Source organism: Elgaria multicarinata, chromosome 6 (assembly GCF_023053635.1).
Source record: "Elgaria multicarinata webbii isolate HBS135686 ecotype San Diego chromosome 6, rElgMul1.1.pri, whole genome shotgun sequence".
NCBI classification, from domain to species: Eukaryota; Metazoa; Chordata; class Lepidosauria; order Squamata; family Anguidae; genus Elgaria; species Elgaria multicarinata.
The window spans coordinates 49,962,356-50,106,534 of NC_086176.1; the positions used below are offsets into that span (position 1 = coordinate 49,962,356).

Genomic DNA, 144,179 nt, shown 5'->3' on the forward strand with positions numbered 1-144,179 from the left:
CTTTGGCTGCTGTGGTAGTTCCAATTCAATTCACCGGAATTTCCACTCCCAAAGAGGGATCCATTGAAATGGATGACTCCTTTTGGCAATGCAGACATAGGGTTCCCAATCCAGAACAGGAGTGGGTCCTCAGCAACTACTTCTGAGTAAAAAAGGACACACTGCACGCTAATACACTTAGTTTGAACCTGGCTAACATCTCTTCTGATTGCACACCCCGGCAGTGCATTGGCAGTGGCTAACTTTTCTTGGATAGAAGCGAGTGACATTAGAGAGAAATATGCATTTGAAATGAACAAGTAAAATCTTAATGTGCAATTTCTTCAATAATACATGCAGTACATTTGCAAATACCAATCTGACATTAAGGTTACTGTCATATTAAGCGGAAATACATGGCTGATTCATTAGGAGCAAGTAATTGAATGACAGCATTAATATAGAATTTATAAATATTAAAATAGTGAATTAATTTTAAACCTAGTTTTGCAGTGAATACTTGGGCCAATAGATGATTTGGATAATTCAGAAAAATTAAGGGGAAGCTTGGAAGCGATCCAAAATATCTCGATGCAGTTAACCACAAAATAAGAGTTATTAGCTTATCATAATTGCAGCCAATTTTTAAAGTAACGGAGTGCTCCGCTGTGGGTTGCCGCAAGGAAGTGGAACAAAGCGTGTGAAATGAACAGATGGATTTGATTTTAAACAAATTAAGCCTACTCCCTGGGATGTAACAAGTGATTTTGTAGTTTTCCATGTTATGGGTTAACTTCCCACTGTGACCTTCTCAGGCTGTTTGCTAATTTTTTTTGCTCTTGTCATTAAGCGCAATCCTTGAATGAGTACAGGGGCTTATTACTTTCAGTTGCAAAGCCCCCATCTTCGGCCTACATGTCTGTAAGGACTGCTTTGTTCAAGATAAAGTTTACATACCACAAAATGAGCAAGCTTGTGTTCATCTTCATATGTTAAGTCACATAGTTTCCTATAAGGGAGCAACTTCGGTTTACGTAATCCATCTAGCGTGAACTGGCCCCAAGAGTGCACTGAAAGCTCAAATAAGTAATTAATTCAGTCATTATATTGTGACACAATTTGTCATCTTGACAAAAAAATGTAGAAATAAGGAGGATTATACCCCTATCTAGCAAGGGCAATGTGCATGTGCAAGCAAGCTTGTGCATATGTATTCCCCAAATGAAGACAGAATTGCACAAGCCTATGGGTGGGATACCTGCAGTTCCTAATGTTGAATCACCACAACCATACACCAAGGCTGCGTGAATGGTACCCATTGCTGAATAACCATGCCTGCATAGCTGTCATCCAATGGTCTACACACCAGGAGAAGGCAAACTGGTGTCCTTCAGATATTTTGGACTACAACTTCTGTTAGCTCCAGCCAGCAGGGCCAATGGTCAGTGATTATGGGAGCTGTACTCCAAAACATCTGGAGGGCAGCATGTTGCCTACTCTTGGTCTACGCTGATCATGGGAGAGGAGAATGTACGTTAAGCACATTTTTGCTTACAGGTGGCTGATGCTTCCCAGATGAGTGCACTAACAGCTGATTGCACTGTGCACGTAACTCTGTATCATGGCTGATAATTTATTTATTTCCAGTATCTCTACCCCAGCTTTTTATAGCTAATCAAGAAAATATACTAACGAGACAATAAAATCACATCAATGAAAACTAAACACCACCAAAAGGTCAGAAACAGCAGCAAATTGAAAGCATCATCTAGAAAAAGCCTGCTGAAAGAAAACAGTCTTTCCTGCCTTCCAACAGATGAGCAGCGATAGAGCCCCTCAGACCTTTTATAAGATCCTTTTCCAAGCTCTGGGCATCAGCAACAAAGACGGCCTGCTCTCTTGTCCCTGCCTGCTGTACATCAGACAGTAGAACATTGTGCAAAGTGGATCACTGTGCCTGGGCAAGTTTATATAGTGGAAAGACTTTCTGGATACACTCTGGTCACAGGCCATTCATGGCTTTATAGGCCAAGACTAGCATTTGAATTAGCTTGCACCTGGAACCAGGTAACCAACATACACATACCCTAGATGCAAAACACAGCAGCCTTTACACTGCAAGGAAAAAGGGGGAAAGTTTGAGACCTAAACTGAAAATTACAGAGGAGAATTGACCACCTGGAGCCAACTATTACTGGTTGCTGTACATCTACTTCAGGAGGGTCAGAGCGCATGCACACAAGCTTATCTCAGAAGCTGATAGACAGAAGAGTCCTAATAGATGCTCCTACAGCGTAGGTTACAAAAGATTGATAGCCATGTTGCTTCATATTATACTAAGCCTTGGAACAGTATCTTTCTAGGGGAACAATCCATCGAAATAAAATGCTGCTGAAAAATAAGAGTAAGAATGTCTGGAATTCTGTGATCATTTAGGAATCCACAAGTAGAAACTCCCAATTCTGCAACTGAAATAAAATATGCAAACTGAACACTGTATATGTTTACTTAAGCTGTCTAAACAGAGCAGTGGATGTCATTCACCATGTTGTATCAGTTCCTGATTTCTGGAAGGAAAATAGGGTTGAGTATGAATGCACACATCCATTTTTGGTTAGCCAGAGAGCCAGAACCATCACATTAACAAAACACAAGCCATTGACTCTTTTCTGAGCCTTTAAATATATTGGTTTGCAAAAAATGTCCTGAAAAGCAAAGAAATTATTACAGTCCCACATCAACTTCAAGAACAGTAGGTTCATGGGTGGATAGGGGGTGGGGAGAATCCCTGTCCCAATGTATTAAGCAGTTTGATGTACTCTATGCTTGATATTGGACAAGAATTCTGAATTATTGTTTTAAAAAAGTATAAAGTTGGAGCCTTATTCCTCAGAAGCAGTTCATCATGTGCACATGAAAAGGATCAGTCACCCATTTTTGTATAGATGCACATCTGATACATATCTATACATATAGATTGATTACAGTATTAATTTTAAAGATTAATTAAACCAGGCATCAAGAATAGTTAACATTTTACATTCCAAATGCAAAGTTATATATATTCGGGCTATTTCCATTCCCTACTGCTATAAAATGGACTCAGTAGAATGAGTATGTAAATTGAAAAAGAAAACAAATGTCTCTTCAGGCACTACATGCCAGGAATGAAATTTGTGCCCAAATGGGAAGCTTTGTCTGTAGTTCAGCCAATGTTACTCTCAACCTGTTGTTTTGGCTTCCAGGTGACATTTTTCTGTATCAATATAGATAAGTTGGTCACTTTTGAACAAAAAAAATCAGAAAGAGGAAAATATTTAAAACAAACAAATGAAGCCTTAAAGGGTTTCTTCACATTCAAATATTGTTAACCTATGAACCGAATATACTACCTGTATGAAATATAGAACAGGCTACTCTAATATTGTACCTATATTCTTCTTGAAACCTTTGACCCTAACTCTTTCCTTGAAAGCACTGTTAGCCTTGCAGCAATGTAGTCCCCATGTAATGACGGGATTGTTCAAAAGGAGCAATACAGAAGACAGGTCCTGTTTTCTGATACAGCATGAGAAGCAACCATAGGTATGTCATACATTTCACTCATTAAACACCCATTTGCAGATGCTTCTGTATAAATTTCTCTTCAAAATTCACATTTACATTTTCCCTAAATGTAAGAAGTGCTTGATTTTCAACTTTCTGTAGTACAAATGTGAATTCTGAATGCAAAATGTTTTCAGGAAACTATCTAATAAAATAAGCTTGATATATGCTCAGCATATAAAAACCTACAACTGCTTCACAGTTCCTCTAGCTTATTAAAACTTCAAATTACAAAAGGATTTTTTAAAAAAGACTGTGTTGTGGGGGAAAAAGAGACCATTTGTTGATACTAAAGCCTTTACTGTAATAAACCAAATATATTTACAATTTGTACAAATGTTTGATCTTCAAAAATAATAATACAAAAACCCATATCCCAAGAGGCAAAAACAGGAAACAAGTTTATCCAAGATACCACTGTTCTACACAAGACAGAATGCACGTGGAATTGCAGGTATTCAAACATAATCCAACATATTCAAGCAATGAGCATGATTTTTATGAGGTCAAAAAGGGGGAAATCCAAAAGGCTGCAACAATCTTCAGCAGACTCTGCTTTTAAAATCCATCAAAACTATGCTACATTATTCCATCTTGCCTTCTTGCTTCACATTGGTCCAGTAGCTGGATGCCAAAAAAAAGTTGCCTTCTGTTTTAATATGTGTGGAATAGCATCATATGAAGGTGTTGAAACCAAGTTCTTCCTTTTTTATTCTTTTAATTAAAAAAAGGCAAAAGTCTTTCTAAGTCTACAAATTAAGTTTGGCCCAGTTCAACACTTTACGTTTTCAACATAATTTGTCAGTAGATAACTTCATAGACAGTAGCTTTCTTGTCTCCAGAGCCGGTAACTATGTATTTATCATCAACGGAGATATCACAGCTAAGCACAGAAGACGACTCTTTGGACTAGAAGAGAAAGAACACAGCTACAATATACGTGTGTGAGAAAACCCTTGTTTACACTTTCCCACAACATTCAATGTTCTTTGTCCACTTAAATTAAGATATAATGGAGACAGTGTGGAACAACATTTTCTGAGAATAGAATGGGATAATCCCAGTTTGCTGCCCTGAGCTCCTTGGTGAAAGTGTGGGATACACATATGAGTGAGAGTAGTAATATAATAAGTCTTTGTTTCTTCACATCTCCACCACTACCACCAGCCCAAATCTCCAAATCCTTTCCATGAGGAAAGTCTTACCTGGAATATACTGGCACCATATGGGGTCCGCCACGCATTTAAGAGGTTGTCTTTTCCAGTACTTACAAACCATTTGCCTGAAATAAGACCATCAATGAGAACACAGTAAGGCATCCTACACCATCATGCAGATTTACATATTGTTCATATTGCCTTGTATCTAAGGAAGATTTTATCATGTGGCTAAATTACTCCCTGGATATGCTCAATACGTTTGGAGATTACTGGGAGGAGAGGGTGTGAAATATTGTCAAAGATCATTCTGTAGGAAAATCAATACAACTGCCTACACCATTCAACAACTTCTCATTTTGACAAGCATTTGCTGCATGGTTAACCAACATAGAGTGCCTGAAATCAGCCCCAGGGCATCCCCAGACTCTCCTGTTCCAGGACAAATCCACCTTTGTGATGTGACTTATATAAATGATTAAACTAAAAAGGCATAACAAGCTCAGCAAGCAATTGGGCACCATTCAAAGTTCTTGATACTCAACATGCTATAGCCTTACAGTCTAAGCAAACTATGTGCCACCAGCTGTGTAGGCACGCAGCTTTTATCGTATTGCCACATTATAGACATGAACAACCTCTGACAACTTTCCTGGGGGAGCTGGTAGGCGGTTGTTACTTTTATTTTCCAGTTGGTACATCAAGATGGAATGAAAGCCTTCAAATGCCTTGTTCTTGCCTGAAGACATTAAGCTCAGGTGGGACAGGTTTATAGAAATGTGGGTGGCTTCTTGCCACTCTTCCTCCAACTTACCGCAGTAAGCAAACTTGAGTGACAGCACACAGCTCTCATGCAGATGAAGCTGATATTTGTCTGGTTTAATTACATGCAGCACTTCCACATTACTGCTCTCCATTCCCACAGCCAGCCATTCACCAGTGGGACAATAGCCAAGGGAAAATATCTTAATAAAAAGAGGAGAGAGAGAGAGAGATGTTTACACTTCTTGCAGAATTAGCAAGAAAGGAAACAGAGAAATAGACTGAGGCATTTTCCATTAGGGCTGTGCACGGACCCCCCAATCTGCTCTGGATCCCAATCTGCAACTTTCGGATCGGGTCTGCTCCGCTTTGGGGCGATCCGCCTCTATTCCGTTCCACGGTGCATCTGGATCCGGATCTCCGCTTCCCCCCCCCATAGACTTGCACTGAAAATGTAAAACACCTATAACTTTTTTAGTTTTCAAGTTATAAACATCAAAATGGGCACCATGATAGCTTCTAAATAGATCCTTATTCATGCCCATTTTGAAGGAAATCTGATCATGCCCTGATTTTTTGGGAATATTTAAAAGATTCACCCCCATTTACAGAAATGCATGTATCTCCGTCATTTTTCCAGATACACACATGCAACTAGGCACCATGAGAGCTTCCACATAGATCCTTATTCATCCCCATTTTGAAGGAAATCAGATCATGCCCTTATTTTTGGGGAATATTTAAAGATAAACCTAAATAAGAATCTTCCTCTCAGGTTAAACACTTCAAAAATGAGCACCAGGAGAACAGTGTCTCTGTATGCCTCTGGTTTAGTCCCCCACCTCCAACATTGGGATTGGAGGATGCTTCACATGGGCTGATCACTTATCACGATTGGGAGATGAACCTGTCTATCAATGCTGAAAAAAAAGGTTCCCCCCTCCCGCTTTTAACCACCCAATAAAAATTAATTGTAAGCAAACTGCATGACAAAAAATTCTGAAAATCTACACAAATGACCCCAAATGATCAAGCACAGTAGTTTCAGGGATCTAGCTTTAAAAACAAAGAAGTTATGGGCATTTATTTTCGCCCAATGCAATCCTATTGAAAAAGATGCCCAAAATGGCAATTGGAGCTCCGAAAAGATGCGGAGTGCTCCGCAAATGAGAGAACCACTCTGTGTTGCTCCGCTGCCCCCCTGACCCGATCCGTATCCGGCTTTGGTGGAGGCGAAGCAGGTCGCTCCGCTCCCACTTCTATGATCCGAAACAGAGCGGAGCACAGCCCTATTTTCCATCTCTTTTAAAACATGCGATGATGATATATAACAAAACGGCAGCACTGAAATGTATTAAGTGCATAGGTTGTGCTAATTCCATGGTGGCACCTATGTCAGCTCAGAATGTTCCATGGCATTTATACTGCCTTTGCTTTAACCGCTCCAGCCCAGGCAAAAATGCCAGTTTAGATTCATATATGCACTCAGTATTTTAAATGCTATTTTAATAGAAAATTGTTGGGTTTTAAAAGGAAATGACCTTACAAACAGGTGGTACAAATCACCTAATGGGTGCTTCATTGACTAGACTGATTTTGCACCACAGTAAATGTTTTGGCTGAAAGCAAACTGAGGCTAGACCAACAACTTATGTGAATCATAAGGGTAGTTGTAGTACTAAGAATTTTACAACTATCAATGCTTTGACTTCATCCCAAGGTTAATAAGTGTATCGAGTATAAGATAAAAGTTAAGTATTGCATTAATCAGTGCTTTAAAGATGCTTTTAAAAAACCAAAAAACGAAACCCCTGCACAACAAAAACTCCAAAACCTAGATACCTGGGATGTGAAGTCATGCTGCTGTAGCTGTCTCCCTTCTCTCAAGTCCCAGGATCGCACAGTGTTATCCAGACCTCCCGTCCAGAGCTTGGTACCATCATTAGAAATGTCAATACAGCTGGCTCCATCTGTGTGGCCCTGGAATTGCCTGATAAAACAAACCAGATTGAATAATGATTTCCTGCCAGAACTCAAGGTAAACACTGTTGTGTTGTTAGTTTTGGACTCCGTATGTGTGTCGTCTTCTCTGCATCGACCAATGTGCAGCAAGCAGCAATCCTGTCCCCCTCCCCTCCCTAACGTAAAATATGCTCACTGTAGCTATTTTGCAGGTGCCAAAGCACATGAAATGTACCACAAATCGAACTAAATGAGAACTAACCACACATTTGCACAGAACTGTTAAAAAAAAAAAAGGTAAGAAGACTATTTGAGAAGCTATAACGTAATTCACTATGACAGCACCAGGAAATAAAACTTAACAGATTACTATGCTAAACTCAAAGGACAAATTGCCTCAAATAGAGGCAGCCTGTTATATACAGGCTTTGTTTAAGCTGTGAATCAAGAACATAAAAAAAAATACCTAAAAGGTTCAGCTACATAAACACATGCAGGAAAGGATCCAAAAACCTAAGCTTTGTGCTTGCATTGGCTGAGCCTGCAAAACGATGCCCTTGGTAGCAAACAGGTCATGAGCTGTCATCATTATTCAACTATGTTTTACGTTTTAAATCTCAGTGTTCGGAAATCCCTGCTCTCAGTAACAAAGAGTTCAGCTCGAGCCTTCCTTAATCCCTAAACTGGAGTGTTCAGAGGCGCCTGCCTTTTTCCATCAGCAATTAGCTTTAGCTCCATGCCTTAACAGCAAAAGAGGAAGGGGCAAGAACGGCTACCATGGGACAAGCTATGAATCAACCTGGCATGTCTGGAGTCATTGGTCTGAAAATTTAGAGTTATCCGTTAGTGCACTCCTTTCGTTTTCTGCTACTTTTACTAACACAAGTAAAGCTAAGAAGTGATCCATAGCAAATTGGCAACCAATACTTATTGCTCACGAAACCTGGAAAGAACTCAACTGCTCCACAGTAATTAAGGATGTGACAAAAGGATAAGCAGAAGTCCTTGCTTCTACAAGCCCACTAGAGGAACTGAAATTATTTTCTCTCCCTTGCCCAGGTAAATGACAGATGAGCCACTTTTCCCCCAAGCTTTCCCCATGTCAAACTCCACGCTGCAAAGATATTCTGTCACTAATGCCCCCTATCCAACCATTATTTTATTGCACCTTAACATCCTTGTCCATGAAAGCTCCTTCAGAATTCATTTACGCATACTTATTTATTTCATTTCTTTTCTATACTGCCCAATAGTCTAAGCTCTCTGGACAGTTTACAAAAAATAAAACCATAAGGCACAGTGTAAAATATAAAATATGGAAACGTAAAACCACAATATAAAACCACAATATAAAAGGGTCAGGGGTCACTTATTTCTCTTCTCTCACATGAACTCACCCAAATGTAGCTATTCATGCAACAGTCCCATAAGTGGCAATTGATGCCAATATAAAGAAAGCTAATTGTGTTTGATGTCACTAATGTGGTACGGTGCTTAATTATGTCATCCTTTATACATGGTGTGTGTGTGTATGCTGTAAGGGTGGCCATGTGGAAAGGAGGACAAAGCTCCTGTGTCTTTAACAGCTGTATAGAAAACGGAAATTCAGCAGGTGTCATTCGTATGCAGGCAGCACTTGGTGAGATTCCCCCTTCATCACAACAGTTAAAGCTGTAGGAGCCTTGCCCTCTTTTGTATCTGGTTACTCTAATATAGCTCCTGCAGCTTTAACTGTTGTGATGAAGAGGGAATTTCACCAGGTGCTGCCTGCATACAGATGACACCTGCTGAAATTCCCTTTTCAATCCAACTGTTAAAGATTCAGTAGCCCTGTCCTCCTTTCCATATGGTCACCCTATGCGCAATCTATCAAAAGTGAGCCAGGCTGTAAGACTGATAAGACAATAGGTCTGCATGCAGAAAGAACCTCCAAGCCCCTACTGGAGGCCATTTCAAATATTACTTTTATTTCCTTGCATCTTAAAAGCCAAATCTGCAAGTTCTACATGTCAGACCATTCAAATATTAATGTTGTCAGTGTTGAATAAGGGTGTTTCTTTCGCTTCATGTCTCTATTTCACAAAAGTAACCAAGCAATTAGGAGGCAGCACAGAAGACTGACAATTACACACAAGAAATTTTATGAAAGACTTTGTAAAATGACTGTTTACTGTTATGGTTTTTCTTCTCATGAACAGGTCTTACTGCTTGACTACAACACTTCCTTTTTAAGAGGGTCTGATCTGTTAGCACTGCAAGGGAAATCCATTTGAGTGCAATTATGGATTAAGGAATGCAAAGGCAGATGTCAAATGAAAAGTGATGCTCCTCAGCATGAAGTACTACGCAGAACATGTCTTGTATGCAACTCCCACCATGCCTCATGGATTACACACAAAGCTGGTAAATAGTCACCAATTTCAAGTGGATGCAACTTAAGTGGTGGTTGGATAGGCACCAAAAACAACCTATATAAATAGGCCTGTATATATATTCTGCAAAGATGTGATTGCGTAACAACAAGCAGAAGTGAGAAATGGGCACTGCATCATCATCTAGGCAAGTATCAGCATTTTTCTTTAATGAAATTACTTTGTGAATAGAGACTTGAGCAAAAGAACCCTTGACGAAATATTTAGGGAATCAGCTGATTAGCATTTTCCTGAAGTCAGGCTCAGGGGCTTGGATTTATTTGGATTTTGGACTACCTTGACATAGAATTTTGATATTTCCTTTAAGCGCAGAGTTCACACAGGCCTGTTCATAATTAAGATGACTCATTCAGCCTGCAAGTGTCCAGAAATGCTTACGTGCCCAAACTTTGATGCTTTAAATAGCCTCTCATTACCAAGGCAGGTGCAAAAGTCAGCTGTGCTTGCTGAGATTTATTGTGGGCTGCTGCCAATTTTGTTGTGATGCATGAAAAGTTGGTCTTGTGGTCCACCAAACACTGTCATATTACAAAGCTATTTTAGGCAGTTAAAAGTCACTGCCTTGCCAAGCATTCACATTAAGATGCACCAACACATTCATTCTGTACTCTCGAAGGCTTGAAAGGCTATTACTTATGTGGGCGTTATGTTAATCATGCTCCCTACCTTGCAAACTTGGAAGTGCTAGAGACTGTCTGCAGAAAGGAAAGCCACTTAGGCAGCAATCCTATACACACTTACTTGCGAGTAAGTCCCACTGAACTCAATGGGACTTATTTCTGAGCAGAAGATTGCTCTGTTAAGTCTTGGGTTAGGAGAGGAAACCCCATCAGCTGACAAAATGCATTAGGACACAAATCAGAAAACAGAATTCATGAGCGAATTTCTACTTGTATTATTCTTTACTTAAGTGAAAGGTTTCAGAGCTGTCTCATGCCCTTGTACCTTTGTTGCCAATAGCCTTGGGACAGTCTTAACACTTAGTATAATCAGCTGAGTGTTTAAAGAAATAGAGAGGCCTGTAAAACACTATTGACTATTTAAACCACCACTGGTTATTATGTTGTCTGAACCCAGTCACTGTCAAGTATGCCTTCACAGTCATAAGGGCTAGACTCTTTAAACAAACTAGCAAACATAAGCTGAAATTCTAAGGAACCTGAATTTTCCACCCATATCCAAATTGTGCACATTTTCTGAGCTCTCGTGGAATGGTGGCATGCACACTACTCTGCAAAGGGGGGCATACCGTTAAATGTATCTAGAATCAGAGATGTTTCCAGTTCAGATAAGATAGCAGAAGAGGGAGAAGAGTCGAATCAGCAAGGAAGGACGCTTAGCATATGGACAGAAGTACAGAGAGAGGGTGAGAGAAAGAAAGTAGGGAAAGGTATCCTGTAGTAGTTGGTCTCCAAGCCCAGACAAAATGCATGGATCCAGGGGCGGAGCCGGACGCCATGACTGGTAAGATCTCTCCTTAAGGGCTCCCGATCGGGAAGATCTGGAAAGCTAATTATCTCACTTAAAAAGGCATGGGTCGTTAATGAAAATGAAGGTTGATGATTATGAGTGCTAAGAGAGGGTGAAAATCCTGTTTTCGGAAGCAGACTCAGAAAAAGGAGGGAGGAAAGCAGCCCGTTCCTTGGCTGTAAACAGACGGAAGGAGGGGGGAGTTAGAAAACGAAACTAACTTTGCTACAGCTCTCCCGTCTCCTAAGTCTGATAAGCGGTGATTTATACTCCTAATCTGAGAGAAAGGTTTATTTGGCAGTAAATTCACCCTTTAAAAAAGCACCGAAGAAGAAGTGTTTATTTGCGTAGAAAGAGAGATGGTGTGGATTGTAAACGGGACATTGACTCAGAGTTAAAAATAGACCCATGCCGTAAGTTAGAAAGGAAAAAAAAACCCGGGGAAGGCTACTTGGCAAAGAGTTCATCCTTCTAATCATAATTTGGCCCGTCTTGAGAAAGTGTCTGCAGAAAAAGACTCACAAAGTAGTGGAAGTGATAGCAACGGATTTGTCAAGATGGCTGAGGGATCTGGCATGGTGCCAATTTCAACTGCATTGGAAGAATTGAAGAAACTGATTCTGGATAGCACTGCCACTTTGAGCAAGAAGATGGATGTTAATGAAAAAAACGCAGCAGCACGGATGGGGGTGCTTGCAGATAAGATCGCGCAAAATGACAGAGAGATAAAGAAGCTGGATGTGGAAGTAAAAGCACTTGTGAAAAAACAGGATGTCTTTGAAAAAAGTTGTGAGGTGAAATTTCAAGATCAAGATCTAAAGTTGATCCAACTTCAAGATCAGGATCGTCGTTGTAATGTACGCATTAAACAATTTGCTGAAGAACCAGCAGAGGATTTGAGAAAAATAGTATTGAAGTGGTTCAATGATATGATGCCAGATTTGGATATAAAAGACTGTGATATCGAAAGGATCCATAGAGTGGGAGGAGCAAATTATAGAGGATCAACCAGAGACATTCTTGTGAGATTTGGCAGTTACTACAAAAAAGAGCAAGTGATGAAGAAACTGAGGTCTATGGTCATATAAAGGCAAAGCAGTGCAAGTATTCAACGATCTTTGTCAGCAAACACTCCAATGGAGGCGCAGCGTTAAGCAAATAACTGAAACGCTAACAAAAAATACAGTGAGATATTCTTGGGGTTACCCTGTTTTTTTAAAGTTTTCCTATGCTGGGGGCCAACACAGAGTAACCTCTTTGGAGCAGGGCAAGGAGCTGCTGAAGAGTTTGGGGTTATTTAAGGATGCAAGTCTTGGAGCTGGAGTTGGGAATGGAGCCAAAGCCGGGGCGTCTGGGACGGGGTAAAATGGGGAATGGTATTATGAGATAATAATATGTTAAGTAGTTAAGTACAGAGATCTTGCCGTTAGGGCGGGGCCCCGCCTCCCCCCTCTCCCCTCTCCCCTAAGTTAGATAATGGCCGGAGTAATAGACTCACAGGGATATGGGGAGGGGGAAGGTAGTGGGGGGGAAGAGGGGTTGGGGGGATTAATAGGCTGGGAGGGAGGGAGTTGAAGGAGGGTTCAGGGTTTATTTTTATTTTTGTTGTTGTATATGTTTATGAGTTGCAGAGCACACGGGATCGGAAGGAAAATCAAAAGGGTGATTATGAATAAGAATATTAAAGTATCAACGCTTAATGTTAAAGGTCTGGGGGCAGTCGTTAAAAGGAGGAGAATAGAACAAATGTTAAATAAAGAAAGATCTGATATTATTATGATGCAAGAAACACACCAAAAATTTGATGGCGTAAATGAAATCCGGACAAGGTGGTCTGTTTATTATGAAAAGTCATTAGGGACGTCAAAAAAAATGGAGTAGCAATTTTGATTTCAAAAAAAAGTGGATTCATACTGAAAACTGTAAAAAAGGATGATAATGGTAGATATCTTATGATAAAGGGGCAAATAGAAAGTGAACAATATATATTAGTAAATGTTTATGCCCCTAATGAGAGACATAGAGAGTTTTTTATGGATTTATTTAATGAAATAGAGGAGTTTAGGGAAGGATATCTTATTTTAGCTGGGGATTTTAATATGGTAATGGATAATAGAGTGGATAGATCAAACCCCACAAATGTGGAAAAAAGAAATAATATTACTATATTGAATAAACTAGTAAAAGAAAAAGATTATGTAGATTGTTGGCGTTTACTGAATGGATCGAATTCGGGATTTTCTTACTACTCCTCAGTTCATCAGACATATTCTAGAATAGATTATATAATGGTTTCAAAAGAGTTTGCAAGTAAGGTATGTAAAATGGAAATGGGGGTAATAAAGGTAACAGACCATGCATTGTTAAGTTTAGAGTTTACAGTTAAAAAGAATTATAAGGAAGCGTTTAGGTGGAAACTAAACACAAAACTTTTGAAGTATAATAAGGTGGTAGAAAAAATGCAAAGAGAATTGACAGAGTCTTGGGAAATTAATGAGAAGGGAGGAACGTCAAGGGCAGTAGTTTGGGATACCATGAAGACAGTATCAAGAGGGATATGTATTAGAGAAATGTGTAATTTAAGGAGGCAACAAGTAGCAGAGCAGGAACAATTGGAGGAAGAGATTAAGAAAATGGAGAAAGATTATTGGCAATATAAAAATAAATATAAATTAATAGAAATACAAGCAAAGAAAAAACAATTAGAAAATTTAAATTTAGAGGAGGTTCAAAAAAATTTAATATATATGAAAAGGGAGTATTTTGAAAACAGTAATAGGAATTCTAGATTGCTTGCCAGGCTCACACAAAAAGAAAAAGCCAGGAATGGGATAGGGATTTTGAAGGATAAACAAGGGAAGTATTGTCATACAATGAAGGATAAAGTAAAGATTTTTCAGGAGTTTTATCAAGAATTGTATAAGGGAAAGGATATTCAAAAACAAAAGTTGGAAGCTTATATAGAAAAGTATATAAAGAAGAGAATAAAAATAGAGCATAAAGAGTTAATGGAAAAGGTAATAACTCAAGGAGAAGTAGAAGAAGTAATTGAGAACTTGAAGCCGGGTAAATCACCGGGGGTAGATGGTTTAGGTCCAGAATATTATAAGGTTTTTAAAAGAATTTTAGTACCAAAATTATTAAATTTGTATAATTCCATATTGGAAGGGGATAGAACGCCAGAATCATGGGAACATTCATTAATAATTTTAATACCAAAACCAGATAAAGATTTGACTGTCCCTGATTCATATAGACCTATTTCATTAATAAACCAAGATGCTAAGATTTTTTCAACTATTTTAGCAAGGCGGTTGAATAAATTTATAGAGGAATACATACATAGGGGAGGACCAATGTGGATTTGTGGCAGGTAGACACATGTCTAATTTAGTGGGAAGAGTATTAAATGTAATACAGGTGATAAATAAGTCTAGGGTTAAAGCGGGAATTCTGGCATTGGATATTTTTAAGGCTTTTGATTGTTTGAGCTGGCAAGCTTTAAAGAGGGTTTTAAATAAAATGGGGTTTGGAAATAAATTTAAAGCGATAATAGAACAGTTATACTCTCAAAATACAGCCGTAGTGGTAGTGAATGATAGTGTGACAGATAAGATACGACTAGCCAGAGGCACAAGGCAAGGATGTCCGCTCTCACCAGTCCTATTTGTAATGGTAATGGAATTATTGGCGAATGCAATACGAGAAGATGAGGAGATTGAAGGAATAGGTAGTATGAAAGAAATTAAATTGAATATGTTTGCAGACGACACGTTGTTGACGTTAAAGAATCCAATAGAGAAGATGGGGAGAATTAAACAGCAACTGAGAGAATTTGAGGATATTACGGGGTTAAAAATAAATTGGCCTAAATCAGAATTGATGTTGTTTAATTATACTAAAAAGGAAGAGAAGGATTGGGAAGAAAAGGGAAGAGAAATGAGAGTTAAGAATCAGATTAGATATTTGGGAATAAAAATTACGCAGAAGCTAGAGAGTTTAGAGAAAGAGAATTTAAATGTGTTAAAAAAAGAGATTTTAGCAAAATTGGAAAAATATAAAAGGTTAAATTTATCTTGGTTTGGAAGAATAGCATTAATAAAAATGAAGATTTTAGCAAAGATTAATTTTGTGTTCAGGATGCTACCAATAAAAATTTCAGAATTAGAGTTAAAAAGTTGGCAAAGGATTATAAATAATTATTGTAATGGTGATAAGAAAGTGAGGGTAAATAAAAGTAAATGGTATTTGAGCCAAAAAAAGGGAGGATTGAGTCTCCCGAATATTAAATTATATTATGTAGCTAATAGATTAAGATATATAGTGGAGGCAATTACAAGATTAGGGGAATTAGATTGGATGGAAGAAAAAATTACAAGTAATATAGAGACTAATTTGGAAAATGTATTTTTTATGGAAGGGAAAAAAAAATAGGTGGAAAGTATAAATAACCCGCTTTTGAGGTCTCACTGGGAAATTTGGAGTAAATATAAAGGGGAGCTGCTTCCAAGCAGCTCTCCTTTGTCACCGGTAATAATGTTGAAGAATTTCCCGGAGGAATTAAAGAGTAGATTAAGTAAAGTTTTAATAGAAAAAAATAAAATGAAATTAAGGGATTGGTTAAGAGGAATGAGTACAAGAGAGGATATGGAAGAGGTTTTGAAGGATAAAAAATTAACTTGGTTAAATTATAGGCAATTAGAACAGTGGACTAAAAAGTGGGTAAGAGATAATGGAGATTGTAGAGAATTAACAAAGTTTGAGGAACTAATAGTTAAGAAAGATAATGAAAGGGAGAAAAGAACAGTGTTAAAAGGGTTGATGAGTGAAACATACAGAATATTGGTGGAGAAAGGGACGGTGGATAATTCGGGTAAAATGGTTTGGGAGACAGATTTGAAGGTACAAATAGGACAACAGGGTTGGGAGGGATTATGAAAACAAAGAGCGTTGAGAAATATGTCAGTAAGAATAAAAGAGAATTATTTTAAAATTGTATGGAGGTGGTACCTAACTCCGGTTAGATTGAATAAGATAAACAATCAGCAATCAGAAAATTGTTGAAGAGGTTGTGGGGTTAAAGGAACGTATTTGCATATGTGGTGGGAATGTAACTATGTTCAGAAATTGTGGAAGATGGTGTTTTTGGAGATTGAAGAAATTGTGGAAATGAAGATAGAACGAACACCAAAAGCTGCATTGCTGTCACTATTTGAAGAAGATTTTAAATGTAAAAAGGAAATTAAGGAACTGATAACGAATTTGTTGACTGCAGCAAGATTGATTGTAGCTAGGAACTGGAAGATTCAAGGGGAATATTCTATTGAAGAATGGTATAAAGAAGTATGGGATATAGCTATTAATGATAAATTGACAAGTAATATTAAATGGAGAAGAGGTATAGCTAAATCAAATGATTTTGAAGGAATTTGGAAACAGTTCCTAATATTTGTGTTTTCTAAAGGAAGTGGGAAACCACCAGCAGAAGGAAGTATGAGATTCTGGAATCAGGAATGAGATCCCGAGGTGGGGGGTGCACTTGTATGTTAATCTTGATTATGTTATTAAGATAAGATATTATGTATTCAACATTTCAACATTATGTAGTATGTTGTTGTTGTTGTTTTTATGTGAAAATGTAAATGTGTATGTTTAAGTATTGTAGAAAAATAAAAATAAAAATAAAAAATGCATGGATCCTCTGTGCAAAAATCAGCCAAATCTGTCTCAATGGTCACCTGTTCCAAACTATTAATTTAAGTGATCTAGCACATTCACGGAGTAAATTCTCTCTCTCTCTGTCTCTGTCTTTGTCTCTCTCTCTCTCTCTCTCTCTCTCTCTCTCTCACACACACACACACTGTCTGAAGAGAAGCAACTAACCTGACCAGCGTTTGATTATGAAGATCCCACACTGCTATGTTTCCATCACTACAGCAGGAGAAGCAGACCTTGGAATCAGGGCTGATTGCAAGAGCATAGCAGGCAGGAGCAGAGGACGTCAGCTCCGCTTTGATACGTGGAGTCGGGGCTGCCAGGTCCCAAATGGATAACGTGCTGGCTTCCCCACCGACGATCAGGGTGCATCCGTCGGGGAGCAATTTACAAGATCGAATGTAGTTATCTCTGTTCTGTAGAAGTACAAACCGCCCAAATAACATTAATACATTTTCTGCACTAATGGGCAATGACATGTTTCATGCTGCATCCAGACCCTGAATACAAAAAGTTCCAAAGAACACAAGTCACTGCCAATCCCGTCTCCTACTGCTAAGAAAATTCAAGCTAAGTTCTTTCTTGGAAGTAGGGCTCTGCTTTGTTTTCAAGGTGATGGACTGCTATTCTTCCACCTTACTGCAGGCTAAGTTTAGCAAAGAGAACCAGAGCCAAGAAAAGCTTGCTGTTGTTTTTTCCACAAGATTCAATGTGTTGTTAAAGGAGTCATTTTGACAAAGCCAGGGTGCCTTCACTGGTCATGGACGCTCTGTTTCCAGTTTAATCATTAATATCTCTAGTTTCACCATTTGAGAATACTTGTGGCTGAAAACTAAGAAAAAAAGGAATGGAAAACATTCCAGGCCTCGGTTATTGCAGGTTCTAGTCCATAAATGGAGCCGTTGTCAAAATTCTCACTTTTAATAGCCACATTAGAGTGGTAAAAATTCTGTAACAACCAAGAGGATAAAACCAATAAAAGACCGTCTAGTGCTAGTAAAGAGAAAGCAATTATTTTGTATTTCTGTGTTACACTTAGAATAGAGGAACATTCTGTTATGGTAGGAGGGTTTTTTCCCCTCTTCTGACCTGATGGGTCACAATAAAGAATAGCACATCTCAAATTTTGCTAACCTGAAGCACTGTACCCAGAAGTGGGAGAGTAGCTGTTTTCGATCCCTGACATCTCCAGGTAGGGCTAGGAAAGAATCCAGCCAGAAACCATGGAGTGCAGCTGCCAGTCAGTGTCGACAATGCTAGCCTAGATGTATACACTAGCTTTTACATCTTTGGCATCCCTCATCATACAAACCTAACGACGGGTTACATTGACCCAGTAGTGTGCCACAAGGTTCCTTTAAAAGTAGTGATTTGCTGTAACACATTTAGCATCATTATTTAAGTTCCTGAACTTTTCACAGCAAACATTTCAACTAAAATAAAAACAAGCTGTCCTTAACGGGGTCATAATTAAAACCTGGATTTGCGTTCCCATTGATCAACTTTGTCTTATCTAAATAAAAAATGATACGTTATAACAGACTTTGATTCCAATTAGGAAAAAAACAAAGTTTAAAAGGAAATTAGGAATTCCTACTTAAATTCAGAAATGTAATTAATTTGGAAAAAACAAGCTTAAACATTTTATTTTGTCACTTTCACTTTCCAAGAGTTAATTTTAAATGCAAACACCTCATTTCATGATATGCTAGGCTAAGTAAAGTTCTACTAAACTCTCCAGGGATGCACAGTTGAAGTACCAAGAAATTATCACCACAGATATTGCAAAATCAAAAAGGGGAAAGGTATCAGCTATAAAAATAATAATATTAATAATCTGTATCTCTTGCAAGGCCTGAAAGCAAAAACTTGGTCCATCTGTCATTGCCTTGCAGAACAGGGCCTTTTTGGTTGCAGGTCCCAAGCTCTGAAACGCCTTCCTCTCACAATGCTGCCCTGGTTCCTTCCCTTCAACTTTCAATAAGCTGTTGACTGTGACTGATTGTGTTTTGTTGTTGCTGCAGTGCTTAGTTTTTATTATTTATTGTTGTCTTAAACTTTTATTTACATTGCTTTGGACCAAAATATAGCCTGTAGATTAGCTCAGCATTTCCCAATTTGGTGCCTCCAGATGAATTAGACTACAACACCCCAGCTTCTTTAGTCCTAGGTTGAAGAAGACTGCATTAGCTAAATGGCTAGCTAAATTCATCTGGACCTTTTTTTCCATGTGGGATTCCATTGGAACATCTCCTTATGTGGAAGGGTCATAGTCACCTACCAGGCAGTCCAGCTGTGAAACAGGACTCTTGTTGCCAGGTTGGCTGATATCCCAGACTTTGACACAGCCCTTCCCACCAGTGTATACATGTCGGGTTGGGTTGCTGATGGTAACTGCACACACCACTTCCCCATGGTTCAAAGTATTGATCTGGCGAGCATGCCGAGGTATTCCTGGCCCAATGAGAGCATCTGGGGGGAAAGGAACTGGTTGCATCTGACCATCTGCAGTGACGTGAAAGGAGTACGCTCTGTTTGGGATGAGAAGAAAAAAAGGGAAGGGGAAAAGAAACCACAGTTCACATGGTTGGCCTATTTCAGATACTAAATCATGACAGTGGGCCAGTTCGTCCATTACAAGCAGCAATGTGGAGTAGATGTCCTAATTTGAAGAATGTTAATCCCTAGGGCATGGCTAGTGACATGGTTATTTGCCACACCATTGCACCTGGATGGGGGACACTGGCATGGGAAATAACCATGTGGACGGAGTTCTGAGCTGTATTTGTCCTTTGAATTCAAGTGAAATAAATGTACAATGTACTTTCAAATTCACATCTACCAATTCCTGATGAATGTGGAAGCTGAACGATTTGATTATAATCAGTGGTATAGAAATGTTACAAATAAATAAATAAATAAATAAATAAATAAATAAAACACACCTACATTTATATGGGGAAATGACCTTTTGATCATCCAATGATGGACATAGATTTTTTAAATTTATTTTTTTATTTTATTTTTGTGTGAGGAGACTTTTAGAAGAATCCATTCACATGAAAGTAAGTTCTTAATGAAGATTACTATCATCCCCCGTTACACTTTCCCCCCTACAATCCTCGGCCATCCAGGGATTCACAACTGATGGCAAAGCATGCTGGTGAAACTTGAGGCATGGATTTTTAAGGGAGAGAAGGAGGAAATCAATCTAATCACTCAATCAGGAGCAACAAGTACATCAGATATACACAAACAGAAGAAAAGGAAGGAAGGAAATAAATCTCTCCCCATCTCTCTAGCCACATTGCATTTTCACTTACCGCTAGTTTCTCATTTGTTAGATTCTCTGTGAGGCTAAAACTATTGATTATGTGATTTAGTTAGTCTGCTCCCCCAGCCAGCATGGTCAATGGTCAGGGATGATGGGAGTTATAGCCCAACAATGTCGGGCGGCCCACAGGTTCCCCCATCACTGAACCAGACCGAAAGGTGGAAATGAACCTGGTGTTTTAGAAGGAATTGTTTTGGAAAGAAAAAAAGATAACAGCTGTTATGTGCAAATGCAATGGTGCAGCTACAGCTGGACTTTGTATCCCAGGTGGCCTACGAGTGACCACCCAGAGAGAGGCAAGTGATAAGGGCATTGGGGCAGCAGAAGCAAACTCCTTTTTATTCCTGTAGCCATGATAGTGCTATGATTTAAGTGTGTTTAAAATGTAGATGATAATCATGATGATAATTTTAATCAGGTTTGACAAACGTGGGTGGGGGGATTGCTCTAAAAAATCAATTGTTAAAGCATGGAGTGGTGGCCAGGAGGACGGCAAAAGAAATGTTGGTTGTGTGCTTCCAAACTGAAGTAACACACATGGCCATCTAAAAGGTGGTTCCATAAGGTCCCAAGTACAGGGTCTAAAATTACCTAGCTTCACCACTGAGCAACAGCAGTTTGGGATCTCATGCAAAACAAGACCAACAACAAAAAGCTCACTTTGGATGCTGAAAGAATACATACAAGGTCAGCTTACAATTGTCCAAAGTCACTACTAACCTGATCCTATGCATATTTACTTGGCAGACTCACAGGGTTCAATGGGATGTCCCCACCCCCAGTCCTCCACTGCCAAATGTATACATGACTGCACATTTTGACTAGGTTTGGATGACACAATAACCCACAGTGAGTTAAACAGTCAATGGTTGGTTATTGTGTTGACTTTTACACACCGCAGTTTGTTATTAGGCTGAAATAACCAACGCCAATAACCAACACTGTGCAGAATTGATTATTTCAACAGCCATTGGTTATTGTGTCATGTGTCGGGCAACGTTGACTATTTCATTGCATACAGTTAGTTATTTTCAGCGACTACAGAGTCCCCTGGCAAGAATGAACAAAGTGGTGGCTGTCACTCTAGTCCAGCTGGCAGAACTCACAACGGCTGACGGGACAGCAGCAGGAGGAGAGAGGGCAGGGATGTGTCAGTCAAACACACCGTTGACTAATAGTCAACTTGATGCTGCCTTAATCCACACCACGGTCGATTATAATCATGTTGTGTGGGGAGTATCCCCTCGATAATCAACCGTGGAGTTGAGTATTAACCCACCACTGATTATTGTGCTGTCCAAACGCAGCTCTTTTGTACTAGGGATACATAAAATAGCAGGGATTAATAGAGGGAGTACTACAAAACTATATTTATGAAAAGAAGCTTACAGTAGCTTTGAGTGTTAATGATATACATAAATACAGGATAGATTATATCTATGCTTCTAAAATTTGTACACATTGCTGATGTCCAAAGTCACTCCCAGGATTTTAAACACAGGAAGCCTTTAACAAGAACTAGATTATTTTTTTAATAGTTGTGGGCCTTTGATTCTGTTAGCTTGTTGTCAGGTGGTGGAGAGGAAACAGGTTGTCTAGGGGGAGTTCTTTCAATAGCAGCAGAATGGAAAACAAGAGTGTGTTCCCAGGAGGCTGATTATTATTATTATTATTTTTAAAAACAGCAGCTAGTTCTATTCTAATTGTTGACTGCTTGTACAAAAATGCTATTTTGCTAGGAAGACAGGACTAGTACATGGTTTTTTTAAAAAAATTCTATGAATAAACAAATACACAAAACACAACCCACAGGTTGCTACACATATGAAATAATAGAACAACTAGTCACTGAGACAAAGAAGGAGTTTCAGTTATTTGTTTTGAAGAAGAGGGAAATCTCCCTTCCCCCTCTAACAAGAAGAGGATACGCAGCTAGGATGCCGCATCCCATTTACAAAATAAATTCAGTATGACATCCCGATTTGTGTGCCTGAAAGAAACTAGCTTTCAAACTGAAGCTGAAAACTCTCCTGCTGTCAATATGAATCTGCAGCAGACGGTGCATTATCTGAACTCCTACACCAGAAATTTTCAATAGACTTATCTATCACAGATAAGGATATGCCATCAGAAAGTTGCTATGGGTAACTGAAGGCATCCTGCTGCCTTGGGGTGATCAGGCGTAGCGTCAGCCTAGTTTCAAAGGCAAATAATGAAAGGAGATCAACTCAGCACCTAGGATTTTCAAAGTTTATCTTGTCTATTTATATAGTACACACAGGCTAAGATGGAAGTAGCTTCCAGCAAGCATTGTGTGTGTGTTTGTGTGTTTGTGTGTGGGAGTGTGTGTGTGTGTGGGAGTGTGTGCGTGTGTAAGAAAAGAACTAGGTAGTGATGGAGAAAAGAAGCTTTTTTAAGACAAGAAACAAGGGCCAGGGGACAGACGCCATGGGCGAAGGCACATGGAACTTTTCAGAATAATGCGAAATTCAATTCCTGATAGTTACTGGTTTCATTTTTATTTTAATCCTGACATTTCACAATTTTTTTGTTTAAGATGGTCACACATAGACCAGAAAATGGCTATTTTAAAATAATGAAAATAGCAAAAAGTAAAAACAAACAAACCTTAAAAGGCTATCCAAATCCACATAACATGCCAGATACTGCATTGCACTCTAGCAATGCCATGAAACCCCCAGACCTGCCAGGCAATGCCATGTGCCATGCAAAGGAGAAAGAGAGAATCCTATTTCAAAGCTTCCAGAAGGCTTTAAGCCTTGTGTGTCCCAGGGTGGGAGTACTGACAAAACTCTAAATGTACTGTACTCATGCAAAAATTGGTAGTAAATGCAGAAATTCAGCATCTTCAGAATTCATGTCTACTCAAACTTCATGAGTCAGAAGGGAGTCTAGAAGACAGGGGGTTTGGGGGCCTCCCTAAGAGCAGTATAAGCAGAATTATGCAAATAACCAAAGAGATACAAATATGCTTTATTTGCATGGATGCACACAGGTTGTAGGATTAAACTTTTCTGGGTGCAACATTTGGGTTACCTTGGCCCAGACACTGAAGTTTGGTCCAGAATATACACAAACCTAAGAACAATGCACGCAGGCCAAACCTCTTACTAGAAGGACAGAGCTGTGCCTAATATTGCCTCTTGAATAGGCCTTAAACTCTTCCATAGGGAGCTTGCTTTGCAGTTACATTACATTATTTCCTGATACAATAGTGCCCACATCCACTTAAGCTTGAAAATTAAATGATCCTCACAACATGCTAAAATTAGAAGTGGGAAGTTCTCCCAATATCTTTGCAGGAGACATTTTCAGCTTGAATACAAATCTAAACAAGAACATACTTTATTTATTCCACCAGAGTACTACATTCCAGTCTTCCTCACCCTTCTGGTGAGGCAAAGTTCTACGAAGGGAGGAACATGTCTTGCCAATAAACTCTCACTATTGCCAACTAAATGGCAGATACTAGTTATAAAACAGCATGAATGTGCTACTTAGCATAGTGGTGAATTTATTTTGATATTTTTTTTATCAGTATAAGATTGTAACCTTCCTAGAAAAGCTCAACATATCTTTCCACCTTGGGACTCTCATCTGTTGACATAAAGTAAACAAAGTGTGCTCTGGCTGATTGAGACTTAACTACGATATCAGAAGTTACTTACGGTTTTCCTCCAGGGATTCCAGCCAGATTTGGAGGGATGCCAGGTACTCTCATATGAGGCGGAGGATCAAACCCAACCTGATAATGAACAAATAGATAAATCTCAAAACTTGCTGATTCATTAGAAAAAGCAATCTCTCCATCTCAACTCTCTCATTGGCTACATTAGAACAGATAAATGAACATCATTTAAAAATAACTTAAAAGATTGGGTATTGTCCCTAAACCATTGTATTTATGTTTATATATGTAGACTACTGACAGTGAAATATATTGTATTTCACATTTCATGTAAATGCATTAATAAGCACCTTGGTTAAAACCCAATTAACATGTGGGCCAGTTAATAATTTGCCAAGGCATACAGGCATTGAAGTAGATGCATGCATGCATGTCCCATTTTGTGGTGGCAAATTATGCCTACAAGATATACGTGCATACAGATGCAGAGATTTTGGTTTCAAGTTACATATGATAATCTATGTGAGGATGGGGGAAGCACATAAAAGCTCAAGACTCACTCCAATAACTCAAACGCAGGTAGAGCCTATATATGCTGGGAGAAGAGAGGTGTGGGCAAAGGAGCAACATGCATTAATAAATTGTTTTCAGAAACAATCCCAAAAAATGCACACTGAATAATATCTATGCAACTTCTACTAGTTCCGTTGTGCAAATGTTTCCAGTGGCTTTTGTCCAATGTGATACTGTTCCACCCAAGATAAGAGTACCATTTCCGTGTGTGTGTGTGTGTGTGTGTGTGTATCAGAGATGGGCAACTTGTGGCCTTTCACATACCTTGGCCTTCAACTCCCATCATTCCTGATCACTGGCTAGGGTCGCATGTCACCTACCACTGAGAGAAATATGAAGGCTAGAGACTAGACAGAAATCTGTAGCCTGTTTTCTAAGCCCTTGAAAAACCAGGTAGTTGGCCTTGTTCTGCTGTAACACTAATCCACAGTTAATATTATGGAGATGAGGTACAGCCACATGGAGGGTGAGGGTTAGCTTGCACTTCCATTTTAGATGAACCACAGCTTGGCATGTCATCTGAACCCAGAGAAACGATGGTTCACCTTGGCTTGTTTCAACAAACCATACTTAAGATTAATGACAATGTAGGTTTCAGACAACGCTCTAAACTGAAGTTAAATCTCAAGCAGAAGCTTCTGATTTTCTCATTGTGGCTGTGCTGGAGGAGAGGGGAGATGGAAAGAGCAAGCCCAAGACTTACAAAAGTTTGTTCACAAAACATTACATCTGAATGCGGTCACTATTTCATACAAACTTCACTGGATTACTACATTTTCAAATAAGGGGAACGTGCTGTACATATTCCACATGTCAAAGCAGTCAAACCTCTGCTGCTGTTATATTCTAGGAGTTGATAACACTCAATGAAACATGGAGATTTCTCTCGGTGAAACATAACTCCTTCCAGGTCAAATTGAAAACCTACCATAGGGGATCTCCCATAGGCAACCACAGCGGCTGCAGCTGCAGCAGCACTCATTTGGGGGGACATGTTGTGTAGACTGGCGTAGGCGGCTCCTGGACTGGTCAGTTCTCCATTCATGCCAGCATGAGGTACCATTCCAAAAGGAGCAGGGTATGGCCCAGGTACAGCGAGAGGCGTTCTCAAACCAGCAGCTGCAGTACAATGGGATCATTTAAGCTTAGAAAAAGTATCTTTGCATCTCTCCACACAAACCAAAGAGCTGCCCTTCTTGCTGCAGTCCAAAATGGGCTGAACACTACTTTCCACTACACATGGAAACTAGCATTGTTATCTACATATTCATGGAGTCCAGAAGAAGGGGCTGGGGAAGGGGGCAGAGCAGCCGAGCCTCTCCCTCCTCCCTGCCCCCAACTATCAGGCAGCAAAGAATGCTACTGCAATCAAGGCTGACTGGTGGATAAAGAGGAAAGAGAGGGATAGCTTTATGAAATAAAAGTTCAGTTTCATGGTTAAATTCCATAAGGGTTCTATTACTTTTATTTTGACCAATTACTCTTCCTCAGATTTTGTTTTGTTTTGTTACTGAAGTATACACATAACTGTGATAAAACTCACAATATAAATTGTGGTATCTTTTAACTTTATCCTTTGCCCTTTAAAATAGGCAGATGTTTAAAAATGCCCATGAAAAGTGGGTAGCATTAATCACATCTTTGTGATTACCTTGAGCTCAAAACACCCACCTACAAGCACTTCTAGGGTCCATGTACATATCCATCCTTCACATTACTTTTCACAATTGGCTAAGATTTATACATTTTATGTCAAACTGACTACAACTAACACTCAACAGCCCTAGGTGTCATTTTGCATTTGTCAGGATGTACATTTCAGCAAATATTAGCTGTCTCCATCTCAAATACGGGATAATGGAATCCGAAAGAACTAGCACTCAGAATAATGATGAGAAACTCTAGAGAGGTTTTCTACTGACGGTATTATTTGAGAAAGGAACAAATCACACAGAGAACAAACATGTCAGAAAGAAACAAGTACACAAGACGGCTGCTAAGAATGAGAGCTTTTAACTCATCAGGTCTTCTGCATCAACAGGTACATTATAACCACACCAAAAGTAGATGAGTAAGAATTAATCAAAGGACAAAAAAGACATTTGCATTACCAGCTTGGTTGACCAGAGGGTCCATTGTTGGAGGTTTGCCAAGTCCTGGACGAAGCCCTGGCGTAGCACTAGTTCCTGGAGTTGGCACATCACTTCGTGGAGTTGGTGTGCTGGATTTCAGAACCGGCGTGCTAGCTTTTTCATGCTAGTATCATTAAACAAATTAAACGAGTATTGTTTTTAATCAAGGGCATATTGCGCAATTTATCACAACAGCAGCTGGGATATTATTACTTCCTACCTAGTTCCCCCTGGCCAATTTTTCTAAAATCCAAGCAACATTAACACTATTAACCTTCCCCATTTCTGCCAAACAGGCAAGACATATAAAATGCATTAATTGTATTCTTTATTGGCAAGAGCTGGTATTGATTAGATAATTGTTCTTTAACATTTTATCAGCTACTTTAATTTAAATACAACAGCTGCAATTACTCTAATACAAAGTGCTCTGTGATCCATGCTGATAATATAGAATGGAGCTACTTGTCAATTTAAAGTTATAAGCGGTGATTCTGCGTGCGCACACACAAACACATACAGAATGTCAAATAACCATATATTTAAGAATGGAACTTTTTTAGATCAAGTAATTGAAGGGCCTAAAATAGAAATCATACATCCACACGGGCTCCAGCAATGATCCTAACAATACAAAATAGCACCTCCTGGATCCTAGTGCCTTTAATGTGTATCTAATAATGTCAAATATTAATTATCAGAAGTTAATCCTGAAGCTAGAGATTTAAAACAGTGATCAATATGTGAATGAAAGTTTATTTGACAGCTCTAGTCTAGAATGCTTTAGTTAACTGTTTTGACTTTAAACAAATTAATTTTATAGACTTGCAATCACATCTCAGTGAAACCAAAGAGCTGGATCTAAACAACTGTTCAGTTAGAAAGCAATTCATTTATTGCTTGCATTTATTACTTTTATATTTTCTTAGGAATGGCAGACCACTTTCTTATGCCCATAGCCACATAAGAGACTCACCCCTCGAGAGTATAAAGACAACCAGTTGAAGACTATAGTTTACATTAGTCCTACAGACTAAGTATTATGGCTATGTAATTAGCCCATTTTGATCTCCACTCATTTACATTATTGGGACACATGCACAAGTGGTAGGAAGCCATCCACAAGAAACAGTTGAAAGCAAAATCAAAGCTGAAATAAAAACAGTTTCATTTGTGAAATTATCAATTGTATCTGATTAATGTAATTCTTCTGATTAACGTAATTCTTTTATTTAACCACACGCACATGCACACCCCTTTCCACCCAAGTCCTGAAATAGTCAATTTATACACATGGTGGGCAGTAATAAATAATGATGAACTTTAGTTGTCAAAATGCAGGACGCTACCCAGACCATATATAGAGGGAAATACTCACCAAACCTATTTCTTTGGATTTCATGGAAGTGGAACTCCCTGATGAGGCAGTGGATGCTGGGCTGCTAGAGGCATCTTTTTTCAAGTGGCGATTTTTGTCTATGCCGTTTTCACGTGGGGAATGAGCAGGACTTGCTCGTGGAGATGAAGGGTCCTGAGTGAATTTGACCAAGAGCAGGGGTGGGGAGACAACAAAGGCATGTACTATTACTGACTTATGGATAGTACAACAGAGGAAGAGGAAAAGGAAGAGGAAGAGCAGCAGCAGCTTTGGAATTTGAGATGCCTTGAATTAAAGGCACAAATATATTACAAGTTAACCCTTCAAGTCAGATTAGAGACATTTACCTCAAGGCCCAGGGGATAGTGAAAAAAGGCTCATAGTTTGCATGGTAAACATTTAAAACCTCCAAGAATAATATTTACAAATTTTTAGACCAATTTCCTATAATTAACACTAAAAAATCTAATGATTTTTATATTGTTAAGGACTAAATTCTAAAAAGGCATCTCCTAAGAAGTGTGAAACAACCTAAAACTAATAGTGCAGCTTTCTGTTCCCCATAAATTTGCATTTTTAAATGGTTCAACATCAGTGCAATCCATGAAAGTAAGCGGGGCTGTAAGGGACTGCCCCCAAAGAGCCTTGTTCTCCAGTGGAATACTTCTTGTATCCTTGTCAACCATTCTGCCCTCTAATATAGCCAAAATAAGTGCTACCCAGCCACCTGTGTGTTGTGGTGAAAGTATGCTGGCTTCTGCAGCTTGTGGTACACAGGAAATAAGTACTACCATACCTTACCCTACTGTCTGACTCTCCCAATCCAAAGGTGACTAATGCAGACATTCCATAGGAGATACACAACAGTAACTCATAACTTTCAGAGACATGATCCAGAGCTGTAATCACCTACTCATTCACTCCCCTATTTCCAATTTTATTAATACAAATGCAAAACAATTTACCTCATTGGACACATCCACAACTAGGTTGTCATCACTTTTGTCCCCGTCACTGTCCTAGATTTGAAAACAATGTTTATTTTAATCAGTACTCTAAGCTGATTGTAAGCCGTCTATGGACTGTAGTTATAAAAATCAACCGAAAGTCCAATCAGATACATTGCATAGGCAGAGCATCAACCATTTCCATTGGACTCTATTTTCCATGCTTTTTTTCTAAGCAAGACCTCTTCCTGCTTCAGAATATTTTTATTAAAAATATGGAATACAATATATACTAGCTATATCATTCATACATATGAATGATATACCTACTATAGAAATATTTAGGTGAAAGTGTCACTTTGAAAAAGCATTCTTCTTTGTGATTACCTAGACATTAATTGCACCATACAGTGTCACCAGGATTGGCAAATTAATTCATGCAATATATACATCTCCAACTACTCCTTCCCCATTTCTCTGATTTTTAGAAAATAGCTAGAAAGTCAATAACTGCAGGTACACCTGGAAATCTAGCAAAACCTTTGAACAATTACTTAAGCTTCCAGAAGTGGAACAGGAACTGTCCAGATGACACCCATCCTGGAACCTTTTTATTTTATTTATTTATTTATTTAAGCATTTTTATGCCGCCATTCAGCCAAAAAAGGCTCTCACGGCGGCTTACAAAAGTATTTCTTGACAGTCCCTGCCCACAGGCTTACAATCTAAAAGACATGACACAAAAGGAAAGGGGGAAAAGCAAAGCAAATTCAGGCACTACAATCTTAGTTGCAAAGTTTAGCAGTTAAAGTTGACAGTTGGCAGCACGAGGGAGGGGGCTCTCAGCTGGAGCTGGACCCAGGCATGATGGAGAGGTGTCTGGCTGCTGCTTCCTCCCTCATTGGAGGCCTCTGCAGAGACAGTTGGTAGGAGGAGGGAGGGGGCTCTCAGCTAGAGCTGGACCCAGGCATGATGGAGAGGTGCCTGGCTGCTGCTTCCTCTCTCACTGGTGGCCTCTGCAGTGACAGTTGGTAGCAGGAGGGAGGGGGCTCTCAGCTGGAGCTGGAACCAGGCACAATAGAGAAGTGCCTGGCTGCTGCTTCCTCCCTCACTGGTGGCCTCTGCAGAGACAATTGGTAGCAGGAAGGAGGGGGCTCTGAGCTGGAGCTGGACCCAGGCATGATGGAGAGGTGCCTGGCTGCTGCTTCCTCTCTCATTGGAGACCTCTGCAGAGACAGTTGGTAGGAGGAGGGAGGGGGCTCTCAGCTGGAGCTGGACCCAGACAAGATGGAGAGGTGCTTGGCTGCTGCTTCCTCCCTCACTGGTGGCCTCTGCAGTGACAGTTGGTAGGAGGAGGGAGGGGGCTCTCAGCTGGAGCTGGACCCAGGCATGATGGAGAGGTGCCTGGCTGCTGCTTCCTCCCTCATTGGAGGGCTCTGCAGTGACAGTTGGTAGGAGGAGGGAGGGGGCTCTCAGCTGGAGTTGGACCCAGGCACAATGGAGAGGTGCCTGGCTGCTGCTTCCTCCCTCATTCATTTTTATGTGATGGTATTATGTATGGGTCTCAAGCTCATGTGCTTTTTCACTTGAAATTTTGCGTTTGACTCATAATTTCTATTATGAGTCAATAATAATTTCTATTATTATATTTTGTAAACCGCCCAGAGAGCTTCGGCTGTGGGGCGGTATATAAATGTAATTAATTAATTAAATAAATAAATAAATATTTTCATTTATTATCCAATATTCCTACTCAGCGCATCTTACAAATAGTTCTAGGTGGTCTCCCATTCATGCACGATACATGTCCAGACCTGCTTAGGTTTGGCAGAAAGACTGTATCATGGGCCTCCAGGCTCTATCTGTCCAAATGATGTCACATCCTATTAGTAATATGATTGTTAATGATCTGATAAGCAAAATAATCCATTACTAAGAAAAAGTCATTTAAGTTCAGTCTAGACATAGCAGCAAGCTCAATGCAAGCAGACCCTGGGAGTAATGAGGCTTTTGCCAACCAGGCAGCATTTCAGATGAAGATAGTAAGAACTGGGGGTGGGGTGGAGATATGAGGGGGGTAAGATCTAGCAATTATAAATAATAAGGTTGAGTTATTGAAACTACCATATAAGAAGTACAAGTGAGGCTGTTCTTAGTGTATACACTTACATGTACATGACCACATGAAGCCTAACTATGCAATTTCTCCACTCATTCACAGTATCTGAAAATAAGTTAATCACCTTTGACAGATTTACTTACGTAATGGCTTGAATCCTTATCATCCACTTTTCTTTTTTTCATGTCATTGGAATAGTCAGGCCCATTCCTACGTTTATCTGCGCTCCGCAGGCTCTCTGGGACCAAGAGTGAATTACTCTGCAAATACAAATACAAGGTCATCAACATTTACCTTGAGGATCCGCTTTGATGTATTCCCCGAAGCCAGGAATGGACACATGATACTCTCATAATCATTTCTAGAAACCATATAATTGTTATTCATAGTTTATTCATAATCTTTCTACCAAGTACTAATGGCAATACAACCAAGTTTCAACAGTTAAAAACTTTAAAAGCAGGTTATGATTCCCAAGGCAGCTGTCTTAGAAAGACACATACAGTGCTATGGGGTTTGTGCAAGTCAACTTAATCAAAAGCTGGTTACCGTACAGATTGTTATTCAACTGATTTTTACTGGGAAGAAATTATGGTGGAAACAGGACTATTACTCATGAAAAATATTTCAACCAAGCTGAAAATATTTGTGTTTATGAAAAATAATTAGAATATGACTTAAACTTCTATTAATTTACTATTCGTATTAAGCTTTGCTTTTACCAATTGTCAATATGTTACTGTCTCTTTAAACTAAAAACCAAGTGCAACTCTGGGAAAAAGAAGAAAGAGGTGGACTCCAGGGCAGCTGAGCTGGTGTTTTCAGTATTCTGTTGAGGCTTCTGTTGGAGTGGCTCTGGATCAAAAACAGTTTGATTTCTTTGTATCTCTCTTTACTGGAGTACAAAATTTACAAAGCCACTTAAAAGTGTCAAAATTGGTATGCATATCAGATCGTAAGGTAATAAAACGTATTAACCTATGTGCATATATAAATAATTATAAACGGAAGATACACAAATAAGCAGGGCTGGCACAAAATGTTTTGCTGCCTGTGACAGAACAGCAGTGTGTGTGTGTGTGTGTTGTGTGTGTTCTTACTACACAAAGTCAGGGTACATAGTGGGGTCAAGGCCAGTCAACTTATTTTGTCATCTGAAGAAGAAAATTGCACAAGCGCCTCTCTCCTTTCCTGGCAGTAAAAATACAATAATCATAAATTAAATCACTAACTATTTACTGCCCCTTTCATGACACCCACAATCAGCTGCCTGAGTCAGCCACCTTGCTCTGCTTAATGGCAAGGCCAGTGCTGAAAATAAATATAAAGCAAAACAACTGTACTGCTTTAACTAAAACAACAGGCAATGGTCTCAGCCAATTTTCTGCTAACACATTTTTTTTTTAAAAAAAAAAGTTCCAACAGAAAATGCATAATGTGAAAGGAAGGCCAAAAGACAAGAGCAAGGACTAATCTTGTCCACAATCTACAGGCTACTTTCTTTTAGATAATGCTAAGTACAAACTGTTGACCCAAAGGGGAAGAAAGGCATTTTAGATATTTCTGGGTCACATGATAATTTGACATGCCTCTAGTTCTCATCTTCCCTCCAGCTAAAGCATTATACATGTCACAATGGGCTCTTTTAAGATCAGGATTAGCATATGCAAGAAGGGCAATTTGTTCAATGGTGTGTTAATGCCATGAACAATGCTGAATGAAGGGTTGTGGGGTGGGGGGGGCAAGGGGGCTTTTCGCACAAAGACCTGACAAGCCTCATTTCTAAAAGTCATCTTTACAAGAGAGGGTAATGCCAACACACTTTTTGAAATTTATACAAAAATCCACCCCATCACCCCCACCCCCACCCCCATACTTCAAAGAACAAATATACACATATTCAAATTTACTTACACCTAGAAGCAACCCCAAAAGCAATACTATTCAAGTGAAGATTCCACCCACCCCTCACCCCTCACTAACTGAGAACGACGAGCCTAGGAGCTTTGTTATCTTATACACCAATTCTTAACCACAAGGAGGAAAGGGGGGGGGGAGAGATAAGGCAAACAAGAGCCCTAAAGCAAATTGAACTTTCTTCATGACTCCAGGAAGCAAGCAAGCAAGCTCCACCCTCTTTTATTTCAGACTATTCAAGCTCCACACACACTGGGGAACTTATATAAAGCACATGGGAGGGCCTGATGAAATCAAGCAAAAAAGCAGCTTATAGCCATGTCCTCGCCACAGTGTTTTGTGGCTCAAATGGTAGGTTTGTTGGATCACTGAACTCATTAGCCTGAGACACCGAGGTTGAATTTTTTTAAAAATCTAGCTGAATGAAGGAAACTAGGAAGGCAGCAGGGAAGAATTTGCGAACAAATATTAATTTCACATGTTGAAATGGCTTTTAATACCAACAGACAAATACAGACACAGTTTACAGAATGTTGGCGCTGTGTGTGTGTGTGCGGGTGCATGAGTGTGAGAGATGGAGAAATCTAAGTTTGTAAAAGATCCATGGACAAAGAACACTTTGTAAAAACGTTCTTCAGACTCAAGAAGTGCTAACAAATCTCAAACATAAGACCTCTTCTAAAGTGATTTACAAAACCGAAGTACTGTGACAAAGAAAAGGGAAAGGAAGACCAAAGGTGAAGGAACAGCTATAATCAATATGCATATAGTGTAACTCAAAGATCACCAAAAAATGTGCAAGCTTTGAAGATCTCCAGATCTTGATGAAGACATCAATCAGGCAAGATGCTACAAAAAGCAGCTTGGGGTGGATAATAGAAGGGGGGTAGATGAATGAATGATATAGTCAGGATGTTTAATAATAACGAATATTTTCAATGAAGTTTATTCCATCACTCCATCAAGAATGAAGCAGGAAAGTGGTAAACCTCAGGTTGTGCCCAAGGCACTTTCTGAAAGAGGTAGAGGCAGTGGCAACAGAGAAAAGCCTCATGCTGTTTTTCAATCATTATAACTCCCTGTACATCCTCTGACGTTTTGCACTTATTTGAGGCACCTTTCCACTGTATGTCATGCTCATGCGAATTGCTCACAGAGGCGGTGAGGCGCCTTTTATAAACACCCACCCAACTTTAAAGGCTGTCCTTGCGCAAAACTCTCTGTCCCTATTTGTCTGAAATTTGGCAAGTTTCATTTCCTCACAATTGGTCCTGTTCATATGTAATGAGACTACCTTGGTGAAGTAACTGTCCATTCCTAAAAATTACTAACGTTCGTATTAAAATATGTGAAATACAGTTTTCTAAGAGATTTGTCATCTGATACAGCTCTGATTTTTTAAAAACTGCATTATAAAATGTAAACTAAAACTGTAAGCTTCATGCAAGTGTTGTATAAGATATATGCATGACCAGGTATGGACTTTTCTGTGGTGGTGCCCCAATTGTGGAATATTCTGTCCAGGAATATTTGCTTGGCACCAATTTATCTTTCCAGTGATGACTTTAAAAAGTGTTTTATTTTCTCTGAGCATTTAATGGATTTGCTATTCTATAATCACTGCTTCTTTTTAATCTAGATTTTATAGTCTGATGTTTGGAATACCTTCTTGGATTTTTATTGTTAAGTGGGAAAGGGTTTAGTGCAAATTTCCCTAATCTGGTGCTTCAGATGTCATAGAATCATAGAATAGCAGAGTTGGAAGGGGCCTACAAGGCCATCAAACCAACCCCCTGCTCAATGCAGGAATCCACCCTAAAGCATCCCTGACAGATGCTTGTCCAGCTGCCTCTTGAAGGCCTCTAGTGTGGGAGAGGCCACAACCTCACCAGGCAACTGTTGGATTACAACTCCTAGCATCCCCAGCCAGCATGGAAATTCTAATCTAATATGTCTGGAACGTTAGAAAAGGCTGGCTAAGTGGTACAGCATGTGCTTTGCATGCAGAAGGTCCCAGGTTCAATCCCTGGTGTTTCCAGGTACAGCTAGGAGAGATCCCTGCATAAACGATTGCTATCAGTCTGTTTGGTCAGTCTCCCCAGCCTGGGGCCCTCCGGGTGCTTTGGACTAACCCTCCCATCATCTCTGACCATTGGCCAGAGTTGTAGTCCAAAACATCTGGAGGACAGCAGGTTAGGGAAGGGTAGTGCAGACAATATCGAGCTAGACAGACAATATCGAGCTAGACAATATCTGACTCATATAAGGACCTTCCTATGTTCCTATCTGTCTCAGATGACCGAGAATCAGAAATGCATGTTGTAAAGGCTTCAAATGTAGTCTCATAATTGACAGCAATTCTTATAGCCACCACACACCTCCATGACTGTTATGTGTATATGTATGTATCTTGTGTGTCCACCTCCGGGACAGAAATATGTTCTGTGTGTACTTCTATAAATGATCCTAAAATATAGATTTCCAGCCATTTGCAAGAGGAACAAATCTACAAGTGGCATTCATTACACAAAATAACTGACTATGAGCAGGCAGGATATATGCATTAGTTTCGAGTGGCTGACATGCTCTTGAAACTTCACTTCACTTTTTTAGGAAGCAGCTTATGAAGGCAGGTTTTGGTTTTGCTGAGGTTTAGGTATTCTGAAGAGTTTTGGTCACAGGCAAGTACTGAGAATAGAAGATAGAACAATAAATTGGAACAAAATTTAGAAGAGTGGATGAAAGAAGCTTTTACAGACCCTCCTTGGACATCATTCCCCCCCCCCATTCTAAATTTTGAGCTTAAGTTCTGTGATTTCACTTAATTTTGCTAGTGTGACGGATACACAACATATTGTGTGGTTCAACAGGAAGTTGAACTTCAGAGTTCAACAAAGCCAAACAATGCAGAAGAGTTTATGAGAGGTAGACCATCAATCAATTTACACAGCAATGTTTTGTTTATATCCTGAGCATAATCTAGGTTCTTAGCTAACAATGGGAAAACAAAACAAATGCAATAATCTCTTCTTCAATGCTTAGGGGCAATATTCATCCCTGAAGAAAGGAAGTGCATTTGTGAAAAGGTTTGCTGATTTTGGTAGTGGTGCCTTCCTGGCAGACAAACAAACATCTTCAGTTCCACCCAAGATGCTAGCAGCTAATAAAACACTGAACTGAGTAATGACATAAACCAAAGAAAATTGGGATACTGAAAAACAGTTCCACTTAGGGTCTATATGCATCTCCTGCCAGAATTACTTGCAGGATTTAAGAGCTCACAGAGAAAGAGTTAGGCAGAAGTTCAAATTTTAAAATGTTTGCTTCAAAATTCGGATGCAGTGGTGAAACTAACCAAAAGTGGGGTGGGGTGGGGGTGGAGGCAGTTACTGCTGGTTTACAAGGAATGGAACTCCTAGGAGAAGCTGGCAGCTGTCACTACATCTCGGAATGTACACCATGTACATTGATGGTGCTATATAAATAAATAATAATAAAATAATAATAATAAATAGTATCACCCCCTTTGGAGGTCATTTTCTCCATAGAACGCCCTGCAACAATACGTTCAATACTATGTTCAAGAGGAGGGATATAAGCTCCAGTAGGTGATGGAATTGACATATTGATTAGAATCACTAATTTCCTCCTACAATATATGCGGTATTTTGAAGAGTACCAATATTATCAATTTATTCCAGTGTAAATTAATCTGGTTGCATAGCAGTCAAGTAACTGTTATTGCCTTGCTAAGAGAAACATGAAACCAGTTTGTTTTGCTTAATTTCAGTAGGCTAGACACTTTAATTGATAATCCCAACTTTCATGGTCAGAACCCAATTTATCAAAGATTAAGGACACGAAGCCTACATTATTTATCCAGATTGGCCTAAGTGAGTAAATTAATTTTATAAGTAATTCTCTCTTCAATCCTCTTGCAGTTGTTATTCAAAGATTCAGAGTGATGTCTTCAGTGTAGCTTCTCCTCCAGTAATTCTACAGTGTTGAAGGGGAATTACCACTAGTTTCAATGGGTCTTGTATATGATGTTCCTATTACAAAGAGGCCGTATCATGTAATTACATTTACATCCTCCAATAAGCTCAGAGTTGGACTTTTGGAGATTTATATATTAAGGTGATAATGTGGGTGATAGACATGCCCAAAGCCTTCCAGTGAACTTCATAACTGAAAGTGAATTTAAATATGGGATATCTACACCCAAACCCAGCACTCTAGCTGTGGTACCATACTCAAGCAAATCTCATGCATCTACTCTATTCCAAATGCAAAAAACTGAAATAGTGGAGTAACCTAAAAGGAAAAATCTGCTCACGATAAAAGCATTCCACTACATTGTATTATGATCAATAGATTTATTTAGCTACCTTCTCTCCTCCATATGTCCCTTGAGATCTTTGTTAGCCTAAGAGCTGAACAAAGGGCTATGAAAGTATGGTAGGGAATCAAATTTTGAGTGTATGCAATTATAACATAATGATAATTAAGCTAAAGATTAAACTAAAAAGGAAAGTACATGCTAATGAGTGAATCTAAAGATGGCAAATGTTCTTGACTATCTGAATCACCAAATTTCATCTTTCATATAAAATACTACCTCTTTTTTTTTCAAAAGAGATCAGAGTTTCAGATGAATGTTTTTATAAGATTTGAAGCCAGTTGTTGCTAGTATTGATTTAGTTTGATTATTTACAAAAGGAATACTAATAAATGAATAAAAGTCATACTGTTACTTACTTGCAAGTAATTTGTATGTACACAGAACTATATATGTGTGCTATCAACTTTTATGTTACCATTCCCCCCCCCCCCCCATCATTCACACATATATGGGACTTAACACTGTGGGGAAAGGGACGTGAATGTACCTATCGTATTATAACTATTCATATACCAGTGGCAGTCTCAAATTTGCCATTATTCCCCAAGAAAATTAGGGCCAGAGCAGTACTTCAAACCCAAATGTTATACTGCTTGGCAAGCTCTGTTCCTCATAATCAGGTATTATTTTTTTACCTGCCTCCTCCCCACTCTTGCATGCCACACATAATGAGAGTCGGAGCACCATTTACTTGGCACTTTTTCCAAAGAGAAGAAATAGCCAGACTAGAAGTTTCACATGCCATCAGTGGGAAAGAGATGTATGTGTTTTATAGTAATCAAGTCTATGCATTCTGTAAAACACAGTGCTCATCAATAGCAATAACAGGGTAAGGGAGATGGTTATCATTTCTTTAACCCATCCAAATAGCTAGATAGTCTAAAATCCATCTTACAACAGAAATCACTGGATGGGGGGTGGGGTGGGTGGGTTGGAATTACCACTTACATCTAAAGTCACAAGAAGCTTTACCCCCAAGCTATGCAGTTCATAGTGCTAGTCTTAGAAGAGCTCTTATCCTCCTTTAAGACTCAAGGCATCATCAGATTAAACAGACCTCTGTTGTAATATTTTCAAGCTAAAGTTTTGTTTTGTTTTCAAAATCAGGACCAAGAACTATGACTGCTCTTTAGGTTGTATCAGAAACATGATGCTTATTAGGACTGGCAGGCATTTAGGGTACTAAAAACTTCTGAGTGTCAACCACTAACTTTTCTATGGGACTACAATAACCTGTAAGAGCCCACGCAACATAAAAGATTTACTCCAATAGATGTTAAGGTCATATTTATTTTAACTGAGAATGCAAATTGCTTGTTTAACTAATAAACTAAAATATTCATGAACATTTCATCGAAGAATGGGGTAGACGCTTGACATTTAGCAAAGTGTATTATTTGTCATTTCCTTAACACATAATCTTCTCAACCTAAAATGTGTTGCTTCATATACAGCATTACATTTTCAAGAGCTTATAAAAAAACCCTCTGCAATATACCACTATGTGCCACTATGTTTGGTTTAATGCTGTACTCTGTTCACCAAACACCATGAAAATGTTCCTTACGAAGTTATGAAGATGGATTTGAGATGCCTATTGAGGCCCACAAAACAGCCAGTGGAGCCCAGTGATGGTTATCCCCATGTACGAAGCTATTTGCATGCCTTCATCCAAATCCAGATTGTGAATTTATTCAGTGACACAGCAAATTATTTGCAGGGGATAGAAATCTGCAGTTGAGACAGTGTAATTTCCTCAGTGCAGTATCTCCCAACACAAGGAGAAATTTAGAACAAACTCCATTCCATTTTCACTGGAACTTAGTTTGAGTTGTACAGGGTAGTCCCATTATTAGCCCTATGCCTTTGTTTTTGGAAAATCACACACAATTCAGGCAGGCGGATTGGTAATACAACAGCTTTCCCAAATGTATTACTTTATTGCTAGCTCCCTTTGTCAATTCCAGCATGTGATTCCTTGGGGCCCTTCCCCCTCCCCATATATATATATATATATATATATATATATATATATATGAAAGCGCAAAAGCTGGGTTGCAGTTAAACCTCAAAAAAACCAAGATTATGGCAACCAGCTTGATTGATAACTGGCAAATAGAGGGAGAAAACGTGGAGGCAGTGACAGACTTTGTATTTCTGGGTGCAAAGATTACTGCAGATGCTGACTGCAGCCAGGAAATCAGAAGACGTTTACTTCTTGGGAGGAGAGCAATGACAAATCGTGATAAAATAGTTAAGAGCAGAGACACCACACTGACAACAAAGGTCCGCATAGTTAAAGCAATGGTATTCCCCGTAGTAACCTATGGCTGCGAGAGCTGGACCATAAGGAAAGCTGAGCGAAGGAAGATAGATGCTTTTGAACTGTGGTGTTGGAGGAAAATTCTGAGAGTGCCTTGGACTGCAAGAAGATCAAACCAGTCCATACTCCAGGAAATAAAGCCAGACTGCTCACTTGAGGGAATGGTATTAAAGGCAAAACTGAAGTACTTTGGCCACATAATGAGAAGACAGGATACCCTGGAGAAGAGGCTGATGCTAGGGAAAGTGGAAGGCAAAAGGAAGAGGGGCCGACCAAGGGCAAGATGGATGGATGATATTCTGGAGGGGACAGACTTGACCTTGGGGGAGCTAGGGGTGGCGTCAGCCGACAGAAAGCTCTGGCGTGGGCTGGTTCATGAAGTCACAAAGAGTTGGAAGCGACTGAACGAATAAACAACAACAAAAAAAGAAGGCAGCAGACATCACAGCACCTCTCATTTTTATGAATAGAGCAGGCCTGTATGGGTGTAACTGCCTTATTGCCACCCTTCTCAAATTATACTATCCAAAGCCTGGCACTTTTAAGAAATGTTCGCTTGTAGCACTTCTAACTCGTATGATGTTAATTTAAAAAAGAACTGGCAGGTGGCAGGTGATAAAATTCAAAGATTGCATCACTTTTTTTTCACGGGAGAATGAGCTTGATTTTAATTTTACCTTTTTGGGACAGGAGAGAGGGGACCATAAGCAGGACAGGTTCTCAGCACATTCTGCTGACTTATTCTGAGAAATCAAGATAAGTCAGCATATATTAATTTCACTTATCTTCCATAGAACCCACTTAGTAGATCTGATTGTGCTGATGTCACTTGACTGGTAGTTTTCAATGGAGATATATTCCAACAGTCAAAATTCTCATCCACAGTGTGGGATTAATATGTGCATGCTCCGTTTTGGATCATTTAGATCAAATTGGACCATCCCTCTCAATACTGCTAATACATTATTTATTACTTCAAAAATAAAATAACAAATCTGTTCACATGTTGTTTTTAAGTCTATTATTTATATGAGCAGTCCTATTTTTAAAAAGGGACCCATTTTTAAACTAGGTTTGTAAAAGTGTTTGGAACTAATCTTAATTAGTAACCTAGTTACAGAGAACGATTGGTCCACATAAACTGCACTGATCTATCACCCAACTGATTAGCACATGGCTCCTGATTTGCAGAAATGGCCAGAGTGTGCGGAATTGTCGATATCATGAAGGACTTATTGACTTCTTGTAAATGGTTTTAAAAGGGATGTACCCAAGACTGTAATCAACTGGGGTAATCAGACACCTAGTGTCACTATTTTATCTGGGAAAGATCAGATTTAAGCCACCTACCAAGCCCAGAAAAGTTATAAGAGAGTCAAAGCCACAGACTATCATTGTAAAAGTCAGGTGACAACTGCACTATACATAAATAAACAAAACGTAGAGGGTGCATTGAATCCTAAATCAATACTCCAAGTCAGTAATCTACCTGCCACACTTAAATATTAACCTGAGGTAAAGACACAGACTCACCAACAACTAAATCAAGGATGGGCAACTTGCAGCCATCCAGATATTTTGGCCTACAACATCCTTAAGCCCTACCCCAAAGTCAATGGTGAGGAATGATGGGAGTTGTAGGACAAAGCATCTGGAGGACTACAGATTGTTCTTCCCTGAACTGGGAATCAACACTTCCGGCATTCCTGCAAACTTCTCTGGAAATACCATTCAACTAGCTCACCATGGCACAGGAAGATTCATTCCCAAGTTTTATAATGTGTGTTTGCAGGCATGTAGTCTATCTCCTCAAAAATGAGAACCCAACATTGAGTAGTTTTAGAATAGAAAGACTGCTTTATCAGCTACACAATGAAACTGTGATACATAAAGTAAGTATAGGAAGTTAGATGTGGGACTTGAAGACCCAATTTAGGCCTTGTAATCTCTACTGATTGCACTTGAATTTTAAAGTGGTATTTTGTACTGCTTTTACCATCTCCCACTCCCATGGCTTTTTGTAGCACAGGGTTAGGCACCTGTGCACCCTCTGACATCTTGGCACCTGCTGAGGTGCTCCATCCCTCCTACATTTTGTTTTAATAGCAAAATTTCTTAGTAACAGCTGGGAGCTTCTTCAAAGCAAAGTGAGGAGGGCCTCTAGCTGCTCCCATCTTCTTTTCCCATGATTCCCTATAGGCCAAATGTTGGGCTCAGGTAGATTTTTAGGGAGTGAAAGTAGCAGGTGGCTGTGGGCAGATACTATTTATCTCCAGCACAGCTATTTTGTGGTGGTGCCGCCCATGACAGTTTCTCAAATTGCCCCAAAAGGTTTCCTACCCATGATCTAGTGGCTAGATTCTAGCCTAATGAAAAGTTTGAAAGAACTGAAAAGCTTGCACATTGTCTTTTGGGTTTTTTCTCTCTTGTGAGCCAGTGCAGCTATCTTTTTATGTTGCTTAGTAATGTAAATTAAAAGCTACAGCTCTGGTTATAGTGAGTAAGCAATTTTTTTCCAGAAATTATACTAAATGATTGGAATACTAGCATAATAATAAAAAAAGACATCTGGGTTTCTTACCTGTGACTTGCCTTCCTCAAGTTATCTCTTGATAATGCACCCCCCCCATGGGTTAACTAGGGTAAAGACAGGTTGCTTACCTGTAACTGTAGTTCTTCGAGTGGTCATCTGTGCAGTCACACATATGGGCTCTGCGCCTGCGCAGGGCCAGCTTCGGAAACTTCTCTAGCTGAAAACGTTTTAGGCGGGAACCCCTCCCCCACCGTCCACTGAGCATGCTCAGGGGTTCCCGCCTAATCCCCTCAGTTCCTGAAACTGCCTAAACAGTCTCACTGAGGAGAACCACCAGGTGATCAAAAGACCAGGTAGCCGCTTTGCAGAGGTCTGGTAAGGCGATCCCCTTTTCAAATGCCGTAGAAGTGGCCACTCCTCTCGTGGAGTGAGAGCGCACTTTCCCCTCCAACGGGAGGCCAGCGAGTTCATAGGCTAATTTAATAGTCTGAACAACCCAAGCAGATATTCTCTGCGGAGATGCTTGGAGTCCCTTTTGTTTGCCCCCATAACAAACAAAAAGTCTTTGGGATCTCCGGAGGGTAGCCGTTCTGGACTGGTAGAAGGCGAGAGCCCGTCTAACGTCCAGGGTACGTAGAGCAGACTCAATAGATGTCGGCGAAGGGAAAAAACTTGGCAGGGTGATATCCTGTCCAAGGTGAAAAGAAGAAACAACCTTTGGGAGAAAAGCTGGGTCTGGTCTAAGGACCACCTTGTCAGCATGAAATACTATATAAGGTAAGTCTATATGGAGTGCTGCTAGCTCTGATGCACGTCTAGCAGATGTGATGTCAACAAAGAATGCCACCTTAAAAGTCAGTAACCGCAAGTCAGTCTTAGCCAATGGCTCAAAGGGCTTGGCAGACAGTGCCTTGAAAACCATGGATAAGCTCCACTGGGGAACAAAGGACCGAACTGGTGGAATGGTATTCTTCATACCCTTCATGAAATGCTTAGTCAAAGGGTGAGTGAAGACCGAACAGCCCTGAACCCAACGGTGTGAGGCAGAAATAGCTGCTAAATAAACTCTAAGTGACGAGAACTTGAGTCCTTTCTTAAATAAAGAAAAAAGAAAAGAAAGCACAATGGGTATAGGTGCTGAAAACGGGTTCTCATTTCTGCTGAGGGCAGAGGCAGAAAATGCTTCCCACTTTTTTGCGTATGATCTTCTAGTAGCGGGTTTCCTGGCTGCTAGAATAATGTCCCATACGTCAGCAGGCAGGGATAGGTTATCTATCGCTGCCTGATTCTCCATGCCGTTAGGTTCAGGGATCGGACATCTGGATGGAGAATGAGTCCTTTCTCCTTGGAGATGAGGTTCTGGCATTGGGGCAGTTTGATAAACTCCGCTGAGGACAGTTTGAGTAACGGAGTGAACCACGGTTGCCTTGGCCACCAAGGTGCTACTAATATGGCGTTGGCGTTGTCTATGCGCAACTTCAGAATCACCTGGGATAAGAGTGGTATGGGGGGAACAGGTACAGGAGCTGTCCTGTCCACGTCCTCTCGAAGGCATCTCCTAGGGATGCTGTCCCGTGACCCGCCCACGTGCAGAATAGGTTGCAGATGGCGTTCTCTGGTGACGCGAATAAGTCTATTACAGGCTGTCCCCATGCCTGAAATATCAGATCGAGTACAGACCTTTTCATCTACCACTCGTGCGTGTCCACGAAGGTGCGGCTGAGGTCGTCTGCCAGGATATTGTCCTGGCCTGCGATATGAATGGACGATAAAGTCATGTCGTGGGCGATTGCCCAGTGCCAAATGTCTAAGGTTAGGGAAATCAGGTCCATAGACCGTGTTCCACCTTGCTTGTTTATATGCCAAACAGCAGCCATGTTGTCTGTATGGATTTGGATTACATGTCCTGACAAGGTCTGCTGGAAAGCATGTAATGCCTTCTGGATGGCCATCAGTTCCAGGACGTTTATATGCCTCTTCCTGTCGGTAGGGCTCCAACGTTCCTGTATGGTCAGGTCTCCGCAGTGGGCTCCCCAGCCCAATAAAGACGCATCTGTCATCAGATGTTGGGATGGCAGTGGAGGTCTGAAGTCCAGGCCCTGCATAATATTGGACAGATCCGTCCACCAAAGAAGAGTGTCCTTCACATTGGTAGGGAGCGACAATTTCACTCGATGAGCGTCCATTGTATTGTCGTACTCCTGCAGAAGCCATAATTGTAGAGGTCTCATGTGCAAGCATGCCCAAGGGACGACGCTGACAGTTGCTGCCATGAAACCTAGTAGTCTTTGCACCTGGAAAGCAGATATGGTCTTGGAGTGAAAGAGTTTGAGTGCAAGTGTAATTAATGTTGTGGCTCTTTCCTCCGGAAGGAAAGCCCTGGAGCGGGTTGAGTCCAGAATTGCTTCAAGGAATTTAATCTTTTGAGTTGGTTGAAAATTTGATTTTTCTTTGTTGATGCAAAGGCCTAATTCATTAAGGAGGTTGATGGTGAGGTGAGTGTTACGGGTGGCTTCCTGCTCCGTACTAGCCACTATCAGCCAATCGTCCAAGTAGGGGTAAATCTCTACCCCTCGAGTTCTCAGAAAGGCACAAACTGGTGCCATACACTTTGTGAAAACTCAGGGAGCAGTAGAAAGACCAAAAGGAAGCACTTTGAACTGCAAAACGTCTTCCCCCACTATGAACCGGAGGAATTGGCGATGATCAGAATGAATTGAGACATGGAAATACGCATCCTTGAGGTCTATGGATGTGAACCAGTCCCCTTGGGAGAGGAAAGGTAGGATGCTTGCTAAAGAGTTCATCCGGAATTTTTTAGGTTTGATGAACTTGTTTAGCTCTCTAAGGTCCAAAATAGGTCTTAGCCCCCCATCCCGTTTCGGAACCGTAAAGTAGCAGGAGTAGAAACCACATTGTAGGGCGTGAGTTGGTAATCACTCTATGGCGCCCTTCTCCAAAAGAGACTTGGTCTCTTGCAATAGAGCGTCTGTAGGTGGTGAGAACCTTGCGGTTCCGAGGGGAGGGAGGGTGGTAAACTCTATTTTGTAGCCCCGAGAAATGATGTTGAGGACCCACCTGTCGGTGGTAATGGTGATCCACTTATAATAGAAAGGGGCAAGGATGTCACCAAACTTAGGTGAGGTTGGTGTTGTTATAGGACAGTCAAAGACGCAGTCTTTGATTTGGATCAGGTTTGCTTTTGATCTGCTTAAAGCGTCCTGAGTATTGCTGTCTCCTGTACTGACCTTGGGGTTGGTACGGAGGGGCACGATCTTGAAACTGTTGTTGCTGTCTGGGCTGGAACTGTTGTTGAGCCCTAGGCCAGTGTCTTGGGCAGAATGCTCTTTGCATCCGTTGTTGTTGTTGCCCAATTCCCATCTTTTTGGCCGTGTTTTTGGCCTTCTGTATATTCTCCATTGACTCATCCGTGGAGCAATGGAACAGTCCTTCTCCATCGAAAGGTAGGTCCTCTATTCGAGTGCGTGCCTCCTGAGACAGTCCTGCAGACCTTAACCACGCGTGCCTTCGTAACGCAATGGAGCCTATCATGGCTTTTGAGGCACAATCAGTGGTGTGACGTGCTGTATTGAGCTGTTGCCTAGAAAGTCTCATAGCCTCAGTATAAAACACATTTGCCAGTTCTCTTTGGTCATCTGGCAAGTAACCAGATAGGGATGCCATCTTTTCCCACAAGAAGAGTTGATATTTAGCCATTGTGGCTTGGTAATTATGTACACGCAGAGACAATGCTGTCGACGAGTAAATTTTTCGTCCTATGCCGTCCAGCCTACGGCCTTCTTTATCCACTGGCGCATTGTGCCTTTTATGAGTGCATCCCTGAGATGCCTCTACAATTATTGAATTGGGCTTGGGATGAGTGAAAAGAAAAGGAGCTGTTTTCTCCTGTATTTTATATGTGTTATCCAACCTCCTGGAGGTTGGCGGCATAGAGGAGGGCAGCTTCCATGATTGTTGTGCTGTGCGTAACAGCACAGGCAAATACGGAATAGCCAGTTGATGACTCACAGTATGCATCGTTATAAACTGGGTCATTTAGTTTTTCCAAGGGTTGGGACATTTCAATTCCCAATGATCTTGCCATTCTTTGTACTTGATCGGCAAAATATGCCAAATCTTCTGAAGGGGACACTACATCCGAGGTCCCTACAAGGTCATCCGGGGAGGGAATGGAGGGTACTGGCGATGTCCCTTGGGAGGAGTCAGATTGGTAGTCCTCCTCCGATGGAATGTCCAAAGCGTTTACCCTCATCTCTGGGATTGAAAGTGCTTGTAAAGCCTGAGACGGTACCAAGGTGGTCGGTACCATAGCTTGTGTTGGTTGCGATGGGCGCCTCGGTACTGATGGTTGAGGCGGCAGCGGCAGCATCCTCCGGAGGCGGTGGACGGGAAACCGTCTCGGAGGGTGGTTGACGGAAACGCGGGTATGGATTGTAAGGGCGTTCCTGCGGGTGGTAATAATCTTGGTGCCTCCTGTGTCGCCAGTCCTCATAGTAGTACGGAGGGTACTGTGGAGGTTGCCAGTCGGCATAGTATTCCCGCCCTCTTGGTGGGGACCTAGGTCTTTCGCCATATGTGGTATAGTGACGACTGGAATGAGTTGAAGCCGGTGAACGATCATGGCCGTACCCATATGGAGGTGTGTGTCGGTATCGGTAGCCTTCGGTATCGACCTGTGGTTGTTGTCGGTACCGACGTCCGTCGGTATCGATGAGTTGCAGGTCCTCTCGGTACCGAGGGGAGATGTGTCCCCAATCTGGTACGGTATTATCTAGCGAGGAACCTCTGATTGCGCCTTCTGAAACCGATGCCCTTATACTAGGGTCGTCGGTCAGTACCGTAATAATTTGTAACGGAGATGGGACCGGCGAGTCAGCAATCCGCTCCGCCCAAGGCGGGGGGTTTAATACCGGTGGCGAGGATGGAGTCGCCCATCTCGGTATTGAGAACGGTGTCGGTAGTGACAGCATCGGTATCGGGCTTATCGGATGGGAGGGCGGCTTTTGCAGTGAGAGGCTCGATATCGGGCTCCTGAGTACTGCGTCATGCCTCGGTATCGAAGTACTCAGTACCGACGTAATCGGTTTCAACTATTTTTTCTTTCCATTTTTATTCTTCAGTTTACTCTTTTTTCTCTGAGGGTTTTCCGTCTCAGAGTGCTCTCTTGCTGTCTTAGAGATTTTCTTTGCCGCCTTTGTCGATGCGGACAGAGAGGAGGAGGGGGGAACCGCTAAGGCTTCACTCCGTGTCGGAGGAGGTTGGGGCAGAGACTCCATCCTGTGTGGAGATGTAGGAACAGGAGCCGATCTCGGCTTGTCTACTGCCTCCAAAGCCTTTTCCCAGATAATTGCCCGAAGGTGATCTGACCGGTTTTTTCTTGCCTGCCTTGAGAATTTCAAGCAAAAGGCACACGACTCTACCACATGAGTCTCCTCCAAGCAGAGCAAACACAATGAGTGTCCATCCGTTTGTGAAATTTTCTGTCCACAACTGGAACACTTCTTGAAAAGACCTTGATGTGCCATAGGCACCAACACTATCTTATCAAACAAACAAAAAGTTTTTTTTATTATTATTATTAACTAGATAGGAAAGAATAGAACACTGGAGAAAAGAGAAAAGAAGGAAAAATGATAGATTTTTCAGCTAAGGTAAACACACTGTACCACAGAGAAGTCTCCAAACGCTGTTGACCCGCAGGCGGTTGAAGAGAACTGAGAGGATTAGGCGGGAACCCCTGAGCATGCTCAGTGGACGGTGGGGGAGGGGTTCCCGCCTAAAAAGATTTCAGCTAGAGAAGTTTCCGAAGCTGGCCCTGCGCAGGCGCAGAGCCCATATGTGTGATGCACAGAGACCACGAAGAAGAACCATATGAAAAGGACAGGGCTCCTGTATCTTTCACAGTTGCATAGAAAAGGGAATTTCAGCAGGTGTCATTTGTATATATGGGGAACCTGGTGAAACTCCCTCTTCATCACAACAGTTAAAGGTGCATGAACTATACTAGAGTGACCAGATTTAAAAGAGGGCAGGGCACCTGCAGTTTTAACTGTTGTGATGAAGAGGAAATTTCACCAGATTCCCCACATATACAAATGACACCTGCTGAAATTCCCTTTTCAATACAACTGTTAAAGATGCAGAAGCCCTGTCCTCCTTTTCATATGGTCACCCTAGGTTAACTCCCTTGGTAGGGTGGTGTATCATCTTCATCACGTCCTGGGCTTGGTAGGCAGTGGCAATGTTGCATTTTTTTAAATAAAAAAATACCCCCTTCTGTCCTATGCCAGTAGACAGTAGCTGCTCCACTAGCATAGCAGCAGTGTATCTTTGGCCCTGCCACAATTGCAGTTTAGAATTGCTCTTCCCATTCCCTCCAATGTTCCAGGTTTCTCAAGACTACCTGGACCTCTAGGTCTGAGAGAGAACGTGGGTGTATATCCAGATCTAGTACTAATAAGAGTAGACCCACTGAAATGAGGTAATGGGCTGTGGATCTATTCTAAATATGACTAGGCCTGAATATAACTAGTAGACTCCAGTGATTGCTGTAGAACCTGCCCCTCTTGCTGTGAAGAGGACTTCAGGCTGCTTGTCCACCTATATAACTTATTTTATATAGTTTATAAAATAAACTATTTTATTTAAGGTTTCTTGTTGGATGAGCCACAGTTCCCTTGTAGGTTGTGAAGGCCCTAATATGGAATGTCCATTGATTGATTTTTTTATTTAAGAAATGTATACTCTTCTTTTCCCTTTCAAAAAAAGGAGTCACTCAAAATGGTTTACAAAATATAAAAAGTATAAAAGCAACAAATCATTAAAAACATTTACAACACACTAAAACCAGCAGCCAAGACAAAAACTCCAAAATATTTATTTAAGATGCACTTCTTGATGAAGCAAAGAATCGTCCATGTTCAGAGCATTTGTGTTTTGGTTCCTCCTTATTTGTTAATGGATGATATGACATTGGCCCACCAACCCCCACATAGTGGGCAAGTGACTGAAGGGTCCAAAGCTCTAACATGACTCCACACTAGTTAATCTACTTGAACATTCAGTGAGAGTCTTGCTGTTCAGACTGTCCTCTATAGTTGCAGGCCCCTAGTTTGTCTCAAGTCACCTCTTTCCACAAGATCACATGCTCTGTGATAAGAGGAGAAAGATGCACTTTCCAGCCAGTGTTCTCTGCAATCATGTCTTGATAGGGGGCAAGGAACTTAAAGAGTACTCTGGAGGTGAAATGGGCCCCAAGGGAGGATTTCAGTGCACAAAGCCACTAATTCAAAAACACTGGCTAACATCTTGGTCTGTGCAGTTTTGTCTACCCTGACTTTGCCTTTGAGAGCTAAAGGCTTACCTTCTCCATTGGGAGATGAGCCAATTGCCTCACAGTCTGAATCACCCAAGAAGGTGTAGGATTTATACTGAATTTTATGGACTCTCTTTGCAACTGATGAGGAAAGCCACCTGTGTGAGTAGTTCCATCATCTTTACAACATGCACACCTGCTTTCCCTAGGAATGGAGCTCTGATAAGGAAGTATAAGTAGCTATGAACACACTGCTTTTTCAGACAAGCAATAGAAAGACTAACACCTTGGCAAACATCATGAATGAAGTGGGATACCCAAACAAATTATAGATGTTCACTTAACACAGAAAATGAACATTTTTCCTACGATTTTGTCTTAGGGCTAAAACAGTCATTAGCTTAAACCTGTCTAGCAGCTATGTCCCCCCCTCCCCATTTTTACTCTAGAGTAGATACAGGCAGCCCAATCCAGATTGGTGCTCTACAATGTGAGGGGTGTGTGTGTTAAAGATCCAAATCAGACCCTTTTGTCTGCTTTGAAGTAAAAATGAAGATGATGTAGCTGCTAGACAGATTGAAAGTGATGTCTGATATGGCCATCAATAAACAATCTTGACACCTATTGATTCCATGTAGTTGCCCAGGTCTACCTATATCCATGACTATGGACAACAAGGTCCCTATGTGGGATGAAGTCAGCCTGAGAGATCTAAATCTATATTTAAAAGGCCTTTTGATTTAGAACGACTGTTGCTCTCTTTTCTCTCTTAGTAACAAGAAACAGTATAGAACACACCTCTGTGGTCTGTTGACTGAAACAGGTTCCTGACACCAATTCATTACCAGAGGTGCTTGGCATATTGTTGACTTAATGTAAAAGTGCAAAGCAGCATATGGTGCTGTTGTAGTCAACCCTTCATGTTTTGATATCTTTGATCAGCATCCTGCCTAATGTGGAAAGAGGGAACTATGGGGCAATCCAAACCAGGCAAGTATACTTCTTCCACAGAGGAATCAGATGCTAGTGATGCCTGATCTAGTGCAGGAAGTGCTGTTGCTTTATTCTTAAAAATACATGAAACATGTGATGAGAGAGATCAGATAGAAAGTGCACACATTCTCTCTCTCTTTTTCCTTACAAGGATGGGAGGGGCAATGGAGGTCCCTGATCTCCAAATCCCCATCAGATCTATCCTCTAGAAATCACACTTCGTTTCCAATCCCAGCACTAATCAACCTCTGAAGGACAGGACTGCAAGCACAGTAATTAGAGGGAGGGTGGTCCAACACTGGATGGTATTTGGAATTGTAAACCCAGACAGCTTCAGCTATTGGGTGGTATAGAGATGGAGATGATGATGATGACATTGGCTCTGCTGGGAGTACAGGTTTTATCCTGATAAGATCATGACCACGCACACATAGACCATTAGGGAAATAAAACAAAAAAAATCCAAACCTCATCTTCAGCAGTATCAGCATCGTATATAAATGCTTTAATTTTTATATACATATAAAAACCCTACAACTGTCCCAGGAATTTCAACTGTTTATTATTTCAATATTTATAACCTACTTTTCAGAACCAAGTCCACTCAAGATGACAAATATCATTTCTATCTAGACAGGCAAATTTACTCAAGTCATTCAATATGTCAGGTCCTGCATATTATTATTGTCCATCAGAATATTTTACTCGCAAGTAAATCAGGAAAACCCATGCCTTCTTAATATTTTTCTTTCAGCAACAGGCCTAAAAGCATGAAGAAAAGCAGCAGAGAAGAAGCAAAATAAAATGGCTGTTGTGGGGAGAACCACACTTCCTTGAAGCAAGTTTCAGATGCCAAGACTTGGAGGAGCCACAATTCACACTCTGATGTATCCTAAATGAAGAGCTCACTGGGACATAATGTTCCCTGAGAAGTGTGTCTCCTGAAACAATAGCTTGCCATCTTCTGCAGGAGGTGGGTGGGTAGAATGACCATATGGAAAGGAGGATAGGACTCCTGTATCATTTAACTGTTGTGATAAAGAGGGAATTTCATTAGGTGCTGCATGCATACAAATGACACCTGCTGAAATTCACTTTTCTATACAACTGTAAAAGATACAGGAGCACTGTTCTCCTTTCCATATGGTCACCCTATGGGTGGGGCACCCCTAAAGGCAATCTTTCTTCTTTCTACAAGCCTGCCACTTACCCTGATCTGGGAACATAACCAACAAATGGGGATTTCACTGGTGTCCCCTGCCCTGTGGAATTCCCTCCAAAGTTGGCTTCATCTGTGACTAATTTTGCAAGGTCTTTGGAAACATACTTGTTCTCTCCTGCTTTTAATGGAAGAAGTTTTGTATGTTAGATATTTGATTTTTCTTTAATTGTAACTGGCTTATTTTAACACTGTTTACAATTAAGGTACTTTTGGTATTGAATTGTGCAGTTTTAATATTGTAAGCCACCTTAGGAAGACCATAGTCTTGGAAGGCAGCTAACATATATATTAACTAAATAAATATGGAACATCATGAGATGACCTGGTGAATTATATTTTCTCTAAATTGACTGATCCAAACAGAAATTTATATTCCTAGCGTGCAGCACTAGCCTAGAAAACAGTTTTTCCTAATATTGTACTTTACAGGTATTGGATTATATATTGGGTTGAATCCCAAATCTGCCCTTCCATATGTTAAAAGACATTTTCAACTCACAGAGTTGTTTTACTCTTTGCACTGTAGTATGGCAGCAAAGTGAATTGAGATATTCTTTTGCTTGCACAAACACTTGCAGAAGCTGAAACTTCTATATAATCAACCTCTTAGAACACAATGCAAATGCTTCACTAGCATTTCGGCAAGCGTGTACTAACAATGCTAAAAATATTTTCATTCTACTCACAGGACTTAAGATCCAACCCTATTGTACTATAACACACCCAAACCCAAAGATGGGGGAAGATACCATACTAAATACCTAATTGCATTCTCAATTGGTCAATATGTACTATAGCTACTTTCTTTAATCGATGCAGGAAGCAAAAGTAGCAATCTACAGTACTTGTTAAGTTTGGCTCATGACACTTCATAAGAAAGACACTTTTATAAACTATTAAAGTTGTTTGACAAGCGTAGAATGAGGATTTATTTCCTCCCTCCTCCCAATGGTAACTAGTGTCAACATTAACTTAATTTATGACATGGGCTTGGATCCTAAGTGTGCTTTCTGCAAACAGAAGAGTTCCTTCCATGAACAGAGGATCCAGCAGAGGATCTCACTGGTGGAAAGCAGGGGAGGGAATATTTGCTCCCCCTTCAGCCTCTCCGCACTGTTCCAGAGGTTTCCTAACCTTCCAGAGATTTTCTGAGGGCACAAGGTGCTACAGGTGAAAGGGAAATAGCAAAAAATCTCCTTCACACATGCACACGCAGCATAGGTTTACACCAGTGGGAATGAATTTAGCATCCAAGTCACAGGGCTGGAACCTGCCTGCGAAGGAGGTGGGGCACAATCTGACTTCCCCACCCCTTTCATTCCCATTAGCGCCTAGAAACCTCCCAAAATAGTTCAAGGGTTGGCAAACCCTGATGAGCAGGGTAGGCTGTGACTTGAATGCAGATTGGAGAAAATTGGGTGTAGCACCTTCTATGATGTTACATAAAGCTTTAGATGGCCTCAATAGCATGTGGAAAGTTTAAAGGCATTACATTTCTTAGGGAATAGAAGTAAAATTTTGCAGATAGCTGAACTGTCTAGATTTCAGGTGTTCTGTGGGTGGGGGGGGGTGGGGAAGAGTCATAAGCAATCTCATTAGAATTCTCACCCCTAAGCCCTTGATGGACTTTTCAATTTCCTGCACTATAGTATGGGATCAACTGAAGAATTATGAGGGGACTGAGAAATAAATTGACATCACATCTTACAAACCAGTCTCATGTGAGAAGGCCTTGGGAAATCCAATTACAGGGGTCATCCCAAAATCAAATTAAAAGCAATATAAATATTTTATTTATGCCATAAACAAGTTGTCTAAATTGGCAGAATGTGAGGCCAAAGAATCATGGCAACTTCTGACACCTAAATTAACAATTTTGTTTTATGAATCAGGTTAATGTGACTATGTATTTGTTTCAGGTGTGTGTGTGTGTGTGTAATAAGTGCATCTCTTTAAAAGAGACAGATTACAACCTAAGCAAAGCAAGAGTTTTAAATCCCCCCCATTTTTAACGTTAATAATACATTTTGAATAAAAAAAGGAGGGAGGCATATTAGATGGGCAACATCAAGACACATGTCTTTGAAGACAAAGTTAGAAAAGCTTCAAATCCCCCATGACTGCTAATGTGCAAGTTTTTTCTCTCACCTGTTTTCTAAGTACACACTATATAATGCAATTAATGAAAGCTTGAGCAGTTACTATCTGAAACCAGATTAGTTTGCAAGGATTTTATCATAGCAGCTACAAAGGCTGTTCAACATAAATATTATTTTAATTTTAATTCTTCCAACAAAGCACAGCAGTATTCAAATAGGAGGCACCGTGCCCACTATCTAAACTAGGAGAAAATCAGCAAGTAAGCCTACAGGGAAGAAAATGTGAATATCGGGACTATCAACTACTGTAGTAACTGAAAACGTTAGCATTAGCAGGAATATTGGTACTTACTGTGCCCGGATCTCTGTCTGTTCCCGTAGTAACCAAGAAATGCACAGACATGCCCGTTCAGACACAGAGGCAAGAACAGAAATAAAAAAGGGGGGAAAAATTAGAACACAAGCCGCGAACAGTTTTAAAATGGCTTTTATTTATATAAGTCATTGCACATTCCTAATACAGTGATTTCCTGAAAATTACATTTTGTAAACATGATTTACAGTTTAACCATACACAAAGCCTAGTTCTTTTCATGACAGAATAAATTACTTTCTTCAAAAATTATTCAAGTGCAATTTTGCCCAATAAAGGTGTCCTAAACAAACCTAGAAAACAGATGCAATGCTTGAAACCTTTCATTTCAACACATTCACCTCAGAGTTGGACTTTTTTTGCCCACCCTTCCCCCACCCCTCTTTTCCATTGAAGATTACTTTATTTAATTAAAAGAAAGAAAGAACAAAAGAAAGAAAGAAATTACCCACTTATTCTGCTTTACATTTTTTTTCCACAATATTGTGCAGGCCACTGAGGTTACAACTAAGCATCTGTCAGGATTTCAAAATTCCCTGCATTTCATAAAAGCAGGAGACCCTTAGTGATCTCCAGACTCAAATACTGAAAACTTCAAGCTGAATTCTGCTTCAGTGGTATGAATGCAGGATGCTATTCTTAATGTTTGGCAATCAGTTTGTTCTTGGCTTTCGTTCTACATAGCTCAATTTCTTTAGAGATGCCCGCAGCAATGTGCAAATATTCATTTGACAAGGTCCTAATCAGGCTTTCCATGCCTCTCACCTCTGTGGTGGTCTGGATCGTGGTGCTTCTTGTCATCTTTTATTGCCAAGTGAGACTGCCCACCCAGAGCACTTGAGAGAGCAAGAAGGCCCGCACTGCTCCCAAGCGGAGGAATTCCGGGAGGCTGTAGTCCTGATGGGTGTGGGGTTAGAGGCACTGGAGGTCCATGGCCATGCGAGAGGTGCTGAGCCTGCAACTGCTGTTGCTGTTATTTGTGGAGGCATTTCCAGGCAGAAGCAGCCCATGCGGCAGAGAGTTGGAAGGAAGAAGGAAAGAAAAGGAGGACTGGTTAGCCAAGTGAACTCAATGCTATTTCCTGTTTCAAGAGCCTAGCCTATTTCAAACTGCTCCAGCTAATCACTCCATACTAGGTTTCACAACTGCTAGAATATTTCCTTGGATATTGATCCTCTTTTGTATTATAGAACTAAGCCATGTAATTTAATCTACAGCCCGACTAACAGGAGATTTGTGCAGTCTAGACTCTTAAAGACATCTGGCACCTCTCCAAATCCACCTCTATATTAACAGAATTAGTGGAGACTGAAATACCATTTGTCTACATCTCCCCACCCCAAAATGCTTATTTTCACAACTGCTTTGAATAAAGACAAACATGAAGACTAAGAGGGACCAATCTAAAATAAGAGTTCTCTCCAGCTTCCACTAGGGAGTATTTCCCATAAACATTACCTTCCAAGTGGATTTTAGCACTCAGCATTTATAAACGCTCCCTCATAATAAACTTGCTGCCCTTATTCCACCATTCCCCTCTTAAAATGTATACCTGACATGAACACTGGCAGAACACAGACAGGTGGCTGATCTGAATGAAAAGTTCACTTTGATTAGTTACCCACAAAACAATACATTTGAGATTTACTTCACAATTTAAAATCTTACAGAGAGTCAAAGTACAAGTTAATTTAAAGATACAGTTAGCAGCTTTTTAAAATTCTAAAGAAAAGTACACACACAGCCAATCCAGATCAGGACCATAGTGTGGGGGTTAAGGGGATTTTAACCCTTTACCCCTGCTGTGTTCCCAATCTGGATTGCCCTTCTATCTGTAATTTTCATTGCCTAAAAGTGATCCACTGAAACAATTGCTTTCTGCAGTCATGACTTCAGCCAAACTGTGCCTCTCAAAAGATTATAGTACTACCAGATCCTGCATTTGACAGCCTGATTAGTGGTACAATCATACAACTTTCACCTACAACCCATGTTAATATTTCTAAATTGGTTTTTTTAAAAGGGGGAAATTATTGGAAGAGTCTGTTACATTTCTAAATAGGAGTGTCAAGTTTAAGACAACCTGTGAGAGGCCATAGTCTCCTCCCCTCTCTGCAACCCTGATGCTTCTGTACTTCCATTAGCAGCACGGAAGCAGAGAACCCAATCAGTGGAAAAATTGTCACGTAATGGGGCTGCATGGGGCCCTATGGGTTGTGCACTAGAACCCAGTTCAGTGTGGCAAAAGAGCTGCAAATTATAAAGCAAAACAATTAACAAACCCAGCTCCTGCAAGCAGAAATACTTTCTGCTTGCAGATAGGATGCTTGGATTGGCCAAAGGGCTTCATGTGAATGTGCTTTAAACGGTCTTCATTAAAGAAAGAAGGAAAGCATGGCCACTTAATAACTTGAGATAAAAACAAGTTTTTTGCCCAGTCATGAACTCTACTGATATATCAAGTCATCTTTAATTAATCATAGTTTCTCATTTCATCCAAACCAAGGAACTATGGTTACCAGCTTCAGGACAAGCTAGGATCTTAAACCAACTTCAAACACTGGTTTAAGCTGCTGACTTGTTTCCATAGTTTCCCAGTTTCAACAAAATGTTTGGAGACTTTCTGGATTATCAAGGCACATCATGAAAGAAATAATATTTACAATCCCAGAAAACTAAAAAAAGCAACCCTGTGCATTTGAAATGTTCTTCATCACACAAGGATTATGATAGATCTGCTTTTTCTACTGGCACAAAGATTACATTCAGATGATTTTATCTCAGTTTTATAAGTAGAGATATGAATAAGTCTTTTTTTGCCTGCACATGAAGCTCTTTTACACAAGGAGAACAATCCAGAAGACTCCCAATTACATTTGCCCATTTCATCTGAACCAGGAAACTATACTTAACAGTTCCAGAGCAAGCCAATGCATGAGGCCATGGTTTGAAGTTGGATTCATATCCTGGCCTTTTCCAAAGTCATTATACTTAATTGGAGGACTTTCAGGTTTATTTGCTGGAAGTGAAAGGGTTGCATACATGACAAGAAGATTCATAATAACTGATATGATCATCTAGTGTTTGAGACTTTGTATGTACAGACTAAATGCAGAGACACTAGAGTACAAAAATATTAAAATTAAAATAAAGACCATAAGAAGCAAAACAGATGCTTCCATGCATTCACTCACAGGTGAAGAGACAGATAAGAAGTCTTATGCATCCTGTGCAAGGGTCACACTAGGCGACACTGGCATACCCATGCACACAAAACCTTGTGGAATTTACTTGGCACGGGTTCTTCAGCTTCAGCTACATGCAACAGCATCCTACATCAGCCTAAAAGTATGCAGAGCTAGCTACCAGCTACCAGCTGTGTCTCTCTGCCACCCCTCTCTACACTGGTATACCACCAGTAGGAGAAGCATATGAAAAATTAAACCATACCTAAAAATGACATTCAACTGTTCATACCATCATTGTGCTGAATTTAAGAAGCTGAAGTTACACTACCATCCCAAGAGTGGAGGATCTGATACAAGCTAATTGCTTGCACCACTGAACTAAAAAAAAGCTCAAAATGGCTGAAGACATAGCCAGTTATATGAAAGTCAAGAAACAAAACAAGATCTCCCAAGTTTTTTAATCTTCTCCAACCCCAAAGCTCACTTCTTTATTTGCTTAACTAGCACACTGAAGGAATGGCTCAACTTATGCAAAGTATATTGTGGCCAGTAACTCCTCTCCAGGATCTCAGACAGAGTCTTCTTTTCCATTTTACTTTGAGAAATGAATTTGGGACCTTCTACATGCATAGTGTGTTCTCTACCAGTGAGCTATGTCTCCGCAGCCCCAGTAAACCAGGTAGCATTTCACATCAAAATTAAGTTGCTTTTCTCAGTATCAAGAATGTTAACAGGCGATGTTGTTCTTCACCCATTTAAACTTGAAAATTAACATTGTGCCTGTGGCAAAATACACCACTAAAAGAGTACAAAACGGAAGATGCCAATAATGAAAGAGGGAGAAATGCCTTTAATGAGGTACAAGCTTGTGTGTGAAAGTCAAGAATGGAGTGCAACTTTGATAGATCGTGACACATGATACAGAATACTTCACTTCCTTGCATGATCATTGTCTATGTAGACTTTTACACAAGGGCAGCAATGTTTTAATGCAACTAACATGATTAATCAATTGGAAGTTTCAGATAAAAAGAAAATGGGCCCAATTTATCAGGCACCTTTAAAAAAAAAACCTACAGAAAATGGCAAGCACTATCTTAAAAAGCACCTGCCCCTTATCTCACACAAAAGAAGGAATACCTCTAAGATGAAGCCTGCTATAATATAGTTATCAATAATCTAAAAACTAAAATATGCTTCAGAGCTTTTTTTGTTTTTGTTTACCACAATTTTGTGTCATGCAGATGTAATAACCAACCAAGATTCATATGATTTCTTTAATCTGGCGACAGCTTTACTTTATTTACAACTACAGACCAGTGGAGTTTGAGTTGGAGGAGTGATGAATGGGTTGGCAAGGAAGTGGGGTAGAGAATTCTCCCACACATTCCACATTCTCCCCTTTATTTATTTTATTTATTTATTTATTACATTTCTATACTGCCCAATAGCCGAAGCTCTCTGGGTGGTTCACAAAACCGCCCATTAAGGCCTTTACCATTAAGGCCATCGCTACAAGTAAAGCATGCGGTGCTTTTCCAAACATCAGCCAGTGCCCTGTTATCCTGAACTGACAACAGCATTCAGGCCCAGAAAAGGAGTCAAGGCAATTCAAATAAGCTAGGAAATGTGTGAACAATATCTCCCTTTATCATTGAACTTGCAAGTTTAATTCAGTTAGCTGACTTTTAAAACGCTTCACCAGCTACCAGCAGTATTAATGAAATCCAGAATTTTAGCCAAGATGAATGGAAAATGCATCAACACGCTTCAAAGTCTACCCTACTGAAACCAAGGGAATGTCTACACCAGCCCTATATCCCGGGACGTTCCTGTGCATCCAAATGCCACACAGGGGATCCCAAGAGCAGGCAGGGACAATCCCTCCATTTTCGTGGGATAACCCTTAGGTGTAGAAAGGGCCATAGACAGGGCACACATGCACTGTACTCTTAGTGCATCTATTTCTTTGATTGTGGCCATTGACAGACAGCAGACACAGTTAGAAAGGCTCGGTACTTTTGTCTGGAATAAAAAAATAGTAATAAAGTTAAAACACCCATAGCTGAAGTAATTTAATGTTTGCTTTTCATTGCTTTGGAATGTTTTCTAGTGCAGGCCAGGGCTTAATCTTCAAGGGATTTTTCTTAAATTCTTAAAGTTCACTTCTGTGGGAAAAACAGGAAAACTGAGGAGGAAATCTGCACTTTCTATATACAGTGTAGTACATTTAGCAAATCAGATTTACAACATTTACAGTAAGTAGTGAATGTGAACTTGCATTTCTGAGGTAAGTGTTGGAATGGAGAACAGAAACACAATACCATAGGTTTGAAAACAAATTAATAAAGCTTGGGAATAAAAGTTGAATGGAAACGCTGGAATACATGTTTGTCAGGCTTTTTAGCTGCCTACATAAATTACTTTTATTTCTGTATTTTGGTCTGAAATCTACCCGATTAAAAAAAATCTGGCTACGTGCCTGTTCATACACTCACATCACCCATTATCAGGCAGTTAACCAGAGCTTTGTGATACCAAAAATGTAGCTTCATATTTAAAAGGTGGGAGGACAGAAGTAGAATTATTATTATTTTTAGAAACGGATACTAGAGTCGGGTACTTTACACGCTTCAGAAATTTGGTCCCCCAATGATTTCTTATTCAATGTCTTTTCCCAAATCTTAGCTAACAGAAGATTTTATTAATTTATTATACTTTTGATTCACTCAATAACCAATAAACGGTAAGCATTAAGCATTTTGTTCCATACCTTATTTTTATCTTCCTATGCCCCCTATCCTAAACCCCAAAAACAACAAACCCTAAGGTATCATTTGATACTAAATACAGAGTACAAATGCAACGCAAAAGCTAAGCAGTTATAGCATTACATTTCTGCATTCACTTCTTTGAATCCATATTTCTATTTTACAACAAAACATGCATCCTAGTTATTTATAGGCTTTCTAAAGATTAACTACATGCTCATAATAAACCCTCAAGAGGTTAACCTCATCCTCTTAAGCTTTACACACTACAATCTCAGAGATAGCTGGCAACCACAGCCAAGAAGAGGGAAAATAATCCAGCATTTTGCTAATCCTTTAGTCAATCACCTCATGCAATGATGGAAAGCCCTTTGGAGGCCGACAACTCAATCTGTCTCACAAGTACTGTCAATCCAAGCGATACATTTCACAGTACCATTAGCAGCACACCTCAGAAAAGGGTGGGGGTGGGGAGAACCTGACACCTCTCAAGTATTAAATTCTTTCTGAGAAAGCTAATCTAAAATACCCTCACCGGCTGGCTATTTCTTGTGAATGCTGTAAATTACACTCTTAGGTAGGTTTCTACAGTTCATCAAGGATTTTTAAGGGAAGGGAGGAAGTTCTGCCAATCTGCACCAGTTTTATGAGGTGATTTTATTTACTACCAGTGTGGTCTAATTACAACTGTCATTCAAATTTCCCAGCATGCACAACTTTTAATTTTCAACCCTGTTGCTTAACTATCTTCCTCCTCCTTCAATCCTTTCAAATTCAACCAAGATAATCCACTTAAACCCTTCATGCCATAATCTATGTTCTCTCCACTCCAAGGGAAAATATACTACCATGCTTAAACATTGAAAAACAGGGTTCCACATTAAACCTTTTTTTCTTTCCTTTTTAAAGGTGCTTAGTTTGCCATTCACTATCTCACTTAATAAAAAATTAGTTAATTGGAGGCAACTTTTTACATCAAACATGAACAAAAACTGTCTTCATATAGTGAGATGCACATATTTTCCCAACCTGCCTTTCTACATTTGTTTCCAAAGCAGTAACACTTAATTGTGGATGAGGCAGCCAATCTGGCATGTATAACCAAGGCCGGATCTACACTATTGCTTTAAAGCGCTTTATAACAGTTTTATAGTGCTTTAAAGCGCTTTTAAACTGTTATAAAGCGCTTTAAAGCATTAGTGTAGATCTGGCCCAAGAGCAGGGAGGAGTCAGTCTCTCCCAGCTATGCCCACCGGGGTACTTGTTCAGTCTCAGGGTAGACCTGAGGGCCAGGGAGGGAGGGGGTTGCTGTGGTCTATAGGAACTCCCCCTCCCTCTCCAAGCTCCCTGTCCATGTGACTACTGGTCTAGAGAGTTTGCACCTTGTGTTGGGTCAGCAGGACAGATTAGGGATTCTGTTGTCGTACTGCCCAGCCCGCTGCTCAAGACTCCCTAGGTGAGCTGACGGAGGTGGTCTCGGGTGTACGGCTGAGTTCCCCCAGACTTTTGGTTCTGGGGGATGTCAACATTCACACTGGGGGCACCTTATCCAGGGCAGCTCAGGATTTCATTGTTTCCATGACAACCATGGGACTATCCCAACCTGCCGTCAGCCCAACGCATGTAGCAGGGCATACTCTAGGCCTGTTTTTCACAACTGGACATGGCGATGGTGATCTGAAAGTGGGGGACCTCACATCAGTCCCTTTGCCATAGTCAAATCACTGCTTGCTAAGGTTTAGACTTACAACAGTTTTTCCCCTCTGCAAGGGTGGGGGTACCTATTAAGATGGTCCGCCCCAGGAGACTAATGGATCTGGATGGTTTCCAAAGGGCTATGGGGAGTTTTCCAGCTGATAGGGCTGATGCTTCTGTCAAAACCCTGGTTGATCTGTGGTACCCCGATTTTTCCCCTCCCTCCCCTGTCTGTTACTGTGATTTCAGATTGTAAGCCATATGGCAGATTGTTTTGTTTTATTCTGTACAGCGCCATGAACATTGATGGTGCTTTATAAATAAATATTATTATTAATAATAATAATAAATGACCCGGGTGGTTGACATGATTGCTCCTGAGCACCCTCTCCTGAGTAGAGCTCATACAGCTCCATGGTATACCACAGAGCTGAGAGCAGTGAAACAAAATAGGAGACGGCTTGAGGGCAGATGGAAAAGAACTCCTAGTGGATGAAATCAAACCCTATTAAGTGTCTATAGTAAGGTATATTCAGGGGCAAGGAGGGCAGCAAAAAACACCTTGCTACCATTATCAAATCATCAATCTGCCGCCCAGTGGAGCTTTCCAGAGTTTTCCAGAGGCCTATTACATGCCGGCCCCGAGGACGTGGTAGAACCACCTGAGGCCCACTGTAATAAATTTGGTAGGCGCTTCCAGAATAAACCTTTGGCATCTGCCATGACTTAAGACTCCAGTGTTATAACAGGTGAATCAAGTGAGGTATCCAGAGCACAGCCTTGTCCTGTTTTCTTGGAAGAATTTCAGTTGGTACAGCTCGAGGATGTTGACAAGGTGCTTGGACAGGATTGTGCAACCACCTCCGAATTGGATCCTTGCCCCTCTTGATTAATAAAAGCTAGCAGAGATGGAACAGCCAGCTGGACCAGGGAAGTGATCAATGCCTCGCTGCGAGAGGAAGTGGTCCCGGGCCATCTGAAAGAGGCAGTAGTGTGACCACTCCTGAAGAAGTCTTCCCTGGACTTGGAAAATCTTAATAACTATAGGCCAGTGGCAAACATTCCATTCCTGGACAACGTCCTTGAGCGAGTGGTTGTGGGCCAGCTCCAGACACTCTTGGATGAGACTGATTATCTATATCCATTTCAGTCGGGTTTCAGGCCTGGTTTTGGCATGGAAACAGCCTTGGTCGCCCTGTATGATGACCTAGGTTGGGAGAAAGACAGGGGGAGTGTGACTCTGTTGATACTCGATCTCTCAGCGGCTTTCGATACCATCGACCATGGTATCTTTCTGGAATGACTGGCTGAGTTGGGAGTGGGAGTAGGGAGTAGGGAGTAGTGACATGAAATTACTCGTACACTATGCTCACCATCTGTGGCACCCTGGCTGTGGAATGAGCTCCTCAGAGAAGTCTGCGTGGCGCCTACACTGTAGTCCTTTCGTCGCCAGCTGAAGACCTTTTTATTCTCTCAGTATTTTAACACTTAATTTTAACTTAAATTTAAATTTTACTGTTCTAATTCTGTATTTAAATCTTATATCAACTTCTGCTGCATGGTTTTATCCTGGTTGTGCTTTTTATACTGTATTTTGTATTTGTGTTTTTAGACTGTTGGTTGTTTTATTATGGTTTTAATTTTTGTGAACAGCCCAGAGAGATTCGGCTATTGGGCAGTATAAAAACGTAATAAATAAATAAATAAATAAAATAAAACATCCAATGTTCTCCACCAACTGCCTACTCCAAAGGAAGCTCAGAGGATGGCAACAAGGGAGAGGATCTTTTCAATGGTGGCCCCCCAATTATGGAACGATCTCCCCAACAAGGCTCACTTGGTGCCAACATAGTTATCTTTTGGGCACCAGATTAAGACTCTTCTCTTCTACCAGGCTTTTAACAACATATTATAGTTGGTATGTAATGCTTTTATGCTTTTAATTTTTGTATATCTGTTTGTAATGTTCAATGTTTTTAATCTTTGTAAACCACCCAGAGACCTTCAGCTATGGGGCGGTACGTGAATGCACAAAATAAATAAACAATTGTGTTGCGTAACACACTATAAATTCTACTATATGAATAGAAACTAATAGGTTCTCTTTGGCAGAGAGATCCATTTTTTACCTTCTCCCAATATCAGTTTTTCTCTATATTGCAAAACATGTGTAATTTCTCATTTTTTGCTAATTAAAGGTTTGTTTCTCCCCAACCCAAAATACACACACACACACACACACTTCCCTGCTGCCCCTCAATTCATGTGTCAAATGGGAACACACATTCAGTCTTGCCACTAGTAGGTCATCCTCACTTAAAATGGCAAAGGAATTAGAAACAATTATTTGATATCATTATCCCATGCCGGAATGCAGAGCCTTTAAAAAAAACAAAAAAACCACCTCTCACGGAGAAGCCCTAAGAGTGCAGTTTACTATGCACAGTAAACTATTTAAAGAACACCTCTTAGGAATATGCTTAACCTATTTCCCCAATGCATTCTACCTCTGTGCAGCTCCGACTTTTATGGAACAGAAATATTTTTAGCACTGTTAAGCCACTGGCTACTGGATTGTGTTTCTAATGTTGGAGAATGCACCAGCCGATTTGCATTTTAAAAAGAAGTCTTTCATGATCTTTCAGGCTCACAATAGATGTCTAAACCGTTAAATTACTATTTCTTTTATTAGCTTGAAAGACACTGCAGTTTAAGAGCATGGCCCCACTATTGTTCTTTACACTAAGTTGGGTCTCTGAACAATACTGACAGCTGCTATCAAACTGGGCTGCGTTTACTTCCAGTGCAGCTGCTGCTTGTAGGAACAGACAGGCTCCTGATGCCTCCTCCCCTCTGGGGAGACGGGCTGACACAGTGCATGTTCAATGAAGAGGAGCAAAGGTCCACTGAATTGTCAGCCCAATTTTATGCTACTCCAATTTTCCAGAGTGCACACAATCCCTTTCAAACAAATCAAGCATATGTCAGAGCATGAAACTTATTGTGCGGCATAAGATAATTATTGATGTATACAAATGTGCAAAGGGAGAGATGATCTCTTATTGGACCAACTCGGTGGAAATGTTTTGGGTGTTTTGTTTTTTTTAAAAAAAGTAGTTGTAGTAGTGAGGTTTGCAGTTCAGACAACTGTTCTTCAGGCTATAATAGAATTGTCATATCAGCTGCGCAAGAAGCTTAGATTGGGGAAAAGGCTAGACTGTGGTAGTTTGGGCAAGATAGGAACGCGTGTAGCATTTATGAGTACTCACTGAAAACTGAAAGATATTTCTGCTGGCAGAAACATGTCAATACCTCAAGTGCTATAAGGCTACAATCCTATGCTCATTGACTAGGGAGTGAGCCATACTGAATTCAGTGAGACTTTCTTTGAAGTAAAGATGTGTACAATTGCCCTGTGTCTGAGGCAAAACTGCATCTGCTGAAAGTTTTTTTTAAAAAATGACGTTTTAATACCAAATTAAAATGAAATTAGCTCATTATATTAATGAATGGTTTGATTCTTTACAAAATTACTATTAAAAATAAAACAGGGCCTTCACACAGTGTGCAACTGGCATTCAGTTGAATGGAGGTTGCAAAACAATGAACCCACAGTATTGTTTTCTTGGGTCAGAGCTGTACAAACCTGAGGAATATGGGGCACTCTGTAGCAACTATAAACCCAGCTAGACGTTAAAAAAAAAAAAGCTTCATGGTCCAGTGTTCAAAGTTTTCAGTTAATTTTTAAAAGCTATTTTCACTGTTGCATGTCTGTGAAGAGGCTCAGTAAGTATATCTGAGGTATTTTTTTAAAATATAGCTCTTACTTTAGAGGTGTTTGTTAAATCAATTAGCACATACAGAAAGAGACCGGGTGAACATTTGAGCTGAACCCTCAAGTTAAGAATTTATTAGACCAGCAAGGGTCGTGAAGACAGCAGACATACAGAAATTTAATTATTATTTTTGAAGTAACTGATTGGATAGGAGGAGGGAGAGAAATAAGGTTCTGGTTCGAGAGGGGGTTATGTTTATGCAAAGCTAATCTGTCAAGTGTAATAAAGCAGCTTGAATGAAATTTAAGCTGAAAATCCACTGACACTCCCCATTGCAGGGAGGAATAGCTATTAAAAGGAAATGAAGGTCACTCTCCCAGTTTATTTCACCTAATTGACTGCCAATAGCTTACCACAGGCAAAGCGACAGCAGATCTACAATTGAGAAACTGATAAAAGGAGAGTTTTCAAGCTGAGGCTCATTCTTTTAATCCTCCCTCGCTCTTATGTTTTTTTCCATCTCCAGTTGGGATGTAATTTTAAGCACAGATGGATTAACTGGTCCCATTGTCTGTAGACGTCGTTGGACTATGGCACCGTTAATCCATACAGCAGCATGTCTAATTATCATTACAAAGTGTCTGAGGGAACGATAAAGACCAGCAGGGCATCTTCTCACAAGCAATTAACATAAATTGATAAATGAATAATTTGAATCTGCTCAAGGCACTTGCATATGAATAAAATCAGAAGGAGGAGGACCACTTCTTTCAACTCCTTTTGCATATGTGATATTTCTAGAGCATAGTAACAAAACTTGGGAAATAAACTTAGGCAGTATATGAAATGTATGACTCATGAAGTTCAATAATGCAAGCCAAGTTAGTTACTTGCTATCAACATTCACTCCCTAGCATACACTATGGTAGAGTTCGCACATCATGCTAAACCATAGATTAGCGTGGCAGGAATGAGCCACAGTGAGCCTTCAGTTTGAGCACTCTCCCTTCCTTCTCCTCCTCCTGTGCAATCAGGAGGAGTTTGGAAACATTTGCTTTGGCTTAAGTGTTGCTTACCACAAGTGCAGCTTGCTCAGAACTGTGGTCAATTTTAATTATGGTTAGTTTAAACAAGCCAACTTCGGTAACTATGATTTCAAATGGACCAACATTAATGTAAACCACAGTTTGTCTGTCTAATTGAAGTGACAAACTATGGTTGAGCAGAAACAAAGGCTTCTGAACTCTTCCTCACATTCACTCCTCCCAGCTCAGAAAAGCAAGCAAATGTCCTCTATACTTTAAGAAAGTTAAGGTGGATCCCAAAAAATAAAAAAGGGGGAGGGGAGACAAGAAAGAAAGAAAGAAAGAAAGAAAGAAAGAAAGAAAGAAAGAAAAGAAAAGAAAAGATTATTGAAAGACTCAAATGCAACAAATATAGTCTGTTAATCCCAGGAATTGTTATTTCAGTTTGGGTAGTCTCTGGTTTTACACCTACTAACTCCCAAATTCCAAATGATAAAATGGAGCAATACCACAAATCTAAAAATAGTACTATATGACTGATACATAGGCCTAAAATAGGCAACAACATCTTAGAAACTACGCTTTCAGTAATTCTACCAATTTTAGAAACGAGCAGGTGCCAAGATAAAAAAATACTTAAGAACTAGCATTAAATATCAAAGCAGTTGTTACATATCAAACATTAACACATCAAAACTATCAAAGCAATAAGAAAGGAAAGCTGGTTATACACACTGTAGGAGGTAGACCTGGAAGGCCACGTACCCCGATGATGGCATTCAGCTCAGCCATGGTCACTTGTTTGGCACGTTCTACCGCTTGAGCCACTTGCTGTTGATGCTGGAAAGACAAACATGTCATTTCCATTACTGGAACAACCACTGAGGGCAGAATCCATGCATGTTTACAGACAAAAGTCCTGCATCTCCCACCATTCCCCAGCCAGCCACTTCCGTCTGCCCAAACATGCACCCTAACTGAACTTAGTAGGAGAAGGTTGCTTTTATTATGGAGCAGGAATACTCCCAAGCAGCACTCTGTGTGGAAAATGGGTAGGATGTGACTTGTTTTCCAACAGGAACAAATCCTCAAATTTTTAAAATTCAGACTTTTCTATTACAGCTGTTCCACAAGTGAACCCATCAGTTTCCAAAATTGATATGGATAAATATCACCTGTGTTCACTACAAAAATCAGTAAATGATCAAGATTCAACACACAGAGAGCTACTTTTGCAACCACCTTAGGAAAACTCTCTAAGATATAACATACATCATAATGACATTATTTCTGGAACCTTTAACAATGTACTGTAGTCTGATTCTACAAACTGCTGCTCCAGCAAAATATGTGTTAAGGGACAAAGTTCAAAAATTGAGCTTAATGACACTTATAGTGGTATTATGTTGGTGTCCAAAGCTAACCAAGGACATTGCTTAAGGGCAGCAATGTAGGTCAAAACCATTACTTTTTTACCCACTGTTGAAATATCTAAACTGAACAGGATTGGGTGTTTCCAGCAATGTCAAATGCCACAATCCTACAAGCCAGATATAAATGGTAATAAGTTTTTTTCATGAAATGGCAATTTAGCAAGCATCACCACATTCACTCTCTTGTGTGAGTTATGCATCCATAGATATTAGGATTCCAACCAATTTTTGGTAAGTTATATTTGACTTCTTTTTTAAAAGGAACTGTATTTTACAAACGCTATTCAAAACGTTTTAAGGTGCTAGTACCAAATGCCAACATTTTTATTTACATAGAATTTAACAAATGGCTAGACTAGCAGCTGCCAAGCTAATACTGGCATTAAAAAAACTCTTGATAATCTTTATAAGTCTGCCTCCCCCTGTGCTGGAAAGAATAATTTTGTGGTTGAGCTATTTCACCAGTTATACAGTTGGTGTATCTCATCTCATCTGCTAGACCAAATTAACAGGGGGCTTGCATACTTTAGATACAACAGATGTTCCTCACTCTTGTGAATTTTGATAAAATTAACATCTTAAAAATTAGCTAATTTACAAAAAAAGATGCAACATAATTTCACTTTAAACAGCTGAACATTTGTACTTACTTCTTGAGACAAAAATGGGATGACTTGTGCACAGATTGTATTCAATCTCTTGGCAATTTCTGTCTATAGAGGAAAGCAAATATTTGGATTAAAAGATGCTATTATATACGAGTTAATTTGGAAAAGCATGTGAAGTACAATTGTTATAAAACTTTAAATTAGGCCAACATTACATAAACTGTCTAGAATGTATGTGGTTAATCAGGGCAAGGTTCAGTCTGCCTAAGGACATCTGTTATGTCTTCAGTACCTCATATCTACACATATTAGAGCACAAATCTATTCTTCATTAAGTAGCTCATTAGCAAGTAAACCACTGGTTAAAAGACTGACAAATCTATTGTTTTTCAAGTTATTAGGTCACTATATTAAACCATTTGTCTTCAACATCTTTATTACACTGCAGCAGCAGCAGATTAAATATAGCATCTGATCAAATTAAATGTTTAGATAAGGAAAGAACAACATTTTAGTAGCAAGCATCCTTAAAAGAAACAGCATATGTTATATTTTGAAGTTTCTAAGCAAGTACAACTGGCATGAGAGTGTGCATTCCTAGTAAGGTCATATCTGTGGAAGGGGATAAAAATGATTCCAGAATCTTTTTTGGGGGGTGGGGGGTGAGGTTAAGCAGGTTCTCAATTCAGGGAAGGTGTGAGCAGCACTTGTACACTCTCCACCCAGTTTGGTATGCCTTCAACTAGGGCTGTGCTCCGCTCCGCTTCGTAGAAGCGATAGCGGAGCGGCCTGATTCGCCTCCGCCAAAGGCAGAACCGGGTCGGGGCCAAAGTGAAGCGTCATGAAGCAGGTCGCCCATTTGCAGAGCGATCCACTTAGTTGTGAGGCTCCGCCCGCCATTTTGGAACTTTTTTCACATAGGATTGCATTAGGCGAAAGAACGCCTATAACTTCTTTGTTTTTAAAGCTACATCTCTGAAACTTACTGTGCTTAGAGAGTGACGATTGGAGGTCATTTCTGTCGATTTTCAGACTTTTTTGTTGTGCGGTTTGCTTGCTATTAATTTTTATAGCATGGGTAAAGCGGTAGGGGGAACCTATTTTTTTGAACTTTGATTGACAGGTTCATCTCCCAATCATGATAAGTGATCAGCCTATGTGAAGCATCCTCCAATCCCAATGTTGGAGGGGGGGGAATAAGCAAAATGGGATACTTAGTAACTTTTATTTCTTTGTCTTTGGCTCGGACTGTTTCCAGTTTGTAGTGGATTGGTGAAGCAGTAGCCCCAGCAAACTCACACACACAACCTTAAATAATATACAAAGTAAAATAACAGATAGGCACCACAGCACCACAAGGTACCCACCATAACCTTGGTGAACAACTGAAGAGATGTGGTGCAAGTGGATGATGTGCTATACGGCATGTGGACGTGCTCTGTGCCCACTGCCCTTGGGGTAATCAGAACCCTTCAAAGGGTAACAGTGGAAAGAAGCCAATGAGTTGCACGAGTTGATGTGTGATGTGGCTTCTCAAAGGCAGGTACCTAGACAGGACCAGCCAAATGACTGGTGGTACAGTCCTCACTGTCCCACTGGGCACATCCACTTTCCCCTTACTGGTAATTAAGACAGACAGCGTTTTTGTTCTAATTCTTCTTTTTGTTGTGATTATTAGTATTTTTATTGTTATATTACAGTTATTGGCTGGGCATACACTGGAGTGTGTGAACTATGATGGAGGTGTTTGTGGGGGCATGCATCTTGAAAAACCAACACGTAATAGCACGTTGACATTTATTTTTTACTTATTTATTTTATTACATTTATATACCGCCCCACAGCTGAAGCTCTCTGGGCGGTTTACAACAATTGAGTTCATAGCATGAAAGAAATTATGTTTTTAGAAGTATTGCGACCCAAGCATCTGTACGCTCACCCTGTTTAATATTTTTTTATGTTGAAGTTACCTGTGTTCATTTTTTGCATGGTTACCTGAGAGGAAGATTCTGATTTAGGTTTAACTTTAAATATTTCCCAAAATTCAGGGCATGTTCGGATTTCCTTCAAAATGGGCATGAATCTGGATACATTTAGAAGCTCTCATGGTGCCCATTTTGATGTTTCTAACTTTAAAAGTGACAGAGATGTATGCACTTTTGTTAATTAGGGATAGGATTGAGGGTTAAAACTTTAAAATTTCCCCCCAAATCAGGGCATGCTTGGATTTCCCTCAATTTGGGCATGAATATGTGTGAAAGCTGTGATAGTGCCCAGTTAGAGGTCTGTATCTGGAAAAATGACGGAGATAACTGCATTTCTGAAAAGGGGGGGATTTTTTAAATATTCCCAAAAAATCAGGGCATGCTCAGATTTCCTTCAAAATGGGCATGAATACATTTAGAAGCTCTCATGGTGCCCATTTTGATGTTTCTAACTTGAAAACGTAAAAAGTTATAGGCGTTTAACATGTTCAATGCAAGTCTATGGGGGGAAAACACGAAGCACCGATCTGGACCTGGAGCCCCGCTGCGGAGCGGAGCATAGGCGGATCAGCCGAAAGCGGAGCAGACCCGATCTGAAAGTTGCAGGTCGGGATCCAGAGCAGATCGGATGGTCCGTGCACAGCCCTACCTTAAACTAAGGCCTCAGCTAGACCTACGGAGGGGTGAGTATCTCACGATATTTTTATCGCAAGATCTCCCCCTCTGTTTACATGTGGCGCGTACCGACCTCGATGGGAGAGGGTTTTTTAAGTTTTAAATTAATTTTCCTGCTCCTGCCACCCCAGCCCCAATGGGCACAGAGTTCCTGAGGAGCTCTGCACCCCATGCGCTGGTCCCAGCTCCTCATGAGGAACCGTGAGGAACCAGGACAAACCGCAACGCCCGCACACATGTTCTGCGTCTCGGGATCAGTCCAAGACTTTGGAAAAAGCGGGCTCAAAAGGGAGGGTGAGATCTCAGGGAAAGGGAGGGATCATCCTTCCCTGCTCCCAGGATGCTCTGTGCATCATGTGGACGCACAGGGACGATCCCTGGGATCACCCCGGGATTTCGCCCTGTCTAGCTATGGTCTAAGTTAAAGATAAGGCATAGCTGGGTAGAATACAATTAGATGACTGTTTGGGAAAGGGACAGAATGAATGGATGGATGTAGCATTGGAGCTCAGTTTGCAAAGCAGAAAGCTAATTCACTTGAAATTCTGAACTGCCTAAATGGATTAAAATTATACACCTTGTTTAAAAATTAATCAGAGATAAAATAATGTCTGAATCAAGTCCAGATGCCACCCAATTCTTTTTAAAGCTGGCCAGTGCCTTGAGCAAAAGTCCTACAACTCCCATGCTGGCTGGGGAATGCTGGGACTTCAGGGCTTTTTTCTGCTGAAACATGCATAAAATTGTGTCTTAAGAAATATCTATTATTTTATGTGTTGGGTGGAAGGACAGTCAGTCAAGGTTTGTTTGCATTGCAGGCACCATATTCTAGAGGGTCACAACCAAAAGTTTTAAAACTTCACTAACAGGCCTTATTTCTGGGCATTTAGAGCATTTCAAACCATTAATCTATACCACACTTGACATGAAATAGTTGTATGTATCCCAGCTTACCACAATTTATCTGAAGTATGTTCAACGTTTTCCAGCTCTAAGGAAAGTTTACCACACCATTTGGATGTACGTTAGGACTCCAAAGCTAGTAGCTACTATTATTTAGTCCCAGCTAAGCATAAGATTACCAAACATTACATAATCTCATGGGTTACCATGGCACAGAGAATCCAGAGATTCTCATCACACCCAAACATTATGTTTTTTGGCAAAAATTTCTGCATGTTTATGTTTTATTTATTTACAATGTATATTCTGCACTGTTAGCATGGCTTTCAGAACTGCCTAAGCAGTGGTGTTGTACTCTTGTCAGATTTTAAGCCCTTCTAGAAGACACTGTGAGGGAGAATGAGTGCTTGGATGGTAGTCAGGGATGAGTAGAACCAGCAAGTTCCGCTCCAAAAGGTTTTGACAGAGTGGGAAACTGAATCCATTTTGAGACATCAAAACTATGCAATGTTTGTTTGCTACATTTATATCCCATCTTTTCCTTCAACGAGCCCAAGGCAACATACATGACCCTCGTCCTTCTCTCCATTTTATGCTCACAACAACCCTGTGAGGGAGGTTAGGCCTAGAGTCATTCAGTGAGCTTCATGGTTGAGTGGGGACTTGGACCCCGGACTCCCCAGTCCTAGTCCAACACTCTAACTACTATACCACACTGGCTGTCAGTGTACTCAGGACATGCACGAAAGAGTGCATTCCAAGAACAGACATCACTTAGAATACATTCCCATTCTTATGCCAGCATTAAAAATCATGTACAACATCAACTGAAAAGTATTCATTTAGCAAATTTAACAGAAAACTAATCTGAGTGGCTATACCAGGAATTATTTGTCAATATCAGATGCAGCTGTAAGACACAGACTCAGTTCCTGTAATTTTCTCTATCTGAAAGCAAGATAAACTTTAACTGAACTTTAACTCAATACATAAATTAAGTACACTTTCTTTTCTTTCTTCTTTTGTAAGAACCCAAGACCACAACTACTTTGAAATATCCTGCAGGCAATCATGGAAACTTTAGGTATAGAACCGAGACAAGCTTACATCATTTTTTAAAAAAACAAACTAACTCCAAAAATACTGAGAGACCAGAATTCAACCTCTAGTGGGGGGTGGGAGGGTGAACAAACCCAAACCAGTCAGCCAATCAAAACATAAGCCATGCTTTAGAGATATAAAATATAGATGGTAATAAATCTCGGAAATGCCTGTCACAGCCTCAAAAGTTCATGTAGTATTCATGACTTCGGAGCTGTCGCCAGTTTTACACAGTTTATCGTTAGATTTCTGATCTGCAAATATGGAGAACAGTTAAAACAATGAGGGATAAAAGAAGTCATTGCAGAGAGCAGATACATCAACACTAATTGCCCACATTCTCCTTGGCTCACTAGCAAAGCAGATTGCAGGGGTCGGTGCCTCACGTGAAAGCCCTTGTGTTTGTATGGCAGCTTTCTGTGGAGAAGCTCAAGTGCCCTTAATTGTTTATGTTCTTAATGCAAGGCCTCTTGAAGGCATTCATTTTTAATAGCTGGCTTGAGTGTGGGGCCTATCAAAGAGTACACAGGAACTTTAGTCATTAGTCTTTGCAATTGCAATGATGGCCTTTTGATTTATTTGTAAATGACAAGCTCGCCCGGCCCCCAGACTCAAGTGCTGCCCTCCTTTTTGAAGGATCATTAAAATTAACATGAAGGAATTCAGCTGCATTTTGCAAGATGAAGTTGAGGCTGAAATTGTTTGTCATTTGTGGAAGGGGAGACTCTTCTTGTTCTTAAAAGTTTTTTGACCTAAAATATAGCCAGCTACAAGTGCTGTTATTTGCCATTTTGTCAAAGGCTCACTACTGAAAAAGAAAAAGAGAAAAAGAAAGGCTTGCATCAGCTTTAAATAAGCCCATTAAAAATCCTAACCCTATTAATGACTGCACACAGTTTTTCCTATGCTTTCAGAAGGAGTAAACAAGAATCCTTTAGCCCAGATTGGTTGCTATTAAAAATGTGTGGTGTTTTTTTAAAAAAACTAACAAACCCTTTCCTAAATCCATCAGTTTTCCCAGGTTAGTTTTTCCACTGAAGGAAGATGCAAAGATTTGTAAATTTAAACGGTTTCTATGTTCAAATGGAAGATTTGGTTAATAATCTACACTATGCCTGTACAGTGTTGAATCCACATACCAATTGTGGCACCTTCACAGAGTATTTACAGCCCTCAGGAATTATAATTATGTACTGTGGGTTGAAAATCTTTGCTTGGATTTGTGTGTGTGTTGCTGTCTAAGTCTGGAGCTACTGTGACTGTGGGAAGCGGAAGTTAATACAGGGAGAAAATGTCACTTTGCACCTGGGGCTTAAAACAAATAAATACACATAATGCCCAGTGCTTGCCACTAGAGCTGTATTCATAGTTTTCCTTGTGAGTAAGGACTCTGGGAAATATGGATTCTAAAATTTTCAGTGAAGTTTTTGGAGAATTTTTCAGATGAAGCTCTCCTTTAAAAACAGTTGACCTCCACGTGTAGAGGACAATTAGAAGAGCCGGAGGTGGGATGGAGCTAGCATGCTCATTCCCAAACTCCCTGATGTGTAAAGCTTACATCCAAGAAGGACAGCAGAGTAGGAATTTAACCAGACACCTCCTTGCCTAATAAGTCGAGGTGATAAGGAGTGAGCAAGAGAAGGAGTGTGAATGTACTCCATGGCTGACCTTTTGCAACGGCTGTGAGGTAGCAGCACACATACAGGTTTGCTCATTTTCTTGCTTGATAGTTAAGGCCTGAGACAACATCAGCAGAACGTGGTTCTATACTGAGGAACAAAGGAAGCTACCTTATACTGAGTCAGGCCATCGGTCCACCTAGCCCAGTACTGTCAACACTGACTGGCAGCAGCTCTGCTGAGGTTTCAGCCCGGATTCTTTCCTAGTCCTACCTGGAGAAGTCAGGATTGAACCTAGGACCTTCTGCATGCAAAAAAGCTCTGAAAGCTCTGCCTTGGATTCCTCCCAAGCCAATTAGCACCTCAAAGGGGAGACTTGGGCCAGCCCTCTGTTTTCTACTTGAGGGAGTTAAGAACAAAGACGAACATGTGGAGCATTCAAAAGTGGGTTTCCCCACTTGCTGTATGAAAGGGGTGTAGTCCATTCTACCAACTCATTCTGCTGCATGGATGAATTGGGCCAGAGCCCATGTGCCAGGAGGACTGAAAGTTCCTATTCCTGTTTGACAACAGATGTCGAAGAACTTGTAAATAATTATTGAAAAATGAATCAAATATCCTTATTAATAATCCCTATACTATAGCTTGGTGATGAAACACAATAAATCCCAGACAAACAACGTCTATTTATATTCCACCTATTCTTTTATGCCAGAATATTGAAGGCTCTTTTCCAATCAGAGGCAACTCCTCATCAACATGTACTCCAATTTCCTTCATAAACTCATCTTTATGGACTCTCAATGGTGAAGACACATTTTGCTGCGTGTGCTCCAAGGCACATCTAAATTTTTCAGAGCCACTCTCTGAAATTATAAAGAAAGGCATGTTGCACTTCTTCAAATCAAGGAGATATATTACCTGGACAGCAAAGGGAGAGATGTGAAAAGACCTGGATTTCTTCATTGTAAGAAAATGTAGCTCCATTACGTTAGTTAAAAGGATTACCATTAAAAGGTCTTTTCCTTCAAGCTCCTTCCCCTGATGTAAGCAGTCAATTATATTTTTAAAGCTAGGAGGGGGCAGGAAGAGTAGAGAACAATTCTCGCCCCTCCATCCCAATTTGTTATTTGGGTGAGATAATCCAGTTCCCTTCTCCCGCCTCATCCCTTAATTATTTTTTCACTTCTCAGGTGGTAGGAACTAGCTTGAGATTAAAAAGTGTTCAACCATCGAAAACTCTCACCCCTCCAGCTAGTTGTCCTCACATAAGAAGAAAAATGTGCATATATTGGAGCAGGTGTTTGTGTACTTGAGAGAACATTAATATTGCTCTCAAACATCAGAAATGCCTCACTCATCTCAGAGTAAATGTAAAACATTTCTTACAAATGACATTTGTAACTTCACTAAACATTGTCGACTAAAGACATCTGACAGTTTCTTCTTTTGAAGGTGACTTACTGCAATGAACCAGTTCTCTCATTCTTTCCTTCTTCTGTTTGAAAATAAGATTATTGTTGCAAATTCCACGTCCACCTCAGACTGAACTTTGTTGCCTACAAATAGATAAGAACTACATACTAGTGCTGAGCCTAGCTATAAGTGTGTGTAAGTTTGGGAGCACATTTGCAAACATGTGCACATGTGCCCCATTTGGGCACTTTTAGACCCTTTGGCAAGTGTGTTCAAAACTGTTTGCAGGAAGGCAGCTATCAGGGAAACATGGACATATCCCCACTGTTGTGGAAAACAAGCAGCGGGTGCTCCCTCATGTTAGGAAGCTCTTCAAACTGTATGTGTATTCAACTACATACAGATATCATTCCTCTGCATATTATCACTTTTTAAATACAACACACTTCCCGACATCAAGCAATACAAGTCTCCAATGAGGCGACAACGGAGCACATTCTCCTTCTCCACCCACCCCCCTCAAGTGGTAGCAGTTTGGGAAAACATTGGCTATGGACAGCATGGCTGGAAAGTGTGACAGCATGGTTTTGCAATCTTCATGGCACCTCTCAAAATGGCTTTTCCCCCCAGCGCGGAACCTCATGAAATATATGTGCACTGCAAATATTCCCATCACTATGTATTTTGATTATGGTTAATGGAAGTCCACTGTCCAAAATTGAGGAAAGAACTGCCTGTTGGAGCTATTTAGGTTGGGCAACCATGGAAAAACTTATCATTCCTATGGTAGCAATTTTAAGCAATTTCCAGAGAGGTTAATCTAGCTGAGGCATCCATTGGGTGATACTTCCTAGTCAAGGAATTCAAATGGCAAATTAGAGAGAGTATAGGGTTGGAAGTAGTGGCAGCACTGGATCATCCCACATTGACTTGTTCCTTAAGGAATCCTATGGCTTGCGCCATGACCGCTCAGAAGCTGTCAAACTTGGAGGCTTCTGAGGTTCCTATGTCCTGCCAGGCTGAAGCCAGCAGAGCAGGAGGAGCAGTGGAGGCAATCTTTGCCTCTCCATCCTTCGTTCTTTGCTTTTTTGCTAGATGGGCTTTTCAATCCATCTAGCAAGGACACTTCATAGAGGGAGGGATATAGACTGGAGGAGGCTCAGGATAAATTGTATCCTGTCCTCTCCGGTTTCCTCCCCTCTCCGCCCACTGAAATGCCCCCTTTCCTCTCTCTCAGATGTAGAGTTTCCAACCTCAGAGAGGCAACCAGTTTGTTTCTCTCCATCAACTGTGATGGATGGGAGCAGGGGATCAGATCTCCAACTCCCCCCACCCCTCAGGGCACTATCTCCAGCCTGGGAGGGAAGAATCTGAACTATCTAACTATGGCTCCTGTGACACTAACTAGGGAGCACAGCACTGCTCTCTAAGAGACCCAACTCATGTATTAACCCACCCAACCTAAAAATAAAATAAAATGTGGGGAGGCGTGAACTAGGAAGCATCACAGGTGTGGTACACACTTAAACAATATGTGGGAGGACGTTTTACATATCACTAGAGCAACACAAACATACATATCACAAACACATCAGGCACAAGTCACTTGCACTTCCTGTTCCCTTTGCATCTTCCATGTTTATAGCTCCCCCCCCCCCAAGTGTTACAACCTTTTCTCCCACTTCCTGGCACATCAAATCAGCAGAAGCACCAGGTGCAGACATGTCTATAATAACCTCTGACCAAATTATTATTATTTCACTTATGCTGGACAGCTATTGGGTCTTACTCGTTTATTAGATCTATCTACTGAGACATCAAGTGGTCCCTCCTGCCCAACTAAACATTTTATTTGGCTGGCCATGACTCATGCTAGATTTCAGAGCATCTAATTTAAAAAGTGTAACCCTTTCCTGAAGGCTTAACTGACACATAGGAAGTGCAGTATTTTAAGCCCCTATAAGAATCTTTGCAATCAGCCACTTTAATAGGTCATAAAAGAGATGGCAGAAACAAATCCATATGCTAACCAACGTGTTTCGCCAAAGCAAAGAAGGAAAGGTATTGCTGGGAAAGGGGGAATAAAGCAAGACATGCAAATGTTTTAGCAACACCTAATTGTGATGATTAGAAACCCAACTTTTGCCAAAATGATGAGTTCATCCCCTGCTAGAAATAAAGGTAATTTAAAAAAGTTGACTTCTTAGGATACTGTGAAAAGAGATCATCTTTAAAAAAGGATACTATGATCACCTAATTGAAATTGAAATGATATATTTAGTTTTGCCACAGAATCAGCAACCAACTGGACTTAATACTCCATACTTATGCTGCAGAAGGCACAGCAAAATAGAGCTGCAAACTCTATCAGAATGAACAAAATGTTGTTCTTGCCATTTATACTGTGTAACAGTAATCCACCGGGGAATAAAGGTCAAGGCTGCACTTTTGGTCATTACCGAATCATTTGAGATGATCTGTGGTGAGGAAAATCGAAGGCTGCGAGTATGCAGCAAATGGCTTGACCTCAGACCAATTTTTGTCTCCATCTGTCTAACAGACATGAGGATAAAAGCTCTTTATAGGGTGTTCTTGGATATATATTTTTTTAAACCCATGTTGCAAGCCAGGAATCAGCTTGATATAGCATTAATAAGGAAAAAGTAGTCTTTTGTGCCATAGAAACACACTCAGATTGTTATTTTTTATCACCAAAATTATTCCCTGCTCTCATACGTCTACTTTCCTAACTTTTTAAAATTGTTGATATATTATAGTTTGGATCCAAAGATTCCACCATGCAACCAGAAGACATTTCTACTTGCTTGTGAGTGGGAGCAGGGGAGAAATAGCAGATTCCCACATCTGCAGCCTTCCAGCAAGCCTTAAGTCTTGTGCCGTGTAATCTTTTGGTGCAGGACTGTAACCAACAGGGCTGCTGCATTTATGCAATCAACAAGATACTAATAGTGTAAGTTGGCGTGACGGGTTTTCTGGGGAAACCCTTTGCGCCTGCTTAAGCTATTGGTGCTGTGCTACAGGTCATGTATGGTAGCATTATGTCAACTGCATAAGTGCAGCGTCCCCATTGGATACGGCCTATTGTGTTTTTTAAAAAGTGCTCAGAAGAAATATCCTAAAGCTAAACTGGAACAGTCAGTTAAGACGTCCACCACTGCAGCAATGCATTTACAGTGAAATAGTCATCATGCCGGTTAAATCTATAGGCTGTTTACTTTTAAGGAGCTGTAAGCAAAGTAGTTTTACAGTTAAGATTGGGAAGTTAAATATTCACACATTTGAAGTCACTGGATTCCCAAATAGTATGCTGTATACAACCATGATTTAATTCATCTTGAGATCCTCCTCACACACACACACCCAATACACATGCATTATTAATAAGCTTTTATTTTAAACTAAATATGCTAGTCTCTTTATTTTGGCAGTGACAGCTACACATTAAGAGACAGTATGCCATTTCAAAAAGTTTAAGCCCCCACAGTATATCAATGTCAAACAACAGCATGTCAAACTAAGATTCAATTCAGGTAAGTGCCACTGCCAAATGTTCTTGTTCCCAGACGTGCTTTAAGATTATTTTTATTGCTTAAAATTTAATTTGTTCCAACTCACGTCTCCATGACAACATTGGCTAGCCCTGCAAATCATTTGGGTAATTGGATATCTTATCTCTCTATTGCTCTCAAATCGAATGATTCTGCTAGAATTGTAACAGCCAATCAAGTTTACAGGCCTCCTGAGTAATAGACTTAGAAAAGTAGCCACATTCATCTCCTATTTACAGCCATATTAACCATTACACAAAAAGCCGTAGAAGGTGGCCTTCAACTATATTTCAAGTTATCATTGCTGTCACCATTAATATTGTCATCAGCAGAAAGGGGTGGGAAAACTTAATCCAAATAGATTAAACTCAAACTGATAAACAGGAACATATATCCATTTCAAATGAGCTTTGATCAGTGGCTGTCTAAATATATTTGCAACAACAGCGCATCACTTCAGTTCTGCCCAGCCTCCTACAACCAATGTAATGATTTGCACATTCACATAATAGGAATGTTATATTAAGCACATCCCCAACCCCTTTAAGAATTCACATATGAATGTATTACTGTATTTCAACTAATAAACATCTCTGCTGTTGGGATAGCATTAATGTGAGTGGATGCAAAACTCAAAGAGGAAGACCAACTACATTATGCTCTTGTCTGTCTCAATAAGTCATTCACAGCCTGATTCACAAGTCAGTTGAAACAGAGTAATTTGATTGAAGCAGATTTAATTCTCTTAACAGGTTAGTGGATGAAACTGTTAATTGTTCATCTTTTCAAGCTTTAAACTCTAAGCTTTCTGCACTCAGTCAGGGCTACTTCATGCATGATTGGTTTCCAACAAAGGTACCACTTCCACGGAGGAAAATGTGAGTGTCACATATCATGAATGCAGATATACCTCTTTTGCCATATTTACAGGCCAACTGGGGCTTCCCAACATAATAGGCTTTGGTTTGGCTGTGTATATATTTCTGCACTTGCTACATATGACTGCACATATGCTGGGCATATACAATTCCCTACCCTGAAGCAATACCTGTGTAGGAAATAGTGTATGATGCAAGTGTGAGTTTCCTGCAGTTTGTGTACTGTTACTGTTCCCCTCACCTTTTTCTAAGTGCCATGTGTTTTACTATATATTCAGTACTGGTGGGCAGTAGTACTATTGTTAAAAGCCTTGATGATGCAGTTGTTCTCCTATGCAAGCCCCATTAAGCTGGGAACTGAACCCAGATCCTCCTAGTCTATCCCCTATACTACAATGGGATAATTTATAATTATCTCCCTTCAGAAATAATATTTTCTTCAACTAGCTCTCAGAAAGATTTCCTCCCATTGATATGTTAACATTTTAAGTAAATGATCTAAGTGCCGATACATAAATCATATAGAATAATTTATCATTCATGGCTATCAGGTGAATGTGTGAACTGCCTCCACTTAAGAATATTACACTCAGAGGAAAGTAAAGCAATATAAAGCCTCCCTATTGTAAGTGATCTAGGGCCAGTTCACATATACTTACATTGAACATACTAGGTGATGAACACGGAGCTGTGAACTTATCCTAGAGCTGAAATCCTATGCACAGCTGCTTGAGAGTAAACTCCACTGAACTTAGTGAGACCTACTTTTGAGGAAGTATGCTTAGGATGCATACATGTTACAGATGGATGGATGGATAAGATTAGCAATGTACCTGGACAAATCTGGAAGCCTATACACACAAACACTTTGATTTTTTTTTTAATTTGCATAGCCTTTGGGGGGGGGCAGTCAATGTGAAATTGAACTTGTCGCCACAAACATACAGTGGTGATAATGATCATCCTAGTACATTCACATAACAAGCTGATTTCAGGCACTTTCAATCCAAGCAGAATAAACTAAAGGAGCACTTGTAATTGCTGGGGTGGGGGAGGGAGTCTCACCCCCACATCTTTTAGGCTTAGCTGAATGCCATCTTGACCAGGCAGCAAACAAAGACCCCTTTTGCTTTGCTCTCCTTCTACAAAACTGAAAGCTACCTTTGTGTTTTCACTCACTAATCCATCGAAGCCTTTCACATGGCACAAAACAGAGGTTGCAGCATTTTGTTCTCTAAATCAATTTTCTTCTCAGCCATCCACTAGATGTTCCAGCACAGAGAAAGAACAGTCCTTCCCTTCTAATTCAAAAATCCATACTGCCATTGCCCTTGCAAACTGCTAAACAAGCAGTATTGGCAATTCACTTGTGTTCAGTAATATATTTACTGCAGATCCCAATGGCTTGCCTCCTAATGCAGTTTTCTATTGTGTCTGTTCTTGTCAATACACTGACTGGTCACCTTACTCCATAAGCTGCTTTGACCGACTGTTTACCCAAGATATCAAAAGGCTGAAAACAGAACCAAAAAAAAAAAAGGTTGATTTTCTGTCCAATAATTTTTGAAAGTCTTACTCCACAAAGCTGCCATTTAGCCAAAGGTTTTTTGTCACCAATCCAGAAGGAATACGGCTCATGTCCAATCAGCCATGCCTTAATTTCAATCATTTCCAATCATTTTAATTGTTTAGAGTACCCTGATTAACCAAGGTAAGACTAAAGATAAGTACTCCATACATACTCATGGCAGAACGTATCGCTGCCCTCTAACCTGAAATTAGAAAAGGCATATGCAAATATGGAAAAGTTCCCTTTCATCTTAAGAACCAATTCAAATGTTTGGGAGGGGCATCTGGTACAGCCCTGTCCTATGAATGCACCACCCCAGAATGCATGCAATGAATGGAAAGGCCACCTTGCATGAGGAAAGCTTACAGAGGATCTTGTTAAGCACTGAACAGCTGGAAAAAGGGGGGGGGGAAGAGAGAGAGAGAGAGAGCAAATACTACACAATTTGAAGAGAAATGGCAGGTGAGGATCTTGGGTCTTAACTCTTGCCCTATTTCCTTCTGCATATATCTCCCCTACTACTGAGGTTTGCGAGCTCTCTGGGAAGCCCAGACAGAAGCCTTGGGTCAGCCCACCATACAAAACAAGATCACTGCATATAAAAATGTACGTCGCTAGAACCTTATCCCCCGACACCTAGTTTGCTATGAAGGAGCATTCAGTCATGTGAGCTTCAACCTGCAGTCTGAATTAGTGCAGCCTGGATTCAGGTTTATCCCTAAGTGAGAACAAGGCCAATACTATCATCACCATTCAAAGAGCTGTGGGCAACGAAATTGCCTCTCAATTTGACACCCGGTTTAGCCCATTACTGTAGGCATAAGAAGAGCCATGCTGGATCAGACCCACTGGTAGTCATCCACTACTGATAATGCAATCAGGAAAAGATATGGGGTCTTGAACAGAGGAAGCTTCAGGAGCAGTTTCTTAAAAGAGATTAGTGCTGTAAGCAGCACGCACTGTTTTGAAGTTGTAATTATTTGGAAGTGAGAAGGCAGCAGGCCAAATAGAGAAACGTAGAAGGGCAGAGCAACAAGCTTGCCTGAAGGCAGGTCAGAAAGATCACAGCAATCTCTTCCAAGCAGACAAAGCCCCACCTGTCAGTTTTAGGATGGCAGGAACTCAAACACTGTAGTAGTTAATAGAGTCTGTCAGTGGGTTCAGCAGCGATCCATCTTTCTTTGGCCGACTGCCACCGAACAAAGGCTAATCTTACACCTAAACAATTTGGGGTTTAACACACAAGAAGGTTTACCTTCTGGTTTATTCTGAAGGCCAACAGACATGATTGGCAAGAACAACACACTGAGAACACTTCCCAAGCACCTATTAATATCCAAAAAGCTCTGCGACTTGGCACTGAATTTACCATAGTAACCACTGCTAACCCCGGCTGCCATAATGAGCCAGTCTTTTAAAAAAATAAATATTGGCATAAAACTCATACACTTTATGGCTGTTTCCTAGAAGTATCTACATCAGCTTTAGATTGTGCATCAGCTTAGCTTTCCCCAGATGCTAGCTAGAAAAAAGCCATCTGTTGAATAATTTAAAACAAGCCCTGTGCAGGTACCTGACAATACTACAGTTGGCAAAGAGGTTGGTCTATCATCCCACATACATAGTCAAAATACCCAATCTTAAGGAAAAGACACTATTCTCTTTGTGGTTGTGCCAGAAGGAAGACCAACATTACTAATGGTTAAGTGAAAAACAACAACACTTTTCCTCTTCTTTTGTTCTGGAAACAATGCCTTGGATCCTGAGATTCCATGAAAGGAACTCCATGTATGGGACACTCCCCATGGCAGAAGGAGTAGAGGCATTTTTGCAAAATTCCCCATCTCCCCTGCAGTTCCTTGAAAATTGACTCTGCAGAGTTGAACATGGAAGGTGTAAGGGGCCCTGTCCCTAACCAGCAGATTCGCCCATTTGATTAAAAACCCTTCCACAAATAGTAGGAGGCCTTGAGTAGTATCTAATGTTAGTCCTACTTAAGAGTAAATCCCTTGAAATTAAAGAGACTAAACTTAGATACTACCCTTTCTGGTCATACTATGGCAACTCAGGGTTCAAGCCTATATATCTTATGACAATAGAAACCTGCTTATATAGTACTACTCCTTCACCATGGATGATATTGGAGTATTTTGGTCATGGAAATGTTCTCCCGTACTTGTAGCTAATGCAGTGCTTAGTAAACAAAATGCAAATAAATGTAGTTAGCAGTAGGGTTGTCGTGAGCATCTGGTTGGTTCCACGAGGGGGCAGCGGACCCCTCTTATGGACCCAACCAGATGCCCCAGCAGCAGCTGCTGGCCTCGGTTTATTTTTCCCCTCCATGCTAATGGCATATACCCCCCATGTGCACTAAAGGGGGCCCATTGGTGCAGATGCCATTAGCGTGGAGGGGAGAAATGCCCAGCGGCCTCCCAAGCCTCTCCCGAGCACTTGCAAGCACCATGAATGCTCGACAGAGACACGTGCAGCCCAATTCACAGGGGTGGGTGTCAGCGATGGGCCCAGCAAGCTCCTGCAGATCAGACGCTCACCAGGTTCTTCTATCCCTAATTAGCAGTATACCACTACTAAGAATACCACTAAGGTGAAGGAGGTGAAAGAGAATTGCCTTCTGCAAAAGATAGCCCAAATGTCGAACAGAATTCACTGGATGTTGTCCATTTTGCTGTAAAGGCAAACGACACTCAAAGTGGGAATGAAAAGTATACATAAATTAATAATAGGGGCAGAATGAAGTACACAATTTGTATACCCAGATTTGTGTACAGGGTTCGGATGTTATAATAACCCACCCAGGAATGGAGCATCTCTGGGCTGTTGATTGCATTGTGAGCAAGAGGGCATTGGGAATCGGCATATGTCCGCACTCCTGCTCATCTTCTCAACCACCCATGGTTTGTTAACTCTAGCTTGCTACATCATGCAATATACCTGAATTAAGTACATTCTCAAGCCTAAGGCTTGCTATTCTTTCTGAAGCAGTTTACTACAGGTTTGCAAATCAGGAGCTAACTACATGTAATGTGCATATTAGAACCCTAATGTGACCTCTTGAAGTGGCAAAGTACAGAGCCACCATTAATGAATCACACAGTGCAGCTGCCCATAGCAGCTCCCTCATTGTCTTCCAGGAGGGGATGGCTATAACAGGGGCCCAGAAACAGGATAGGAACCAGCATTTCCCAAACACTGATTTACATGGGTTGAATTCATGAAATTCAGCATTAAACAATGGGGAAATTCTGCTGGCGTTGAAGAGCAACTACAGAAGTGCAACAAATAATTTTCTCCTTGAATTAGCAGCCTAGAAAAATTGTTTCAGCAAAGCTACTGCAGTGTTTACTTTACTGAAGTTTTGAGAACTAAGAAAAAGGAGAGATCTCCAATAGCCTTTTCACACACACACTAATATTAGAGCTTGGTGAAAAGTTTCCCCATCACTGCATTTTTCTGTAAAAAAAGAGATGTTGTCAGATATGACAACTTCTGTGTCCCCTGATGATGCCTTGCTAAGCATTTGGTTATAAGCCATAAAGCAAGAATAATTTCAGCCTGTCAGGAGTCTAGCTAATGCCCAGTTTCCCCCTAGAGAGAATTCCTGTCAAACGTAATGAGAACTCTGAAGGCCCTCTCTACAACATAATGAGCACTTAGGCCAGGCTGGTGATCAGCCAGCAAAAAGCATCAATTTGAGCCTGGCTACACCCTAGGGGCTACACATCACCAGTTTTAATAAGAATTATGATTACTCTCTACCAAATGCCTAAGAACATACTGTCCATGTTTAAAATCAGGAAGCTTTCCCTCCCCAGTTATTATTATTATTATTAAAGTCTAAGATGATCTAGACAGAGTTGAGAAATAAAACTTCTCATTTTTCAGAACATATTGCTCAGGTAGGGAGAAGATTTATATAATTCTGTGCAATTGAAAGTAATGCTACTACATTGCATTGTATGTTAAAGTCAAGGTTTATCTAGTGTTGTATACTATATAATGAATTTGCAAGCTCCTAGTAAAGATAAACATTGCCTTGCCAATTTGTTCTTACAGAAATATAGGCAGCTCATCCCATTAATTTAAAACATACCACAGCCATACTACCATTAATATTCATACTAAAATTGAAGAAGAAAAAAACTGGTATAATAAATACACATTAAGGATAGAACAGGCCTCCATTCCAGCAGTCTTAAAATGTGTGTTTAACCTTTAAAAGCACAATCAGTTTTCAATTCATTGCTTCAAATTACACATTTTCTTCATTTATGATGGAAAAAAATTAATGTCAGACACAACATTAGACAAAAGTATGACCAATTAAGTACACAAACCTATGATCTGCAACAAGCTGTTGCACTTAGACCTCTGCTTAATAAAAAGTGTGAGGAAATAGCAGTTTAGACATTTTGTTCTTTCCAATGAAAACTTTAGTATTTCTATCAACACAAGACTAATCTTTTCAGAACAAATATATGGGTATTTCTTCAACAGATACTAATAACAACAACAACAAGAAGAACAAGAAGAAGTTGTTAGAAGTCAGCAATACCTCTGAACACTGAAAGTTGCCATATTTGAGTATTTTGAAAATAAACATGCATTACCAAATTCATTGTCTATAGCTAAAAAGCATCTACTTTTGACACAATATCACAATAATTTTGAATTACAAAAATATCCACTTCTTAATTCTGATTAATTTTACAGTAAAAAAAAGAAAGAATCAAAGAGTTCAGAGTTACAAAAGCAGAATTCAGCACTGAACACACTTGCTTAATGGAAGCCTTTGAATATACTGAAGATGTGAAGCCTGAACTAATCAATTTCTTCGCTGTGCCCTAGCCGGTCAGCCATGCTCTTTAATTTAATGAAACAAGAGTTTTAGATGAAATAGCACATATACATCAAGAAAGAATTGTATTGTTGCACTTTGAAATGTGTCCAACTGTGCAACTTCATCTAATGATAATTTTTTTAAGAGGCCATCGATTTCTGAAAGACTTATTGTACCAGCATCTTGATGAAAAAGTGGATGTCAGCATATCTACAGAATACTTACACCCTGCCATTAATGCTTTCTTTGGCAGACAATAACTACTCAATTGAAGGTCCTTTGGGCTGAGCAATCATTTAGCTTTTCTTCTCTTATGAGGTCCTTAGTGCCTTGTTCCAGTTCAATACTCTTTTTATTCACCATTATAGTGGCCATAAGTGTGAATTTTATGGGAACTTGCAAACTCAGTCATAAGGAGAGCTTTTCCAAGTCGCTAATCTTTTCATGCTTTTAAATTGCTAGGATTTGAGCAACTATCAACATATGCTGCATGGACATCAAAGACTGGTTAGGCAGATCCAAGGTTGTGCCAACATGGAATTTCCTCCTAGAAATGCATTTCCTTGAAAGCATTTAACTTTAAGTGCTTTTGAAGCACTGTTGAAGAAAAGGACACTACCACAGCAATAATAATTGGTTTTTATTTAGTCCCCTGCTTATAAAGACAACTGGAAGTATCTATGAGCTGCATATTTTCCTTACCCCATACCCTATTTCCCACCCTTGATTTTGGGAGTTCAATTATTATATGGCAATTTTAGTTATACATAGAGTCTCTTGCATCAAAGAACAATAGAAATGTTGTTATTGTATGGATTTTGTATAAATTTCTTACCTGTTTGTGCATTTCAATATTTAATCCATATGACATTTCATAGTACTGCAAAGAAAGGGGAGAACGGTATATCAAAAACAAATACAAAGTAGCAATGTGGCCATGCACATGGGACATTAGACATGGTTTCTCTATTCTTCCAAAGAGCAGAACTAGACCAATGCGTGAAAAATTCAAGGAAGCACATATCAACTAAACGTTAGGAGAAACTTCTTAAGAGCTGCACAACAGTGGAAAAGACTGTCTTGGAAGATGGTAGGCTCTCTTCTGCTGGAGGTATTTAAGCAGAGACTGGATCCCCACCACCACACACACACCTATAGTTGCAGCCTCCACTGAGCAGGGGGTTAGATTAGATGACATGCAAGATCCCTCCAACTTTATTCATTAACTAAGTAAAAAAGCAGCCAAGGTTGTATTTACCATCACATAGTGCCTTTGCATTTCTGTCTTTTCACTTGCCAACTTCTCACATTCCAATTTAAGGCTAGAAAGATAGGGGGGAAACACAACAGGAATTCTTAGGTATGTGAGTTCAAGCATTTCATTCTATTTGCATTCTGAAAAGAAACTAGCTTGGGAAAGTGACATAAGATATTACAGTGTAAATATGGAGAAGCTTTAGCATACTGCTTTAATATAGAAGACCACGCTCAAATATGCAGAGTACATAATATCTATTCAGATCAAATTACACACACATCTATTCAGATGGTATATAGAAACCATGCATATAATGGGAAACTATGGCTGATAAGTAAAATTCTAGCATTTTTGCCAGTGTGCGATTCAGAAAGGTAGCCCCTCCACCACAAAGACAAAACACTAGAGTTAAGAATAATTGCAACTGTACTCTTCTTTACATGATCTTCCTAAGCAATTACTTTAAAATAGCAAGGAAGACCTCAAATTATACACTATTTCAGGACTGAAAGTACATTTCCACCTAGTACTGGATTATAATGTTGCTTTTAAAAAACACTGATCAAGTAACAAACCCATTTGAACTTGTACCATACAGTAGTACCCAATGATAACTAGGTACTTGTACTTGCCAAAGTTAATCTCATTTAAAAAACATACTTGCTTTTGCACATAATATGGACTATAGTGTAATTTCACTGATACCAATAAGAGAGTGCTGCATCACATATATGTTTAAATAACTCAGGATATTATGTTAGCAGTTTATCCCTTTCAACTGAAACTCAAACCAATATCCTTTAAAATTTTATGCACATTTACTTAATTCCCACTAAATGCAATCAGACTAACTGCTGAGAAAATATGTACAGGATTATGTTGTAATGCAGTGCACACTTTCATGTAAGTATGCCCCACAGATCGTAGTAAGATTTACTCAGAAGTAAGCATGCACAGAATCAAGCTGTCATGCTTCAAACCCATTTACACTAAATCAACTTCAATTGAAAATTACTTTTAAAAGCCCCACGATTGTGATTACAACTGAAGTGTATTAGCTCAAAATGGAATCCCGAAGCCCATCAAGCCAAATTCTTTAGAAAAGTCAACTACCTGAGTTTTGTTGCTAAGATTAAAAGGTATTTACAGTTGAATACTGAAACACCTGACCTGGTCACACCATATTAAAACTCTGCTGTTTTAATACTACTTCTCTGAATGGGCTTGATCTTGTGAGTTAAGACTGTGTACACAGAGTACTCAAACTATATAACACTTGATCTCAATTGCTCGGTGTGTGTTTTGTTGCAAACCAAGATAATACACTAACAATCTGACCCTAAAATGTTTGCTTTGAAGTGTCTCACTGATTTCTCTTGGATGTTTACAAATGTATACCTAGTAAAGCAACCTATACCCTACTTCTTATGTATTCAAATATTACATCTGCCCAATTAACCACACTTCTATGCATATTTATTTGGGAGCAGGTCTCATCTTACTGAATTTAACAGGAGTTACTTCTGAATAAACATGCATAAAATCAAATGATTAGTGACTAAGGTAAGTGTTCAAACACCATTTTGTCAAGACACAGAAAAAAATGAATCCTTTTACTTGGGATTGAAGACAAGTTTCTAGCATCTCAATACCTCTGTTTTCAGAACAACCTTTTAAAATATTTTTTCAAACATTTTGTAGTGGAAAGCTGGAATATGAGGACAGGAACACTGGCTGACCAAATGTCAACTCAAACTCTTTCAAAAGTGCCCAGAGCAAATATTGACAGTTCCTGTGCAGCTTTGAAAGCACATTCTGGGGGTGGGAGGAAGAAAGGGAAAGAAGTTCACCTGAACTGAGGCAACATATACAAATAAAAACAATGGTCAGATTCTCTCCCCACCCCACCCCCACTTTAGTGAGTGACAGGCCTTAAACTGACTCCACACGCCACCGCCTGGGCACAAATATTAAGTACATTTTGCAGAAGCAACACACACCCCACTGAACAAGTATGTTTCAAAGTGACCTGAAATTCCCAACAGAGAAGAGGCTTCCAGCCAGAGCACAGGAAAGCAGGATCAGATGAACTGTTCAGGGCACACCCACCTGTGATACTGAGCTTGGAGGAACTGGAACTCCTCTTTGATTCGATCTAGAGACTCTGGGATGGTGAACTTAAAGGGCTGTCCTGCAGCCTGGTGTGGCGTCTGGAGTTGGGGTGAGGAGGTGGAGAGAAAGAAGAGCAAGTTGAGTTGTAAGGACACTGTTCAGACGTGGAGATGAAGTCATCTCTGTACTATCAGGGCCCTGGTAACTTTGACCAACCCACCAAGAAGACAATCCAGACACCAAGGGCAGATAATTGCCACTTGACCTGACGAAGGACATGTGGCACCGAGGAAGCCAGAAATGGCATTAAACATTCTTTTGGAGACTTACTAGTGTTCCCTACCAATCTCCACGTTTAGTGTTCTTTTTTCCCTTTTTTTTAAAGAGGCTTTTAAAAAGCAAAACATGCTGGGATTGCTCAGGCAAGTTGCTTCCAAACATTTAATTACATCAACAAGATATGGAGGAGGGGGCAATGCTGGCTCTCTCCCCCTCCCCCGAGCCTCAGTTTATTTTACCCCTGGGGTAAAAAGCCGAGAGGAACAGCAGCGGCCAAACCCTCCCCGCCATTATAGGCTAGTAGACAAACAAACCCAAGAGTAAACAAAGGAGTAGTCTCTCCCCAACGGGAGGTGGGCCAAAGGAAGGGAAAGGAAAGGGAGGTTCTTCAAACATCCCCAGCGAGGGGGAACAGGAATACCAGAAGTTTCCCAGGCCTCGGCTGCGGGGAGGGGGGGCGCCTACCCCTAATTCCAACAGCTCTTTCAGCGCAGCCAGAAGAGTTTGCAGAAGGCAAGCAGAAGCAACCGGTTCCCCTCCACCCATCAACCCAGACTGCACACCCTTCGCCCCGGGCAAAGGGGGCCTCCCATCCCGCAGGTGGAGCTGGGGCAGGGGGGATCGGGGCCAAGGAAAGAGAGGGTCACTTACGGGATGCCGACTCTGAGGGAACATGGCTCTGGCTTCTGTTTTGCTCCTTCGCAGCTCAACGCTCGACCCAATCCCTGAATTTGACGGAACCCGAGAAAACAAAACACAAGGCAGGCAGGCAGGCAGGCAGCCGGCGGGAGAGGCGCGGGGAGCACGCTACTCAGCCTCGCGGCTCAGCTGCAGGATCATCCTCCTGCCCGCGCGCCGCCTTCCTCCAGCCCGAGCCCAGCCGCTTCCTTTGTTGTTAGCTTTTATAGGGGGAGGAAAGTCAGTCACCGGGCGATCTGGCCAGGCAAGAAGGCCGCGAAAGACGTCCGGGTTGGGATGGATCTTCCTTGTCGATGCCCCCGTTGCTGCTCCTTTGGCTGTTTTTTTCTTTCTTTCGCCTTTTTATTTGGGGGAGGGGGCAGTACAAAAATAATAATTAAAAAAACCTCCCCTTCCTTGGCCGGTTTTGAACTTGCAAGATGCACTTGTAAGACCAGAAAGCCCGAGCAGAACCAAAGGCTCTTTTGAAAAAACTCGATCCGAGGGGGAAATCCAACTCAATCAAGTGCCCGGTCCAACGGAGGGACTCGACTGCCACCGCGAAGGAGTCCCAGTACAAAAGGCCGCGCTGTTCCCGGCGCCGGGAGAAAGATACAAGGCCAGGTCACTCACGGGACACGGAGAAGGAAATCGGGGGAACAGGGCCGAGTGGGGAGTTGGATCGTGGGCGCAAAGCGGCCCGACTTGGGAAAGAGGGAAATCCTCCACCACCCCTTCCTCGTTCGGAGAGTTGCAAAGGAAAAGCTGCCGCCGCCGCCGCCCCCCACCAGCACTTCCCTCCCCAGACCCACCCAGCACCGCAGACGGGGCAAAAATCAAAACACGGCTCCCCCTTGCAGTAACCCCTGGGTCGCCTCCGCAGGCCCGCAGCTCATCGGACAGGACGACTTGATCGCTACCCTCAGAGCCCCGATCGGAAAGCGCGCCCCGGCAGCATCCCAGGCCGTCTGCTCGCGGCCTCTTCTCTCCCCCCCTCCACCGTCTGTCTGTCTGTCTTGCTCAATCCCGGGCCAAAGTTCTTTCCAAGCTTCCTCGAGGAAACATCCAGGCGGGCGTTGGGGAGAAGGCGATCTCCTCTCCTCCCCCAAATAATCACCAGGGTCTTCCTTCCATGGAGACCAGCTCAGCGCGTAATAAGGAAACTCCACGGGACACGGACACACACGCACACACTGGCGGCGGCGGGATCTCAATAAACGGGACACAATGTATCCGCCCGCGCTGGTTACATTAACACGCGGTTTCACACTCCTCGAGCTAACCAGCCCCTTGGCCACGCCCCGAGAGTAGGGGAGGAGGGGCGTCTGACCAATCGCCTGCTTAGGGACCAACGTGGGGCCATGACATCAAACCAATGGCAGCCTATCCTGGGTAGGCAGCGCCTCCCCTTTTCACTCATTCCCCCGCCCGCCTTTGCCAGGCAGCTTTCCTAGCTGAGCTGCAGGACCCCTCCGAGCGAGCCAATGGGAGGCGGTGAAACACTCAGACAGGCAGGGAGAATGGGAAGGTCGGGGAGAAGGAGAGTGGAGAGGCTGAGCTGTCAATCAAAGTAACGTGGGGTTGAAAGAGAGAGAGAGAGAGAGAGAGAGAGAGAGAGATGACTATGCTAGGCTCGCTCGCTCTCTTTTATTATTATTATTCCTTTACCTTGCCCCGCTCTCTCCAGAAATCTGTGAAAATAACATAGGGAGATAAATAATGCATCCCTGGTACAGGACAGGCAGTTGCGAGAGTCAGATAGATGCTGCCCTGTTTAAGCTAATGGAGGAACGAGGGCCCATGATGTTGCCTTGGAGGATGGTGTGTTCATAGCGATGTGTATCAAAGTTTCCTCAGAACAACTCCTCTCTAGGGCTTCAGAAAATGTAGCCTCGCCTCACAACAGTTTTCTCTTTAATTTGTCAGAAGGGCGAGTGTGTGAACTGAAGTGCTAATGTGGCCATAAAGAGCAATGAGCCACTTTTTGTAGCTTTCCTTACTTTTCAATATATTTCGCTAATATTGAGGAGACAGTTGGCCCTTCACTGGCTGGCGGCCTTGTTTTTTAGGCCCATGTATCAGGCAAATAAAAATAAATCTCAGTGCAGGCTGCCCTGTTCCATGTAAACTTCCCTAAACAGCACCATCATGCCCCACTTTGAGACCCCCACAGGCAGGAGGACTGAAAGTCTTATTCATGGGATAAAGGGGAATTGAGGCAGTGGCTGGGCAACCAATAAAGAGTTTAAAGATACTGGGGGGGTTTCGTTTTGTTTTTTGATAGGGTAGGCTCAAAAAACCCTACTTGATTTAATGTATTGGCAGTGTAAAAGAAAAGAACTGTGTTACTAAATGCAGCAAGGCATTCTAGATGACTGATTGTGGTGAGGTGAAACTATGGCCATAGCTTAGGGTGACCATATGAAAAGGAGGACACGGCTCCTGTATCTTTAACAGTTGTATGGAAAAGGGAGTTTCACTAGGTTCCCAATATATACAAATGACACCTGCTGAAATTTCACCAGGTTCTTCATATATACAAATGAATTTCACCAGGTTCCCCATATATACAAATGACACCTGCTGAAATTCCCTCCTCATCACAAGTTACAGCTGCAGGTGCCTTGCCCTCTTTTAAATCTGGTCACTCTAGTATAGCTCCTGCACCTTTAACTGTTGTGATGAAGAGGGAGTTTCACCAGGTTCCCCATATATACAAATGACACCTGCTGAAATTCCCTTTTCTATGCAACTGTTAAAGATACAGGAGCCCTGTCCTCCTTTTCATATGGTCACCCTACTGTAGCTAGACCTAAGGTTTATCCCAGGATTGTCCTGGGGTCAAACCTGTTCATCTAAGTGCCACACAGGGCATCCAGCGCTCAGGCAGGGACAAACCTGGGATGGTCCTGGGTTAAACCTTAGGTCTAGCTATGGCCTATGTTTGACACTGTAGAGCAGGAGTTTGGAATCCCTGGTTCATGGATCTAATCTAGCCCACTAGATAACAGGGATGTGGGTAGCGGGGGCTCTGCTGGTGTCAGGAAAGGCAGCTGCTCTTCTCGGCACTGGTGTCTGCAGAGTTGCTTAGTGTGTCCACAGGGACTCTGGGTACCACTGTAAAGCCAGGGACCTGACTGGCATCTGGAACTTCTGGTGCCCGCCAAGTCTCTCTCTCCATTATGAGAGAGTCATGGAACTCTGTCCCATGCCCAGCATGGAGAAAGAGAGAGAGAGAGAGAGAGTGAAGCAGAGGGTGGAGGGAGGATGTTTAAGATGGTGGCCATCCAGTTCTCAAATGCTTTACCATAGGAAGCTCACCTGGCACACGTCTTTTTGGTAACAGGCAAACACTTTTCTATTTTCTCAACTTTTGTCATTTTTATTATTATTTTTAGTATTGAAGACCTTCTATTTTAGTCCCTGCAATGTGGTTTTAACTCTTGTATCTCATGGTGGTTTTATTTTTTGCATATGTATTATATTTTATGCTATCCCAGTATGTCTATTGATTTAGGTTGCAATTTCATTGTATTGTATTTTTCTATATTTAGTTTAATATTATATTGTATGATGTACTTTACTAAATTTAAATAAATAGAGTTTTACCAGGCACCTTCAGGTAATACCCCATGCCTTATAGTGTAGATGTACATTATGCAGGTAGATGTACATCAGTTTTCCTCCATTTTTGGTAAAAGTTTCTGAAATGGCAAATACTGTATATAGACCTTGAAATAAGTCCTGCCACTGGTGCATGTCCAGCTAGATCTTGCTAAGAATGTAGCATTTTAAAACCAATTTTAGAAAGTTCCTGACTAGATTCTTAACTTAAGGTTACACATGATTTTCAGGCATGAACATAGGCCAGAGTTCTGTGCAGCATGAATTCCAGTTTTTCCAGTTCCTAACACAATTCCACTGTTAGTGGCTTACGGTTATTATGCCAGTCAAGTTTTCTCTACTCTGTGAAGGGATGTGGTCCATTTTTCCTTCTGGCAACAGCTCTTTGTGCCTCCTGGAATGCTGCTCTGGAGGGTTCTGATCCCTGGTGTGTGTGTTCTTGGGTGACACAGGGGTTGCTGCCAGAAGGGGGAGACAAAAAAAGCCCAATATGCCTGTGAAACACCAGGTGCTGTGGTTTGGCTCCCTGCCTGCATATTTACAATAGATGTATTTACTGTGCCATACAAGTAATACAAAGCTTAGTTAATTCATTTTTAAACCTGCTATGGCTTAGATCAGTGGTTTTCAAGTTGCATTGTGGGTTCTTAGGAAGCTTATCAGGGGTTTCACAATGACAAGTTCTTTGAAAGACAGCTTGCCATCTACCACTACTGCACTTCCTCTGTAGGGTGCAGCTGTAGAGGAATGTTGATTTTTTTTCCCCAGGGTGCGTGCACTTTCAGTTCATACAAGGCAATGATGAGCTCCGATAGGCTTTGTCAGCACTCTTTATAAGCGGACTAGAATGGGGATGAGGAACATGTGGCCCTCCAGATGTTGTTGGTCTGCAACTCCCCTTATCCTCCACTATTGGCTATGCTGGCCAGGGTTGATGGGAGTTGTAGGCAAACAACATCTGGAGGGAAAGACATTCTTCATCCATGAACTATGACATGGTACAGAATGTTCTACAATAGAGATGCACCAGAAAGCAAGTGAATGTGGAAAGATTTAAAACCACAGCCTCAGATGCTAGGTGATGAATGTTGGGAATGCTATATGTTATAGCAATGAAATACACAATTACAGTGAACAATCATCAATTCTGGGATCTTAACCAATGCTGAGCTGCAGACCAAGTTAGTTTCCTTATAACAGGTAGAGATACATATAAGTATCTTGTCACTTGTGATTGTATACAATGTGCTCATTTTCCTGGGGTCATTGAAATCAATTATGCTTACTTCTAAGTAGACATGTAGACACTTGTACTGTGGTGTATGTTTGTGATAATTGTAGACTGAGAACCAACATACATGTTGAGTAACCTCTAGCCCTCAGGTCTAAACCAGATCACAGTGGTTCCCCATCAGGCCCAAGAAACATGGGAACCATGCTGAAACCAACTGAGGCCCAAATAATGCACTTCATAATACGAGACTTAGGCATGAGCAGAACATCTGGGGGCTTATTGCAGCATGGATAACTAAGTGAGTTCCCTGGATAAGTTCAAGGGGCCTTATAACTCCCCCCCCCCCAATAAAACTGTTTTTCCATGCCTGCAATTAAATAAAAGTTTGGCCCAATTTAAACTCAAGACTGGTGTCTGCTTTTTCCTTGTCCAATGCAACAGGAAAACGTGTCCACCAGGTCATTCAGATGAAAGAGCTACATTTTAGGGATTAACATACACATTTTTCAAAAAGCCCATTTTCCCCATTATGTGCTGTATTAACTGTATTCATAATTAAACAAAACCACATTTGAGACAAAATACATTTTTATCATCCCTTCTGAATGTCCTAATCTACATTCATTTGTTTATGTCTCTCTAAAAGCACTTGCTCCTTGATTAACATGATGGCGTTAATTAGCCCGGTCAGTTGTTCCACATTCCTCCAGAGTGATTGCTTAGGCCTAAATTAAAAGTTGCGACATCATTTATTTATTTTATATAGATACAAATAATACCTTCTGATTTAGCAAGGTTTTAACTTGCTTGGGCTGATTTTGTGGTGCCTGAAGGTACACTAATGAAGAACATAATTTGAAACGTCATGGGGTTTAAGGTCATAATTCCCCTTGATTCTCCTGCTATGATAATTATAGTGCACAATGTTTTCACAGGGTATTTCAAAAGGCAGAGACACAACAGCCTCTTCGGTCTTATATGTGCAATAAGTAAACAGTATGTGGAGACAGCCTCCAAGACTGAAGGGCCTAAAAAAATCCCATTTATAATTCCTTCTTTAAAGTCCTTGTTTTGTACCCTAAGAAAATTAATGCAATTATCTAATTTGCAGGGAGAAAGACTAATATATTAATTATATGCTAGCATTCATATTGAGTCCTAAGAGAAAGTTGGATACAAAGGGATAGTCCTAACTTAGGATCAGACAGAGTAGTCCTAAGTGGCAACAGGGCTAGGAGCGATGAGGCGGTCTCCCACATCATCCCCAGCCGGGTCGCACCAACTCAGGCAAAATGTGGGGCGTGATGTGTTTTTTCTTCTTTTCCCTCTGGTGCAGTAGAGTTTTATTATTTCTCGTCCCATTGGTCACAATGGGAGGGAATTTTCCTATGCCAACTCCGTGCTGGTACAGATGAAAGGCCTGAATCAGGCCTCTCTCATGGGAACCTATCAGCTTTGGACCCAGTGGAAATTTATTTGTATAAAATTTACATATGCTTATTTAATCACCTGGGTCTTTCTGTGCAAATTTAGAAAAAATTGTGATAATTTAAATAGAAATGCAATATATCTTACCATAGAATGGGAAACTATGACCAGGTGACACTGTTCAGATGCTATTGATAGGCAACTTCAAGACCCAGAAGCCCTCATGAGTGCAGGAGCACTCTTCTCAGCCACCTCAGGAGATGTGGAGTGAGAGGAGCAGTGTGTCTCTGGAGGCATTGCTAAATTCATGGCCCCAGTGCACCTTTCACCATGGATGCCCTAATCATAAGAGTAATGCTTGAATGGAACTTCAGTTAGTACTAGATCAGAACCAGGAAAAATGAGGAACATTGTATAACTGCAGCATTTAATAACCCAATTTTAAAAAGTTTCCATTTATATCATGAAGCAGGGTGGCATGGCCACCTTAGGGGGGCATATTTTTGGCGCCATTAAAAGCAGCAAAGTGAGGCATAGGCATATCTATCTCATCCCAGAAGACATAATCAACTAGAGTGTTGTCCCTGTACACTGAAATGAAACAGAGCACCGTGCATTTTCAATCAGGCTTGCATGGGACACCTATCCTGCTCGATTGGGAGGCAGGTTAATTAGTTAGATGGAGGGCTATTTGGATTTTCCATCTACCATTCATTGAATTTATATCTCACCTTTCTTCCAAGGAGTTCAAGGCAGCAAGGTTCCCCACCCTGCATTTTATCCTCACAACAACCCTGTAAGGTATGTTAGGCTGAGAGAGAGAGAAAACAGCTGTCCCAAGTTCACCCTGGGAGCTTCATGATTTGAGAGTGGATTTGAACCTGGAATTTCCTAGTTAGCCACTGTACCGCACTAGCTTGTGAACTGAGGTGACCCTGCTCACAAGAGGGTATGAAAAATTTGACTAGGACTTTTGCTCTGCCTACCTGCCTGTCCACTTGTTATTTTGTGCCATCATCATAAGACCCTTCCAGTTTCTATGATGATGTTGGTTAATCCAAATGGTAGACTAAGGTCTAGCACAGGGTGCAGAATCTCTTTCAGACTAAGGGCCAAATTTCATTCTGGAGAAGTTCTCAAGGGACAGATTCCAGTGGTGGAGCCAAAATACCAAAAATGCCAGTATATTTACTGCCAGTACCTCAGACTTAGGAGGAAACATCTCAACCTTTCAGAATGGGGGAAAACTTGTATGAAAGTCAGGAAAACACCTTTCCATCAATGATCTGGGGAAAGGGGGTGGAGGCAGGGGAAAGGGGGTGGAGCCATCTGGGAAAGGGAGTGGGCTAGGTTGGGACCTCTGTAAGCTCAGATCTGCCCCCCGCCTTTTGAAGTTCTGGACCCTTGAGGTTCTGCACTTCTAGAAGTGACACAGTCTAATGAGTACCTGTTTTGGAAAACTACCTACCACTTAGTACCAATTCCTAGAGATACATTCCCCCCGCCTCCTATTTTAGCAGTACTATGTTAAATCAGCCATTGGGGAAGCAGCTGTGTTTTGATCTCAAAAAGAAAAAGATTCTCTAGTAGAAGGGGGTGGGGGTGGGGGAGAAGAACAGTAGCAGAGATCATGAGCACTTAAAACATAAATAAGATCAACTCCAAAGAATCTCTTATGGTTTCACACAGTATGGTAAAATTAGAGATTGCAGGAAACCAACAGAATTAAATTGGGAACACTTGAAGAAAAATGACCAGGTTTTATGAAAATGACACATTGACTGGCCAGTGTGCTATTTTTTTATTTTATTTTTAAAGACCAGCAATTTCTTTGTTGAGGCATAGATCAAAAGGACCTGCATATGTTTTCATTTTGTTCTAAGCCAAACTGGAAAATTACATCCAGATGTTTAATAGGCATTCTGTTAGTTTTTCTTCTGCTTTTTTCCCTTTTTCTTTCTTGTTGCATTGATTAGATATGTTGGTGCTGTTTAGTATAGCCAGATCATTAGCTAATGCAAAAAATGTTTGTAGTGACTTGCTAATTGCATCTTTTGGAAGCCCTCCATGCTAGTGAACAATTTGTACAGTGGGCAGATGAAGAAGTTGTAGTACTTGAGAAGTTGGTTTCATTTCCGCGCCTGGGGAAGGTGGGGGGGGATGTCTGTCTCTTTCCCCCCCAGTCTACCTTTGCCTGCAGGGATTGGTGCTTGATCCCAATAGGTTGAAGTGCAAATAAATTAAGAATAGACCACACACACACACACACACACACACACAAGCACACACACTTCTGTAATAATAGTAAAAAGCTAACATGTGCTATATGCATGACAAGTAAAATGTGGCAAACTTTGAACCATAATATTATCACACTCACATAATTTTTGGAGCATACTTTAGAGACAGATGGGGAAGTCATTTATGATAAATTAGTGTACTTGAATTCATTACTGTAGTGCTTATAATTAAAGCAACTCCTTTAAAACTTCAATACCATTGCAGGGTACTTAGAAGCAGGGGGGAAAGGAAAGAAAAGAAAAGAAAGCTTATTGGAAGCTTTTTGGAAGAGAATTTATAGATGAAAGGGATACAAAAAATAAGGAGGTGAATAGAGTCTGAGAGAGAGACTGTACGAAGAAGTTTGCTTTCCCAATTTGAATGCGTTTTATACTATGTAAAACTGGTGGGGTATAAATGTTTTAAAATAGAAATAAAATTAATGAAATCGGGCAAAGGTGTCAGAGATATTACCCATTACAATGTTGTAAAAAAAAATGTTTTAGACTCTGTGGCTCCAACCTGATAACCTTTTAGGTGTAGCATCACCTTTCTAAGAGGCTTGACTTTGTGAATGACCTGTGTAATAAAGACCACCTGCCAATACATCACGTTCTCTTGCCAATGTCTGCCAGTGCAAAGTAAAAAGGATGGTACGGAAATCCTGCAACATCTATTTTTCTAAGCTGCCCAGCTTTCTCCACCCCACTCCCCATCCCAATTGCTTTTTTTGTCTGTTTAACATCCAGCCTGAAGAAGCACCCTGGGGAATGTGAAAGCTTGCTCACTACTTTGTAGGATTTTAATTAGTCCTAATAAAAACATTATTTATTAAACTACCTGTTTAATATGGTAGTAAGTACTACTGATACTTTTGATCCCCTGCTCCAACTTTAATGGATTAGCACTACTACTTGCAATGTTTATATGTCTATAAAAAGCATTGATATCAGTGGAATTGTATACATATATTGAGATGCAGGGTTACCAACAAGAACAAAAGAATAGCATTAGGGATATTTGCCAAATCAGAATCACAGAAAGAGTATTCTATTGTGGGAGGGTATGTTTTGCTTTGTATTTGGATTGGGGTGGATTGGGGAGTGTAGAATTATAATAATAGAAATGCCTAATAAAAGGTAGTGTTCAAATAGGTTGTACTCATATATTTTGCTGATTGGCAGAAAATGTTCCATTGTGGTCCAAAACAAGTCTTAAAGTGTCTGATGAACAGAAGTCTGAAGCAGCCTGTTCACAGAACTGAAGTCCATAAAGTTACAGTAGACATATAGGACATATTGGGGGGGGGGGGGGAATCTTTTGGTGATTAAATAAATGTGTGAATGTACCTTAAGCCTTGGCTCTGAAACAGGAAAGTCTTCCCATCTGACCATCTTAAATTAGCAGTTTTGTTGTCAGGTAGCGCTTCATCTGAAACACTAGGACTGTTTACGTATTCATTTATGTAGAATGCATGCATGAGGGGGAGGAGGATCTTGCCCACCCCTCTGTGTATTCACCAGAGCCAGTGAAAAGAACCAGTGACACAAGTGAAGAGATCAAACAAGACAAGCATCCTTCACTTACTTGCACTCACCCTCTGGATGGTTCTACAGACTGAGCAGAAAGGGGAAGGCAATCAAATGGGTGGCAGTGACAGTGAAGTGGGGGAGATGGGCCCACTTAAGGAAGGGGCCCGCTAAGATTATTTTGCAAATGGCCCCGCAAAACCTGAAGCCAACACTGGTCCAATTCTTCCCTCCAAATAATGATCCAGCTCGCATGTAACAACCAGCCATGGTTAATTGTTGAAGCATGATACGTGAACCTTGAACTCTGGGTTGTTGAGGGGAAACAACCCAGAGTTTTAAACCATGGGTTTGAGTTTTAGCCCAATAACAAATCATGGATAAAACCCAGCCATAAGCCATGGGATAAAACTCTGGCTTGCTTTCCTCTCAACAGCCCAGATTTCTGGGTTTACAAATCTTGTGCAGCCCTGACAACCCATGGGAAGTAAGGAAAAGGAGACTGAGCTTGTTATGTAAGAAAAGAGGCCCCCATGGAGGAACTGGCAAATAGGTTGTTGTTACATGCAAACCACGTCACTCATTTACTATAGACAAATGTGTCGCCTGTGTTATTGCATTCTCTCCAACAGGTATGTGATCACATCGTATTAACTACTAGTGTAAAGCCCATGTTGCCACGGACACTAGTAGTCCTGCTCCTTTCCGGGGGGGGGGGGGTTCCCCTCAGTCTCCTCACCACAGAGGGGCTTATGAATAATGCAAATGTGGCTCATGCACAATGGATCCCCCCTCCAAAATTTGCACGCAGTGGGGCCCCAGCCCTTCCCTCGCACACCCCGATTGGCCACTTCTGGCCCTTCCCCTCCCCGCTGGCAGTGAGAACCTTACCACACAGCTGGACCAGGGCCTTCCTTTGTACCACACTGATTTGTCAAGCAGGGCTCTCCATCATCCCACTGGTGGACAGCCTGCCCTGCCTGTTTGGCATGGAGAAAATTAATTGCTATTAAAGCTGGAGCTTTTAACTTTTTCAAAGTTTTGAAATTTTCTGCACACACTTCAGTTTAAAACAAAAATGAGAGAAATTGGTAGATCTCTAGTAATAAGCCATACACTACCCGATTCTTATGTAAGATAAGGTAAAATAAGATATTCCAACAAACATTGTTTTGGGGAAAATAATAATATCACTATGTCAATTTCTGTGGTCTTTCATTCTCTTGTCATAATGAGGGATACTAGCAATAATGCCAATAATGAACATTTATAAAGTAATTACAAGCGTTCAAAAGTGTTTTGTATGCAAGATTTTATTAGTCTTTATGCCCAACCCTGTAGGATAGGGTAGTATTATAGTTCCCTGTATTGTAAATAGGATGTGATGCTAAGTAGCTCAACCAAGCCAACTTACTGAGTTCACAGCTAAAATAAAATGTGAATCAGGGATGGCATGGTTCTCTCAGTCTTTTTACAGTGCAATCCAATATATTTCTGCTCAGTAGGCCACAGTAAGTCCAATGGGGCTTACTCTTAGGTAAGTAGGTATCAGATTGTAGCCTTTATTCTATACTAGTAGTACACAGGACTTTAAAATTATGAATTTGTATGTAGCAATGGTGTGTAATAACAAAGAAAGCACTTATTCTTAAGAACCTGGCAATACACAGCAACTGAATTTACTTTGTGATTAAAAAATAATAATGGAATAGCTGCTTAGTTTGGCAGACCAAACTTTACAAGTGCTCCCATTTTGAACATTTGCCCTGTTTTCATCGTATTTCTTTAGCGCCTTCAACAAAATCACTTCATTGCTTTTGAGTGCCAGAACTTTCTCAATGGTCACAATACTATCATAACATTTCCAGCACGGGGCTCTTTTGAGATTTAAAAAATAAACACACACATTTGCCTCATTTGTCACAATCTAATTGTAGATATTAGACAACAAAAAAGACTAAATTCAACAAACATCTGCATTTATTTATTTATTTAGTATATTTCCAAAAGTCTATGTTCAGGGAACCCTCTCAATAACCTGGTTTTTCTGATTGGCCTACAATTGAATAATTTAAAACAATTTAAACAATCCATAAATTGCAATCATAATATATAGTTAATAAAATAAAATACTGAAGCCAGAATCAGAACACAGAAAATAATCTGATCAATAGAGAGCTACACCAGAAATGTTAATATCAATATTTAAACAATGTTAAAGTATTAAGCTGATGTTTAAATGCCTAGGAGAATAGGAAAATATTTCCCTGGTAGCAGAGAGACATTAGTGAAGGTGCCAGGTGAGCTTCCCTACAGAGAGTGTTCTGAAATGGCCCTCTCCCTTTTCACCCTCCTCTAAACTTCAGATTGATAAGGGGCTCAGGAAAAAAATCTCTGTTGACCGGAGGGTTGAGTAGGGTGACCATATGAAAAGGAGGACAGGGCTCCTGTATTTTTAACTGTTGCTCCTAGGTAGAACATTCCAAAGATGAGGAGCTACCACTGAAAAGGCTCTTCTCTCTAGTCACAACACTCACCAAATAGGGATGGCTGGTATTGAACCTGAAAAATGAGGAAGAAGCAAGATTGAGCTTTTGTGGTCATGAAATACTGGTGTGGGAAAGACACTTTCCTCTTCACCAGCCAAAAGATAGGTACAGTACATCCTGTTTGTCTTGTTTTAAAGTTGCACAGGATTTAGACATTTCCTACTCTTTCTCTTGCAGACTCTCCAGAGTTGAGATCCTGCACCTAACCCTTTGTTCATGGTCAAAAGCCTGCTATTGGGTGAGCTACACACAGATGACACACAGGTATCCTCCTCAAACATAGCTTAATTCAATTTCTTCCTGTGACATTACTGAGCTGCTGTACATGTTCAAATGGATTAGGATCCCTGAAATGTTTCAGCCCAAGGAGCTATTTAATGCAACGACACAGTATTTGTCGCATTAATTTAGTATCTCTTTGGTGTTTTCCACCTCTGGTGTATTGATGCTATGCTTTATACCCTATCCAAACCAAACCCTAATGTTTCAAAATACCAATATAGAAGTCTTTCCCCCTTTTTCACTTTGTGGGAAAAAAATATGTTAACTTTCAATACAGATGAGTGTTCCTATCATTATTGTGGGTGTGGTACAAGAGCTGCATAGTATAGATCAAAAGATGAAATTTGCATTTATGGCCTCTCTTTGCAAATGCCAACACACATGTTTTATGAATCACATTCAGAAAGTGAAACATGCAGATATATTTCAGATGTACCTATTCAACCACAAGGTGGATCCATAGATCAAAGGGGCCAAGGGAAAGATCAGGTTACATAAATAAAAAAGTGTATGTATTTAAGAACAAGATTACAGGTAGTATCCAACATTAATCCCTCTTGGAGTAGACCCATTGAAATGAATGAGAATTAAATTAGTCATTTGGTCATGCCGGCAGGGGTTTATGGGAGTTCAAGGTCTACCTCCTGCCAACCCCTCTGGCAAAAAATGCACAAGACAGAGGCAGGATCTATGCTACTGCATTATGATGGTTTATAACAGTTTTGACAACTGTTTGGGCCCAGGATACATTCCATATACCGTTTTCAAAACGTTTTCAAAATATATTCTGCTTGGTGTAGTTCTGGCCTTCATTCAGAAGTAGTTGATAACATCTGTGGTTTTAGGCTTCCTCTCTTCTACTGTGATTTCCTGCTACTACAAGAACAGTCCTTCTATTTTGTTTCCCATGGCTCTTGTTTGTTTTAGGGCTGTGAACCACTTTGGCTCCGGATCTGAATCCGAAGACGGCCACTAAATCCAGATTGGTACTGGATCAAGCCGAAGCAGCCTGCAGTGGCTGCATTGAGTCCAAAGCACTTCAGCAAAGTCTGGGGTGATGGCAACCCACTGTATCCCATCCACTGACCCACATGAGCTGATATGGGTCTTTAGTTTCCAACATTAGATTTATGACAGTAGAGCCCCCATATCCATTAAAGATGGCGGCTCTCAGGCAGGACAGAGGACTGCCGAGCACAAGGGGACAGGTCAGGTAAGTCCCAGCCACTCATGTAGCTCAGCAGGTGAGGAGCAGCATCTCATTGGGTTTGGGGGGGTGGTTGAGTGGTTGAGGAGGGAGTCTGGATTTCTGACTGAAAATTGTGCTTGGCTCTGTGTTTGGTTCCAGGGGGTGTGAATTAGGTAGTCTCGCATTAAAATGTGAAGCCAATGTATTTTTCACCCATCTCTATTTGGGATGGCAAAAAGAAACACTTGCTCCACATCAGCTTGGCCATACAACGTTGTCATGAGCTGATGCTCTTCTTTATCTCCGTGTTTTATGCTGTTAGATTTTTTTATGATCATATATTGTAGTTTAATTGTTTTAGTATGAGGTACATCATTATGGAATCAACAATGAAGTGTGGAATAAAGTAATTAAAATAATAAATTTAAAATAATGCCATCTGGGAAGGTTTTTTAAAAATGAAAGAGGCAAAAGATGCTTAAAACATTATGTATTTTCTATATAGAAAGCAAATCTCTCTGGGGGAAAATATGCAAAATGTAGAATTTCATATGTGCAGAAAGAAGAAGTGCATCATGTGGAGAAAATGTGCATGATTTGCAGTGTCCATAAATGTACTGTTTGTGGTTTCTAAGTAACAAATGGGGTTGAAGGAAGCATGTCTGGCTTTAGACCACAAACAGTGTAGAGTGAATTCGTGCTGTCATGCTTTTTTCCCTCCCCTTTTTCTAAAAACAAAAAACCTCACTGAGGTCTCATGCTGAGTTTTCACCACAGCGTAAGGGCATGTCCAGACAGCTTCCTGCCCTTTCAGTTCAGCAATTGTGTGGTAAACCAAAAGCACGAAAAGCCATCAATGTGTGAAACACAGGTATCTTTTAAAACCCACCATAGAGTTACTCTAACTGTGTGAAATGCATGACCTTCACTGATCTGGCACTCACCACAGCCGACATTGTAGACTTGAAATGACAGATATGGAGGTAGCAGCAGCAGCAACATGGCAGCTGCACAAGAGGCACATCCATCCTTCTTCATAACCACCATTTAGATCACAAGTGGACAAACTGCCCCTCCGGATTTCATTGGATACCAACATACATCAGCACCAACCAGTATGGCCAATGGGGTTGTAGTTAGGGATGTCGGAGAAATCTGCAGCAGAATCAAATTAGATTTCTATGAATCCAATCTGCAGATTCCACAGCACACAGTTTTTTCCCCAAGTTACATAGATTTAGTGGACTTGTGCAATGTTTTTCTTTTTCCTTTATGGAATTTTACACAAATTTAGTCATAGAAAAATATGTAAAATAAGAAAAGAAAAAAAGCAGCTGAAAATGTGTATTTTCCCTAGGTTTCCCAGCCCCCCCCCCCCCAAAAAAAATTCCAAGTACGAGTGTGTGCAAATTCAATTTTGGGCCAATCCGGTAAATTGGGGAGGGACGACGACATCCAATTCTTTCAATGAGCAGATGATGGAATGAAAGGCACCTGACAATTCGTGAAACACAAACGGAACAGTTTTTACAAAATCCATACATCCCTAGTTGTTGTCCAAGAACTAGAGGGATACAAGTTCCCCATAACTGATTGGAGCAGGGGTGCAGAATCTCAGGCCCATGGGCCAAATCTGGCCTTCTGGTGACCCCAATCCAACCTGCTGAGATTCCCCAGATGGCCACACCCCCTTCCTCTGCCCCCACCCTATTCCCCTGCAGACAGTTGCCCTCCGTGAACAGCACTGGAGGGGCCAGAATCACTTGCGTTCATCCAAGCTCCCCATCCCACGATTCTAATCACATGAGGGAAATTAAGACAGGAGGGCTGTAGTTGTTTTCTGTATACACTAGCAATCTTTCTCCTCCCCCCTTTTCTTTTTGGCACAGGTGCAGCTTTTTTATTATTTATTTACTTCACATTTTATTTCTGGAATCCTGTGATGACAGCTATGGTGTAACTCTTCCTAATCCCCTTATTTTCTCTTTATACATGATGAATATGATTATGTTTTATTGGTCTTATACTAACACACAGCTCTGTTGTCACATGCTTTCCTACCTTAGCTGTAAAACCAACATTGTGATGTTTTTATCTTTCTAATCTCGGACTTCACCCAACGTGTCATTTGGCTTTTACAGTCTGTGTGAAATGTACACTCGTTTGGCAACAAGGTGGTAATTCATGCTATGCTCCATGAGCAATTGCTCATCTGTAACTTTCAGCAACATTTTATGGGCAAACATTATTGTATAAAAATACATCTGATGCAAGAAAACGCCCAAAGTCCTGTACCAGTCAGGGAAATTCTGAATTGTATTCTTTTTGATATGTTTTACTTCCCCAAAGGAATATTTGACCTCTATGAATGTAAGATGAGGCTGGCTGCTAGGGTAGACTATAAACTAGTGTTGCCTAAACAAAGCCATGTTGAATCAACATAGGCACACCCAACTAGCCTCCAATATAACATAGAATTACATTTCAAATTAAAATAAATCATGGTGCTGAACCCTGAAGTTCAAAGGGTAAGAATGACAGAGTGTGGATTTTTAAAGTAACCCTAAATTGCTTCATTATTTATTTATTTACAATATTTATATACCGCTCCCTATCTGAGGATTTTGGAGTGGTGAACAAATGGGATAAAAGAATAAAAACAGAATTAAAACATCATTAAAAATTAAATTTTAAAAGTAATGGTACAGTTTGAAATGCAGCCAGTCATTCCGGGATAGCTTCTTGAAACAGTAATGTTTTCAGGAGGCGCCGAAAGCAATATAACATTGGCACCTGCCTGACCTCCAGTGACAGGGAGTTCCATAAGAAGGGGGCCACCCCATTGAAGGCTACTCTCCCAGTGGACTCCAGTCAGGCCATAGGTTAGAAGGCAAACAGTTGTCTCATGGAATTAGCCTGCTCCTTTCTCACTTCAACCATTAAGAACCAGTTTAGAAATGGAAGTGAGTAGGAAAGGAGAGGGCTTCTTAGCAATCTAGAGGTATATACTGTACTCCCCTATGTCTAGGGTGACCATATGAAAAGGAGGACAGGGCTCCTGTATTTATTTATTTATTTATTTATTACATTTTTATACTGCCCAATAGCCAAAGCTCTCTGGGCGGTTCACAAAATTAAAACCACAATAAAACACCCAACAGGTTAAAACACAATTACGAAATACAGTATAAAAAGCGCAACCAGGATAAAACCACACAGCAAAGTTGATATAAGATTAAAATACAGAGTTAAAACAGTAAAAATTAAATTTAAGTTAAAATTAAGTGTTAAAATACTGAGTGAATAAAAAGGTCTTCAGCTGGCGACGAAAGCAGTACAGTGTAGGCGCCAGGCGGACCTCTCTGGGGAGCTCGTTCCACAACCGGGGTGCCACAGCGGAGAAAGCCGTCCTCCTAGTAGCCACCTGCCTCGCTTCCTTTGGCAGGGGCTCACGGAGAAGGGCCCCTGTAGATGATCTTAAGGTCCGGGTAGGTACATATGGGAGGAGGCGTTCCTTCAGATAACCTGGCCCCAAACCGTTTAGGGCTTTAAATGTCAATACCAGCACTTTGAATTGGGCCCGGACCTGGACTGGCAGCCAATGAAGCTGGAAAAGGACTGGCATAATGTGATCTCGCCGGACAGTCCCTGTTAATAACCTTGCTGCCCTATTTTGTACCAGCTGAAGCTTCCGGACCGTTTTCAAAGGCAGCCCCACGTATAACGCATTGCAGTAATCCAAGCGAGAGGTTATCAGAGCATGGATAACTGTAGCTAGGCTATCTCTGTCCAGATAAGGGCGTAGTTGGTATATCAACCTAAGCTGATAAAAGGTGCTCTTTGCCACTGAGTTCACCTGTGCCTCAAGTGACAGTTCTGGATCCAAGAGCACCCCCAAACTACGGACCCGATCCTTTAGGGAGAGTGCAACCCCATCCAGGACAGGGCAAACATCACTTCGCCGGACAGATGAACCACCCGCTAACAGTACCTCCATCTTGTCTGGATTGAGTCTCAGTTTGTTAGACCTCATCCAGTCCATTACTGTGCCCAGGCACTGGTTCAGAACAGTCACTGCCTCACCTGGGTTTGATGAAAAGGAAAGGTAGAGCTGGGTATCATCCGCATAATGATGACACCTCAGTCCACATCTCCGGATAACCTCCCCCAGCGGCTTCATGTATATGTTAAACAGCATAGGGGATAAGATAGAACCCTGCGGAACCCCATGGCTTAGGAGCCACGGCACAGAGCAATAATCCCCCAGCACCACCTTCTGGAATCGGCCATCCAAGTAGGAGCGGAACCACTGCAACGCAGTACCTCCAACTCCCAGCTCAGACAACCTATCCAGAAGGATACCATGGTCGATGGTATCGAAGGCCGCTGAGAGGTCCAGGAGAACCAACAGGGTCGCACTCCCCCTGTCTCTCTCCCGACAGAGGTCATCCCACAGGGCGACCAAGGCAGTTTCTGTTCCAAAACCAGGCCTGAAACCTGATTGAAATGGATCTAGATAATCCATTTCATTCAAGAGTGCCTGGAGTTGTCCTGCAACCACCCGCTCAAGCACCTTGCCCAGGAAAGGGATATTAGCCACCGGCCTGTAGTTGTTAACATCTTCCGGGTCCAGATTAGGCTTCTTCAGGAGTGGTCTAATTCTTCAGGAGTGGTCTACGTTTCTTGGAGACATAGGTAGGATGACCATATGAAAAGGACAGGGCTCCTGTATCTTTAACAGTTGTATAGAAAATGGAATTTCAGCAGGTGTCATTTGTATATATGGAGAACCTGGTGAAATTCCCTCTTCATCACAACAGTTAAATCTGCAGGAGCTACACTAGAGTGACCAGATTTAAAAGAGGGCAGGGCACCTGCAGCTTTAACTGGTGTGATGAAGAGGAAATTTCACCAGGTTCCCCATATATACAAATGACACCTGCTGAAATTTCCTTTTCATTACAACTGTTAAAGATACAGGAGCCCTGTCCTTTTCATATGGTCATCCTACCTATGTCTCCAAGAAACGTACACTCTGTGTGTGTGTGTGTGTGTGTGTGTGTGTGTGTGTAATGGAAAGCGAGCGAGCTGTTGAACTTAGTTCCCATTAAAATCAATGGGCCAAATTAGTCATGACTAACCCAGTCTTTGTGTGTGTATAGTTGTGAAAACACACAACCTTGTTTGCCTCAATGTAGCTGTACAACAATCCATCCTGTCATGCTGCTTCCAGACTTGCAATCTAGAGGCCTACATATGCCCAGATTGTGAATGAGGAGGCTTTCCTATGCAATAACCCACCAGACCGAATGCCTAGAAGCAGGTACCCTCCTCACGTCTACTCTAACAAGTTTTTTAAATATCAACAGTGCAATCCTATGCATGTCTACTTAGTAGTAAGTTCCATTGAATTGAATGGGCTTACTCTTAAGTAAGTGTGTATAGGTTTGTAGACTAAACTTAACTATATCATTACAAGACTATTCATTCAGCAGCCAATTAACTTAAGGCCCTATCAGCTGCTCTCTTGTATACATGGGAGTGCATGGGAGTCTTATGCACATTGCTTACTCCTCTTTACAATGAGCAGGAATTGCTAATAGTTGTCCTTTTTTTCTTTTTTCTTTTTAGAAAAAAAGCTATGGACTGATGAATTCTTCTTTGAATGAAAGAAGGTCTTTTGCTAGCTTTCTTGTATAAAATTATCAGTAAGTCACAGAAAACTGGCAAAAATTAAGGGCGGTTTTAATACCATAATTATACACATGAGGGAAATCATTAGTAAGTGAAATGAGCTGTTTTCTTTTAAAACTATTCCACTGTTCTGCTACATCAAGATTGCCAGATGGCAGTTTTTTTGCCCTGACCTTCAGGTGTTGGTTTTTTTCATGTGTGTGTGATTATATTTCCAAATATTTTGTTCATTTCTGAAACAAGGAAGATGAAGAAATGGATATACAGAAGGTAGAGAGGAAAGGACCCTAAAAGAATGAGCACAACTAACCTAGGCCCATCCATTTCTGACGGTAGCTTGATTGTCACAGGATAACCACACTTTTACAAAGACTTGCCAATACACTTTTCACTTTGAAGCACTGAAAGGCATAACCTTTCTGGTACAAGGCAACACCATGCTAGCCAGTGATAATCTCTTTTGCTTGTAGAGTCTTTCTAGAAATTTAGTTTGCACTGGGGGGGTGGGGGAACGGACGTGCCAGAGGCAGATCACGGGAGGCCTTCGTCCCACAAGATCCATAGCCCACTATTCCCCTGAACTCCACCCTGCCCTGGAAAAAAAAGGGAGAAAAACTCCCATTGGTGTCAATGGGAGGAACTACTGCTTTTTGATGGGCAGTAAAGACTGTCTTGTTCTGTCAGGCTTTTGATGTTTAATGTTTTTGCCACTCTTTAATATTAATGCCACTCCTCATAAATTTTACTGTATGGTTTTGTTTGTTTGTCCCTCAGGTTTTATGTGAGGCTTTAATGTTTTTCTTGTATATCACTCTGAGCATCTGCTAGGTAGAGGGTGCTATTTTAAGAAAATAAATACATAAATAATAAGGGAAACCCTGCCCACACCTCCTACCCTGGCCTGTGTGAGCAAGCGGGAGTTAGAACAGGGTAGTTCTTCTGCTCTGCCCGCCCCGTCCCCCGCCTGATGCGACTGCTTGCAAAAGCTCCCAGAATGTAGAGGGATACACATTTCTCTAATTCAGCCTTCCTCAACCTGATGCCCTCCAGAAGTAAGAACTTAAGAAGAGCAATGGTGGATCAGACCAAGGGTCCATCTAGTTCAGCATTCTGTTCACACAGTGGCCAACCAGCTGCCTGAGGGAAATCCACAAGGAGGACATGAGTGCAATAGCAATCCTCCTGCTAATGTTCCCCAGCAACTGGTGTACATAGGCATAGTGCATCCAATACAGAAGGGAGCATATAGCCATCAGGACTAGTGGCCATTGATAGCCTTATCTGCCATGAATTTGTTCCATCCCCTTTTAAAGTCATTCAGCATGGTGGCCATCACTATATCTTGTGGTAGCAAATTTTACTGTTTAAGTATGTCCTTTTTTCTATCCTGTATTTCCCACCAATCAGCTTGATGGGATGACTCTGGATTCTACTATTATGGGAGAGGGGGAAATATGTCTTCTTGTCCACTTTCTCCACACCATGCATAATTTTGTACACTTCTATTATCTCTCCCCTTACTTGCCATTTCTCTGAACTAAACAGTCCAGATGTTTTAACCTTTCCTCTCAGGGGAGTTGCTCTAGCTCCTTCATCATTTTAATTGCCCTTTCCCACACATTTTCCAGTTCTACAATGTGCTTTATTAGGTACAATGAACATAACTGTACACACTATTCTAAGTGTGGTTGCAACATAGATTTGCACAAGGCCAGTATGATATTGACAGTTTTATTTTCAATTCCTTTCCTAATTATGCCTAAAATGGAATTTGCCTCTTCCCAGCAGCCACGCACTGGGTTGACATTGTCATCCAGTTGTTCACTACAGCCCCAAGGTCTCTTTCTTGATCAATCACTGCTAGCTCAGATCCCACCAGCTCATAAGTGAAGTTGGATATTATTATTATTATTATTTTGCCCCAATATCCATCACTTTATACTTCTTACATTTAACCACATTGGCACATTCTCCCAGTTTGGAGAGCTCCTTTTAGAGTTCTTTGCAATATATTTTTGTTTTAACCACACTAAATAATTTGGTGACAAACATGGCCACCTCACTGCTCACTTCCATTTCCAGATCATTTTTGAGCAAGTTTAAAAGCATTGGTCACACTACAGATCTCTGTCTTCATTGGAAAAATGTACTATTTCTTCCTACTATCTGCTTTCTGTTCTTTACCCAGTTATTGATCCATAATAGGACCTCTCCTCTTATTCCATTACTGCTAGGTTTGCTCCAGAGTCTTTGGCTTTTTGTCAAGAGCCTTTTGGAACTCCAAGTAAACCATGTCTACTGAATCACCCCGTTCACATGTTTATTGACACTCTCAAAGAACTCTAAAAGATTAGTTAGACGGGACTTTTCCTTTGCAGAAGCCATGTTGATTCTTTTTCAGCAGGGTTTGTCTTTCTATATGCTTACTAACTTTATTTTTAATTATGCTTTCAATCAATTTACTGAAGACAGATATTAAGCTAACCATCCTGTAATCTCCTGGGATCTCTTCTTAAAAATTGGTATTATATTGGCCATTCTCCAGTCATTTAGATAAGACTTCCATTTTCTGAAAGATGACTTCATTTCTCCAATAGCTTCCTTGACACTGCTTGTTAACCATGCTGGTGACCTCTTGGACTTGATGCTACCTTTCCTAACCTGTGGTTTACATTCTAGCTGACCTTCTATTATTGTGGTTTTGAGGAAACCATCTAAGTATTTTGAAGGGCTTTACCACTCTCTACTCCATCTTTCAACTTTTTTTTTTTTTTTTACCAGTTCCCTCATTTTAGAGAAATTTCCTCTTTTGAAGCCAAGGTGACTATGTTGGACTTCCTTTGCAATTTCCCACTTAAATATATTTTAAATTAGATAGTACTGTTTTGGGGGACGACAGCATGTCCCTCGTACTGAATTACTTTTGGAGCCTAGAATTGTCACCTGCAGGGCTTCTGTGGAAAAGACTGCCCCTTTTAGATTTTCTAGTCTGCTTGACACTATGTCCTCTTATACAGTGTGACATCTCCAGTATACCCTTCCCTGTCCTTTGTGTAGCATTTCTGTCCAGAGATAATTGTATCCCACTGGTTTTCTTCATTCCACTAGGTTTCCATTTTGGCCACTATATCTAAGTTTTCCTTTAAAACCAGGCACTCCAACTCTCCTATTTTGGCTCAGAGGCTTCTAGCATTCACATAGAAACATCTGTACACAGTGTCTCTCACCAGATGTGTCTGGCATGTACATCTTCTGCTATGACCTTTAGGCCTTTTTGACTGGCTATCACATTTCACTATATGCTCATTGCCTATTCCTTTCCCCGTTCCTATTTGGGCAATAGGAAACATTTTCACCTTCATCCCTTAGGGATCATTCAATCAAAACCAGATGCTTCTCAGCTCCTATTAACTTTCTCCCAGGTTATGTTTAAAAGCTGCTCTACCACCTTTTTATGTTTAGCCCCAGAAGTCTAATTCTGTTCTGGTTCAAGTGGAGCCTGTCACTCTTGTACAGGCCTGGCTTATTCCAAACTGACTCCTATTGCCTAACAAATCTGAACCCCTCTTTCCTACACCACTGGTTCATCCACACATTGAGATTCCTCAGCTTTGCCTGTCAAGCTGGCCCTGTGCATGGAACAGATAGCATTTTAGAGACAGCCTCCTTGATGGTTCTGGATTTCAGCCTCCTATCTTGCAATGCAAATTTGGATTCCCATACCTCATGACTGCATTTCTCCATGTCATTGGTACCAACATGGACCACAACCACTATCTCCACCCTAACACTATCTACAAAGCTGTCTAGATGGTGTGTGATATCTGCAACCTTTGCACCAGGCAGACAGTTTACTATAGGGTAAACAACCATCACAAATCCAGCTGTTTATGTGTCTAATTAGTGATCCTCCCATTACTACAAGTCCCTGGCCCCTCAAAGGCACATCTTCAGTGTGACAGGATATGTGTTTGTCCTCCGAGGAATGGGCCGCTTCTAAGGGGTCATTTCTAGAATGATGTCCTCCTTCCCTGAGACCCCCATTCTCCATTACAGTAGAGCAGTTATCACAGGGATTGGGACACTGCTAAGAGGTACCTAAAGGTCTCATCCCCCAACCTCTCCACCTCTCTCAGCCACTTTAGCTTTAAGAGAATAAACTTGCTCCCAAAGAGTCAGAAGCTCATTAAACTGAGCATACACCCACAACTTCTGCCCATCTAACAGACAGTCATATTTATGGTAGGGATGTGCTCCGCTCCGATTAGAAGTGGAGAATCAGAAGCGAATTGGCCTGCTCCGCCTTGCCCAGAGGCGGAGTAGAAGCGGACCAGGGACCCGTAGAAGCACGGCGAAGAGAAGCGCCCATACGCGGAACGCTTCTCTTTTCGCGGACCAATCTAATAGCCATTTTGAAAAATTTCGCCCATAGGATTGCATTGCGGAAAAGAATAGGGGATAACTGTGTTGTTTTTTAAGCTAACTTTCTGAAACTTCTTGTGCTTAGAGAGTCGTGGCTGGGGGTCATTTTGAGCCTACTCTCAGCTCTCTGCATGCTGCGGTTCGCTTGCTAGAATTTTTGGAAAAATCGGGTAAAACAGCAGGAAAATGTACCTTTTTCGAAGGGCTGAGGGGCAGAGTTAACTCCCGGTCATGATCACATGATCCCAAAGTTGGAGGAGGGGATAGGCAAAACGGGTAACTTGGGATTCTGGGAACTTCTCTTTCTTAGTCTGAACGGACTTTTCCCAGTGTTTTTTAAAACAGTAGCCCCACCAAATGCACAAACACAACCTGAAATCATATACTAAGCCAATAATAAGAGATAGAAAACACAGCACTGCTACCCACCCTAACTTTGGGGAACAACTGAATAGATGTGGTGCAAGGGGATGAGCTCCCCTAGGGCATGTGGATGTGCCCAGTGCACTCTCCTGTCCTTGGAGGGCCATCAGAGCCCTCCAAAGGTAAATCACTGGAGAGAATGCCTATCATGAGTTGAAGTGATCCTTTGCTTCTTAAAGACTGGTACCTAGACAGGACCAGTCAAATTGGCAGATGATTCCCCCTCCTCTTGGGCACGTCCACTCCCCTCTTACTGGTAAAAGACAGATATAGCCTTTTAAAAAAAATTCTTCTTGTTTTTTATTCAGCAACACTGCTGCTTTTAATTCCACCCCTCCTTTGTTTATTTATTTATTTATTTATTCCATTTTATATGCATTACTGGCTTTGAAACTATCCTTGGCTCACTTCCTTGTGCCCCCAGAAATGTCTGCTGCCTGCCTGCCTTCCCTCCCTCCTCCCCTGCCGACCTCGCAGGGATGATTTTTGTGTGTCTTGCTTTGACTCAGGGGAGAAGTCCTTCCTGTGCTCAAGTTCCAAATCAATTTTTCAAGTGTGGAAGAAGATTCATATTTAGGTTTATCTCTACTCCCCAATTCATGGCATGTTGGGATTTCCTTTGAAATGGGCCCATTGAGTTGTCTGCAGATACTGGGGTGTCCGACTTTCATAAATTCCCCAAAAATCCAGGATGATGGGATTGGCTTGAAACTTGGCATCCATGTAGACAGATGGGTAAGCTGTCATGGGACCGAAGGTGAGGTTTCTGACATGCAAATTGACGTACTTGTAAAATGGGACTTGATTTGGGGTGAGTTAAAAGGTTAGAGCCCCGCCAAAAATCAGGGGATGATGGGATTGCCTTGAGTCTTGGCGTGCATGTGTATCCCTGGATAAGCTATCATGGTGCCGAGTTTGAGGTTTCTAACGTGCAAATTGACGGAGCTATCGAAAGGGGTGTGAATGGGGTGCCCGATTTTCAAAAATTCCCCAAAAATCAGGGGATGATGGAATTGGCTTGAAACTTGGAGTGTGTGTGTATACCTCCATGAGGTGTCATGGTGCCAAACTTGAGGTTTCTAACTTTAACAGAAAAAAGCTGTATACTTTTTTAGCTTTCAATGCAAGCCTATGGGGGGGAAAACGGAGCTCCAATCCAGATCCGGAGCTCCGCAGCGGAGCAGAGCAGACATAGGCAGAGCGGGGGCGGAGCGAAGCGGCCCGATCCGCAAATCGCAGATCTGGAAGTGAAGTGGAGCGTGGGGTCCGTGCACACCCCTAATTTGTGGCACTCATTGCAATATACTGGATAGCCCCACACCCCTGCTAGCTTTCTACCTCTGTAACTGCTTTCTTATTGCTCTTATTGGGTTTGTTTACCTAGAAAATTAAAGTATTTATGAGGAGAAGATGGGGGGTATTTTTAGTTATTCATTTGTAGTTATTTACTAGGAGAAAGTGGGGAAGAGTCAGCTGTCCTGGCTTTCTCACCTTGTTGCTAAGCTCACATGAGCACAACTTGCTTCTGTAGTAAAAGACTTCTTTTTAGCTAGACACGTTGTCACTGTGGCTCCTGGCTAGGGCATGCTGAGAACGGTGTTCCAACACATCTGGAGTGCACCAGGTTGAGAAAGTCTGCCCTAATTTGTACCATTTCTCATCTCCCTACAATGTATATTTATGGGCCATAGTTGTTGCCAGGTGTGAGCTTTGACAAGCTGACCAATCTCTCTTTTGCTGAGGCATATGCATTCAATATCTTTTCTTTTTGAAGAATGTTATGAGCAGGAAGGTCTCACCAATCAATATCTTAGGGGGAAAGAGGACTTCCCCAGCTTCCTAAGAGCATAATTGAACAAATATGTAACAGAGTGTTACATGCCTAGTGTCAGAGCACGCCATTTCTAAAGTATGAGCAATATATTTGCATTATAGCAACTTCCAGTTTTAACATGACACATTTCTGAGTCACTGAAAAGGTCCCCTATTCCTTTCTCTTTGGGCTTGCCATCACCTCATTATATTCCCAGTAATATTTGAAGACCAGGCCACAAATGCTCTCATTAAGATGTTCTTTGTCAACGTAGCAACATGTGCTAAATCATTTGTGATCACTTGCGTGACTGTTGGTTTATTTATGAAAAGGTTGACATATCCTGAAGGTGCTGTTAAAGGATTATTCACACACACACACACACACACACCAGCTGCCCCATATCCATTCTTAGCCACTTGTCATTCAACATTCTACTTTAGAAGTTTCATTGAGCCTGCATGATGAATTGTAATGCCTGAAGAATGGTGGTTATTTGGACATTTACATGTGAATAGGAGTTAAATGGGGTTGCACTGCCTCTGAAGGATCAGGTTCACAGCTGATCCTCTGGACCTCGTATTGCTCTCAGCTGGTTGCTGTGGATAGAGATACCTTTGCCCAGCTTTGACTAATGCACCAGTTGTAACCCTTCATGGAGAAGGCAGATCTGGCCATTGTGATCCATGCCTTAATTACCTTCCATTTAGATTACTGCAATGTGCTGTGCATCGGGATGTTCTTGAAAAAAGTTCAAAAGCTGCAGCTAGTAAAAATGTGGCATCAACTCCACTATCTGCCAGTTTGTATTGGGGCATAATTCAATTCACTGGTGAATATCTATGAAGTCCTAAACAGTTTGAGGCTAGAATATCTGAAAGACTGCCTCCTTCCACATGAACCTGCCCATAATTCAAGAAGGGCTTTGGTGGCCTTTCTGTATGTCCTAGCACCAAGAATGGCCTTCTCTGGACAGGGCCTTCTCTGTGGCAGCACCCCACTTGTGGAACTTTTACATGAAAGAAATCAGACTGTCCCCTTTTTCATTCAGGCTGTTTTAGGTAGGCTGTTAAAATTTCATTCTGCATGGCTTATGGGTGATTTTAAATGTATTACTTCCACGCTCTGTTTTAATTGCTTTTGTCTTACTCTTAATTTTGCAGTGTGTGAAGTTTTAATGTTTTCAAATGATTTTTAAAGTTTTAAATTGTGAGTCCTCCAAAGTAGGGGGGCTTATCAAGTCTCAGTGACTTCTTAGAAACAGGAAGCTGTGAAAGTTGGGCTAACTGTTTGCAGCTGAGGCCCAGGCAGAGCGCTGGAAGTCAAGGCTACATAAGCCTTCAGTTCTCATATATTCCACTCTGCAACAACACAGGTTGTTTAGCTCTGTGCAGCCCAGCTTCTTACCCTCCCATGTGACTTACCTTCATATCTCAGCTCTGCCTTGCTCTTAAGTCCACTTCTCCAGTGTGCTTGAGTATCTTCTTCAGGATCAGGCCTAAACAGGACATGGGGATGATGGCAGTTGTACTCCAACACCAGTTTGTGGAAGGCTGTCATATAAAAAGCTGAAGCAGAAATTGTGGAGAACAGGGGCAAGAACTGGCTGGCTTAACGAACCTTAAGTAGCTCTTTGCATTATGTTTGTATCTAACTGTCACCATGTATTCATACTCCTGCATGCCTTACCTATGACCTTTTAAAAATAGTTGAACGAGAGCTTGGGGCAGATGCAAGATATACCTCCACATTCCTGCTTGTCCATATGATTTGGATTAGCAAGTTAGAATAAGAAGTGAATGCTGGAGCAATAGCAGATTCTAACATTAGGGCCCAGCTCATCAACACCCCCAGGCCGGAATGAATCACAGTTATTCTATGAAAAGCATGAGGTATTTTTGTCATCCCGCTCCTCTTTTATTGCACGTGTTGATTGAGATGTCAACAACCTGCCAAATAGTGACAACTTGGCCAAGGCAACTTCGTTTAGCTAATTGGCCAGTATGTTTCCCAATATGTGTGCTACTAACTTAATTAGATTTAATTTAATAAGTGTTTGTGTTGTATGGGACAGTGGTTATTCACTGAAGTTGTATTTACTGGTAACATATGGCACTCTGGTAAATTATTGCCAAAATGACAATAATATTACAGAATTGTATTATTTTTAATTTCCTTAGCATTTTTCAGTATATAACATGTTTTTACTATTTTTATCCAATTCTTTATCCTCAAATCCTGAGAAACAGAAGAGACGGAGAGGTAGTAGTTTATTCAAGGCCATCCAGTTAGGTTCATGGCAAACCAAAACACACAAAACCCAGAAGAGCTAACCATGCAGCAGCATGGAATGGTAACAATAAGGCCCATAGCTCAGTGGAAGGCTCAATCCTCAACAGCTCCGTAGCTAAAACAATCCTAGGTAGCAAGGTTTGGAATTAGAGTAGACCTTACCTGAGCTTTTAGAAAGCTGCTGTGATCAGAGTAGATCAGGGCTAGGCAACCTTATCCCCTGCCAAGGCATTTTGGATTACAACTCCCATAATCCTTGTTCACTCCAAATTCAAAAGAGGGCAGGGCTCCTACAGCTTTAACTGTTATGCTTAATAGGGAATTTCACCAGGTGCTGTATGCATACACACAACACCTGCTGAAATTCCCTTGGTCACTCTAGACACTTCCATGGAGAAAACCAGACATTTAACTTATCCTAGTGTTAACAGAAATCATCTTTATGCCTTGTGATATGAAATAAGTGAAGACATTGACAAAAAGTGTGGCATGTTTCCACCTGAGGTTGAAACTAGCTGTGTGATGCAACATGAAACCATCTGAATTACCACAAAGTTCAAGTGTTTGGGAGGGAGGATTTAAAGTGAAGACAGGTTAGAGGAAAGTGAGGAGATGAATGTTCCCCTGCCTGCCCACACTTTCTCCTGTGAAACTGTTTTTAAGATGTTTTTGTCCTGACTGAGGTTACTTCTGATCATGGAACCCCGACACAAGAAAATCAACTTTTAAAATGTGGTTTCTGAGAGGAAAGTGTGGGCAGGGGAAGTGTTAAGTTCCACCTTTGCTGCCATTATTCTCACCCTACTCCCCTCTGTCACTGTCATACCTAATCTGTCTCTTAAATTTGCTGTAATTGTCTTTTTTCATATCTCATTTCACAAGCCAAACCCAGCATTTTTTTAAAAAATATCTTATATTTGCAGAAATTGAACCCAACCCGTTTGCCAATGTAGGCAATGCACCTATAGCTGCTTGGTTAATTTTCCCAGTTCCCCCCCAAATATCCTCCCACGTCAGCTCCTGTTCATGGATCCTTATAGGAGACACTGGCAGAGCCCCCAACATTACATCTGCCAAAGGTCTCATAAATCTGGGCACCCGTTAGTACAGCAACAATAAATAGAGAAGTAATGAAATGTTAGATGCCAGCCCTTTGAAGGCTCTTCATTCCTCAGTAAGAGGGTGGAACCTGTGAAGGATTGTTGAGAATTCAGCTGGGTGCAAGCTGTTTGTTTCAAGCCATCAGTTCTAGTCTGAGTCTATCCACAATGACTGACTGACCTGGTTTGTATGATATGACAAACCATAGTGGGTTGTCATCACGGGTTCTTTCAAGGCAGCTTGTCGTAAGATCTATACCCAAAGCATTTTTTTCTTTGTGGGCTGTTTTCCATGCACAACCCAGCCTGAGAACCCATAGCTTGTTGCTGGGTTGTTCAGAAGGGTGTTGTGACATCTGACCCCAGCATGGCACCTTCATCATGGGTTGTTGGGAGCGGCTACAGAGCCACCTGACAAGAGGTGTGAAAACCTCTGCTGCTGCTCACAATCTCATGAGTGGTGCCAACCATCTCTCATCCCTTGACCTCCAGCCTGCGTGAGAAGAAAAACTGAGAAGAAAGGGCACTGGGGAATGTCCCAAATACACTGTGAATTCTCTCTCTCTCTCTCTTTCTTTTTTTAAAGAAAAATCCTTTTTTTCAGTCTTGCACAAGTGTGCTCATTTGAAAGTGATATAATAGGTTTGTTTTCAAGAGATTTCTGATGACCGCATGCTTTCTTGTTGACGGGGTGGAACTGGTTTTAAAGTTACATATATGCACTGTACACTGCTTTTAAAAGAGTTTGCATGAAGATTATGGAGAAGTTTAAAAGCGACATAAAAGAATGTGGATTTGAGGAAACAAAGTCAATGTTTGAAGAAGCACCATGTACTAATGACGAACATGTTATCTCTAAGGTATATAAGCTATTGTTAAAGCTTGAGACAGAGAAGGAACACACAAACGATTGTATGATAAAATGGGATCAAAACTTTGGGTACAAGGTACCAATGGAATTATGGAAAAATATGTGGGTAAAAGGTTTAAAATATACATTAAGTACCAGACTTAAGGAGGATTTTTATAAGATGATGTATAGATGGTATATGTCTCCCTCAAAATTAGCAAAAATGTACAGGGGTTGTTTGGGAGACTGTTGGAAATGCGATGAACAAGAAGGAACCTTTTTACCATATGTGGTGGTCATGTAAAAAAGCAAAATCTTTCTGGACTAAGATCCACTTATTAATGCAAATTTTTTAAAAGATAAATATACAAATGATGAAACCAGAAGCATTTTTGCTGGGACTTATGGACGATCAACTTAAAGAAATATTATTTCTGTATATGACAACAGCTGCCAGACTACTATACGCGCAATACTGGAAAAAGACTCAAGTACCATCAATGGAGGAATGGTTACTCAAGGTTTTGGAGTTGGTGGAGATGGCAAAACCTCCGGCGTTAGTAAGAGAAAAATCAGCAACCTCATTTGTACTGGACAGGAAACCTCTGTTAGAGTATATACAAGAGTTGCAAAAGAACTATCTATTTGTAGATTTTATATATAATCTGTGGTTTTTACATAACACTGGGCTGGCTAAAGGGTAGTAATTAACAGTCTATGTCTGACGTGAAGATTGTCGCAAATGAAATATGACCTTATGTGTTTTGTATATGTGTTTCTAATAGATGTAGTGTACTATATTACTAAAGTATGTGATGTTTTGTAATGTCTTTTTTAATCCTTTTCCCCTTTCCCCCCTTGTGCTTTGCTTTCTGTAGAAAATAATAAAATTGTTAATACTCCAAAAAGAAAAAAGAGTTTGCATGATTGCACAATACAACAGTGAGCCAGAAGGGATCCTTGAAAGAGTAATCTGGAGTCTTATTATGGTATTTATTTATTTATTTATTTATTTATTAAAATATTTGTATCCTGCCCTATATCACTAGGGTTTCAGGGCGGCGTACAGATAAAATCACACAAACAATATAGAACAATAAATATACACAGCTAAAAACAAATTAAACCATTAATCAAGCTAAAACCAGTATAGAATTTAAAAGCAGTAAAAAACAATTAAAACATTTAAAACTATGTGCAAGCTTGGTGAATTTAACCATCAAGGCTTTATTAAAAAGCCATGTCTTTACTTGGCACTGAAATGAAGTCAGCGCTGGCGCCAGTCAGGCCTCCAAGGGGAGGGCATTCCACAGCTGGGGTGCCACAACAGAGAAAGCCCTCTCCCATGTTCCACCATAGCGTATGTCTTGCATTGGTGGGATGTGGAGGAGGGCTCCTCCAATAGATCTTAAGTCTTGGGCAGGCATATATAGGGAGAGGTGCCTCTCAAATATCAAGGTCCCAAGCCGTTTAGGTAGTAAGCATCCAAAGTCTACTAATTTCCGGCCACAAAATATATTTCTGGAACCATGTGATGTACAAAAAACATGGATTCCAGGTTGATCACCTGAAAGGACTGTGGAAATGCTAATAATAATAATAATTAATAATAATAATAATATTTCCTTGGGGCAGTGACCTGTCTTTTTGGATTATTAATATTTTTTTTATTTAATGGTAAAGTGCATGTTATTACACAATGTTTTGCTTTTATAGGGATATTTTATTATGTTGTAGTTTCAATTAGGCTATATTTATTGATGCAACATTAATTAGAAAAAACACGCATTTTCAATTAGTATCGTGGAACTGAAATTATTTGCAGTACTTAAGTGCAGCAGTGGGATTTCAAGCAGAAAGTTATCACATTGGGATAATGAAATTACAATTAGAATTTAAATATTGTAATTGTTGGGAAGATTTATCCACCCATAAGATCTCTAGTAAAGCCTGGTGTACAAGTGCAACTCTAACCTTAAGCAGCTAAGCTGAAACAACATTTTCAGCGAAATCGGTTTAGATACTTAAAATCTAGTGCTTTTGTTGAACCATAGTACATAGATAAAAGGTGTTTTGTAATCAGGTGTTTACGACATTTCATGAAAGCTTTTAGGAAAATGTATGGATGGTGTGTCCTACTTATCTAATCACAACAGCTTGGCACAGTGCTATGGAATTTTCACTTCCAGACACAGTTTGCACCATGACGAATATCATTTGTCATAGTTGTGATGGTTTTATCCTAATCCAGCACAAATTTTGGCTGTATTATTCTAACTGCTTCCCCTGCTGAGAGGTTTACCTCTTTCCTGTCTTAAGGCATTTCAGTGTTCCAAGGCCATCGTGCTAATGAACTCCACACATGGTTGTAGTCGTGCTTGCTTTCTCATGTGATACCTTTTCTTTGTTGGGCCTAATCTACACCAAGCAGGATATTGCACTATGAAAGGGGTATATGGTATAGGCCAATGGGCCCCAATAGTTGTCAGTGCAGTGCAATACTGCTATGAAGCAATAGTGTGGCTCCTGCCTTTTATATACTGCTTTCATAGTGCAATATCCTGCTTGGTGTAGATGAGGCCTTGGAGAGCAAGAGCAAGTGTGTGACATGGACGCATGTCCTCTTCTTCTTGTGTTTCCTCCTCTCAGAACACAGTAGCTTGGAAATATGGGCATTTTCACTTCTTCCCCGTTCAAGGCTAATAACACAAGCATGCTTGGTAGTGCATGCTAGAAACTCTCCATTGAGGCCCTTTGTGCCTTTCCTGGCAGCAGAACCAATACTAGGGCTAGTCCTACATTCCAAATGAACATGGAGAAAAAAAGTATGGGCATCCTAGAAATGATAGAGTGGGATTGAACAGGCCACACTATGGCAGCATGATTGCATATTTGAGTGGGAAGTGGGTCGCAAGGAGATAAAAGTTCTGCTGAACCTAGGACTAATGATCCCACAGGACATACACATCATCATCATCATCATCATCTAGATATGGTAGAGTGGGATTGAACACGCCACACTATGGCAGCTTGATTTCATATTTGAGTGGAGAGATAAAAGTTCTGCTGAGCCTGGGACTAATGATCCCACAGGACACATCATCATCATCATCATCATCATCATCATCATCATCATCATCTAGATATGGTAGAGTGGGATTGAACAGGCCACACTATGTTCTGTAGCATGATTGCATATTTGGGTGGAGAGTGAGGTGCAAGGAGATAAAAGTTCTGCTGAGCCTTGGACTAATGATCCCACAGGTCATACATCATCATCATAACCACCACCATTATTAATTTTATTTAAATGGCATGCCTCTGTAAAAAGTATAATGTGGATTTTCAGAGAATATAATCAGGGTTATTGGATTTTACAAAGTTTACTCATGCATTTAATTTGATCCATCTGTGTTTTTATTTGTCCGACCAACATGGTATTTTCATATTTTACCACTGACAAATCATTTTTCCTGAGTTGGATTCAGGTCACCTATGCAAGCACTGCTCACAGATCCCCTGGATCTCATGGTTACTTTCTATATTACCACCACTACTGGAAGCTGCAGCAGCCCTGATAAAGATTCATGGCTAGTGTGGGTAGTAATTAAACATAGGTAATCTCACTTGAATGTATTACTAATTCACTACTGTGATGTGGAGCCAACCACATGGATTTTCATTTGTAGCTGTACTGTGTTAGTAACCAATGAATTAGACCTAGGACTCCTCAAAATGAGAAAGAGTTGGAGAATCGTATCCGTACAGTTCTATAATATAGCTTATGTAATTGTGATTCAGCCCAAGTTAAGCACTTCTAAGTCCCATTGACTTAGGTGATAGAGGTTTAAACATGAAATCTGTTGTCATCATCATCATCCCTATACTGCCCAATAGCTGGAGCTCTCTGGGCAATTTACAACAATTCAATAGGACCTATGACTACTTAAATTTGAATGGATCATGTCCTCTGATTCTACCAACCCCCATACCAAATGTACAGGACTACTTGCAGGCAGAATATAAAGAGCTTGCATGAGTGTGTCCTTTATATGTGAATGCCAGCTCATTTTATAAAGCAATAATCTTGATTTATAATCCATCAAGTTATTATTAGGCATCAGATGAAACATAAAGCCATGGATAATCTAAAAACTGAACTGACACTCTGACATTGATTACAGTAGCAGTGAACAGGCTCCCGAAGAAGATTACACTGAACACAGGGATTCTATTCCCTTCCAGCCAGTCTGCTAACTAATTTTGCACACACCAGCCTACTCTCAGGATTTGGCCATAGGCAGCTGAGTACTTGGGGAGGAATAGCTGAAACTACAAATCTCAGCAGGATAGGGACTGCAGTTGAATTGGAGAACTCTGTCCATTCTACAGGAGAGTCTAGGTAGAATTTATGAGGCATGTCACACAAACATGGCACAGGTCAATCAATTAAGGGCTGGGGTTTCCAGCTGGGAGGTCTTTCTGAAGAATCTGAAATAGTGGTACAGGGTAGCAGCAAGTAGAATTTATTTATTTATTTATTTACTGATGGCTCCGACTGTCCCCATACCCTGAGATTCAGTGGAGTGGGCCTTTTCTGCACTGGCCCTCAAACTGTGGAATACCCTCCCTAGAAAGGTGTACCTAGTGCCTACTTTGTTGATTATTTATTACATTTCTGTACTGCCCAATAGCCAAAGCTATTTGGGTACTTTACAAAAAATTAAAACTCTAAAATATGAGATGGGTAAGGCTGTTGATGAGACAAAGAAGCAGAAGATTAGGAGAAAAGCAGGCAGGGACGGATAGAGAGAGACAAGAGGCTAGCTGGGCAGGCTGACCAGCAAAGACACCTAAAGAGCCATCCAAACAAAGTTAGAAGCTAGCTGTTGCCCAGATGAAAAAAGTACGAGCTTGATCTGGAGGTATTTAAACCCAGGTCAAGTCAGGAGGAACCAACGTTGCTGCAAGAGGGTTGGAGCTATGCAGCCTCTTCTTCCTGCAACCTCTAGAACGGGGCTGGGTTTTTTTTGTCTACCCCCCCCTCATCAAAGTCTTCAGTCCCTTAGTGGGGTGGGGTTGGGGGGGTGGAATCTGTTGAGGGCCACATTCCAGTGATGCAGGGTCAGAGCTCTTTCTGGGTAGAGCCACACACCCAAAGGTGAATGGAGCCACAGAAAAAGAGTGTGGGTTTTGCAACATTGCAGGATGATATAGTTCTGTTCCCCTTCTTCTCTCTGTGCCACCCCATCCTCTGCAGGCTGCATGAAAACAAGCTGAGGGCTGCAGGTTACCCAGCCTTGTTTTAGAAGCTAAATACAGTGGGAAATCAGAAGACGTTTACTTCTTGGGAGGAGAGCAATGACAAATCTTGATAAAATAGTTAAGAGCAGAGACACCACATTGACAACAAAGGTCCGCATAGTTAAAGCAATGGTATTCCCCGTAGTAACCTATGGCTGCGAGAGCTGGACCATAAGGAAAGCTGAGCGAAGGAAGATAGATGCTCTTGAACTGTGGTGTTGGAGGAAAATTCTGAGAGTGCCTTGGACTGCAAGAAGATCAAACCAGTCCATACTCCAGGAAATAAAGCCAGACTGCTCACTTGAGGGAATGGTATTAAAGGCAAAACTGAAGTACTTTGGCCACATAATGAGAAGACAGGATACCCTGGAGAAGAGGCTGATGCTAGGGAAAGTGGAAGGCAAAAGGAAGAGGGGCCGACCAAGGGCAAGATGATATTCTGGAGGTGACAGACTTGACCTTGGGGGAGCTAGGGGTGGCAACAGCTGACAGAAAGCTCGGGCGTGGGCTGGTCCATGAAGTCACGAAGAGTCGGAAATGACTGAACGAATAAACAACAACACAGTGGGTCCCAATGCACAAATCAGGAGAATTCTTTTCGCGACACCATTAGGCTTGCCACTTGTTCCTTATTTCAAGAAATGTTTCCTTATTTAGTATTAAAATTTAGTAAGGAACAGGTGGCAGACCTAGTCGGCAGTGTCTTTTCAGACACAGAAAGCAAGGGAAAATTGAGAGTTTGCACTTCCTGTTTCACTGACAGTTGAAGAGAGAAAGAGAGATTTGTCATCACCTCAGGTTTTCCTCCCATTGAGAAGTAATGGCCTGACATAAAATAAAATGATCTGTTATAACTAATTCATAATAGCAGTTTCACATGTCCAAATTATCAAGTGACAGAAGCAATTACCATGCACAAAATATAATGTGCGAACTCATCTTCTGGATAATAAGTTCTCCTTTCCTTACTTGATTTTTTAAAAAAGAAAGAAAGATTGTAGATGTCTTTGACATAATTCCAAAGGAGAGCTGAGGGAAGTAGCTATAACACTTAATTCCCTTCATTTTTATAGCCAATGTTACTTACAGTAAATCTTGAGACGTGTTAATGAAAGTACAGTTTCTTACAAAATAATCATTTGAATAGGACTCATTGGGACGGCATTCCTCACCGTTCCATTTGTTTATTTAAGACCATAGGTCATCCCAAGACAACAGCAAAAACACAAGAAATCATAAAAACTTAGCTTTTAAAAATACTAAAACATATTATAACATGGTTCACTAGACAATGGATATAGACAAATGAAATAAAAGGGAGGGGTGGGGATGGGGGAAATCAGATTTCAAACTGCAAAACAGGAATGTCTCAATACAGCTTTCAAGTTCCATATCAAATGATCAACCTTAAAAAGTATAGCAATTTAGTGAATACAACCGCACCTTTTTTCTGAGCAGATATTGCAAATAAAGCAGTTGTGTGAGTGACTTATTTGTTCTGATCAAGAGGATTCCAAGGAGGAATCTACACCAAGCAGGATATAACACTTTGAAAACGTTTTGGAAACTGTATATATGTAGTGTGTCCTGGGCCTAAACAGTAGTTTATAACTACTGTTATAAACCATTATAAAGCAGTAGTGTAGATCCTCTCCAAGTCTGTCTTGGATCAGACATAGCAGGATACATATGATAAAGACCCCAGATGCACCATATAGAGTATAGAATGTAATTTTGGACACAAATACAGAGGCATAAATTTATTGGTGTTTTAGTGATAAGTTGAGGGCATAATTTGAAAGCAGAGGGCCATAAAAGCTTTTTCCCCATGGGTAAAATGTTAATTCTGAGATAAGTTTGAAAAACATGACTGTCCTTAATAGATGAGAAAATGCAGTGGTATGTATAATTTCCATTTCTAATTGGTTATAGATTACACTTTTACAATGCAATTTAATACATGTCTACTCAGAAATAAGTTCCATTGAGCTTAGGAGGCTTACTCGCAAGTAAATTGGTATAGGATTGCGGCCATAAACAAACTTTTAATTGTCTCACAGTCAGTGCCTTTATCAAGACAATTTAGACATTGGATATTTACATTGCATAGACCAGCTGGAATTTGCATTTGTTCTATTAGGCGGCTGTTGTTGTTGTCGTTGTTGTTACACAATTATTTAAATATCAAACCATTGACAATGAACCCATCAGGCATTTTTAGCTGTTAGGCTGCAATCCTATACCCACTTATATGGGAGTAAGGTGCATTGAAAAAATTAGATTTGGTTCTGAATATGAATGTATGCCATTGAAGTATTAGAGGTTTAAAATGTTATTTCTTACAAGCCCATGTTCCTGTATGATGGTTTGTATCATTTCATGAGTTCTGCTAACTGTCTCAAGAGCCAAAGTTGTCTTTTCCAAACTATCTTTGGCCAACCTACATTCTCTGTCAAGCTATTTATAATAATAATAAAAAACTTTTCATTATTTTTTCTTGAATTAGAAAGGGCTTCAGCTCTTTCTATTGTATAAAAAATTGTGCACCACAGTCAGATGCAATAAGCTCCTCTTTACAAACTTGGGATTTCAGGGAACATTAGCCATTATCCTCTGTAACTGGAACGTTTCATTTTAACAGTTTATAATCTTCACTGGAATTATCTGGTTATTTTATCCAAATAATTTAGCAAGGTGGGGAAGAAGAAGAAGAAGAAGAAGAAGAAGAAGAAGAAGAAGAAGAATAAGAAGAAGAAGAAGAAGAAGAAGAAGAAGAAGAAGAAGAAGAAGCAACAGCAAGGGAGACATGAGCAGGCAGAGACCATCAGAGCCTGCTTCAGTTGCATCCCCCTTCCCCACAGGGCTAACTGTCATCTTGACCCTGTGGGGAAGAAGAAGGAGCTGTTCATCTGCCCCTCCACTCCCACCAGCCTGAACAGTTTCCTTAATTTCTTTTTCTTTTCTTCCACTTCCCTCCCCATCCCCTTTTCCTTGTGTTTCATGTCTTTTTTAGAATGTAAGCCTGAGGGCAGGCAGGGACTGTCATCTTTACTGATCAATTGTAAGCCGCTCCGGGTACCTTTTTGGCTGAGGTGCAGGATAAAAAAACTAATAATAAATAAATAAACTTTGATTATATAATTAAGGATACATGATTGATAATATCAGAGGCATATGATCACCATCGTTTGCTAAGGTTTATACATAGGGTGTTGAAGCTCAAGCAATTAATGCAATAATCTATAACACTCCCTCCTCTGAGTGAAATGGCCTCCAAGATCTCCATTTTCAGCTGAAATTTATTGAAGAGTTGGTTAATTGTTAATATATACATTGGCTTACCAAACTAAAGCATCATCAATTAGTTTTTTCCCCCCTTCAAATTGTGACATCTCTCAAAACCATTAAATCTCATTCTGGCATTAAAACATTTAGACCAGAATTATTTGTGATTCTGGACTGATTTCAGAAATCCCCTCCAACATTCTCCCTAGTTCATTTAATATTTCAGGAAAGAAATGCTTCAGAACCTTTGTGAGGAAATGTAAATATTAACAGAATGTTTGTATTCAATGTTAATCTAATATAAATCCTGTTCATTTCAATGAGTCTACTTTAAATAGGACTAGTTTGGATACAACCCAAAACAAGTGTTAGGTCAGTGCGATTAGGTCATTCTAGAAGCAAGATTAAACAAATTGTAAGTGGAGTTTACCTTTACATTTCACTCTATCATGGAACAATAATACCCAGCGAATATCTTTTACAATATCCTTTCCATTCTGCTTCATTAGCTGCAATAATATAGAGAAAAGTAATAGGGACCCCACTGAAGATGTAATGGACCCTAGAATATTGAACCAAAGTTATTTTGTCATCCCCTACAACTGGACATAAATTTACAAGGGGTTATTTGCAATTTACTAGCTTTATGATACTTCAGAGAAGGAAACAAACAGGCCTTTTTCATTTAGAATAGCCACTCTCTCTTATCTAAAGCCAGAAGATTTATGGAACCCTATCTAATGTTTGGCTTTGTGTGAACTGGAGCCCAGATGTTAAACTTTATCAGGCATGAATATTTATTTTCCCTAATCTTGTTGTTACAACATATTCCCTTCTTTTCACAAGACTTACGTTCTTGTTCCACAGATCTTTCATTCCTTTGTTTCCTATTCACTCATCCCCTCTGGTTTACCATTCAACCTCCATCTCCCCATCTCTTTGCTTTGATTACTGGATATTGGTAACTCTAAATATATATTATATCCTTTTGACCTAGAACTTACTGTGGGCAATCAGATTGCCCATTATGTCTTCTATTGTCCTGCACATGTCCTTCACAGGATTTGTAAACAGGAAAAAGGAGCTTCATGAACTGAAAACCAAAGAAAAAGAGGGCAAAGGCTCAAAAGATGATGGAAGTGGAAAGTGGGAAAGATGATGGAAGTCTATTGAAAGACTGTGATTTGGGACTTTGGAGTACTTGTCCTTATAGCCCCTCGTAGCTGGCATTTTGTTACACCACGGGAAGTCTGTCCTTATTCTCTCTCTGGGCTTCACAGCTTTCAGCGAAGCACAGACGTCAAGTGGAGCCCTTGCCCATACACCTGTGAGATTTGCAGCTTTCAGGGATAGGTTTGAGGATGCCACCCTTCCTCTTAAAAGCTACTTGAAGATGGTTACCAAATTGTTCTCGAGTCCACAGCAGGGCACTCCCATTATTAGGAGTCCACCACAAAATAGAGAGCAATTGGTCATTGCGTAACTAGTTAGCATGCCAGAGCCCCATTCATGATTGGAATGAATCAGGGAGATTACTCCGCCAACTAAAAATGGTCCCTTTTCACTCTTACTCTGCGTTGTATCTGCCTATGAATCAGTTACTCCAAGCCTCTCCCTAACCTAAATATGAGGGTGAGTACGAGGTAGCCAACCACCACCTCTGACCAATACAAGCTCTGAGAGTGAAAAAAAATAATCCTCTGCAGCCTCAAGTATTTGGCAACCAGAGCAAGTCCCACACTCTACCATTGGGCAGGTAGATGGGTGGGTGCCAAACCTGTTGCAACTTGGGAGAGGAGGAGGAGCCCTCATTCATATAGCCAGCTAGGTCTGCCTCTCCTCAATGTGGTGTCGTAGCCATTCCTACACCTCACCACTCAGTGAGAGGCCTGGTGCCTAACAGCAGCTCCTCCCACCTGTTCTGAGAGTGGGGAGGGGAAAGAGCACCATTGTGAGCACTGAAATCGAGTGCTAGCAAAACCATGATAGTTTCTGGACTGGAGTCAAAGGAAGAGAAGCCTTCCTAATGGAGGGAAGTGCACGACTGAAGGCCCTATCCCCACTCACAACCTTCCTTTCAAAGTTAGAACAGAACCCATGCAGGTACAACTGTATTTTCGCTTACTAACCATGCAGAGAGTCCTAAGTCGATATAATTGTACACAAAGGGTGGGGAATCATTTTCAGTCAGAGAGCTTGAATGGGTAAACATGTTGGGAGCGAAGGGATGGGGAGGTGACACGCTGTAATTAGGCTTTTAAAAAGGCTCCATTGGCACTAGTGGAGGCTCTTTTAAAGCCTAAATGCATTGGGGAAAGGGTGATTTTTCACAGGGGGTGAGCTTTGAAGGGTTAGGGAGGGGAGAATTAGCCTCCCTCAAATACCACCCCCCCCCAAAAAAAAACACTGTAATTAGGCTTTAAAAGGTCTTCATTGATGATAATGCCTCACTTGCAGTATGGGAGGGAGGCGAGGCAATCGCTTACCCTGATTGGAGGACTGTGACCATATGAGGACAGAGGTTCCCAGTCTCTGCTGTATATGGATGAGCTGTAGTCCTACTTTCAAATTAATTTGCAAAGGTCAGGGGTTAGGTCAGCTTGCATGATCCCACCCCATGCATTGAAAGACCATCTGAACGAGGTTAATGACAGTATTTCCCCATGTTGAAACAAGTTAATCTGTTTATTCCCTGACACAAGGAAATCTGCTCATAAATTAACACCTTCATGGTTTTGCAACTGCATTGAGGACTACTCGTAATGGCATATTTTAACTGGCAATGTTTTCTTGGTGTAGTGGGCTAGTGATCTCATTGTTTACGGATTTTATGAAACAAGGTTCCATTTTATTGGTTTAGCCTGGCTAGATCATGGATATATACAGAAAGAGGATGCAGCATAAGTTTTGAACGTTTTCCTATTTAAGGAATTTTATTTAAAAGTGGTTTGTTTGTTTGTTTTAAAAAATATGCCTTTCATATATGTGGGTAGGAGTCCAAAAATAATGTCATAAATGTTTTTCTTCTGAAGAAAATAAGCATGATATTTTGTATAGTCTAAAATCAAGAATATGTTTATGCATTATAATGAATACAATTGCAATGAATAGCACTACTGTGTTGGTTCAAATAGGTAGATCTGGGCCTCTATTCATTTCCAAAAATATGGCAAATGATCCACAGGCTTGAGACCTCTGCAATATTCCCAGAGTTATATTGAATAATTAATATTCTGAATTTCAGGTAATATTGGAAGTTCTCTGTTAGGGAAGAAAGACAAAGAACACAATGAAAACTAATGCAAGTAATGAAACAATTTCAAGTCTAATGAATAAAATTATTATGATTTTAATGAATGAATAACTAATCCGAAGAAGCTTTAATAAGGGGAATGAATGGAACCATGAAAAAAAATTCTTACACACCTCTAATTTTTGTGTCATTCTTTACAATGTCCCTGTAGGTTACTGAAGTGGATGTAATGAACCTACAGAGGCTTCTTAATAACTAGATAGATAGATCTTCACTGATGTCTGCAGTTGGCTTTATTTAAAGCAGGGGTGGGCAACTTGTGGCCCTTTAGCTGTTCTGCTCTATCACTCCTCAGATCCACTAGCATAGCCAGTGGTGAGGCATGATGGGAGGATAGGTGTGCACAGCACATTTCATTAGGGTGTGCCCCGAGGGGATTTTTTGGGGGGGGAAGGCGAACATTTATTAAATACTCAGGCCATAGCTAGACCTAAGGTTTATCCCAGGATTGTCCTGGGGTCAAACCTGTTCATCTGAAGATAGAAGAGACACCAAGAGTAGCATTACTTTCACTATTTGAAGACTTAAAGTGTAAAAAAGAAATTAAGGAATTGATAACAAATTTGCTGACTGCAGCAAGGTTAATTGTAGCTAGGAACTGGAAGATTCAAGGTGATTATTGTATGGAAGAATGGTATAAAGAAGTATGGGATATTGCTATTAATGATAAATTGACATGTAACATTAAAGTAAGAAGAGGTATAGCAAAAACGAATGAATTTTATGAAATTTGGAAACAGTTCCTAATATTTGTGTTCTCTAAGAGAAGTGGGAAACCACCATCAGAAGAGGCGTTAAGATTTTGGAAACAGGAATGATCCCGAATGGAAGGGAGAGCACTCGTTGGATTATGTTGGATTATGTTGGATCATGTTATGGATAAAGTATCATATGTTAACATTTTTATATTCAAGTAATCTGTTATGTATTTGATTTTTTTTCTATGTATGGTATGTTAAATTGTTATATTTGTTTGTTTTTATTTAGTAGTCTAATAAAAATTTAATAAAAAAATAAAATAAAAAAACCTGTTCATCTAAGTGCCACACAGGGCATCCAGCGCTCAGGCAGGGACGAACCTGGGATGATCCTGGGATAAACCTTAGGTCTAGCTACGGCCTCAGTCTTAAAGGGCATTATTTTTATTCATTTATTTATTAAGCACTGTAAACACTGATTCTCTACACTGCGCTTGGCTTGCCTGACTGTGGGAGGGCTGTTGCAGTTTTATTCTTTTACAATGTACAGCACCATGTACATTGAAGGGAATAATAATAATAATAATAATAATAATAATAATAATGTTGCAGGTGTGGGGGAAGGAATGAGGAGATGCTCCTCAAGCCCCAACATTGGTGGGGCTTTCTGGTGACAATGGGCACAGGAGGAGCTAATGAGGCAATATTAGCCTTCAAGGGCCCGACTCCTGGCCTCTTTGAAGCATGGCTTCAGTTATGCTCCCAGTAGAGTGATTGCTCCTGCTACCGGAAGCGATGAGGCAATCTTGGAGGCAGTGGTACTTTGGCACAGAGGATCATTCTTGCTGCATCTGGATTCCTCGCTGCATCCCTACTCAATATCCCCTTCAATTCGGCACTTATTGTATGAGATATTAGGGTGTGCCTGGGCACACCCATTGCACATGCCTATGGATGAAAGTTGTAGGCCAAAACTTCTGGAGGGCCACAAATTGCCCACTCCTGGATTAAAGGTTGTATATATTAAAAGCTTTTTGTCTGTAACTATCTATACAGACACAGACACACTGAGATCACAGAGAAAGGGAAAGAGATGGAGTGAGGTTGGCTGGCAAAGGGGAAGCACTTACCTACTTTACTACATGAGCACTCATGTAGTCAATTAAAAATGTATGTTTCTTAGCATTGCACCTATACAGATAATCGGCCATATTCCAAATAACTACTTTTAAAAGTACCCTACTTGGAATGGCTTGAGTCTGTCTTTTAGATACAATGTGCCAAATATATTTTAAAGTGTCTGATTGCACAAGAATTACCCAAGGGGAAATCTGGTTATTTATTTGGGGGAGGAACTGTAAGTCAGTGGTACAGCACATGCTGCGTATGCAGAAAATTCAAGATCAGCCCTGACATTTCTAGTTAAAAGGATCAGATAGGAGATGATAGGAAAAGACCTCTGCTGGCTGTGGGCCTGGAGAGCCAAGTGGAGTAGACAATATTGTGCTAGATGAACCAATAGTCTGACCTGGCATAAGACAGCTTGATTCACATAACAAAAAGTCACATTGCTACTAATCACATGAGAGGTTCTTTTGTGTGGGTGGGTGGGTGTAATTCTGTATGCTTTCAGCACGTCTCAGATATTATCAGAGGGACAACAAGAAGAGAATGTTTGTGGAACCCACGTGGTTCCCAACAGAGGGAGGGGGGAAAAGAAGGTCAGCACGGATTTGCAGGGTTGTTAAGCCCCCTTGAATTATTTTGTGCTTGTGAAAGTTAAGCAAATGAGGAACACATAAAATAAGATGACAGAATGTAGATTATATATCTAGTGGCCTCTCCCCTGCAGCCCTGCACTTACCCCCAACTCTTTCCTAATCTTCAGCCCAATGGGTGAATTCTCCCCCCCTTCTCTTCTCTCTCTCTCTCTCTCTCTCTCTCTCTCCCCCCCTTCAATTTGTTAAGATGCTGAAATCTGCTTTGTGTGATTTATGAAGGAACTTGAAGCGATTAGTTTCACAGTGCATGAAAATTCCTCAGGTTCAGAGGGATGTCCAATCTGTTACACCATGAGCTGTTGACTGGATGAGAACATGAGCAGCTCGGAGCCATAAGGAGATTGTGTTGAGTTATTAAACACTTGTGGTAAAGCTGCTTATTGTTAATTCCCCAATGTCCTGCCGAAGTGGTTGGATAAGATCGGATCGGATTAGATCAAAGAGCCTGGGAACCGGCCTTTCAAGCAGATTCGTTTAATCAATAAAGAGGAGAGAGAGAGAGAGAGAGAGAGAGAGAGAGAGAGAGCAGCAGTACCAGGATCACAGGAGATTAGGATAAGGAAAATAAGAAACAACAGATTCCATCCACCCACCCCCATACACACACACACACACACACACTTACATTAATTTTTTAAAAAAATTCTGCCTGAGAAGGAGTGGAGCTTTTCCTTTTTAATATTTTCCCTTAAATTCCTGTACCTGCACACCGTAAAGAGTAGAATAAATGACTCCCTTTAAAACTTCATTATTGAGCAGCCAGTTTAGAACCAAGCATTTCCTAATACAGTAATACTTCATAAGTCAAGAGGCTGTAAAAGTACTATTAAAGCAATCAGTGCTCTAAAATACCTACTGTGGGGAAAAAATACCAAGTAGCAGCTTTTGCTTAAATGATTCCCTTAAGAAGAAGAAAAATTGTTCTGGGTAGGTTAATATGCACAAAATTTCAATCTTCCCTTTACACCGGTGGTGATGTGGGGAGGGATGAGGTGGGGAACACAAATAAACCTGCTCTTAACAGTGTTTATTTTAAACTTGGTGCTATACATTTCAAGGGAGCTAACTTCAAGGGAACTGACATCTACAGTGCCAAGAGATATAAATTAATCCAAGTGAATAACATAGTTAATAAATAAATTGGTTTATGGATACCTGTGGCATTACACCCCACAAGTCAGTTCCCTAATGTATGTCTAGGATTTGTAAGTCTATTGTGTTTAGAATGTTGACCTGAGTGGGTGGAGATTGAATATCTTAGGAGCGGGGAGGAGGATATATAAGGGAATGACTGAGGTGATAGCGGGTTGTTTTTAAAGTACTTTGGTTCGAGGGGAGAATTAGAGGATCAGAGTAAAGAGGGTTGTCTTTTGAGTGTAGTGTGCAGATAGTCAGTTGGTGTATATTAAACAATCCTGATAATAAAGAAAGTTCAAGAGTGAAGGTGTGAGAGAAAGGAAAGCGTGTACGAGAAGAGAGAAAGGATTGGATGAGAGGTTTTAACAAGGATATGAAAAGGTTTATTATGAAACAAAGGTTGTGAACATTGAAATAAATTTTTATTCAGTTTGTTTTACTACCACAAACAACCCACATGTCTCCTTGGCATTTATCATCTGCAGTTATAGACATATAACACCCGTTCTGACATTAATTCACCATCAGCACATATAATTCATTGTGCATTATTTTATTCCTGAAATTATTCCTGTTTAATCACTTTCTCCACATAGTTTGTAGAAAGGTGGTGTTTGTCCCTCACCTCAGGCTCATAAAGTGGTGGCACTTAGCTTGAGCAGGGAGTGTCCGCGGACAGGCCTGTTGTAAAGAGCCTGTGTCGTGGCACAATTCATATATTGGATTATGAATCATTACATTGGATGTAATTAAGACAAAAATGGTGGCTTGTACGTAACATTATTTTAAAAAAGAACTTTAAAACCAATACCTGTAGGCAAGCACAACACTAAACTTAATAAAAATGGGCAGTAATGAAAAGAAAAAAAGGCCACATATTACTGGTCTCCTGGTGTTGCAGGGAAAATTCCATTTAGTTTGCAGTGGGATTGGGGCCCAAATGAATTAGCAGTGCAGGTGCCTCAAGAAAAAATGAATGGCTTTAATAGTATTATAAAAATTACACCTGCTTTAACAGAATATAATTTATATTCAGAATTAAATATGGATCTATATCTATAAATCCATTCTATAAAACTTAATTTTCCATCCAGATATGCTGATTACCTCAGGCCCTGCATACCTTTACCAATAGTTAATTACCACGGAACGCTTTAACACTATTTTCCAAATCAGCATGCATGCATGAAATGACTGCAATCTAATTTGACATATTATTAGTGATGATTATTGTCATAGATAAATTAGATTGAACAGAAAATAACCTTCATCCTTAGCATGTTTTAGCTCTCAGAATTAATGTGATTTGGTGAACACACATAAATAAAAGTCTGATGAGTCCCTGCTGACTGTGAGGCCTGCTGGTGCTGAAGTGTATCAATTTCATGCAGATGATGAATTCCTTAAGCATTCAATGATAATCATGCTTGATTTGACAAGACTTTCTCATGCTATTTTAGGGCCTTAATTTTCTGTGAAGTTCTGTCAAGTGCTCATCAAGCACCCACTTATCTCCCTATCTTAACCTGGCAGCCAATCACAAGGTTGCCTAACAGTGCCGCTACCAAGTACCATGCTATTAATATTCTGGTCATGTGACTGTCCAAGGAGAGAAGCCAATCAATGGCTGATTAACATTCAGGTCATGTGACTCCCAAGGAGAGTAAATGAGTTACACAGTGAGACATCAAACAAATTTTCATCTTGAAAGAGTGATTGCTTTTTCTGCTGCTGTGATGTTTGTCAAATTCACTCTAGCCTTGTCCAATTAAGCTCCATGAGATGAATTAATAATGAAGAGATGTAAGCACTCTGCCAGCGTGATATCTACGAGTAGAACCATGGCATGGAGACTGATGGAGGAGGAGGGGGAAGGAAAACTGATTGGAAAAACCCCATATCTGGATAGCTGGAATAATTGCGTTCCAAATGTTGAGTCTGTTTTGTAATATTTAGTTTATCTTGCATTTGAGTTTAAAAGGGGGGGTCTCTGGGGACCATTCGGATAACCATTTCCTTTCTCAAGCACTTGATGACTCTTTTATTCACCCAGTGGTGGAAATCCAGTGGGCAGGAATAACAAAAAGGGTGCTTTCAAAAATATTTCTTGCTGCCCCATTCACTTCCCCACCTTTCAATCACAATTTATTTTGTACATCATGGATTAAACCCTTGCTACCTTAATAATGGTCTTTGCCAAGCCTTTGCTCCCCCAATCTTTTTTTTTTTTTTTGGAGTTGTCCCTGCCAATGTAATGAAGTTGTGTGAACACATCCAACATGTGATGGACTCTGAAGCTACCACACTTTGGTTAATTTGGGAGGGGGGGAATCTAGCTTTGTGAAATGGTGGTGGTTTCTTTGGAAGCCTAGTAATATCATGAAATGGTAGTGGAAGAACTGGTCAGAAACATCTCATAAGAAATTCACACAACCACTTCTTTTCACATGGCCATTGCAATTTTTGTTTAATCTCCTAGTCATTTCAAACTTCTGTTGCATGATGGCTCTTTCCATGACAATGGCAAGTGCTAACCACATTGGGAGAAAAGCTTTCCCATGATTATTAAAATAACAGCAGCAGCACTAACTACAGAGATGAAACAAACCTATGTTATAGACTGAGCCCCACCCCTCCCCAGTACAAATCAACCAGGGTAAAAAGATCTTACAGTGCCTCCAAAATATCTGCAGGCTCTGGTGATTCTTGAGTTCTGGGGCAGCCATTAAGAATGTTTCTTATTTCCCCTATTTGAACTTGATATAACTAAGAGGAAAGTCTCTGCCAGCCCTAGAGAGCATGATGACCAAAATGTGTTACATCTACAAAGCTTAAGCCATTTAAAAATGTCTAGGTCAAACTCAACACCTTGAATTGAAGTCAAATATACTGTAAAGACCTAGAGGGAATCTACACGTCGTTGTGAGGGCGCTTACATGAGCCCCCATTGCGCCCCCACAACGACTGTGTAGACCGAGAAAGAAGAGACGGAGGAGGAGGAGGCTGGGAAACCGGCCGCATCCTTGCCGCCGCCTCCCCGCCGGCCTCCTGCTGCCGGGGTAAGAGCCACCTGGGTCGGAGAGCTCGGCTTCCACTTCCGCCGAGCTCTTCGACCTGGGTGGCTCTTAGCCCGGCAGCGGTGGCGGCAGTGGCGGCGGCAAGGACGCAGCCGGTTCCCCAGCCACCGCCTCCTCCGCCTCTTCCTCCGTCTCTTCTTTCTCGGTCTACACAGTCGTTGTGGGGGCGCAATGGGGGCGCATGTAAGCGCCCTCACAACGACGTGTAGATTCCCTCTATCCAAACATCAACAGAAAATGTTACTTTAAGGAGATGGCTGGACACATACATTTCTCTCAGTAAATTTTAGACAAAGGCTTCAATCAAGCTATTAAAGTGTGAAACCAATCTCAGGTTGCTCATTGGACAAATACATAAAGAATGCCACATAAATATACATTCATCTGATTCTTCAATTGAAATTCAACTCTTAAATTTGAGACCATGTAATAAAAATAATAATTGTAAGGTGAGGGCAATAGAATTGATCACTTAAAAAACTCTATGCATCAAGTGCACAATGTACCGAAGAAAAATAGAAAAAGGTTTCAGGAGCAATGATTTATTAATAGAAGTAGTTGTATTTATTCCAACTGGCCCACTTCATTTGGTCTGTTGCTAAATTAAATTCATAGACAGAAACACAAATGTACATTTAAATACAATTATAATCCCGTTTAGCAAGGCCATGCTTAATGTAGATTTCCACCCTCTGAACGCATCCCGGCAAGTTTTATTCAGTTGGAAAGTAAATTGCATTTCTGTGCCGATCCTATACTAAATTCTGGTGACATGTTTAGAGCAGAGACCCTATGACTAATAAAGCTTTCATCCACTCACTGAAAGGAGTTAGTCACCTAATGGATTTCTGGTGATATGAAAGAGAGTGTCGGATCCTACTTATTAAGTTCTAGCATGAAATTAGTTAAATTCCCAAGGCATTCTAAAGCAATATATTCTGGTCGGCTTAACAAGGGTGTTAGAGCATGCCAATTAGCTAGCAATCTGAAATAAACAGTAGTTACAGAGAGAGGGAGCTTATATCTGCAAAGTTAATAACATTCTTAATGGGACTTCTTGGTATGGTAACTCAAGATGTTGTGAGAAAGCAAGATGTGGAACATACTATATTCAAAAGATCATAAGTCAATTCCCACTGCTGCTAGTCAATTATTTTAAACTAGCAAATAGGAAAGCAGCAATTTTCTGGATGTCAATAGGCAGGAAGGAGTGTAAGACAGAATTAAGTCTTCTGTGGGGGAAGTAAGAGAAATCAAGGACAGGTTTAGGATGCCAAGAGGAGGTGGTTGGATCTCCATATGGTACAAAAAAAATGGTCCTTGCTGCTACCCACAAACCAACTCAAAGTTACCTACAAAACAGGCTTTAAAAGACACAGGCACTTGCTTTTGCCAAATGGTGACATATGTTGTGGAGCAACTGAATTGCAGGCTAATGATTCTTAAGAGTACCTTACTTTCGACTTCATGGTGCAGAAGCAGAACTGAATCTCCTGAAAATACTGGCATTGTTCAGCTAAAATTAATCATATTGTTAGTTTATTCTTGAGCTACCTCGACTGGGTTGTACCCTAAACGGCAGCTAAAAATAGCTCAAATGACAAATATTATGAAAAATGCTCGGCCCAATGGTTTCAATGAGACCCAACAGTTGGACAGCTAACTTATACTAGCTTATACTATTTGTCCATCTAGCATATTATTGTCTACTCTGATAGCAGCAGTTCTCCAACAGAGGCCTTTCACATCTGCTGCTATCTGAGCTTAAGAACAAAACAAACAAATAACTGGAGAAGCTAAGGGTGAACCTAGACCTTCTATGTTCAACACATGTGCATAACCACTGAGCTATGGCTCCTCCTGAACCACAATCCAATGTTTCAGAAGATAATGGGAATGTCTACACCTAAGGGTGGAGCGGGAGAGAGGGAGGGAGGGGGGAGGAAGATCATGGACTTGCCTGCTTCTGTGATCCTCCCCCAGTGTCTTGACAGCCACACAACGTCCTGGAAGGGAAGAGGAACATCTCGGCCACCATTTTTTATTTTTTATTTTAAAGAGGTGTCATGATCTGACAGGTAAAAAGCAAGAACCGCGTGCCCAACCCCCCACTGACCCTGCCATCCCTGAGATGGCAAAATTACTGCACTCTGAAGGGCATGGAGCCCTTCCAAACAGCTCCGTGCCCGGTCACAGTTATTCACGAGGAGGAAGGGAGAAGCTGGGATGGGCACTCACACCACCCATGGTCCTCGGTATGGTCCCAGGACTGCGGGCAAAATTGGGATAACTGAGGTCTCGGTTATCCCAGGGAAATGGAGGGGACATCCCTGCTTCCCCTGTGCATCATTTGGACACACAGGTACGATTTAGGGATGACCCCCAGCAAAAAAAGGCTGGTGTAGATATGCCCATGGACATAAGCTTTGATTGTGTTTTCAAAGTATTACCATTGCAGAGAAAAAGCTTCTGCATGATTTGCTGAAGGCTTAGAAGCGAAATGGGGAGCAGTGCAGAGGTTTTCTTGCTAATGTCCATAGCCACCATGAATAGTCTTCTTCCCACTACAATCTACTATTCCCAGTTTCCATGACCATCCTTCCTTAACTCCTTTTTGGACTCTCTTGTTTTTGCCAAACAGTGTAAAAATCTAATTTGTCAAAGCAGCGTAAGTTTTAAAAAGTATGTGTTAGTAATATATTCTGATTTTGCATCCCCACTTGAAGAGAATTTGGATTTGCTTCCTGCAGCAAAAGCACAACAGTAAGTTCCCCAGGGAGTGGGGGGGGGGAATCTTTGCATTCCACAAACATTGTAAAAAGGAAGGCAGGAGATCACAAATGAGGTTCATTTTCAATTAATCATCCAAACAATAATAGTATGTTTCCAACATCATCATTCGTCTTAAGCTATCATAACACACTTCAGAATTCAACATTTTCTACATGTAAAAACCATCAGCTCATTAAGCTGTAGTTTTACTTACTAGTAGCACAACCGTGCCAAGAAGAACTCAAGGGCTTAAAATGATTAGCTGATTCAACATTAGCAAAACAAAAATTAGG

The 144,179-nt window shown here is 40.8% G+C and overlaps 1 protein-coding gene across 2 annotated transcripts; it reads right to left on the minus strand.

The window, feature by feature from the left end:
* Positions 1–3,884: 3,884 nt before the first annotated feature.
* LOC134400795 (transducin-like enhancer protein 1) lies at positions 3,885–93,061 on the minus strand. Of its 2 annotated transcripts, none has more exons than XM_063129376.1 (20): positions 91,784–93,061; positions 90,851–90,951; positions 88,742–88,805; positions 88,319–88,363; positions 68,952–69,014; positions 67,634–67,708; positions 55,179–55,383; positions 54,393–54,409; positions 31,359–31,475; positions 29,115–29,168; positions 28,150–28,302; positions 26,751–26,895; positions 25,568–25,758; positions 24,107–24,183; positions 19,365–19,614; positions 17,252–17,499; positions 7,347–7,494; positions 5,557–5,707; positions 4,791–4,867; positions 3,885–4,494 (listed from the first exon to the last, which is right to left on the minus strand). In XM_063129376.1, exons 1-20 carry the CDS (start codon positions 91,805–91,807, stop codon positions 4,387–4,389), a joined length of 2,313 nt encoding a protein of 770 aa, XP_062985446.1. In that variant the 5' UTR covers positions 91,808–93,061; the 3' UTR covers positions 3,885–4,386. The 2 variants fall into 2 exon arrangements, with proteins under 2 accessions (XP_062985446.1, XP_062985445.1); XM_063129375.1 differs by having other exon boundaries at positions 67,604–67,708.
* Positions 93,062–144,179: the final 51,118 nt, after the last annotated feature.

Bases quoted from the DNA above. Each gene is read 5' to 3' on its own strand.
- LOC134400795 (XM_063129375.1), bottom strand. From the start codon at position 91,807: ATGTTCCCTCAGAGTCGGCATCCC. The intron at 17,500-19,364 runs GTAGGTGACTAT...GTACTTCTACAG, and splicing joins TTTCACAGCTGGACTGCCTG to AACAGAGATAACTACATTCG. The intron at 4,868-5,556 runs GTAAGTTGGAGG...GTCTTATTTCAG, and splicing joins ACTCAAGTTTGCTTACTGCG to GCAAATGGTTTGTAAGTACT.